The 144,179-nt window shown below is 37.5% G+C and overlaps 2 protein-coding genes, 1 long non-coding RNA gene and 1 pseudogene across 4 annotated transcripts in view; 2 read left to right on the plus strand and 2 right to left on the minus strand.

Annotated features, from left to right (window-relative positions):
- Positions 1–25,648: 25,648 nt before the first annotated feature.
- LOC120613381 (uncharacterized) lies at positions 25,649–72,611 on the minus strand. Its single transcript, XR_005655689.1, has 4 exons — positions 72,451–72,611; positions 31,600–31,662; positions 30,793–31,035; positions 25,649–27,992 (listed from the first exon to the last, which is right to left on the minus strand). It is a non-coding gene; the product is annotated as an uncharacterized LOC120613381 (long non-coding RNA).
- Positions 56,136–56,254, minus strand: LOC120613563 (uncharacterized; annotated as a pseudogene).
- A 6-nt stretch (positions 72,612–72,617) lies between the features above and the next one.
- Positions 72,618–94,580, plus strand: AADAT (aminoadipate aminotransferase). 2 transcript variants are annotated; one of them, XM_039876121.1, is made up of 14 exons: positions 72,618–72,677; positions 72,824–73,060; positions 73,717–73,885; positions 74,837–74,969; positions 78,241–78,315; positions 82,474–82,683; positions 85,590–85,655; positions 86,908–86,990; positions 87,429–87,525; positions 88,718–88,779; positions 89,047–89,111; positions 90,438–90,544; positions 93,217–93,318; positions 94,295–94,580. In XM_039876121.1, the coding sequence occupies exons 2-14, from the start codon at positions 72,994–72,996 to the stop codon at positions 94,334–94,336; spliced, it is 1,278 nt and encodes a 425-aa protein (XP_039732055.1). In that variant the 5' UTR covers positions 72,618–72,677; positions 72,824–72,993; the 3' UTR covers positions 94,337–94,580. The 2 variants fall into 2 exon arrangements, with proteins under 2 accessions (XP_039732055.1, XP_039732054.1); XM_039876120.1 differs by having other exon boundaries at positions 72,624–73,060.
- A 23,180-nt stretch (positions 94,581–117,760) lies between these two features.
- MFAP3L (microfibril associated protein 3 like) overlaps positions 117,761–144,179 on the plus strand; it is a 38,930-nt gene continuing 12,511 nt past the window's right edge. The window contains exons 1-2 of the mRNA XM_039876122.1: positions 117,761–117,964; positions 138,864–139,289. Of these exons, the coding sequence (XP_039732056.1) occupies positions 138,995–139,289 (295 nt within the window). The 5' untranslated portion in view covers positions 117,761–117,964; positions 138,864–138,994. The remainder of the gene's footprint in view (positions 117,965–138,863; positions 139,290–144,179) is intronic.

Genomic DNA, 144,179 nt, shown 5'->3' on the forward strand with positions numbered 1-144,179 from the left:
CATTTATTCATTCGAATATTTATAGAGCACCTACTCTGTGCAATGTTTGAAGTGCTGACGAAGAGTAAACAAAACAAAATTCTTGTCTGTTAAGGAGCATCCATTACGATGAAAGGAACAGACAATAAACAAGTAAATAGGTAGAGCACCAGATGGTGACACCTGATGTGGATAAAAGCAGAGATCATAAAGAGGTAGCTGGGTCAGGAGGGTATGGGGAGAAAAGGGTTGCTCTTTTATTTAGGGTGGTTAGGAAAGGCCTCATTGAAAAGGGAACATTTGAACATGGAAATTGATCCAGCAAGAGATACATGCAAGAGCAAAGGATCTGAATTGAGCATATTTAGCACGCTCAAGGAACAGCAGAGAAGCCAGAGTGGCTGGAGCCGAGTGCACAAGGAGTGAGCAACAGGAGATGCAGTCAATGAGTCACTTAGGAACAGCTCCTCGCCCACCCCTCTTCCTATGAAAACCTTCCATTTTGTACAACCCCCCGGAGAGTCCTTCTAGTTGCTTGATAGGAAACTATCAGATTCATGAATTGCTTAATAGATCTTCAAATTTACTTGGTCAAGTTTTGTTTTCTAAGAAGAATAAGAAATTGGGCAAGGGTAGGAGCAAGAAAACCAAGTAAGCGGCTTTGAAATAATCAAAGTGGCCCGGTGGTGGTGGCTTGTTCCAGGTGACAGCTGGGGCAGTGGTGAGATGCGGCTGGATTCTGGATATGTTCTGAAGGTAGCACTCCCAGGATCAGCTATTGATACAAACTATTTGGGCATCATGGCTTCATAGACATGTAATTACACCCTCTCCCCATCAGTTCACTTCCCTGCCCAATCATAGCTAAGCTCTTAATTCATTAAGAGAATTTTTAGTTAGCGTTAATTAGAGTCTGCTACATTTTAAACAAGCTAACTTGAATAAGAACCACTTTTGTGGATGTTCCTGACAGCAATATGTCAAACATATCCTCACCTCCTTTTCCTTCTTTACTTTCTGCAATGTAATTGCTTCTCATTTCACATGGAGGCCTTGGGATGACATTGCAGGAATTACAGCATTCTCCAAAAGAGAGAACGTCTGTCCCAGAAATTATATGGCTAGATATCTAAGAAAAGTAGAACTTGCAACTGAGTCCTAATTCTTTTTGATAATAAAATTCCTGATCTAAGAGATGCCTTTTTCCCATTTCTCAAAACTACATGTTAACAAAAGGTCACAAGCTGGCTCTAGTTCTCTGTGTACTTTGCAAGGTAATATAGTTCTAAAAAGAAAAGCTTAACTTAAAGGTCAAGATACAAAATCTATTTTTCTTGACTATTAAATATTGAACATTTCCTTAGATTCATGGACCATGCTTTAGTAGCCTGGCTGGTACCAACATTCCTTTAAAGTAATATGATTTTTATGTTCAAAAATTGGAGAGAGGAAAAAAAGGGGGGAAATACATAAGGGGGGGACTAAAGTCCTTATCAGCTCCAAAGTCTTTGAAGCTTACTTACATCCATCATCCCACTTCATAGACACATACTTACCAAACATATTTTACATGGTTTTGCTTGATAATGATAATGATTTCTTTCAGATTTTCAAACTAAGTTGACTTTAAATTTGAAAAAATGGAATTCTAGTATTAAATCGAATTCCATCATTTAGAGTTGAAGGACAGATAAAGAACTTCCCAGACAAAAATAAACTAAAGGAATTTATTACCACCAAGCCAGTATTACAGGAAATGTTGTTGGGACTTCTTTAAGAAGAAAAAACATGTATCAAAAAACAGGAATAAAGAATGGTAACAACTACATTTCTATCAATAAGTACCTTGAATGGAAAAAAATTAAGTGCTCCAACCAAAAGATAGAGTGGCTGAAAGGATAAGAAAACAAGACCCCTACATAGGACAAGGAAAGGGATGGAAAAAGATTTTGCTCTGATGAACCTAGAAGGTAGCATTAATACGCTGGCTAGGTGGAGGGTCAGGGGAGGGAGCAACTGGGAGGATCATTTTACTAACTAGATGTCTAATCAATGTACTGTATACTTGAAACAAATTAAAACTTTAATAATAAAAATAATAAAATAAATAACCTTTGTTATTATATATATATATAAAAAATGAATTCCATTTTAAAATCAGCATGTTTTTCTTTAGAAAAAAAAAAAATTCCCAGTGAGACTGAAATGAAAGTTTTTAACAAGAGGGAATTAAGATGACACAGATGTCAGACACTCTTAAGACACCACGGCCAACACTCTGGCAGCCCAGATCTCTCTCTAGCCTTCATGATACTTGCAGAATTCTGCCCGCTCTGGATGCGGTCTTCTTCAGCCACTGACCTAAACCTAAAAAACTTTACTATTGCCTAGAAATTCCCTGACTCCCCTTCCCAGTTCCTATTACAGACTTTTGGCCCTTTGGCTCTTTGGTAAGGCTATTTCATAGATCATACAGACAGCTACAGCAACACATTTCTCCAGGAGGTCCTTACAACTTCCCACTCAGCAGATACTTTCCTGCCTTTGTCAATTCTCTAAGTTAAAAATTAAGGGATATCTTGTTTGCTTCACATGTTAATTAATCATGCAATGACATGGCAATATTTCAATATTTCAATATTTCAAAATTTCTTTTAAGAGAAAGATAGAATATTGTAGCAATGTAAGGGATGAAAGTTTTATCTTCTTTCTTAAGCTTTACTATTTGGGGGCAAAATCAGGGCAAAGAAGGCACAAGGAGTAGTGATTCACAGAAACATGAAAGGACAGCAAAACTGCTTTCGATGCACATCGTACTTTCTAGGGAGACAGCCCTCTCATATGCAACTACCTCATTTACGAATATAGTTTCAATGGCTGGGTTTTTTCTATTGTTGTTTTGTCTCGTTTTGTTTTTACAAATATTGGGAATGCTGTAAGACTCCCTACTCCTCAGTTCTCACAATCTTTAAAAATATTGGAAAAGCAAATAACATTTTTAAAATAGCTCCTCTTGCTTAGTTTTATGTCTGTGGAGTGAATAAAATTATATATTTTACATATAAAGATACATATAAACTATGTAAAAAATAACTATTTATCATAAACCTAAATAAATAAAAAATTCTGTAAACTATTTTTATACTATTCAAATTGAAATAATAAAATCAATTAAATATGTATTTTTATCTCCTATATGAAAATTAGTGCTTACCAAGCCATTAAATAAGAAAACTCTTGGCAATATGACATTTTTATGTTAGAAAAATCAAATACATATTAAAACTGATGGCTTCAATGATACCAAATCTAGAACTCTTTTGTCACATCTATGGGACAAGAATTTATTCACTTAATTATCCCAAGCAGAAAAAAAAGTGCCTAGCACTTATTAGAGCCCAATAAATATTGGTTTAATGAATAAATTCATACTCTGAATTCAAGCAGCTTTTTCCTTTACCAAGACTTGCCCAAAGCCAAACTCAAGATGGTCAATCACTAATCGCTCCTGCCACCAACCTGAACCCCCATAGCCAAGTCCCAGCACTGTAAATACTTCTGAGTCTTATCCAAATCACAGGATATTTTATACCAGTTTGCCACAGTTTGGGTTGAAAAAGTAAACAATGAGAAAACAGGTTTTCTGGACTATGAATTATGTTAGGAATCTAGAACTAAAACTTGGCCGTAGTAGAGGGGTAAGAGATCAATACAGCTAAACAAATGAATAATTAACAGAAATAAATGTTTCCTCCTTTATTGATTACACACACACACACACACACACACACACACACACACACTGTTTCAGGAAAACTTTTTAAAAAAGCAAATGGTAACCTAACTGTAAACACTGACTGGAAAACCTCGTTTATTCTGTCTATACGTAAGTTATAAAAAAACAACAAACTAACCCAGAAGCTTTCATTTTGCAAGAAAGGAGGGAAGAAAGAATGAATGGCAGGAAGGAAAACTATTCATTTTTTTTCTCAACTTTTCATGATTACGATGACCAACAGTTGTATTTGGAGACAGCTTGGATACTACATGAGCCTAGTAGTCAGGTGCTGTGTGTGACGTCTACACACAGTAGACAATACAATAATATTACTTGTTTCGACTGGTTGATACATAGGATCGTTAGACTTCTAAGAACTTAAAAAACCCGTGAAGGCAGACTGAAACTATTTTAACTTATGGAAGTATGACTTTAAGAATTCAGTGGTAAATCAGTCTAGAGACTTCGGCGAGGCAGACATTAAGCCCGGATGGCTTTTTTTATGAAATTTATCTTTCTAACATGAAAATTTTTCCAGGAAGTATATATTTCATCAACAGATTTGAAAAATAACAAAAAAAAATTTATAAAAGTTTAAAAGTTTTCATTCTAATATTTCACAAACATATTATTACTTAAATTATCTTATCCAAAAAATTGTCATCTTAGAAACTATTTCACCAATAATCTGATGATGGTTAAATGTGTTCCACTCACAATTTAGACAGCTGCCTTCTATGCCCTCTGAATTTCTTTTAAGAGAAAGGTAGAATATTGTAGCAATAAAAGAACTTAGAGACCAAAGCAAGTATTGCTTTCAAAAAGCTGACAAAAATTATGAAAAGAAGAAAATATCATAACAGAAAAACAGATATCGTTTATTGCTTCTTTGAAATGGACAAAAACAGTTTAAAAATAAAATGAATGAGTTGGGGGATATGTTTTTTAAAATCAGTAAATCAATCATTTTATTTTTAGTGCGAAGTTGTATACTTATTATATTATAAAAGCTTGATTTTTCATCTAACTATAGAAAAACAAAATTTCAATAAATAAAATAAACAAACTCTTTGGGCAAGGTGCACTGTAATGTACCACACAAAGAAAAAATGAATTGAAGATAATATATTCAATCATTATTTTAGGTGGGGAGGTCAGGTCCTATTTTAAATGTTTTACATATGTTATCTCTTGTGATCTCCACAACAGTATCATCGCAAAATGGGTAATGTTATTGCCATATTAAAATAAGGATATTTTTTGATGTTATACTTTTTAAATAACTTACTAATTAGAATATTCCTAAAGGATAGTTTTCTATGGCTGAAAAGAGGCAAATCACAGAGGATTATTTGTTTAATTTGTTAACTTCTACCCTTTCTCAAAATAATTTGAAACAACATGCAAAATATAGGTTAAAAGGGTTAATAAATTTCAACAGTATTTCAGTACCATGAAAGTAAAAGGTAAGCAGATAAATTATAGTCAGTTCCTATACCAGGAAGAAAAAAAAAGATGTTTGGCAATACATTCCTCAAGGTGAGAAAAATTTTTTGTATTTTTTTTCCTGAAACCAAATTCTAAAAGAATGTCTCATACGAAGCTTTACACAGGGCACATTAAATAATGTAATAGATAGTGTCAGAAGTAAATGAAGGAGCAAATTTCATATGCCTCTTTCTTGTTGCAGTTGCCATAAAAACTGAGAGCATCCCATTACACCACAGAGCAAGGAGGGCTTCTAGAAAGGGCAAAGGTAATCACCAAGTACATTGCTTTTCAGCCATAGGATCCAACTCAAGGACACAACTCAAAGTTTGCTGAGGCAACAGTGTCAATTATTTCTCCGAGATGGTCTTTTCTAATAGATGCTTCTTTCAGAGAGACCCTTTTAAAATGCTGGAACTGGGCAATTTGGGTTTATATTCTTGGGTGAGAGCCTAGTAAAATCCTTCACTTGGGCTTAAGGGTAGACTGGCCTGCTCTAGGTACCACAAGAAATGTAACCGGCATTTTAACCTGAGAGTTCCCATGCCACTCCTGCATGACATTGAGCACGAGTGAACCAGCTGGAAAGACAGGAGTTGTCCTTTTTGATTTGCTCCCAGAGAGTTTATACTCAATGCATGAATAGATCCAATGTTCGTAAGAACTAGCAATACAATTTTAGTTCAGCAAAATGCCTCATTCTTGGAATTTCTTCGTATTCAGAAACACAAAGCTTAATAAAAATGTTTATAGTAGCACAATTAAGGATACTCTTTTACTAAAAATTATCTGGAGGATTATGGTTAGAGTAGGTTTAGAAAAAGAATTAGGATGACATCCAACGGTAGGATAGAGATTAGAGTTAATTTAAGGTCTTAATCTAGTTTATTTTCATATCTAAGATTTTTTTACCCCATTTTGAATAAGCTGTATCATTTCCAACTTTATATTAAAAAGGTTCATTAGCATATGGAAGTTTGTAAATTCAGGCAAAAGGAGATTGGGATTTAAATAATTTAGATTGATGACATTACTCTGATTTCATTTTCCACATTCTTGAGTAGAAAAGAGACATTTCAACTCAATTGCATGAATTTTACAGGCTGGGAAAAGATGAAGACAGCAAAACAACAGTCTCTTTGAAATCCCCGAAGTAGGAAAAGACTCGTCTAATAGGCTTAGCTACTGCCTAAGCCAAGTCTCACCAGAAGCTAAAGGCACTTTCTGAAAATTACAGAGAGGTGACTGAAGGTGTGGCAGCAGCCCCAGTGCTACTGAACAGTTTTTCTTCTGCAGCAAGACCCAGTTTGGTATTATCCGATACCTTTAGAATTACACGCAACTGCACTTACCTCAGTAAAATCTTCCAAATGCAGGCATACCTCAGACATACTGAGGGCTCCATTCCAAACCACCGCGATGACACGAGTATCCCAATAAGGCGATATAAAGCTTTTTTTCTAGTGGAGGGTCTTGCCTTCAATTTGAAAAGAACGCAACACCTGTGAAGCACAATAAAGCAAAGTACAATAAAATGAGGTATGCCTGTACTCAGCCCTTTCTTCTTAGAGTAAATATGCAGTCACAATGAGCCGGTTCTACCCACTATATGTTACCTGGGTTTTTTGTTTGTTTTGTTTGTTTTTACCAAGGCAGGTAACTGCTAAGCTGAACATTCAAGACTGACAGGGCTCCATCAGATAACAACTTTATTCTTTGCCCTACTGCTCGCTAAACTTACTCTGTGAGCCTATTTCTTTTCCTATCCCTGAAATCTCTGATAAAGTCCATAACCGCTTCAATCGCTATAATAAGAATACCTCCATTCACTTTCAAGCATAAGAATAGTAATAAATACACCTAGCCTAGTGCAATTTTCTAAAAGGCCTGAATGTCATTTAAAGTTAAAGCATTATGCCTTTCCTCCCAACTGATTAAAACTCAGGAGGCCATATTGCGGGGGGTGGGGGAGAGTTGGGGACTGCATTCAACTTCTTTCCTATCTTCCTACCTCCCTGCCTCTCCTCCCAACTGATTTTCTAACCCTGATCGGATCCCTCCAGGTTTGGAGCAGAGGAAGAAAGAAGTGTAAAGGGCAGAACAAGTGTAATCTGGAACTGGTTTCTTCCTGCAGCCGTAGAGGCCTACGCTTATCCCTCACAGGGAGGACGACCACAGCTGACCCCTTTCCTTGGACAGCATGTGAAAGGGCTTCCGTCTAGTCCGAGCACAACTGGCACCACTTCAAAGAGACAGCAACAATAAATTTTCCTTCAGCGGGCATGTTTGGTCCTTCTGTCTCTGTACAGCCCGGAGTCCGACCTTGTTGCATAGTCTTCTTGAACAGCATTTAAAATCGCTGCCTCCTTGGCAGCTCACATCTGATCCACAAAAAATACCCTCATTCATACTTGCCTCCACCACCGGCACCCAATTCATCCGTTCTCTCCTCACTCTGCTCTGCCGGAGAAGGGTCACAGCCAGGGCCTCTTGCCTTTGACATGGCTTTTCCTATTTCCCTGCAAGCCCTATTATCCACCCACAGCTGAACTTCAAGGCTGATTAGCACTGTTTTTCTGATCCTTCAGCGCCCTCTTCTGGATCTTCGCTTCCCCCAAAGTCTTGCAATTGTGTAAGACACCTTAATTCAGAGCATTCTCAGTGTCTCTGCTTTCCTAACTGGACGCTCACTAGTTCATTGGTTTTGGTGGAGCTGAACATCAGTTATGTCCCGTAATTTGTCACTGAAGTTGGCTGCAAACAAACTGAGGTTCCCTAGAGGATATCTCTTACCCATCCAAACATAGAGCTGGATGGGCATAGAAAGTTTTTGCCATGACATCAAAATTAAAGGAAAATTCCAATGGCATTTCTCCTAGTGTGTTAGAAGTATGTAACTGGAACACAGCGTGCTAGCTCCATCCATCATCTCCTTTGTTCAAGGAAAATATCGTCAATATCTTTTTTAGGGTTCAATAAACCTATTAGATTAGCTGTCTTCCTGGGGAGCAGCTCCAGTTACTCCTACAAAGACTACGTGAACCATTTTGGGTCTCACCGAAAGATCTCCTTTAGGGTTTTTGACAACTTAGTGCTTTCCATTAACCCAAGGCATAAGCTTGTGCATGCTGGTTGATGTTATTCATCACTATAAATGTATTTCCTAGATCCCATTTATTGGGTTCTAATTATTTCCAGCCACTCCAGAGCTTTATGATTGTGTGCTGGCCACTCCACTAGATTTAGAATGCACATGGCTCCATTTAGAATGGCATCTTCTGCTACTTTGGGCCAAAAAAAAAAAAAGTGTTATTATTCATCACCAAGGTAAGGGATATTATTTTGAAATTTTGTGCTGCATGCTCTGAAAGCCACCTGCATCAGAATTGTCTGTGGTGCTTGGTAAACATAAAGATTTCCATGCTCACCCTAAAGATAGATAACCAGAATTTCTAGGGCTTGAATGCTAGAAACTACATAATGCAAAACACCCCGGATAATCTTAAACACACCAAAGTTTGAGAAACCTGAGATAGACAATCAAAGAAGTAAAAAGCAGAGAAATTACACTGTTTAAAATAATCATATTTCTGACTTATTTGCCTGATGACCCTCTGCTCTTTTACATCTGAGGTTGACCTTAATACTTAAAAAGTAAAAGTATTGATGAAAGAGATAGAAGAAGGAAAGAAGGGGTAAAAATAAGGATAACAAAGGTAATATCCCCATTCATAAAGTAGAGCATTAAGAGATGTCACTTATAGGTGTTGAAACAATAAACAAAAGCATAAGCATGTTATTTAAAATGATAAAGGTCATCTCAAAGGTCTCCAAGTGGTGAGCAATGTATATATTGGCAGGAGCAGCAATAGCATTAAACCTGCTAAATCTATAGCGTGATATTTTTAATCACAGATATGTATTATTTTAAATAGACTTTTCAAAATAAGTTTTACTGGGCATACTGTTATGCAATAAATCCTAACATTTAGTGTGACTGATCTGGAATCTTCCTCTCTCAGGGCTTAAAGGATAAGTTCTGGGCCAGCTGGAAGCCTCTTCTGAACACTCCAGAACCTTCTTTTCCCTTTAGGTCTGCAATGTTTTGAAATGTCTGCTTTTGAGATCTTACTATAAGCTATTTCATTGGTGGAATCAGCAAAGGGAAGAGAAGAAGAAAGTTAAACTTTTTTTTTTTTTTTTGGGGAAAAGAACTCCCTGTTCCCACCTAGCAACAACACCAGCCATGCAATACCATTAAACAGCCCCCGTTAACAACAGCACAGAATATAACAGCTAAATCATTTCATGCCCGATACAGTAAGAGTTGTAGGTCCCTGGAGCACTGACAGGGTGAAGGCAAGACCTTACCATTGATCATAAGCTTTTATTTTCCCTGAATTTTTTTCCCCATGTTCCCAATGATACAGATGTTATGGAAAATCTACCCCTGAGAGGCAGTGTGTAAAGATGGACAATTGACTTAATTTTGATACAAAATGAAAAGAATATAAGAGATGAAACATTTATTGAGCTATGACAGTATGCTCAATATTTTAATACTTTATTTAATTTTCACCCTGTGGAGTAGATATTATTAATTTCACTAATTTATTAGATTGGGGAGACTGGTATTCAGGGAGGTTAAGTAGTTTGACCAAGATCAATTTAGAAAGCAGCAAAGGAAGAATCAACCTTAAGTCTGTCTAAAAATATATTCAGAGCTACTGGCTACTGGTAGATATACTGTGGGAATTCTACTCCCTTACTGCCTTCTTTTGAGGATTAAGTATTATAAAAATGTAATGGCTTCTAACCAAAATTCAGCAAATGTTGGTTCACTTCTCCTTTAAAAACAAAGATTCCAACCAGAACCTCTTGGGATTAAGCAAGATGAAATTGTGTTACATACATCCCCAACTTTAATTCAGACTCCTTGACGGCAGAAGATGTTGTATTCATCATGGTATCCCTGATGTTTAGAATTGTATACATGATAGATGTTTACTAATTATCCGCTGAATATTAAATGATTAAACGACAAGATTAAAACTGATAATATTAAAGATTAAATGCCTCATCCAAAAGACCAAAGAAAGGACTGTAAAGTCAAGAAAACAGCAAAAGGGACGAAGTTGGACATTTTAATATAACCAGTTTGAGGCATTCTTGTTCATACTGCCTAGTCAAAGAGCCATGTCAAAATGAAAACCACTGTTTTCTTCTTACTTCTTAACCAGGTAATGTATGACACAGAAATCCCCAGCCTCTTTCTCTTCTATAGACAAATAACAGATATGTTACCCCCAAACCCTGTTCCCTACATCTGGCATCGTGTCTAAAACCTGCAAGTCAGCTTACAATGTGAGTATGCAATAGCCAGGGCACTCGCATAACTGGGGAATTCCCAAGAGTCCTTGTATCTGTTGGATTCACTGTAATAATAGTCATCAGTGTTAATGAATGTCAAGGGATGTTTGGACTTTGAGTTCAGCAAGGATTTTTCAACAAGGATTCAGCTTGAGGTTTAACTCAGTGGACTCCACCAAGAACTCTAATAGATAACTATAAAAATTCTCCAAACTGATCAATGTGTTTATTATATACCTAATAGCCCTGATTAATTTGAAATTCACTTTCATGAATCCATTTTTTCTTTACACTAACTCCAGCACAGACGCAAATGTATATACACAGCTACAAACGAGTGTGGCTGGTAAGTAAGGGAGGAAAGAAATATCAAAACATATTAAATCTAAGATTATAAGCAAAAAGCAGGTATTTGGAATGGAATATTCACACCATAATCAGTATTACTTTTCTCCTATAGTCTTTAATCAAACACCTCAGTTTTCTAAAAGTTTCAGTCAGCTATTTCTGATTATTTTTTTTTACACTGAAAATTAATTCAAAGTCTTTGCTATGACCAACAACTTCCATTATAACCAGCAGTATCTAGCCATGAATATATTTTTATCTACGCACACTTGTCATAATAAACCTTTGGTCCTTTCCAAAAACCTCATGAGATTCACCTTCTTCCCACATGGCTAAGTAAGAGAATCAAACTTACTGTGGTCACAATAGAATCCAGGTGCAATTTTCTTGTCATCTTAAAAAAGTTCAGACCTTGCTTCCAGATTCGACTTTCTCTTGAACTTGGATGTGTTTTGCCTAGTTTACTCTTCAGCATGTTATCATTTCTTTTGCTTTAATGCAAACTCTGCAAAGTGCCAATGTAAATGGACTTTTTCCTGACTACATTTAACAGAGGTCTGTTTTACTACCCTGTCGAGTAGCTCAATTTGTCTTCATGACAGCAAGTTAAATCAGAGCACTATTTTTATACAGAGAAGGGTTTATTTTTTTTAATGAAAAGTGAGTAATGTTAAATCTACAACGGATTATGGAAAATGAACCCATTTTGTTTCTTTAAATTTTAAACAGTGGTCATTCTTTACATCACTTGGATACTAAGTGTTTAGAGCTCATTCACTGTAGTCTCTAAAGTAGACTGATGAATTAAGATTGTAGAAAATCTGTTGGACCACACGATTCACTCCCTGATAGGACAAGGTTTCTTTAAGTAACAAATATTGAATCGGTTTGCTGTATTACGATGTTCATGCTAAAATAGATTCCATAACTGCCTTTGAGAAAATAATCATATAGACACTCTAATATCATTTATGCCCAAATTTCCATATGATATGTTAATAAATGGAATCACGCAAATGATCTGATTTAAATATCTGCCAAACCTACATTCTCTGTCTCCAATTTCTTTCTTATGGCATAGAATGTAATTTTCTCATTATCAAAGTATAAATAAAAAATTACTTGCTCCTTAGGAGAAGAAACTTTGATTAAGGAAGAAAAGAAGGCAAAGAGAGAGGAAGAGAACTCTGTCTCCTTAACCACATGCACTCAAAGCTCCACCCTTGAAGGCTGGCAGAACACTGTAAGACAGACACATCATGTGCTCCATGTGTTTTGTATGTATTTTAATGTCATTTATTTCATAAACAACACAATCCTTCCCCTCAAAATTAGAGCAAAAGGAAGAAAACAAATAGCTCCATTCTACATAACTATTCATTGTTCTTCTCGTGGTTCTTAACCTGGAACCTATGGACAGAACTTAGAGAATCCATGAACTTGGACTGGAAAAAAACCACATCTTTACTATTTTAAATGCCTCTAGGTGAAATTTAGTATTGCATTCAACTATAAATGTAGGAAAGAAGTATTAATGGCATCTGTCACTTTGTCACAAATAGCATAGATATTTTCATATCATACTATGGTTGCCACAGGTATTTCAAAATTCATCTATCCCATATCCCTCTGAGGTATCAACATAAAAGCTTCAGTGAACAAATTCAGAAGTCAGTTTTTTCCCCAAGAGGACACCTAGACAATGTGTCCTTAAGTCAGGGTCAAAGCTGATTGACAATAGAAGCATTACAAAAAGTAGTTAGAAGAGTTAAATTTTATTCCTTTTTAGTTTTATGAAATTTCTCTCAACTTGCCACGCAATGTTGGAAAATTTGTGAAATAGTCATTCTCTCTCACGCACGTTCACACTCTCCTTCTCACTCTTCTTTGTTAATAAATATTGATAAGTTTCTTTGCTATTATTAGATGACTAAAAACCTAAAACAAAATGTATAAGTATGGTACTGAGTGTTTTTAACTGTCTGATCAATTTAAGCTATATCTCAGCCTCTTCTCCTACATCTACTCTCTTCTTTCTACCTAAGAAAAAAGATGAGAATGCCAGTGACCTTCTGAGAGTTTGCTTGAAATAGCTCTTCCTATTTCCAATGGCATGAAATAGCTCTTCCTACTTCTTCAATGTTGAACTGATAATCTGTCGTGTTCTCAAATAATTATCTATTTCTACAATGTGTTTAAAACTGTAAGTCACCTCACATCCTCGTAGAGATTCGTGGTGGTGACTACCTTCAAATACTAAGCATTAACATGAATTATTCTAACCAGTAATTTCTTTACATGATTTTAAAGCTCTAAAATATCTTATTTATATAAAGTAGATCTTAATTTTGTTCTTTTATAATATTTGTATTTTTATAATTACATGTGTATGTCTACACACACACCACATATGTATACATTATGTCAACAAGTCAGATTTAAAAAAATAAATTGGCAGTAACGTCTTTGCTCTCTGTGGCTATAATGCTATGACTCAGGCAAGCAGTTTTCAGACACTTTTCAACTTGTTGCTTTTTTATTACAGAATTCATTTTACTCTAGAATAAAAATCACATTACTATTCTAGAATTAAAATAATTTACTAAAAAAAAAATTCTCCAGATATTCTTAAGCACTTTTGTAGAGTCATGATTTCGTACTCAAACTTGAAGCCTAGAATTCAACAGACTTTAATAGCCAACTTTTGTCCATTCCCTCATTTATATACAAATTCTTTTTTCCTACTTAAATGCCATCAAGTTATCTTAAATTAGTGATGAGGTGGGAAAACAGGAAGAGCGGAATATTCTAGGAGATAAAATAATTATTGCTTTTGTAATCCAGTACAGCTAATTGTCTTTGGTGCCGTGCTATTTAACAAAGGAAGCTCAGAAGGGGCCACACTGACCCCTGTCTTTATGCAGAGGAGTACTATTGCCATTTTAAGTTATTCATTTGTAATTCTCTCCTGAATAACTCTCTACAGTTAGCATTATATCATGATTATTATTTTGGATAACTTGGCTCTACTAGGTTACATATGTGAAACAGAGTTATTTGTTTATTTGCTTTTATTATTCTTTACAAGGAGGAAAATTAAAAGAAATGTAGGGAGCTGGTGTAGGATAACAGGGATCAGGAAACCTGAGCACTGGTCTCAGATGAACAACTACCACTGCTCACCAGCTGTGGGGCTTGAAGTGAATCATTGCCTCTTGGGGCCTCTGTAAGCTCTTTAGGTCCCTGCCATCTCCCACCCCCCACCCCATACCACACTCCATGGTTCTTGAAAACCATAATATACAAATTTTATTTTTTGACTTGTTACCAGATATATCATTTCTCAAATATTTAATAAATCTTAAAACAAAAATTAGAGTAAAGCAGCTGTTATATCATCAGTGAGAATACTTTTTTGTTTAAAGGTCATAAAAAATGTATAGTAAGATGGGAAATGTGATTCTCTTAACAGCTAGAACCATGTTTTCTCATTGGAGGTAAAGGTACCCTGAGAATACAGGTAAAACCCCAAAAGACATTGTTTTAAGTAAAACTGAGCATTGTTAGACAGAAAAAGAAATTTGCCAGATACTCCAGACAAGGAGAGGGGTCAAGCAGAAAGAAGAAAACAAGAATGGGGTGTGACACCAAGACAAAATAAAAGAGCATGAATGCCAGGTGGCCACTCTACAAATCACATGTAATTACTAATTATTAGAGCCTGGGTGGGAACGAACCTTCTGTGGGATACTGGGATACTGGTCCTTGCCTCTAGACCAGAGACCAGCAAAGTTTCTTCTAAAGGGGCTGAACAGCAAACATTTTAGGTTTTAAGGGTCATTTGGTCTGTGTCACAACAGCTCTACTCTGCCATAGTGTCATGTCATATGTAAATGAAAGGGTGTGGCGTGTGTCTTTTCAAAGAAAGCTTTATTTTTGGACACTGACATTTTATTTCCATATAATTTTCATGTTTCAAAAAATATTGTTCTCTTAACTTTTTTCCACCATATAAAAATGAAACATTTATTCTTAGTTCACAGGCCATACATACGCAGGCAGTAGGCCAGATGCAGCCTGTGGGTCATGGTCATAGTTTGCCAATTCTTGCTCTAGACCAGAGTAAGAGGTAAAAGAAACAAAACAGTACTTATCTAGGTGATGGGAAAGTGATCCCAGACATTCAGAAATATAGGGAGAGTTCTGGGCTGTTCCTAGATGGGGGAGTAAGATTTGACTGCATTTAATCAGATTCCTAAGAAGTAACTGGATTCCAAGGACATTTAGGCTCCAGATTGAAGAGATCAAAAGAGTTGGCCGGGTGTATTAATTTGAACCCTGCAAATAACTGAAAAAAAACTTTGACTAGTGTCGGGGGTGGGGGGAATAAGGAGGGAGAATTAATAGAAGGACACAGTGCATCTCAGTGAACTCATGTATAGGACAGTATGAAGCTAATCTCCAAATTTGCAGACCATAAGTCATTCAGAGTTAAGATGACAAAAGCCTTGAAGGATGAGTTGAATTTGGAATTCATTAAAAAAGTGTTTCAAGAAAGAACAGCTTGAGTGAAGGCATAGAGGTAAGAATAAGTTAGATGTGCTGTTAATTCATGCAGAGAAACTAGGCTATGTGAAAAGAAATAAAGTGGCAGCCCACCTATCCCCTCTCCTGCTCGTGGAGAACCAGTGCTCTGAATCTCCACCCCAGCCTCAAGGCTGGATCACATCTGAGGCCAGGATGTAGGAGTAGTAGGCAGGTGTTCCCAGGAGCACCTCAGACGCTGAGATATAGAATCCACCAAGGAACCACGAGCCCAGAGAAATGCCTGAGGTCCCATCAGCTGAGGTTATGAAACTCCAGCACAGGAGGAAGCCAGGCCCATGTCAAAGGCAGGTATAAGCAACAAAACAGGAAAACATTGAAATGCACAGTATTGACTGGAATGATTGACTTCCAGGAGCAGATTAATGTTTTTCTTTCTCTACCCCGTCACCTTATCCATTGCTAAGAAAAAAGAGAAGTTCTAAGAGTAGTCAAGGTTAAAAAGGGGCTCCAAGGACACAATTAGGACACTGCAAAAGAGGGTCAATTATCTTAGATAAAATTAATAGGAAGCTCTGAGGTAGATAATTGTGTGGCCTCTGGCCCCTCTATGGCCTTCTGGATGGCTCTTCCCTCTGGGAATCGGCCTCTGTATGGCAGATACAGGGAGAGCTGCTCCTGGCAGGGGAGGCACCCCTGGCTGGAAACACCTAACAGGACTTTTCATGGTTTTTCTATGTCCTTTTGCATCCTCAGAGTAATGTTCAATGTCACGATGAGAGGCCCTAGGCCTCTTAGAAGTGGAGGCTTAGATGAGAGGGCAGGAGGAGCCCTGCCAGCTCTCACCAGGAAGAGGAGGGCATGCAGCCAAAGCTCTGCCACATGGTAAAGAGACATCCTTTGCCAAAGTGTCCTCGCATCACTTTTTCTCCCTTAGGGACCCATGGAGAGTGGCTGAGCTACAGTCAGGTGACTGATGCAAAATTCAGCATTTGAATCAAATCTATTTCTATCGGAAACAAATTCAAAGTCCATGCCAGTGGTCAGGTTGGCATTCTGAGGCCCCAGGCAGAGGATGTGGGCAGGGCACACAAAGGGCAGTGGGTCCAGGGGCATAGCGGTAAAGGAAGGGAGGAAATGGGTTGGGGAAATGAAGTTTGCTTTGCTCAAAACAGGGTATTTGTCTTTTAAAAGATGCAATATGTAATCTTAGTGTCGTACTCTAAGGCCTGTAAAAGAAAGAAAAAGTCCCCAGACTGGTCTTCAGTAAACATTTCAAGTCTGTTTCCATGGTGTGGCTTAGGGAGAGGCCTCTCCAGACACCCATCTGGATAAAAATAGTATCTGTACTGGCACCAATGAGGATAAAAATAACCAAGACTGCCAATCCTCTTTCCTTATAAATAGATCATTAGCTAGAGAGAAGGAGCAATTTTTGCCCACCTGAAAATACATAATTAGACACAGTCTGAGAGGTTTTACGCTTTTCTCCAAGGTAGCCAAAGGATGAAGAGCAGAGAAATGAGAAAGACCAAGAAGGGAGAGTGCTCTGCTGGCATCTGCCAGCCACATGCTCTGAAATGTTTAGAATGCAAAGAGTTAATTGGCCACGCTGAATATGACTCCCAAGAGCAGGGCACCTTCCTTGCTCATGTAGGGGATGTATTCTAAGGTGGTCAGAGACCCACGGGAATGTGACAACCCTAACTAGTGTTGAAGAAAAAAAAAAACCATACTGAGTGTGGCTGGTACTCAATGAGAACATCAATGTTGATTTCTCTACTACATTGTGTGACATTTGCCTTAGAACAGAAAAGAAAATGCATCTTTTCTGGAAAAGTCATTGTGAATCTTCTGAATGTTTGATTCACACACCAGAGGCAACAATGAACAGTGATTAGGCATTCTCTACCTTTCGCCTGCCAGCTGGGATATGCCATAGGTTATTCTCAGACTGAAATGATAGGAAACAAGCTTTACCAATGACATCCTTCTGAACAGCTTTGAAAATTATTGGTTCAAGAGCTATATAAAGGAATAAAGATGTTTCCTGAAACTAGTTTAATGTAGTTTTGTCTCTGAAAATATGGTCTACACAATTACTGTTTGATAATGACTCATTTTCTCATCTATATGTGGCGTGTATATATTACATAAATATCATCTGTTGGACGTGAACTCTGTAACACACACACACAAACATACGCACAAAGACTCAGTTTCTTTCTTTAAGAAGTTTACAAGTTTGCGTTTGGTGATTATTACCGGCAATTACTATTATAATTATTCAGTAACATATCAAATCGGATATTGTTTCCAAAGTTATTTACCAGTCAAATTTCTTAAAATATAATTTTAGAAATAAAAATTCCTTTTTAGAGAAAAAAGAAACAACGTTGAAAATTTCTAAAAACACACAAAGATACTATACAAATAACAAAGTAACCAAGAAGCAACAAAAGTCTTAGACCTTCACTACGCCCATTGTAAATCTTCAGATCCGTCGACTTGGGATACAGAATGATTAGACTAAAAACCATGATGAAGCCAAACTTTTCTACCAAATTATTTTAATTATCAAAAGAAAAATAATTCCAAAATTTTTTTCTTTAATTACTAACAAAGAACTGATCCTATTGTAACATAACATTATTATCTTAACCATGTTCTCTTATTTTAGAAGGGCTACATGTTTTGTTGAAAACCAACCTTTTTCCTACTATTACTTAACTAAATATATTTTTTTAATGTGTTGCTATGGTATTCAACAAAACAATAAAATCGATTTTAGTTCAAGGATCTATGATAAACTCTGAGCCTTTGAAGGAGCAGTTAATCATAATATGAAGGAAAACAAAAGCTAGCTTTAGAAAGTGAAACTTAGAGATCCAGAATACTTAGCCATCATGCTAGAAATATTATCCAATCTCTTCTTCTAGTATGCAAATTTATCTTTTAAATTAGGGAGAGAAAATAGTGATCAAATATTTAAGGCTTTTTTTTTTTTTAAGTTAATTAGTAGAGAACTGGAAAGAAGAAATAAGAAGAGAAGCTGGTCAAAATGACGCAACCTTTCACTCAACATTTTTTCAGCAGGATGTTTGTGCCAATCATTGTGCTGGAGACTGGGGACTTATGAGTGAACAAAACCTGGACCTGCCTTCTGAAGGGCAGTTTGCTCATGATGGAGAGAGCATTTCCTAGTAAAGAGAGGACCGTCTCCTCTGTCTTTCATCCTTGGCCGCACCCCAAAATTAACAAAATGACTCAATAGTCCTTCAAACTCAATATATCCAAACTTCAACTATTTTCTCTAACAAAGCTGAACTCTTCACGTGCTGCATACCTCACCCAACAGATCATGCATCGTTTGTAGTCCCACGAGCTAGAAGACTCTGGGTTAGCTTCGCTCTTTACATTATCTCTTTTACCTCTGTTGCGTATCAAGTCCTGCCTATTCTACTACAGAAATAGCTCTTAAATTCATCTTCTCATCCATTTTACTGCCCTTTCTCTAATTTAACTTATAATCTTGGTGGTGAACTGATGAAAACATTCAGTGTCTCTTCCAATCTCCTCCATACCCCATTAGTCCTTTGCACTAACACAAAGCTATCTTTTTAAAGCACATGAAGGTATGCTTGTGTCTCACTAACCAGCTTGAAAACCTCAGCTGAGAAATACTGTCGAGCTCTTTTGAGTGCATTCAAATTCCCTACAATCTGGTGCAGTTTAACATTTAGAGTCCACCGCACCATATGCATCCACACACCTCATGCCAAGCTGAACTACATCTTATTCTTCCAAAAGCAATCTAGACATGTAAAGATCCAAACCTTTCTCTCACTGGTCCTTGTGCAGAGAATGCTTTCTTGCTTACTACCACATCCCCAGACTATACAGTTCTGAAATCTCTGGTTAGAAGCCAGAAGAGTAGGGGCTTGTAGAAAACTAGACCTGGAAGCAAAAGCAGGTGGGAAGACAGGATGTAGTCAAATATTGGCAATGTGCAAAACTAAATGACAAAGATGAATATGCAGGGGCCCTAAAATCTGAAGGGGGCAAATTCAAGTACAAAGCTGGAAAAATTTAATAAGGAAAAAGGCATGCTTCCTATACCAAGTATTTAATCTACCTGTAAAATGGTTGTGGACAGTACAGTGATTTTTGGCTTGGTGCTTCTTTCGAGGACCCAAAACTCTACTCTCATTGGTTTTCTTATAAGCACAGACTCTATAAGGTTAGAGTCCAACAGAATGTACTAGCTGGTGAGCATTAGGAAATGTCACTTGCTTAGAAAATAAGAAACTATTTCTCTTAGATCATCTAATAGGCTGTTTTCAAATGTTTTTGGTAGCATTTTTTTCATCATGTCCTCTCTTGGGAATACTTCCTAACTTTAAGGGTTTTGTGTTTTTGTTTTTTTTTTTAATGAAAAAAAGTTACTGTCACACAAGAGAGAGCTAAAAACAGCATGTGCAATTTTATATAACCAGGCTTATCCTAGCATGTCAGGTCACCTTAATCCCTCAGTGAGTAAGTACTAGTTGAACTACTGAGATATTTTCATTCATTATAGTCTCATTTCTTGAATGTCTGAGACATCTGTAAGCAAGAGCCAATTACCATTGTAGGCTATTAATCATCGGTGTTGCTTAATGCCAAAAACTGGAATCAAGCTGCCTATATTGTTTTACTTAAGTTTCTCTACAAGATGCACATAAATGAATATCTGGTCTCATAAGGGAAGGCTAGTCTTGTGGTCTTGTGTAGGCTCTGAATAAACTGCATATTAAACCTCACAAAAAGTTTTTTCCAATAAAATGTAGTACTTTATATACTTTATTTGTAACTTTTCTAAGTTTCAGCAATAAAGCATAAATTCAAATGTCATATATAATATTTTTGTATATCATAACAGATGTACTGAACTATTAAAAACTAATCAAAGTTTATACTATATCAAAATATCAGTTATGGAAGTGTTTTTAAAAAGTGAATGAAGGAAAACAAAAACTGCAGCCTGTAATATTGCCAATGATCTTACCTTTGAAGTCTAATCAATATAAAGTATATGTTTTCCAAAATAAATATTTTTCATACAGAAGAATGCCTCTTATTTTTTAAGAAAACTTCATTAGCCAAATATATCTAGACTTTCTATACTTTCATGGAACCCTAGAAGACAATGGAAAAGATATGCTATTTGTTCAAAATGGACCTCACAGATTAGAAAACTAATTTTATCTACAAATGGGTAAAAGTTATATGAGATGGATTTTGGCTCGGCAATGAAAGAATGTCCTGATAGTCAGATGTACTAAAATAGAAAGCAGTACCTTGGCAGAGAGTAAAAGCAGGACCAAGGAAATGCAAGGAGGCTGGAGCTTGAGTAGCTAAAACCATCATAAGTTCAAAGTGCAGAAATTAATGATTTTTTTTAAGATAGCAGATACCTGAAATGTACGTTTAGATGTTGCCCTGTAATGTAATTTTAGGTGTTATCATCTCCTCCACTATTCCAAATCTTAAACAAAGACAGCAAAAAGAGAACTTTGGGGAATGAAGAATCTGAATGGTGCCAATGTAGCAATTGGATGCAGAGAAAGAGACAGCGCAAGGGAAAGCAAAATGCGGACTGGAAATGGAGACCTCAGAGCCAGAGGACTCTAAGAAGAAATGCTAAGTGTCCCAGAATTACAAGAGTTATTATTAGCTAATCGAAAAATGGAGGATGTAAACCAATTTTCCTTTGGATTTCAGAAGACTGTATGACCCCAGAATATATCTGGGTTACCGCTTATTTATCCAAAATTTATTGAGCATCTACTCTGTGCCAGACACTATTCTAGGCTTTGAAGATGGGGTAGAGCAAGCGGACCAGAATGGCTGGAGTACAGTGGGAGGGGGAAACTAGTAAGAGATGAGGCGAGACTGCAGAGTTAACAGGGACTGATGATAGGGCCTGGTAGACCACTGAGTGAGATGAGAAGCCATTGGAGAGTTTAAATGGAGGAGTAACATAAACTGACTTACATATTACCAGAATTCTGTCCAAGGTGTTTAAAATAGTTTAAAGGGAGCAAAGAGGAAACAGGTAGACCAGTTTGAAGGCCAGTAGAGTCTTCCAGGTAACGTAGATTGTGGCAGGATGGATATTTGCAGAGGAGGTGGTAAGAAATGATGAGTATGGATATATTTTGAATGCAAAGGGCAGGATTTGGCAACAAATTGGAAGTAGGATATCAGAGAAAGTGAAAAGTCGAGGAAGATTGTAAGGTTTTCAGATTGAGCAACTGCAAAAAAATGGAAATCAATTCAGATTTCTAAACCGGAGACTTTTCCCCCAGCCTTTAAACTCTAGGGAGAGACAGAACTGAAAATGTACAAGTGAACATTAGAATATCTAAGGATTTTCTGGCCACATTAAGCTTGTTTTCTTCTCCATTCTCACCCTGAAATATAAAAGAAAGGCAAGGTTTCTCCATTTTTAGCCTGCCGAGTTAAGGTTCAACAGTTTTCAATAGTCCTCAAAGTACAAATGATAACACTTCATGAGTGTTTTCATTAAGTATAACTAACATCTTATTTTGATTTTAAGTAACTTTTGAGCAGATGTTCATTATTTGCAATTTTCTCATTTTGAGGAAAACTGCCTCTAGTTATGAATGGTCTATATAAATTTACAAGTTCCTTGGACAGTAATTAAGATGGCTCTGAAAACATGACCATAAGTCTTGACTCTTCATTAATTCTGGAGTGGAGAGAGAAAAAGGGAGAGGAGAAAGTTGGAAAGATGAGACTGGAGCTAATTTTGGCTATGTAAGTCCACCCAAGACATTCTAATCTCTGGGCCTGTTTTCCAATGTGCAAACTTAGATTGAAAAATGTATCGCAGGACTGATATAAGTAAATGTCTTGCTTTTCAAATAAGAGCGTTTAATGAAAGTGCTTTGCTATTACCAAAGTTTGCAGTATATTTTACTAAGCAATGAAAGTAATATGTGGTCAAAGGTTAAAATAAAAAAGAAAGAAAAAAGAAAAAAGAAAAAGAAACAAAACTGTGACTGCTTGGCAGCTTCAATCTGACAAGTGCTAGGATTTACTTCCTTTTTGAGAAATATGGCCATTTTCAGCCATGATTAAATCCAACAGCTCCAAGAGGATCGTACCCAGAATCACACAGTCTCTGCCCACTCCCTACCTCATGAGGATGGGTGAAGGTTCCTGTGCATGAAGATTTCAGCCATTCTGTCCTGCCAGCTTCAACCCCACCACCATGCACAGGAGAAAGATAGAAGCCATTAGTACTAAACCCTGCTCCTGTATATAAAATTGCCTGAGCTGAGTGCCATTTCTTACTAAATTTTTTCCAGGAAGACCTGACTCATCACTTTCTCTCATCCTTTGGTCTGGCAATTTCAGTTTTTCCTAAACATGCTGGGTACAAAATATTTCTAGAATCTTCCAGCATGCCAGTTCTTACTAATTTTTTAAAAGAAAATGACAGAAAACATCTGTCTGCAGCTTTCAAAGCAAAGACGAAGATTCACATTCCTCCTTGATACCAGAGGGTCCAATAAAATCCAAAAAAGATTTCAGACTTCTAAGATCGGTATGTTCAGAAATTTTATATTTCTCTCAGCTTTGTGATCTGTCAGATATAAACAGAACAAAGTAAAGAGAAATAGCTCCAGTAGAAGAATGAAAATATAACAGAAATTAGGCTTCTTCTGCATGGTGAATTACCTGTGTAATTAAAAGAGAGAATAAGAACTACCTTTTTCATGTAAATTTTTAAAATAAAAGATCATTTATTTTCCATGGGTGATCCATAAAGAATCTATCCTCCTATATGCACAATTATTAACCCTGCCACTTAATGTGCTACATGACCCTAACACAAATTATCTAGAAATTTGCTATTTTATAGGTTTCTTTTTAAAGATTCTAAAATCCAGTTCTATCTCTTGAGATGGTTTTAACGTGCCCTTTAATTAGAGGTAGAAGATAATTTCAATTTTAGACTCTAAAATAATAACCAAATTCCCTACCAATGCGTGATAATATAGCTTTCTGCTTTGTTTTAAAATAAAATATAACTGATTACCATCAGGCTAAAGTTTATTATTAGACTTTATCTGAAAAAAATATTTAAAATTTTTTTAAATTTCTCAATTTCTAAAAGAAAAGTATTACAGAATTATAGTTGGAATTAAGTTGGGTGTTATTTTCTATTAATTCAATGAAAATGATTTATTAAATATTAACTTATCCCCTTCAAAATATACTGATTAATACATATTAGTAACAGTCTACTTCTTGAGTTGGATACTTTTGGCTACATATAACAGAAAATCTGACTTAACGTAGTTTGAACTTATTTCTTATTTATTAACAAAATGCTGGATAAGGTGGTACCATGGTTTCTCCATGATGACCTGAAGACCCAGACTCTACCACAAAGGTTGCATTCTCAATCTTGGCTTTTCAAACCTAGTTTTGCCACAGCCAGGTAGCTGCTGCCACACATAAATTCTAACACCAGAGAGAACGGTTCCTTTCAGGGTTTTCAATCTCTCCTAAAAGCTCAAAAAAAAGTCTTTTCCTTTCATCTCATTGGCCAGAACTGGATTTCATGCCTCCAAACCAATCATTACAATGGATAATGAGATTGCCATGATGCCACCAAAACAGTCATGACTAATCCCCTGGCCCTGGGCACACCGCCACTCAGTTGCCTCAGGATCCTGTAGGCAAAAAAGAGAGTAAGGAAACCCAACAGTGTCCACCACATATAATATGTGCTAAATTCTACATAAATTTTTTTAATCTTCAAAAAAGCATAGTGCATATATTTGAAATGCATAAATGAAGAAATTGAGGATTCAAGAAATCCAATGATCTGCCAATGTCATAGTGCTTAAAAGGATGCAAATCTGAACTGACACCTGCTTGGCTGAAAGCTTCCATCAGAACCACAGAGAAAACAATGGGCCTGGTTAATGCAGCCTGAAAGCCAGTGATGTTGGGCTGTGTTTGCCAAAATAATATTAGAGCTTCAGATCATTTCCTGTGAAAACATGCTCATCTTTATCTTTAGTATAATCTGAAACTGTATATTCTCAAAAACTAATACGTTGTTGTTACTGTGAAGAAAAACTCTCTCTAAAGTTGAGATGACAGGGACCAGAGAAGAGAAAATATAACTCCTTCCAGACTCTCCATAAACTGGTGCCATGCACCTTGAGACCAGAATAGGTCCTATGTCATAGATGGCATCTTTTTGATGATTTGAGAGCCTCGTAATTGTTTATTGACTCGAGTCCAGCTTTCACTTCACTTCTGCTTTAGGAGAAACTATTTTTCTATAATTTAGTGGTAAATGATTTTTGAATAATGAGAACTTTGAGAGAGGAAAGAAGTTATATAAAACGAAGCAAATAATTGAAGATGTCCATAATGCAAGTCATTTTTCTCCAGAAATGGCACCTGCTAGATTCTCTTTTTTTCTTGAGTGAGGAAAAAATAACAAAAAATAAGCACTTTGTTGTTTTAACATATTGATGCCTGGGTATGAAGTGTCAGAGCTGCTGCTATTCATAAAAGTAAGCAGTAGCAAAATTTAATGTTCTCTACTAGATACTAATTATTTTTTGTTGATTTTTCTTGCTAAAATTTCCTATTATGTATCTTATCTCTTGTCTGCAATCTTCCATAAAGAAAAAGTGTACAGGCATCATTTCGTGTTTGAGATAATGTTTTAAGGTAAATATTTACTTTAAGAATATTTTTAAATCCAAATGCTAATCAAACTGTAATTATTTTGATAAGTGAGTAGAAGGGAAAAAGAAACGATGCTGTGGGGCCGTATTCCCAGCATAGCTTTGAACTTACTAACTGATGCTGTTCAGTGGTAGCTCTTCATGTTATATTCCCTTTTTCTTAAAATGCAACTAATAAAAACTGTTTTAAGAAAAGTTTATTTTGGCATTGGTGACACAAAAGATTAGCAGAGGAAACATACTACATATATTTCATTTAATACAAATTGACCTGTCCTGGATATCCTCACGTCTACTTTTCTGGGCAAAAATACAAAAACAGCTCCAAGAGGCAGAATTAGGAATATGGTAGACTTCAAGTTTTTGTAGGAAATGAAAAAAAAAAGCAATCTTTAATCTGAAATTATGCAAAATAAATTCAGTTCTTCTGTAATTTCTGTGTTCTATGCATTTTGCAACATATCCAAGAAAATCTTTTTCAAATTTGATGTGATATCTAAGGAAATTTGTCAATTCTTCCCTACTACATACTTTTATTTGTGCCTATCAGCTTATAAATGTGTTTTTAAGTGTTTTTAACTTTGGTAATTCTTCGAAATGTTAAACATAAATTTGCCGCATGATCTAACAATTCCACTCCTAGGTATATACCCATGAGAAATTAAAATATTTGTAAACACAAAAACTTACCCACAATGTTCACAGCAGCATTATTCATAATAGCCAAAAAATGAGAACAACATAAATGACCATCAGTTGATGAGTGGATAAACAAATGTGATATGTCCATACCATGGAATATTATGTGGTGATAAAAAAATTATTAAGTACTGATACATGCCACACGTTGATGATCTTTGAACCATCATGCCAAGTAAAAGAAGTTAGTTGCAAAAGATCATATATTGTCTGGATTTCACATGTCCAGAATAGGCAAGTCATAAGCACAGAAAGTAGGTTTATGGTTACCTAGGGCTGGTGGTTGGGGAACAGAGAGCAACTGTTAGTGGGGACAGGTTTCCTTTCTGGAATATTAAAATCTTTTAAAGCATGGTCATGACTGCACTCTGAATGTGTCAAAAACCACAGAACTATACGCTTTAAATCAGTGGATTTTATAGTACACGAAATATATCTCAATAAAACTGCAAAAATAAAAACAAAAACAAAACAAACTAGTGTCTTCTTCAGCTCAGGCTGCTACAACACACTACCATGGACTGGGTAGCTTAAACAACAGAAACTCATTTCTCACAGTCTGAAGGCTGAAAGTCCCAGTTTAAGGTGCCAGCAGATTCAGTGTCTAGTGAGAATCTGTTTCCTCATTCACGGTCAGCCATCTTCCCTTCCTATCCTCACATAGCAGAAGGGATAAAGGCATTCTTCAGAGTCTCTTTTATAAGGACACTAATCCCATTTGGGAGGGCTTCACCCTCATGACCTAATCATTTCTCAAAGACCATCACATTGGGTATTAGCTTTTAACAAATATATGAAAATTGGGGACACACAAACACTCAGTCTATACTTCTTGAACACTCATGTCAAGCTTTCTAACTTAATATTCAACATCGACTTAGTCAAAAGACCTGGTTTCAGATCCTGGCTTTCTTATGGAGTATGTGATGTGGGCTGTCACTTAATCTCTCTACTGCTGCTCCTTCTTCCTTTTATACAAAGTAAGTTTTCTCTAGTGACTTAAGATCCAGTCTAACTCTACAAAGTTAGGATTAAGTTGATCTTTACTTTCATAAAAGCAGAATAAGGAAAATGTCTTGTAATACAGACAGACAAGGATGGCACACCTGTGCTGCTCTGGCTGCCTTTCCCATTGTGAGAGAGGCTATTGCTGGGGTAGCTTTACAGCTAAGGGAAGTTTCAGTCACATTAATCATATGGCTGTAACAGAGCTGAGATGCATGTGCACCAACTGGTTTGCAAGACATTCAAAACTTCACTTTTTAGAAATCCGTTATAATATATGCATGATACTCCTTACTATAATGTCAACAGACCTTATATAATCTGTAGAGTTACGGAAATTGAATTTGAAATATGTTGTCCTATTTTACCTTAATGTGTTTCCCAGACTATAAACTCTATGCTTTTTTTCTTTTTGATATTTGCAAGAATATAAAACTCATTGTTAAATAGGTAAACTAATATTCCAGTTGCTCATTCTGATTATTTAAAAAGGGGAAAACATATTCCCTGGCTGTACAAGATGTCTTTTAACATGTTATAAATTAGCAGTTTCCTTAGTTCATTTTCACCTACCCCATTTCCACTTCTATCCCCTTTCTCAAAGTAAAAAAAGTCTAGAAACTAAGAAAAACAGAAAGGATTGTTATTTCATTAGCTCTCTAACCACCACCACCACAACACGCACACACACAAATAATTAGAATGAAAACTAGTGTATGGGTAGCAATCTGAAAGATATACAGATGTATTAATGACACTAACATTGGTAAATATCCATAGCAGGCTTTTATCTTAATGCACATGAGACCCCACTCCACAGGTGGAAGACTCGGATAAGACAATGCTATGCATACTTTCTCTAATCTTATAGGAGGAATAAATTCATTCCCTCTTGAAAGAGGATAACAGGACTGTCAGAGAAAGAACCTGCCTTTTGATGCTCTGAAATCATACACATCTTTCCTTCAGTTCTTCATTCTCCAGGTGCCCATCACCTGAAACACAAAGCATAAACAGGAAGCCCTTGAGACATTGTCCTGTAGTGCACACCTCACCTACAAGAGAGGCAAAAACAGATTATTAAGGCTCAAGTCCCAAGGATGCATCCATTTTGATATATAAAATGAAAAAAAAAGCCAGGGTAACACAGTGATTCCAAGAGCATTGTTTGATTTCTGTCTCATCTAGTAAGCATGTTCTAACTCATTGCTACAAGAGGTCATATCTCAAAGTGGCAAAGTGATGACTGAGGATTTTCTATATTTAAAACTTCATTGTCAAGAAGATGTACAGGTGTACCTGCTCTAAATCATGGAACAAGACTGAAAATGAACGAGTCGCACCCTTTCTGTCACACACAATAAAGATTTCTTTCCTCAAGCTGCTCGAATCATTGTTTGCAAAGCTCTTCAAGGCAAGCTGGGAAAGCATGTTTGGAAAACAAAAGACCTTTTAATTGCTGCTGACATGAATGAACTCTCTGAAACAGCAGCTGTGTCTTGAGATTACATTACAAGGCGTGTGAGCAGGATGCAAAGCATCCCCATAAAAAGACAAAGCCAAAAGCCTTTTATTGTTTCTCAAAAAAATTCCCAAGCCTGGGATGCCTAATTTCAATTCCTGCAGGGAGGAGCAATCATATGTTTACAGAACGAAATTGAGAAACAACCTTTATATTTACTGTGGCTGATAAAAAGCAAAATCCAGGTAGACAGTTTGGGTAGGAGTAGGAAATCAGTTGTGAAGGTTATCCTTGTACACAGCCTAAAAGCTGGTTAGTGGCAATGACATCTGGCTATTAAAATATTGTCCCAGGAGATTATTTCCTTTCTGTCTTTCTAGTCACAGAATGTCTGCTGCTAGGTATAAATTATGGACAAAAGAATTCATTTGGAGAAATATTGACCCAGTCATACTTCATAGGTTTATTACTACCCTGAGAGAAATGAACCTTGTGAAATTATAACTGCTGAACTATAACCAAGAGCCTTTCAAAGACAGGCCTCAAGGGGAACAGAAGAGAAGGTTAAAGATGGGGGAGAGGAAAATCAAGAATGCTTAAAGAAGAAAGGAAAGGGTCAAAGAGATAGGGATTTAGTGAACAGACCAATGGATATGACCTCCAGGTAACGACTGACTATTTCCATAATTCCATTCAAGTCTCCAGGGTAAGCATTTCCACCAAAACCACACACAAAATATATTTTTCTTTAACCTTCATCAGAAGGCTCCAGAAACTCAAAAAGTTAAGAACCTCTGTATAGAGAATTAAAGAAAACTAAAACCTTTGATCCTCCTTCCATGGAGAAGTGGCTTCTATTTTCCCTCCCCTTGAATTTAAACTGGATTGTAGCTGCTTCCAGCAAGAGGGAGCTTTGAGAATGGTGAGATTCTAGTTTCAGGCTCAACCTGGACAAGCAGCTTCTGCACTGGTGTTCTGGAGCCCTGAGCTCCTATCCTGAGACCACTGCAAGTGAGAAGCTCAGGCCACATGCAGAAGGCCAAGGAGGATAAAATGCTGTGTGGAAAGAAAGAGAGGCCAAGGACCACCAAGGCACCAGATATGTGAAAGGAGAAACCACCTTGGAGCTGGACCCTACAGCCCCAGCTGCTGCCATATCGATCAGAGATGAATGCCCCAATTTCTCTCAGGGTAGTAATAAACCTATGAAGTATGAATCCCCCAATTTCTCTCAGGGTAGTAATAAACCTATGAAGTATGACTGGGACAATATTTCCCTTCCAGAATTCTTGACCTACAAAATCATGAACAAAATGAAATAGCAATTTTAAATCATGTAAATCAGGGATAAGTTGTTTTAAAGCAAGACTTTAAAACACGCTTTCAAAGCAACTTAAGAATGGGGCATACAACTCAAAAGTTTTGAACAGTCTGTGAAATTATAAACTAAAACATAGTGTTAAGTCAAAACTTTTCATAATGTGTTCCTATACAATTTCTGCCTTTCATGTTGCTCACCATTGATGCACTTAACAACTCTGTATATTTAAAAAAAAAAAAAATTACCTAAAGAAAAACATTTTAAAAAATCAGAACTCATCATTTTCAAATAACCTGTCTTCAGTGCAAGTGACATTTAGCTTTATTTAGTTTTCTTAACTTTACATTTTTCCTAATATCTTTCCAGCCCTCAAACTTCCTTGTATATTCTGCTCAGTGTTGTTTTTTGTTGACTTTGCTTTTGACACCTTATTATATTAATTGGTGGATGGCCATTGTAAAATGTTTATGTTCTCAGAGGACTTACAGATGAGGTTCCTTCTTAAAGAACCTCCAGATGCTTTACTGCCTAATAGATAGTTCTCATTTTATTTTTGCTAAAAATTGGTCTAGGTAATTTGCTCAACATAAAAGGATAGAAAATCCTGATAGTTTTACCTGTTTAAGTTTAGATTCTATTTTTTCTCTAAAATTTCATATGATATTTTCCTTTCTAGTTCTTTGTGACAAAAGGAAATATTACTTATGTAAGTCTCAACCTGATTAAAGTGGATACATTTTCATATAATTCCTTATTCTTCCACTTACCTGGAATAAAAACTTATGAAGTCCAGTAACTTTTGGGTCAGTCTTAAGCAATTACAAGTCCTGCAGCCAATTTAAAACTCTAATTATGATTTCAATTTTAAAATTAAATTGTCTAATTCCATATAACAATCAAACTCCATATTTATTTTTACATTAATTTCCCACTTATTTAGTTAGAGCTTGCTGTAAGAGAAAAGCCTACAAATATCTGTCTGATATCTTCTTTGTTTCCCACCAACTATTACCTTCGGCTGCTGACTTTGGCATCTGCATCTTCCAATTACGCTGGGAGAAGCGTGTGGTGGAGGAGAGAAAGGTAGTGAAGGAGAGTTCTCATCTAACTGAAAAATCTTAAGAGTTTGCTTACACTTCCTGGATTTGGCAGATTTTTACAGTCCATTCTTTTGCGAGATTCCTCAGAAATTCCTCCATTTCTGCAGTACCCTTGACGTGGATCATGCTCTCTTTGGTTTGTGTTTCTGTAGCCCCTAAAAAATCCAAGAGTCCACCTTCAGCTAATTCTGCTGGGCTCTCCTCCATGCTTCACTAAATTAAGATCTAGGACAACTCTGAGCTGTACCTTTCTGGAGCATGAGAAAGAGACAGATTTTTTTTTAAACCTATATTTCCAAACTTTTCTTCTCCTAGATGAAGTTCTTATAGCTGACCATAATAATTTGAATACCTAATTAGATAATAATACAATGCAATTCCATTCCAAAATGTGTACAATTGCACTCATATAACCCAAACACCTATACTTTTTTTTCTTTCTCTCTGCCAAGAAAACATCCCAAGGTGTTTTCTCTGCAAATAATACTGCTATAAAACGTTACCCAATAACATTTTATAATCTGTATTAAGTAGTGTTGTGGGTCCCAGAGGTAATGTCAATTCGAAACCACTCTTGAAAGTTGGTTTTATTTAATTGTGGTTTCAGTATTTTCAAATCTTTAAATTTCACACATATACTTTTATTGATTTAAAAGTATAATAAAGATATCCGCTAATCACACCTTTCCTGAAATTAGTGCCTTATGTGAATATCTTACCATCAGCTTACAGAGAAAGTCCTGGGAAAATAGTTCTGCCTTCTCATTCTCTGAGGATAGTGCCTAAAGGAGACAGATATAAAAAATTATGTTCCATCTTTCTTAAACCAGCTTTGTTTTTTATATTACAGAAATAAAAATAAATATTATGTTAATCTGTAGTCATTTTGTGTTTCTTTCTTAGTACCAAAGATGGTGATTTATTTTCATCACCTGAAACACAACACCTGAATTAGCAGTTTAGAATTTATTTGCCTTTTTTATTTTTCATAGAACTTCTAACTCAACCTGTAACATTCCCTAAGGAAAACACTCATTGTTATTTAATTTCTTCTTCAAACATTGTATTACTCTTCTTCATAAAGAAACTTCTAAAAAATCTCAATATGAAATAACTATCTTTGTTGAAATGCTCAGCATTTGAGGCTTTTCATATCTTATTCCTTAATCTGATTTATATTTTCACACCACTACCTTAAATTCTAAAAATATAGAAACTTCACTCCCTTGAGGAAAGAAAATATTATTCCTTATATGTTCAAGTAAAAAGGTACTGATCTTCAAAATCCTTTTTCCAAACTCAGCCAATCAAAATTTAGCTTAATTTCTTTTCAATGTAACATGGCACTAGAAGTATTCAAATACACTGAAATGCTTTGGTAAAATACAAAACATCAGCATGATGAAGTATACACATATAAATTCTCTGTAGAAATCTAGAAAATTTTATTCTTCCTTAAATTAAAAAAAGAATACAAAATAGTATGCACATATTTATTAAAACAGTTTAAATAAGGAAAATAATTTTAAGGTAACATTCAAAAATTAAAAAAAACAATTGTGTTTATTTAATTTTGACATGAGTATCAAGACAATTCAATAGAGAAAGAAGAGTCTTTTCAACATTTGTACTAGGACAAATGAACATCCACATGTAAATGAATGAAAATGGATCCCTACCATTTGTCATGGATCATAGGAATAAATGGTAACAGCCAAATTAATAAAACTCTTAGAAGGAAACTCTTAGAAATAAATCTTTGTGACCTTGACTTAGAAAATAATTTTTTGTTTTTTTAGGCAAGTGACAAGAGAAAAAAAAATTGGACTTTACCAAAATTAAAAACTTTTGTGCTGCAAACAATACCATCAAGAAAGCAAAAAGACAATCAGACGAGGAGAAAATATTTGTAACACGTATATCTGATAAAGGACTTATATCTACAAAATATAAGAACTCTTATAACAGAACAACAAAAAGACAAATAACCCAATTTAAAAATGGGCAAAGGATTTGAATAGATTCTTTTCCAAATAGCCAAAAACACATGTAATAAATGCGATTAAAAAATACCAACAAAAACCATAATGAGGTATCACCTTATACTCACTAAAATGGCTATAATCAAAGAACAAATAACAACATGCTTACACAAGGATCAAGAGAAATTGGGACTGTCATACATTGCTTGAAAAATGGTATAGCCACTTTCAAAAAGTTTCTCTACATGTTAAACATAGATCCACCATAAGACCCAATTTTTCCACTTCATATATACCCAAGAAAAATGAAAACATACATCCACACAAAATATTACACTTGCATGTTCACAACAGCATTATTCATCTTAGCTAAAAAGTGAAAGCAACCCAAATGTCCATCAACTCATGAATGGATAAATAAAATGCAATGCAGCCATACAATAAAATATTATTCAGCAATAAAATAAGTATGAAATAACTGAGATGTGCTAGAACGTGATGAACCATTAAAATCATTCTATTAAATTGGAGAAGGAAGTCACAAAAGCCCATGACTGTATGATTCCATTTATGTGTAATGTTTAAAATATGAAAATCTATAGACAGAGTAGATTAGCAGTTGTCAAGGGCTAGGGCCATTGGGAGAGATCAGGAGTGGTCTTTTGGGGTTAATAAAATGCTTTAAATCAGATTATAATGATAGTTACCCACTGTGAACATACTATGATATATACTGTAAATAGTAACATGCTATGCTCTGAAAGTACTAAAAACCATGAAATTATATGCTTTAAATGTGTGAATTTTATGCATGTGAAATATATCTCAATAAAGCTGTTTTTTAAAAAGATGATGAATAGTTGCTCTTTTGAAATGTTCTTTAAAATTTGTTTGTAAAATTATATGTTTTAATATATTAACTATTTGTGGAAATAAAAGCACACTGGTCACTAACATGCCAGAATTCTACTGATTCTTTAATTATATAATAATGAGGAGGAAATTTCCTAGCAATTTAAATTTATGAAAAGAAAAATGTAAGAGAAGCCTAAATCAGGGTTTGAAAATAAATGTGCCAAGTTGAAGGAAAATTGATGACAAGAAAAATATGAACTCAGAAAATTGGTCACTATTAAAATTCTCCTTAGTAAGACTTTTTGATTCACACAAAACAGAATAGACCCATGAAAAGTGGCAGCAAAAAAATCGTAATGGCATCAAAGTGGCTGTATTAGAACACCACACTCCTACAGCTACACAGGATAAAACCTGCCTTTGTCTTCATGACTCACACAACTGTTTGAGCATTATTTTCTTGCTTCCCTTCAGTCTTAACATATGCTGAGTAAATATCCCCTGTAATCATTTTTGATAGGCAATAATTGTCTGAGTATTCAATATTCTGACTTCCCATCTCTGTTTTATCAACAACATTAGAAGATACAATGTCTAAAAAAAAATGTTCTATATGAAATTAAGGCCACTGGCGACTTTATATATGAATGAATGAGCTCCGACCATGCTATTTGGATGATAGATGGTAAATGCATCTGTCTCAGTGTAATGAAGTCATCCACTGGAAGAGGAAGGTCACATGACAAAGTCTACATTTAGTACCCAGACAACTATTTTGCTTGATCTTTTCAGCCAGTAGTAGAATTGCAGTCTGTCATTATTAACCTATTGGAGCTTTGGTCATTTTCTTCATTTTCATTTTTAGTTCTATGATACCTCCTTTACATATCTGATCTTCCTTCTTTATATTTTTTTCTTGCTGCATCATGACATGCTGCTGAGCCAACCAGCTCAGTACAGAAGTAAGATAAATAAAAGTCCAGAATAAAAATTCCCAAAGCCTAACAAATTACCAAAGAAAGACATCAGGTTTGAGGTAGAAGGGGAGTTTCATTATTTCAAGCCTAGTGAGCCACACCCTGTCCTAACAGAAATGTTCATGGACCAGAGGTGTTTGACCAGAGGCCAAAGCCCCATTATCAGGCTAATAGAATAGGGCCTTAGAGATCAACTTTACCAACTCCCACATTTTATAATTCAGTGAGATGTAAATGCTAGTTACGTAGCTAGTTAGTGACAGAGTTAGCACTAGAATCTGCTCTTTGCTTAACACGTAGTTATGGGTTGAATTGTGTCTCCCCCAAAAAAGATATGTTTAAGTTTGAACGCCCTCCCCAGTAACTCAGCATTCAACCTTATTTGGAAACAAGATAATTACAGATATAATTAGTTGAGGTCATACTGGAATAGGGTGGGACCCTAATCTAATCTAACTGTGTCCTTATAAGAAAGCCATGTGAAGACACGGAATGCCACATAAAGATGGAGGCAGAGACTAGAATTATGCAGCTGTAAGCCAAGGACTGTCAAAGATTGCTGGCAAACACTAGGAAGCATTTCTAGAAGCTAGAAAGAGTCAAGGCATCATGGTCCTGTCAACACTTTGATTTCGGAATTCTAGTCTCCATAATTATGAGACACAAGTTTCTGTTGTTTTAAGTCACCCTTTTGCGGTGCTTTGTTGCAGCAGCCCTGGGAAACCAATACACACACTCTCAGAAAATGTCTTTTCCCACCACCTCACTCATACCAAGCCCTGGGGATGATTGAGAGGCTCACTAAGAGGCTGCTTCTGCATAGAATAATCTTGTCTTTATGGTAACAGAAATACTACTCCACATCCCCAATTACTGTCCCCATATCTGCACCAAAGTTCATAAGCCTGCAAGCGCAAAAGGTATTTTTTTTTCTTTTTACTACCTTTTAAATCGCATCAGGATCAGGGGAGTAGGAGTTACTATAGCATCTGATTTAGGGGATGAAGAAAATATTCTTGAGGTCAAAACATCTCCCTTACTCTTCTGTGATGGTGCGTCATCAGACAGTAAGCCCTGTAGGTTAAGCATTGAGCTCTCCAGAGTCTCCCAAATACAAGTCAGCCTGAAAAAAGCCATAAACTTCATCCCTAACACTTCTGTGTGCATGAGCCCATTTGAGATTCTCAAGCAAAAGAAATGCACACACTAAGGCAGCTCTGAAAAAGAGGCGTCATGATGTGGTGGGAAGAACATAAGCCTTGGAGTTACAGAAATTCTAACTATAATTAGGGTTCTGCTGTATGCCCCAAGGAAAAGCCATTTTACTTCTCTAAGTTTCATTATCTATAAATAAAGATATTAATACCCACCTTCCTGGGTTCATGTAATGAGTACAGATCAACTATTTAAAATATGTAGCCTATTAAGGTATACAAATAAATTCATTAATGTGATTTTGTTGATATTGTCATAATTATTTTATTAAATCCTAGTCCTGGACAAAGATCTTGGTGGAAAATCTCATTATGTCTTCTCGATTCTTCTCCATCCTATATCGGAAGCATGAAACAAAAAACAGAGGTTCACATTTGACAGGTTTATCTGTCTTAGTAGACTGTACATCCCTGAGGCCATCGAGACAAGGACCATTGCTTATTTAAATCTGGCACTTAGCGCAAGTCAAAAAATATTTGTTTCATATTTCGTATATGTGCTGCATGATCAATTTTCCTCAGGATTCACAATCAAGCAGTCATTTAAAGTGGGCAAGTTAAGATTCTCGCCCTAAAACACTGAATACTTTTGCTATGAAGGAGCACCAGGTACAAACTTAATCTAAATTTACCTGAACTCAATCCTAAAATAAGTTGCACTGCACTACAGCTTTACAAAACTAACATTGTTTTAATGAAATTATGCGTTAATAATTTTTTTAAAGTAAGTCAAAGTCCTTTATATATAGAAGAATAGGAATAAAATACCTACACTTTCTAGATTTTCTCTTGACCTAAATTTACATCCATAAGTTTCCAAATACTCATTCTCCTTCACTTAAGTCAGCTGGCCTCAGTTTTTAAATCTGGACTCTTCAAAGAGGGCACAATGCACAAAAAAAAATGTAATACTTAGCAACATGAAATGAGATCAAATTTTAGTCCCTGGGTTTTAATTCCTTTGATTCTATAGACTTGTCATGTTCCATTCCTTCTTATCTCAGCGTACAGTCTAAGATGTACATATTCACTGTATTCAACCTACTGTATCTCAGTTACGTCAGTTTCCTGAGTTTATCACTCCATTTGCCATTATTTGAGGACTGTGACAATCAAAAACTTCTGCTGTGGAAGTACCAGAGAATTTCTAATGTGGCTTTTAATAAGTTTTTTAATCTCTGTGACTTGACTGCCACCTAGAGAAGAATAGACATACTGAAATTAACCAAGCTTATCTAGTATCGATGGGTTTACTTTCCTCCAACCCTTTGGCAAAAAGGCATAAGGAAAGTAGTTTAAACAAGAAATGTAGAAAATATTTAAATGTTGTATTGTGGCTTGGGATGGTGTCATTAATTTGTTTTGTTTTGTTTTTTACAAAACGATTTTGCAGCATTTGTATTGTTTCTAAAGAGAAATGATACTATTAGTGATAGCAATCTGCTTGTCTTCAAATTTATTTCATAGATTCCCTATGAAAACATACATCAAGATAATGTAATTATTATATCTGCATATTTGTAATGCTGTAATTAAAACTGGGTGGTTGTTATTAAATTCTCCAGATTGTTTGTGGTTTATTTCCTCCTGCCATATGAGTTTTTGTCTTAAAACAGATTTCAGAGCCTGTCTATGCAGTTCTTATTATATTAATGCTGATATTACTAGACAAGAAATTGCTCCAGCTTTGTAAAATGTCTGTTTAGCAATTGTATCATGAAGTGGCTTTAATAAAACTTAAAGATAGTGCATTCTCTTTGAAAATTTTAGGTTTAAAAACTAAAGCCACTTTAGCTCATGTGAAAAAGAATGTGTATTTGGAAGCCTATGGGGCAAGAGAAAAACCAGATATTGTAAATATTCTATTCATCATCCTCTATATCTAAGGGACTTCAACTTATTTTTAAATATGATTAAAGTTAAGTATCATTAATGCAACATTGGTATTAGAAAACTCTGGAACAATGTAATTTATTTTGATTGAGTCCAGGTAAGGCTAGACAAAGGTGCTCCCAACCAGGTTCAGCAAACTTTTTCTTCAAGGTTCAGGTAGTAAAAATTTTTGACTTTCCAGACAATATGGTTACAACTAATCAATCGCCACTGTAGCATGAAAGCAGCACAGACAATACATCAACAAATGGGTGTGGCAGGGTTCCAAGAGGTCAATAAGGGTAAAGGGGATCAAATATATGGTGACAGAAGTAAATTTAACTTTGGTAAACACACAATGCAATATATATATGATGTATTATTGAATTACACACTTGAAACCTAAATAATTTTTTAACCGGCGTCACGCTAATAAATTTAATTTTTTTAAAAAAAAACTACGTACAAAAACAGATAGCTGTAGTTTTCCAACCACTGTGTTAGAGAAAGAATCTCTGACTTGCCCAATGTAATAATCTTCTGATTGTGAAGACTAGACATTATCAGCACTACAGGAGTCAAAACTTAATTTAGGAGATTAAACACAGTTTATACTGGTGCCAACCTACTAGAATTAATCTCATTTTTTTTTCATGCATCTGGTACATCTTCTAACAATATCAAACTTAAAATGCCCTCAGGAAAAATAACGTTTTCTGAGATAGTGAAGAATTCAACCCACAAACTAACACTTACTCTCCCTCTGTCTCTCTGTCTCTCTCTTTTCTCTCTCTCTCTCTCTCTCTCTCTCTCTCTGGTTCGTCTCTTCTCTCTCTCTCTCTCTCTCTCTCTCTCTTCTCATATTACTAATGCAGAAGGTAAAAGACAAGTAAATTTAGGATGGACAAATATTTATGTATTTATGTGTATCTCCAAACCTGTTTTAGATTATTATTAGTACCCTGCGACTAGATTCTACATGAGCTATCAGATGCATTTTCATTTTAAAACTTAACTTGTATTTCACAATTGGTTTTCTCCCATAAGTTATGCCTATAAAACGGACATCAGGAAAGAACCTCTCCTGTGAAAATCTAAATACTGGAGTAACTGCACTGCACTAGATTTCCATACAGCTACACATGGTCCTTGCACCCTTAAAAGCTGTTGATATCAGAGCACATGAGCAGAGTCTGGCTACGGAGAAATTGAAAACAAGCAGAGATTGAAATGTTCAGCTCTAATCAAGTGCCAATATTTTTCTGTTTTATTTTTTTTTCTATGTTTTTCAATGTTTTACCATCTCAAGGACAATAGGAGAACGTTTGATCTATTTTTATTTTTTATTTTTTTGTGTGTATTCTTTTCATAATTGCTTCCTCTTTCATGAAGGCACACTACTAGAATTCTTATGATCATTTATGTCATGATACTTCCTTCTTTCTGCCTGTTAGTAACCAATGCAGTGTACAGACAAAGAACAGACTGTAGAGGTCAGACTTGAGTTGAAATCACTGCCCCTACTCATACTGGCCTTGTGACCATGGGGGTGCTACTTAACTGCTCTGAGACTCAGTTTCCTCTATATAAAATAAAGATAATACTAGATATACCACAATATTGTTAAGTTTAAATGAGAAGACTTTGTAAGAGATCTTGCATATTGCTCAATAAACATTAATCTCTTCTCTCTTCCCCAGTTCCCTCTCTAATATGCAGACTGCTCAAATTGAGAACTGATTTATTCATATTCTACCTCCCTACAGTGTCGGCCACTAGATTAAACACAGAGTAGGTGTTTCATGAATGTTTTTGAATGAGCAGTGGATTCTTATATCTTCCTGTGTTATTGAAGATCTTATCATTTCGGCTATGAAGATGAGCCAAAAGTCAGGAAAAGAAAACATGTTTTATAAATTAAAAAAAAAAAAAGAACATACTTATAATATTGGTATGCTACACATAGAGGAAGCACTCAAGTACTTACTGGAAAATGATGACACTTAAGTGTATGAACTGCATGAAAGAGATACAGTCATGATATTTCACTTTGTTCTTAATATTTGACCCACAATATTATCAAAACTGGAAAAACAAGTTGCTTTATCATGAGGTTTTATTACCTATTGTTAACTTCTGTAATCCTCATCATGATTCTTTGGTCAAATTTATATACTCCTTAGCATAACCCAAGGAAGAATCTTTATGTTTATACTTCCTGTCAAAACTGGCCTCACATTTTAATATTTTTTAATCATACAGAGTACTGCATGCTGAAAAGCTTGTAGAAATATCATTCAGGGAATCATGAAGATTAGATGTGAATAGTTTGGAGTCATCTAGTCAAAGGAGTTTTGATCAAAAAAGGAAATTAAACTAAAGAATCATCTGAGGGTTAAAAGTGGAAAGAGAATAGGACCCAGCAGTTATTTAAAGGCTTTATCATGAGAAAATGAAATACAGCCGGAGTTATTGAGAATGTTTAAAAAAATCACTAGCTGTAGGGCACATGAACAGAGGAGCTAAGATGCCAATAAAAATAAAATGGGATTTGCGAAAAACCAAAAGGTATATAAAAAGAAACCAATTAAAAAGAAATTTTCTTTTGTTTTTCTGCATCTGTTCTGGCTCTAAGGGATGGGAGCTACAAATTCATTTCCTTCTCTTTGCTTTTCTAGTTCTAGAACACATAAAAGTAGTTTGTTATGCTAAGAATTAAATTTTTATTAGTCACTTTTCAAACTGAATTTTTCTCATAAAACATAACTACTGCCTATTCTGGCTATGATAGTATACATGATTTTGTAGAATATCATCATGAAAATAAAGTAAATTGCCATACATGTTTTCTGATTATATTAATAGACTTAGAGAACTTATATATCTCATGCTACACAATATCCCTGATAAGTCATCAGTCTAGACATAAAAGTCAGGAGACATTTGCAAAAGTGATTTTACTTATCAAAATTAAATATTGCTGCATCAGTTTTTAAAGATCAGTATGTTCTTAGGGATATTTATGTACATAGAAAAATAAATCTCCATTCTAGCCTGGCAAAAATCCTAATCCCCTATCTATAAGTCATTGTACAAGTTATATCTCAATAACTCTGTGAAATACTCTTTTATCCTTTAAAAAATAAAAATGCATTGATTTTTTTAATGACTCCTTCTCAGATTGGACAATAACTAGATGTCTAAAAGGACAGAGCAACTAGGAAAGAGAAAACTACAGCTTTCTCAGATTGGACAATAACTAGATGTCTAAAAGGACAGAGCAACTAGGAAAGAGAAAACTACAGCTTTATCCCCTTACAGCTTTAATTAGGATAGTGGTTTTGGATAAGCAAAATTCCCTATATGCAGCAGAAGTCAGTCATTCAATATTTGTTAATGGTGCTAGATTCATTAGAATAACTCTGATATATCCTCACTAGTTTTCATCTAAAATGATCATAGCTAACACTTATGGAGTGTGTACTTTGTATCAGGCACTGTTTTGAACATTTTGCATATCATTAAGTAATCCAATCTTCACAGCAACCTCATTAAATAGGTTATAATTACTACCTTCATTTTGTAGATGTAGAAATGGTTTAGTAGCTTACCGAAGGGCACACAACTAGTCACACAGCCAGATTCTAACCCAGGCAGTCTGCCTCCAAAGTTCACACTCTTAACACTATTCTCCCAGACAGACTGCTGGGAGAAAATCAAATTAGCTAGATGGAACATTTTTCTAATGTGTTTCTATAAAGGAAGAACTATGAGTGAAAGGGGGGAAAACGTTTATCATTAAAACTCTAGTACACACACACACACACACACACACACACACACACACACACTTCTCCCAAAGCCTATATTTTGCTCTAGATAAGCATAACCAAACTTCTTTTAAGTTAATCCATGATTCAGTATAATAAAAAATATACCACAACTCAGTGTCCTTAAAACAAAAGAATAACTATAACACAAAAAGAGAAACACTGTACTTGCGGCTTAACAATACAAAAATGCTTAAACTGAGGGTTACAATTAACCAAAAGCCTTAACTCAAATTGATTAATGAACTGTAATTTTTAAAAAATAAAGAATCATTGGTATCAAAGAGTAAATAATGGAGAATGATCTAGCTGCTCTTTTTCATTCAGGCACTTAACCTGTGTTACATAAATTTTTACAAACATGTTAACCAAGGGTTTAAAGAAAGAACTCAGACAGAATAATGGAAGTTATTTCTCAGCTTAATTACCTTTAAAGAGCTACATCTTACCCTTAGGTTCTTTTTTCATTTATATCCTCTCCTTATAACATGTAATATCTTTTTACAAAACAATTGCAATTTTCCAAAAATTGAATTAATTTTTCAATGATCATCTTGAATGATCTTGAAACTCTAAATTAAGGTTTTGGTGGAGTTCACAAATACCTTCCGAGCGAATCATTCTGCATCATTGTATAACACAAAGGAAGAACAAGTGCCCCACAGAAGCCAAACAACTCCACAATGGCCCTGATCCGGGCTTGCTGTCAAACTAAGCTCAGTATCTCACAGAATATCGATCCTTTGAGCAAAAAAAAAAAAAAAAAAAAAAATCCACTGGATTCCCACTGCCTACAGAATGAAGTCCAACTATCTCTCCCATGGAGTACCATGATTCCTCTTTCAAGTTTAATTCCCATCACTCCCTTCCCTGTTCCCGTCTCACCAAAATAAACTCTGGAAGTTTCTATGCATACCTCATTTTTTTTCTCATTTCCACCCTTATTTTCATGCTGTGCCTCCATTTCAAATACTCTTCCTCAACTATTTCTTCACAACTCAGCTCAAATTCAATTTCTAATACACTCACTCACACGCACACACAGGTTTCTCTCAGCTATTTGTATGTGCCATGGTTAATTTTATATGTCAGCTAGACCATAATACCCAGTTTTAGGTCAAACACCAGTCTAAATGTTACTGTGAAGGTATTTTTTTAGATTAGAGTAACATTTAAATCAGTAGACTTGGAGTAAAGCAGATTACTCTGCATAATGTGGGTTGGCCTTATTCAATCAGTTGAAGGCCTTAAAGAATTTAAGATTCTTAATTGGTGTCTGCTTCCAGACTCTTAAAACCCCCATCCAAGTATATCCTTCACATCAGCACTTAGGTTTCTCTCCAAAACACATATGCGCGTGCGCGCGCGCGCACGCGCACACACACACACACACACACACACACACACACACACACAGAGAGACAGAGAGAGACAAAGAGAGACAGGGAGAGAGAGACAGAGAGATAAACGCGGGGGGTGGAGAGCAACAGGAAAGACAGACACGTGGTAAAATATGTAATGCATTGCCTATAAGTGTTTTACAGCTCTAATTACATCCACTTTGCCTTCATGGCAAGTATTATTTTACTAATCTCTTACAAAAATGCTCTTAATGGGTTGTTTGGTTAAAAACAAGTTTTCTGTGTACATTATTTATCTTATAATTATTAAAGTTAACCAAAATAACTTGATTTAAATGTTTTGGGCTATTTTCACCTTACAGAAGATGGCTTTTATTAAACAGTCCCAAGTGGCTAGGTATTTGGGCTCCATGCTCTACCATCTTGGCTTCTCTGTCTGCTTGACAATTGCTTACACATCTTTGAAGTTCAGAGGTCACCACTTCTGTAAAAGTTTCCTTCCCTTCCTCGATCAGGTAGTTGTTCTTCTCTTTCATACATATTTTCCATGTATTTTTTGGTGTATTTCCCTCACTAGAATGTGAGTTCCTCCCAGACTATATTCTCATCTCATTTATTTTAAATCCACAAAAATCTTGCCCATTGCCTGAGATAACCCCCCAACCACTCCCTAAAGTGTATTTTTATGTTTTTTTAAATATCTTATAGGTGTGTAGGAATATGCTGAAGTCAGCAACAAGGCATAAAATATTGGCCTTCTTTGGAAATTCTTTCCTAAAACCAGAAAGAAGAGTTAGGTAATGTGAAGAAGCATGTGATACTGTGCACTGAAGAACAACTGTTTTCTTCCTTTACATCTGGGCATTTTAACAGAGTACAGACCCAGTTAGATATTCTGAAATTGTAACCTCTGGGTTTCTCATGTTTATTCCTGAAAGAATCCACGTGTTTTCTATTTTGCATCTAAGAAGACTAACTGCTATTAGTTCTATATGAAGTTTAAAGTGTTGTTTGTGGTGTCATCCAGCCAGTAGCCATGAGTTTGCCAGGTTAAATAGCTAATATCACCATTCATTAGAAGTAAATGCCATTTTGTAAATGGTAACGTTTAAGATGGCTGAGCACAAAGCCAGATACAAAGCTGAACTATTTTGATAAATATCAAGTTGCCATTAGAATGCTGTTCCTAGACTTCAGGGTACAGTCAATGTCATCATTTTCACCAAAGAAGCAATTGCTTCCTCTCGATATCCTGACATATCTGCATGAGTCCATAGATTATCACTGCCCCCAGAACTCTCTATCATGTTTCAAATCCATTGAAGTATGAAAAAAATCAAGTGTGCTTCAGAAAACAGAATCATAAAAATGAACTTGACTAGAGCTGTCTTTTATGAAGATTTTGAATCATGCTCTGGACAAATCAAGAAAAAAAAAGATTGCGAAGTCAGCTGAGACATCAGTGCAAAAATGCTAAATGCAGCAGTTCATTAAGTGCAAAAAGACATAACTGCTCAGTTAAGAGAAGATGAACCTGTGATACAAAACAAAACCAAACTTTTGAGAAAATTGCTATATGATAATGTTTGTATAAATTAATCCATATTGAGTACTTCTATGGCTTATACAAATATTATATACACTAAAGATAAATGATTAAATACTGTTTTCATTCCGTATACAAAAAGAGATCTCTTAATTGCCTTCTACTTTATCTACTTAAATATCCGAAACTTCATTTTCCTAAAACATTCTGACTGCCCATGACAGATGGATGTTTCTCACTTGTATTCTGTACTTTTCCTTTTATCCATAACTGCTTATTAATTTTATGTCACTAGACTATGTTATAACTAACATTTTATTAAACATTATGTAAACTAATAAAATCAAACTGTAAAAGGAAAGGGGTTGCTCTCTGAATTAAAGCCAAGTTGAATGGAAGAAAAATAAATGGATTTGAGTCACTAAAAACATACTGTTATTAGATGCCCAGTTAAGACTACTGTAGCAATAAAAACAAAATTTAGCAATTATATTGCTTAAAAAAAAAAATCCACACAAGATAAACAGTACTGCCAAGCTGTAGAAAGAATAGAGGTGCACTCTGAAAATTCCTTTGTGTCTTCACAGTCATGATGCTCTAATGCCATAATATAAAGTCTGTTCCAATGCCCGATCTTTTCCATCATATTCCAGGCTTGTTGAGCTGTCCATGACTAATACTAATGAGAGACATGCCCTTTCAATTGTTACCTAAAATATGCAAAAACTGCTCTACTGTGCTCTCCAGACTCGCCTAATTTCCCATCGAAGAAATAGAACTCCAGCTACTTGACTGACTTTTCATATTGAATCTTGAGAAATAAGAGATGCTTCATGTATCTGCAACACTCAGGGAAATACAATGGCTCACACTTGATCATATTTGATGTCTGGATTCACAGCCTTTTCATTTTTAACATAATTCATTGCTTCATTTTCTATTTTATTTCCTCCGGTCTTGATTCAGAGGCCAGGATTTCTATCTGTTTAACCTCAAAAACTTACCGACTATGACAATTCCAAATAAATCAAAGTATAAAATTAATGACAACTTCATTTACTGTGTATGTGTGTGTGTGTTTGTATTATGTTCTGGTGTGGTTCAAATTTGAATTTTGGTAAGTGTTGTTTTGAGAATTTTAGAATTTGTGGGGGTTTTAATGAAATTATTTCTATGGAATTGTGCTTATACAAAAAAATTGTAAAGCCTTCAGATTAACAATCAGAGATCCTACTATTTCTGAAATGGAAGAAACTTGTTATTCTTATATTTGGGGGGAAGAAAAGCAACCAAATGGAACTTCAGTAAGTATACATGACAAGAATGAGGTTGGTCCTCCCTCCATCCTTTATTGTGACATATTTTCACACAATGACAGATCATAAAAAAGAAATACAGAAGAATAAAAGTACTGATAACCTGTAACTGCATTAATCTACCAGAGCAGCTAGAGAAAGAACTGTGCTAAGCTGTTTACAAGGCCTGATTTCACATAAAGAACAGAAAAATAGCCAGCAACATGGAAATAAGGATGAGAAAGCCAAGCAGAACTAAAGTTCATCCAAGAAATGGACACTATGGTGTTAATATTGAGGGGATATCTAAGACTGAGACCACGGACTCCTTCTCCCGTTAAACCACATTATGGATTACTCTGTTACTATACTAGAAATTACAAATAAGTCAAACTCTTTGCCCTCAAGCTGTTCACAGTCTAAGACAGAGACAGAGGAGCAAACCAAATACGATGAGCAGAAGGCTACAATACAATAGAGAGGTACATGCAGGCACAGTCCTAAGAGCAAGTTCAATTGTTCTCCCAGCTGGTGAAGAATATTTCTTTATACTTCCTGTTTAAAGATAAATGAGTCTATAGACTGAACTATGTCCCCCTAAAATGCATATGCTGAAGCTCTAACCTCCAATGTGATGGTATTTGGAGATAGGGCCTTTGCAGGTAATTAGTTACATGAGGTCATGAGTGTGTGGTCCTCATGATAAAATCAGTTCCCTTACAAAAAGGGAAACCAGAGAGCTTGCTCGCGTTCTCTCTCCCCACCACATGAGGACACAATAAGAAAGCTACCTTCTACAAGCCAGAAAGAGAGCTCTCACCAGAAACTGACCACACTAACATGTTGATCTCAGAGTTTTAGCCACCAGAACTGAGAGAAAATAAGTTTCTATTATTTAAGGGCCCCCAGTCCATGGCATTTTGTTATGGCAACCCAAGCTGACTAAGACAGTGAGCATTCTTTAAAAATTAGAAACAAAAACATGGGAAGGAGCTGGAAAAGAATATTCTGAAGGATAAACAGAAATCAGTATTGACTTGGTAGGTAAGTAAAAAAAATATATGATATTGTAAATAATGGAGAAGTTCTATATTACAGGGAAGAGCTTTGGCCTTCCTAAGAGAAACCATCTCATGTTCCTCAGACGTCTAAGTTAAAAAAGACAAGGACTTCATGTTAGATGGTTATGTCCCACCAATAAGCATCAGACTGCTCCAAATAGACTGTTGAAGAAAATCAGAAAGCACACTATCTTCTCAGAGGGAGATCTAAGAAGCAGAGTCACTACAGCCAAGGTCGCCATGCTGCCGTACTCCAGGAAGATGGCCTCCACACTCATGCAGGCTCTATCTGCCCAAGCCCAGGCCACGCCTCATTAGACTCAGTGATCACTGCCTACCCACACCTACTGATGTGGAGATGTTAAGGAAATCCAGAAAACCAGCGAGCATCTCTAGGCATGCTGAAGCTCAGAGTAGGACAGAAGGACTCATAAACACAACTACTGGTTTTATCAGTTCCTTCACATGATGACTGTGACTATAGGAAAAAAGAAGCATGGTGGGAAGAAAATAATGGTCTACATACATGATATTAAAAGAGTTGCCTTCCTGAACTTTGGTCTGTAAAATAATAATACATTCCAAATAAAAATCTAAGTACATCTTATATAAATTGAAAGAATATATTTGTCCAGATACTCAGTAATCTAATCAAAGAACTCAAAATAGTAAAATGAAGAAGGAGAAGCAAAGACTGGGTCAGAAAAGCACCTAGGATTTATACTCAGACAATTTAACTCCAGAGCCTGCACTCCTAACCACTACACTAAGCTGTACAGAAATACAGGGCCTAGTGGGTAACAAAGTGACACCATAGGGCCATTTCAGAAAACTCACAATTCAAAGAGGAAAGGTGTCAGGAATCCATATAGTTTTTCCTTTTCAGAGAAATTACTGCAGCCTATACCCCATGCACGGTATTCCACAGAATGTTTATCTGGGGCGAGGAACATAAAGTAGCTAAACCCATGATGTACTGCCGTGGCTGGAGACAGATGTTCAAAGCCAGAAATCCTGATTCCAAAATCTGAAGGATTTTCAAGTAACAGTCCTCAAGATTGCCTGAATGCTATCTCAGTGCTGAACATTCCTGCACTGATATCAACAGACACGACATAGCAAAGCAGTTTTCCAGTTGGAACCTGCCACTGAGGGGCAATTCCAAAAGGCAGCACACTCTTAAAAGGCTAAAGGTAGAATTGGAAAAGCTCAGGAGCCTAATTCTTTGCTTTTCCAAGCTCATGGGGAAAAGTGAGACTCCACTGCCTGAGAGTCATAGTTGTACACATATATATTTTATTCCCAGCCTACTTAGTTTCATTTATTTTTTTTTATCATCCTTTGCAAAGTCTCTATGATCTGCAACACTCTCCCATTAACATTCATTTAGATCCTTACCTTTGGGAATTTGCTCATGGCACCCCTCTTCTAAAACGCTTCCTATTCATACATGTCTATCCAATTCCAACCTGACCCTTAAATATAGCTTCGAATTCTATCCCTTGTAAAAGTCTTCTATGACAATCCTGGAAATTATTTCTACCTCTATGGCTTAATCAAATTAGTGGTTGAGCTTATCTGAATCTACAGTTCACTTTTGACCTTTATATATATACTTCATAGGGTAGTCGTAAAAATTAAATTGATAAAATTAAAATTAAATTAAAATAATCAATGTAAAGTGTTTAGCACAGTTTACGGCATATAGTAAGATTTCGGTGTTACCTATTATGATTATTTGTTTTTTTCCTTATTACAATATTCCATGCTCTTATTAAGCTGTAATTTTTTATTTAATTGCATTATAGGTATCTTTGTATTTCCAATAAGAATAAAAGCAATATTATATCTAGTTTTCCCCAAATTCCAAAAACTCCTAACATTGTACTGGCCACAGAACGTATTGCCAGTAAATACTTAGACAGTTAAAAATGGGACACTGAAATAGTTTACAAATACTACCTTTTCACACTCTGCAATTTCTGAACCATGTTCAGGTGGTAAAACAGGTGGGACAACTCTTCCAAAGATTTACAACCTAAAATAGCTGTTAAAATCTCTGTCAAAGCAATAAACTGTCCTTCCAAGTAGTAACTGGGTGGTCTAGACTCCAGGATCTCATGTGAGCTGTAAGAGGGAGAAGATGATTTATAGACAACCATCAATCTGCAGACATGTACCCACGTAAATTTGAGAAGGATTGTGTTGGCTCGCAAATTTCCTCATCAGATGTAGTCCACAGATTCTAAAACTCTACGTAGGCAAACTCATTTGACAATGTACATATTTGTGTTTTAGAAATATCACTCTGGAAGCAGCTTAGCATAAATGAATTGCACGTGGAGAGATAAAAAACAAGAAAAGCATTAGATGCTACTACAAGTGCCCAGATGAGATACATTGAAAACCCGTTCTGAAGCAATGCAAGTGAGGATTCAAATGCTACTCTCTTGCACCTTTCCAAATGCTACTTTCTCTATGCTCAATTCCCCTTCCTTTATGAAGCATTCAGTCTGTGGATTCTGAGTGGAATGAATTCTACCACTGTAGAAGTCACATGTCTCCTATCACAGAACTCATCATTTTTCTCACAGCTTACAAATTAAGTTATTATCCTTAAGGTTCATTGACATTGCTCAAAGCACAATTTAACACTCTGAGAATTTCCATTTGATCTCTTCTCTCTACACAAGTTTCATCAAATGTCCTCAATCTACAAGCTTTGCATATGTGGAAAGATGTAGACAGTGGAGTAATTATAAAAAGAACAACAATAAAAAGAAGTAAATAACTGAGCAAAGTCATAAAAATGGAGGTATATTATACATTATGTACAGAGGTAAATGGTAATGTTTCTAGGTGTCTCTAAGAAAAATAAAAAATCAACTTGAAATGCACAAAAAAAAACCCATTTAGGCAGAAGACTTAGCATTGTCAAAGAAATACTGTGAGTTTTCCATTAGTTTAAACCTTCTTGAAACAAAAGAAATTAAAGAAGTCTCAAATAAATAGAAAGATATCCTGTGTTCATGCATTGAGAATAAATATTGTTAAAATGTCCATACTACCCAAAGCCATCTACAGATTCAAGGCAATCCCTAACAAAATTCCAATAGTATTTTTCATAGAAATAGAAAAAAAATTCTAAAATTCATATGGAACCACAAAAGACTGCAAATAGCCAAAGTCATCCTGAAAAAAGAAGAAAGTTGGAGACATCACACTTCCTCATTTTAAATTATAATACAGTAATCAAAGCTGTATAAATATAGATACATAGACCAATAGAATAAAATAGAAAGCTCAGGAATAAACCCTCATAAATACAATCAATTGATATTTATATGGGTGCTAAGAATATTTAATGGAGAAAGAATATTCTTTTTAATAAATAAGTTATCCAGTTTTTACACCATTCACAAAAACTAACTTGAAGTTGATTAAAGACTTAAACATAAGATCTAAAACCATTAAACTCCTAGAAGAAAATATGGGGAAGAAACTCCTGGACATTGGTCTTGACAGCAACAATTTTTTGAATTTGACAACAAAAGTATAAGCAACAAAACCGAAAATAAACGAGTAGAACTACATCAACTAAAAAGCTCCTGCAAAGCAAAAGAAACAATTAATAAATGAAAAAGCAACGTAAAAGATGTGGGAAAATATTTGCAAATTATATATTTGATGAGTTAATATCTAAAATATATTTTAAAAACTCATACAATGCAATAGCAAATATATATATATTAAAAAAATAGGCAGAAAAACTGAATATTTTTTCCACAGAAGGCATACAAATGGCCAACAGGTACATAAAAAGATGTTCACCATCACTAATTCTCCGGGAAATGCAAATCAAAACCACCATGAGGTATCACTGCATACCAGTTAGAAGGCTATTATTAAAAAGATGAGATAAGAAGTATTGACTAGAATATAGAGAAAAGAGAACCCTTCTGCACTGTTAGTGGGAATGTAAACTGGTTCAGCTACTATGGAAAACAGTATGGAGGTTCCTCAGTAAATTAAAAATAGAACTACCATATGATCCAGCAATCCCACTTCTGAGTATATATCCAAGGGAAAAGAAATCAGGATCTGATAGAGGCATTTGCACCCCCGTGTTCACTTCAGCATTATTTACAATAGCCTAGATGTGGAAAAACCTAAGTGTCTGTCAATGGATGAATAGATAAAGAAGTGTGGTCTATATATACAATGGAATATTGTTCAGCCATGAGATAGAAGGAAATCCTGCCATTTGCGATCTTGAGTGAATTATGCTAAGAGAAATAAGTCAGATAGAGAAAGACAAATACTATGTGATCTCAGTTATATGTGGAATCTAAAAAAGCAGAACTCATAGAAACAGAGAGTAGATTGCTGGTTGCCAGGGGCTAGGGGATGGAAGAAAAGGAGAGACGTTAGTCAATGAGTACGAACTTCCAGTTACCAGATGAATAAGTTCTGGGGATCTGATGAACAGCATGGTGAACATAGTTAATAATACTGCATTATATACTTGAAAGTTGTTAAGAGAGTAAATCATAAAAGTTCTCATCACACACACAAAAAAATAATTATGTGAGGTGATAAAAGTGTTAACATTCCCACGGTAATCATGTCTCAATATGTAAGTATATCAAACCATCACATTGTACACCTTAAACTTACACCTTAACTGACAAAAGAAAAATATCAATTTTGCCTTAGTTGAAAAACTCCCAATCCAAAATTTTTGTCCTTTGTCTTCATTTATACTCCTAACAATGTCAAATGGAAGCCCCTTGCCAAGATCTGGGCAACTGGGCACATCTGATTTTCACATTACCAGAAAGAACATCATGCAAGGATATTCGGCATGCATGCTTGCTTGAACATTGACTTTCAGACAGTCTGAATATTTTCTAAACGCTGGACTCATTGCTGAGTTTGAAGTAGATGAAAAAGTCCTTGTCTCAAATGAGTCTCTGAGTATATGAACTTTGAGTATATGAACTCAGACAAATTAAATAAACATTAAAAAACATCTAACCTCAAAAGAGTAGCTTCAGTAAGAATATGGACTAACCTGCTAGGTGTTAAAAACTTCATACTCTGTCTCCTCCAAATCGAAATAGCTCCTTCTCATATTATAGTGCTGATTAGAACATATCACATTACAGCCATTTAGAATCATTAAATACACATTTAAAAATCATTCTTATTTTTGTTGATTCCTCAATTTATAATCTTCATCTCTTTGGCCTGGGAATTGGTCAAAAAACTATAACATCCATATATGTTTTCTTCAACTGCTTTATAAAAATTCTTGTTAAATAAATTCTGTTTTTCAAAGAAAATTTCTCTTCATCCTCCTAGAACTATTGTCCAGTGGTGCACATTACACTACAACTGTGCACACTTTTGAAGTAGGGAGCTTTAACACACCTATGGCTGCTGTCCATCAAAACTGTATGCATCTCTGTCAAATAGAGCACAAAAAATATATTTATTTTGCCAAAATACTTCAGGGTGAATAATCCCATTTGCTGGGTAACTTTCCCAAATCCTATCTGGAAGCCTTTCTACAAAAAGGAAAAAGATGGGGAGGACCACCTAATCATGGTTAATCTTTTAAGTAAAAATTAGAATTCTAGAATGCTAAAATAAACATCCTTAGTCACATTGTGTGAGTTACAGGAAAAAAAGAAACAGATATCTGAATCAGTAAATGAGTCGAAAATGATCAGAAATACACTTCACTTCATAACGGCCAGCACCTTTAGAATTCATATTAGTGAAAACCTGTGCCATGGAAGATTTAAAGTTCATGCTGCAATGAGAGTTTCCCTACATTATCAATTTCAAATGACAACCTGAGGTTTTTCTGCAACAGCATTTGTCAGAAGAAGTCATTTAATTTCTTATTTTTAATTTTACTTACACTATTTTATATTAGCTGGATACTTTATTGATCCTTGCCCCATGTACTTTTGTCTTTCAAAGACAAAATTTTGGTTTCAAAATTCCGTCAGTATGATAATCTAACCACGGATAACACTGACGAAATTATGGCTGGTTGGCTATAGAATTGAGGTGAATTGAAAAGAATTCCTGTTTCAGAATAAAAATGTTGTCTTTTTCCTATGGTCACATTTCCTTATGCATGTTAGACAGTTAGGAGATTATATAAAATGCTCCACAAGTCAGGATAACTGTATGGCTCCATCTTTATTTTTCTAATTAATTAACAGTTTGAGAACCATTTGTCATAATAACAGGGAATCCAATATTCATTTTTTCAACAAATATTTACTGACTGACTACGGTGTGCCAGTCATTGCTCTGTGCTTGGAACACATCAATAAACAAAAAATCAGGAATCCCTGTCTTTGAAGCTTATAATCTACCAGGCCTTTCTTTGGAGGCAACACTCTCCCAAATTACCCCAAATCTAACAGCTTTCTTAGTATAAATGTGAGAATGCCAGTTCAACTTCTACAACCACACACAGAGAATCTCTATTCTTCTGACAATTCCATTATTGCCATAGCTTCTTGCTGGCACCTGGTGGCTGATACCCCTGATCCTGACTCAACAGATGATGCTGAGGCTCATTCTGAATTTGATATGATCAACTGGGCTAATATTCATTCATTTCCCACAGAGGCCCCAAGTGGATCTTAAAGAGAGAATAACCCAATTCTCTCCAAATTAAAACAAGCCAGAACAAGGCTCTCTATTGCCTGAACTCCCCTAATCATCAATCCTCAGTCTGCCCAAGGGGTCAAGTTCAAGAGTACCATGCTTAGTTATCATCCCTTTGTAGACTTTGAGCCATTATCTCACTTCCCTTCTAAAAATTTCACATCCTCAGAAATCAGGCAGGAGCTCCCTTTTCCTCTTAGACATACTAAAAGTTTGAGTATGCCTCTTTTTTTAGAAAATAGAAGTATCCTCTTCAACCTCCAAAAGGCATTACACTATGTATTTATTCATTCATTCATTCATTCATTCATTCACTTATCAAACACTTGTTACCACCTTCTCTGTGCCATGCACTGCTCTCTACCCCAATTGCCTCCAGCAAGATACTTTGTGGAGGAAGCTGCCTTCATACCTACAGAGGACAACAAGATGACTTTCTGACAGTTCTCTCCTTAGAATAAAAGACAAAAAAATTCCTAAGTGGGACCTTCAGCTGGGCACTCTATTATATATTGAGTATATTATAAATAACAGCAACAAAAAACTGTCTACAATTTTAAAATATCCAGGTGATAATGAATAGATGATGAAAATTATTATCAATTTCTTCACAAAATAAATTTCTATTAAAATTATTTTAGGAAGAAAATATGCATTAATTCTGCAATAAGACAGAATTGCAGCTGGGTTCCCCACCCCAAACACAAAAACACCCAAGTAAATTATTTTTTACCAACATGAAAAAACAAACAAACAAAAAATGCTCTAATCAGTCATTCGTTTCTTATAAAAACTTCCTGCTTAGGACAAATCATTGACTCAGAAGGCTAGAAAAGTCCAATCAACTTTCAGCCCCTGAATACCCTTGACCAAATAGTCCTATGCTTGTGCCTCCAAGTTCAGGCCACTCTTCTCCTTGAGTCACTCTCACCCAAGTTTTAATAATTCTGGCAATGGCAAGCACTTCTGCATCAGACTCTCTATAACCTCAAACCATTGGTATTAATGTTATATGTTTGAGTCATGTAATTAATTCATCCTCTTTATGACAGGTCCAGAAATATGTAAAGAAGCTTTGAATCCCTATTTTCTCTCTTGCAACTATTTTCAATTATTCTCTTGCAACTTTCTCAAATGACATAGTTTCTAGTCTTTTCATAAAATCACTCTCTTCTGAACATATATCATTTGTCTACGTACCTGTTAAAGAATGATACCAATACCCTTTTTATTTACACTTCTAAGAACTTTCTTTAAGGAAATAATCAGGAGTATGAGCAAATATTTATCTATCATTAATATTTATCACAGCATTCCTTACAGTATTTAAAAATCATAGAGTAGTATAGCATACCTATATGATAAAATTTAAAAGTATGTTGAAGAAGCAATTGAATGGCATTGAAATGTTTACTATATGTTGTCAAGTAGAAGGAAAAGGAGATTACAAAAATGTATAATAAGATCATATATATACACATATCCGTGTGTGTGCATTAACCTGGAATAATAAGAAAATATTAACAGCAATTCTCTCCAATCAATGGGATTATAAATGATCTTTACTTGTATTTTTCTGTACATTTCAGATTTTCTGCCATGAAAACACATTACTTTGTAATAACAAATAATAAATGTTATTTTTAAAATTGTGTTACGAAAAACTGAAAGCAAAAATTGAAAGATGTAGACTGATCAACTCACAGGAAGTGAATTACCGTTCCCTCACTCTAACCCACTTCCACTAATACTGTATAACACATTGATGGGTTTGTAGCCACATTCCATAGGGGTTTCATTTTGAGAATGTTCTAAATTATAACCTATAAAACATTTTCACAAATATTACCACTAAATTTCTCTCATCTTACTCTTGAACATTAGTTGGGTTTTTGTTTTGTTTTGTTATAATTCATAAAATTTTAATTCTTAAAAATAAGTGACTTCCATTTGCTGCCTGACACTGCCAGCAGCCCCACTGAGCCTCCACTGTGCCCAACATGGCAGAGTTCAGCAGCAGCTCACCCCAGGACTTGGCCCAGAAACAGGAGAAGAGGTGGGAGTAGGTCTGAGCAAGGCAATCACCGAGGAATTCAGCCATCAGGACATCCAGGTAGAGACTAGCAACATGCAAGAGAGGAAGCTGTCTATATCATACAGGGAGACTGTGAAGAAATTAGGAAAACTCAGTGGAAATTATCATGATCAACACTTACAAAATTGCATCATCATCCAGAAGGATGTTTCCATATGCCCAACAAGATAAAAAGAAAACGAGTCATGCTCCAATTTCTGCAAAATGTGTAACCAATACAATTTCAGTAACTAGAGTGAATGCACATTTCTCAGATACACACTTCTCAGACACAGAGATTTTTAAAAACATTCCTGCAGATAGTTTATACACAGAGTCTATAGTCTGCAGTGGATTCAAGAAAATATTGCAGAGTAGAGGAACTCTATCATTGCCTTTTTTTTTTTTTTTTTTTGTTAGGCAAGGCAACCCTTGGTTGACCTCATAGATTGCAAGGACCTTGTCAGCTTACTATCCCTTATTTTTTATTTTTTACGCCTACAGCACCTGGTCTTCCTAGGTGGTCTCCCATCCAAGTATTGACCAGGCCCAACCTTGCTTAGCTTCCAAAATCAAATGAGATCAGGCTTGTTCAGGGTGGCATGGCCATAGACCTCTACCATTGCTTTTTAATGATCATGGTGAGGCATCTAGAATATACAAGATGTTCTTACCTATTTAACTATGTCTCACTGTAAAATGTTGTGTTTTGAACTATTATACTAATGTAATAACATAATTATATGTTTTAATAATATAATTATGTGTTTGTAAATATATATGTTTTAAACTATTATGTTCTGGCATGTTTTTCTTTTCTTATGCTTCTAATGTTAAGACAATAATACTAAAGCAAAAAATAATTATATAGTGTTTGCTATTTATCCCTATCAAACTGCTTTTAAAGTTTGGTTCATCTCTTTATCATGTTAAGACCTCTTTCATCTGATTCTATCATTTAGGTTTTTATAAATCCTCTTAACTCTTCATCACTCACAAGTTTAATGAGTATGTCCTCTACACGTAAATTTAAATCCTTGATGAATATATCAAACAGAATACAGGCCAGGATAAAGCCATGACACTTACCAGCAGAAAGCTGTCATCAGATTTAACACTTTCTGGATGCAGGTGTTCAACTAGAAACTCATAAAGCTAGCAGTATTATGACTTAGATCATAATTCTCCCTCTGTGTAATATCATATATCAACAAAGGACTTTACAGAGGATATTTGGTTTTGTCAAGAAATTTAGGAAGTGGCCTTGTTGTTTCACGCATATACCAATGAATTAAGAGAGATCGAAAATTTATTAAAACAAAGTTGAGCCCTATTCGAAAAGTGAAGAGACCTCCAAAATCTTGGCTGCAATTACTGTCTCAAGAAGGCAAATATTTTACCGAAAGCATTCATTCCTGACCTGACATTTTATCATGGACCCACAGTATTTCTTCTGCCTCATAAATAAAAATGAGACAGAAGGACTAAATCTTATCCATCTCCATTGATTCTACAATGCCTAGCACACAGTTTCATATATGACATGAGGAGTCTACTCTTTGCCTTTCTCAGGTCAGGATGCTCCCGCCCAAACAGAAGTTTCTGCCACTGCTCATCCCACTAGAAGTCCAGGAATCAAGCTTACTACTCCCTGTGGCATTGCAGAAAGAAGCATATGTATAGATTAGCCACAATATGTGTCATATTCAAGGCATGAGGTATAACACTGACTCCCCACTTACCAGGTGATGAGGTAATTGACTAAAAAGATCTCTGCGTGTAGGCAGTAAGATGTTGCTACTACTATGCAGTCAACAACTTAGTTGTTATTAGCTGTAGAGACTTTGAATGAAGCACAACAATGCCTCCATTAAATAACAATAATGACTCTTTACCTGAGATGGCTGGTTAAGCTCGGTCATCCCAGAACCACAGGGCTTGGACACGCAAATGTCAAGTCCATTCCAGGTAACTGATCACTGTCTATTAGACCACTTAGGGGTATAAATCCAGGCGCTGCCTAGCCACACACATCTTTTTGCTTACTTCTCCCATTCAGTGGTCTGTTCTTGCTCTGTGGAAACTCTCGTTATCCCTCCCACATAAAAATCCTCATATTGCTTCTTTTTTTCCTTACAATAGAACTCAATGTTCCCACTCCCCAAAGCCTTAGCAACACAGAACATATTTCTTCTGAAGGTAGAGAATGCATACAATTTAGAAAAATTGTCCAAACTACATAATCTGGTGAATAAAGAGATCTTTTATTATCGCTTGTGGAGTTTCCATTTTCCCTAAAGATTCTCCTAAATCCATGAGGGATAAAACCTATGTTTTCACATCAAAACATAAGATGAGCCTAGGCCACATACAAAACACAAACTCAGTAAATGCTCAGTGATTGAATCAATGATGCAATATACTTTATATAAGATATTTTGGATCTAGTGAGTTAAAAAAAAAAAAAAAACTATGGATGGAAGTGTTGGCATGTTATACGGCAAGACACTCCCTAGCAAAGAAGAGCAAGAATGTTGAGACCTAGGAAGCAGTGAAATGGGGAGAATCAAGGTGTTCTCTCCTTTACCGACAAGGGAGTTGAAGGACAAATATGAGGTTTAAAGCAGAGATCATGGATTAGCAGGAGACTGGCACAAACATCAGAGAAGAATGTTTACATGCAGGAGGAAGATTCAGAAGAATTATAAACTAAGCGAGAAGTCTACACCTAAAATGGCCTTGCTAAATTCTACAGCTAAGAGAAAGTGCGGAGACACCTAGTGCTCCAACATATAAATGCTGCTCCATGTCATCACCTCCTTTCCTTACCCAGCCCACTCCCAAATGACATTCACACTCTCTACCGGTAACTTAAACTCTCCTCTCTGTAGGCACCAAAGGAGATATAAATTGATGTATTAGAGATTAAGGCATTCACAGATGTCTTTAACCTGTCCCATTTCACAGCCCATCCATTCTCTTTAGATACAGGAAAACAATGCAAAGGAGAAAACAACTTGGTAGATAGTAAGGAGACCAGGAAACCACAGAACTGGAACTTTTCCTCTTTACTAGGCCACCTCCAACACCCAAGTCATTTTTACAAGCTAGTCTACTATGAAAAGCAGTAATAACAATAAAAGGTTGATAAAACAAATAAAATGAATGTCAGTTTCCTCTCTTGAGCTCGCCTTCAGAGGATATTATTATAACCAGAATTGCTTTTTCATTACTTAAATATGTTTCTGAAAAAGTTACCACTGTATTTTCACATTCACCTCCAAAACTGGAGCTAGTTAACACCTCCCTCCACAGCAATACCAAATATCACTGCAGTTTAAAAGAGAGAAGTTCGTGAAGGACAAGGTTAGTGAAGGCATATTGCTTTCTGCACAATGAATATTAACAATATCTACCAATTATTGAGTCACTGGTATGTGCCATACACTGTACCAAAGCCTTGATAACTTTTATCTCAAATCCTTACAGCAAACTACAATATACAGATATTACTCTACAAAAGTTTTACATAAGGAAATTGAAACTTAGAGAGGGTAATTTACCTAGACACATGTCTAAATTGTAGATTTAAACCCAAGTTGGTCTCCCAAAATTCAAGTGCCTCCCATTATGCACCACTGCCTCTCCAGACCTATTTCACTGTGGGAAAACTGGTGTAAAGGAAACATTTCATTGTGAACATTATCTCTTTATTGGAGAGTCATGTTTCTCTTAGAGTAAATCCACTTATTTCCTATTCTCCAAATCAGTATATACCAAACATCATTTTAATAACTGTTATAATTTTATTAGCTTTTATTTGCATACTCATTTTCAAATAAGATATATATTGTTTCTTCTCAGTTAGGGCTCCCTAATTTTCCAAAGAGAAATTAACTAACTTATATCACCTAAAGTCACAAAACCTATTAGTGATACAACCAGGCCAAAAATACATATTAACAGTACGTCCTCACTTAATGTTCTTAGGCTCTTGGAACTGAAGCAAAATGATGTTTAACAAAACTAGTTTTACCATAGGCTTGTTAATGTAAATGAGAGCTAAGTCCCCACGGCATCCCATCAACGTTATAATGAACGACATTGAACAAAACGACGCTCTTCAAGTGCCTGCTGCATTCCACGCTTCTCTGCCCACTTCTTTCCAAATACGGTGACTCTTCTGCGATTTCTCTGTCTAGCCTTCAGTTTTCTCTGTGATGTGGCCTACCCTACCTATGTAACCCAAATACAGCGTAAGATAATTATTAATTTATTCCAGAAATAGTGATCTATTACCCCAGATGTTCTAGTATCTCCATGCACTACAGGCACATCACAGCTAAGATCCAGCCTCCCTTAAAAAGGCTCCATGTGCTCTTCCAAATAAAAACACACAGACATTAGACTCTCTTCATAAAAGACAGATGCCATAGTGACCAGCATGGAATAGCTTAAAAAAAAAATGCATAAATGCCCTGCCAGCCAAGACCACCAAGTGAAATCTGGAAATCAGTGTAACATGTTGATGAAGGTATTCCTGCCAGCACCCACACCTCCAACGAAAACAGCCACAACGAAACCCTAGAACTTGGCAAGTGAGAATACTCTCCTATTGTTCAGTAAATTCCATTGTTGTCTAGATGCAAGCTGTTCACATGGATTAATGCCCTGCTCACATTGCCAGTTTTAATTTCCTCTGTTGCCTATATGCAAACTCTCTAAGGAGATGAACAGAATACAAACGGATCATCTGCACTTTTAAAATATTACAATCATAAAAGTCACAATATGCATTTCTGTACTCTTTCTCCCAGATATTGTTAAAGCAACCCATTTTTAAACATATTATTCCAGATTTCAGTATTTTTTCTCCACGTTAGCTAAGAAAGATATTTTCAGAGTCAAATCTGAAACTTCATTCAAACCTTATGAACCCACTAAGTCTGATATCTTGTAAAATAACAGCACCTTAAATTGTTAACTTGGATGTTGGCCAACATTATTCTAATCAACACATAGCATTTTCTTCTGCAAGGAAAAAATTGTATGCCTTACAAATATCTTTTGCGCATATAATTCTGCCACAGATGATAAGTAAAAAAAAAAGAGAGAGAAAGCATGACTGTGTTCCAATAAAACTTTATTTATAAACACCAAAATTTCATATAATTTTCACGACATGAATATTATGCTTCTTTTGAGTTTTTTCCAATCATTTAAAAGTATAAAAATATTTTTAAAACAGCCAATGACAAGATTTGGTCCCATGGGCTGTAGTTATATGACAAGGTTTTCCCCATCTGGTTAAAACTGAGTCACAAGCATGTCTCTGATCCAGCTTATGTGATGAGACGAGGGAGCCCAGAACAAGAAATTTCATTTTAAGCACATCTATTTGGTTCACTTTCCACTAGTAAGAACTTGGTCACATGGCCACAGCTAGTCTCAAAGAGAGCTAAAAACAGAGTCAAAGCTGGGGAGACATATGCTCCAGAAGAAGAGGAGAAGACATGTCAGACAGCGATCTGTTACAGACCCCTAAGACTGGTTCTTAGGAGCCTCCTTAGGGTCGGTACTTGATGCTCTTCACATAGAGTTGCCCGAGAGCCACTATCTTAATTCTACGTTCTCTGGGGCTAATTTTGCTTTATTAATGTCTCGTCCATTATTCCAGTTAAGAGATCACACACTCTTTACCTCTATGTACTATTCCTCTAATAATCTATGTCAATCTAGAGAGAAACTAGAGAAATATTCTTGTTTCTAGTCTACGAGTATTCTGTACACACGATACAATATTAGTAATATGAATATTGACAAATGAGTGTCCTAGATGAGCTCTCACATATAACAGTTATATTATAACTATATCATAGTTATATAATAGTGACCCATGTGTGTCCCAGTCCAGTAAACTCTGTCTTAACACTCCAAGTTCAGCTTAGTTTTTTTCTACTCACCATCCATTAGGAGTCCTGCCCGCCTCCTCAATCTTTGGCCTACAAACATCCTGGGGCATTATAATGGAGTTTTCCACACACGATCACTGGCCCATCAATGGCATCAATTGATGTGGATGGAGCAAAATCCTCTAGAGCTCCAACCAGAATATCTACTGCTGGTGCCCACTTCAGGTAATGGGAGGTTACCAAAATTCACAAATATCACTTTCTACCAGCAAGAGTCAGCAAGAGTCAGCTGGAGTGACATCAGTCTATCACTTCTAAAACTTGGATAGAATGTAAAAGGTTGGCATCTGATTTTCTGAAAAGGTCATGAATAAGATGAAATATTTCAAGTGGTGACAGAACTGCTGGTCAAACTTAATTGGAGAGAGGAGGAAAGAAATTGTAATGAGTTTATTAAAGGGGCTAAACCTGATGGATTACATTTAGAGGCAGATTTTTTTCCCCTCTACTGCCTTCAGACTCTGTGGGATCCTTGCCCCTGCACCATGACAATATCTAGAGCAGATATCAAAGCTTTTGGGTCATTTTCGATCTTAAGGACAATCTCATTTTCCACTATTAAAAGTTTAGCCTAGTATGACTAAAAACCTGTCTTGTCCAATCTAATTAGATTAGGCCTGCACCACAGCCATTTAATATCAGGACTGACTTAATGCACTCTCTGGCTAACCACATGTGACTACACCATTCCACTCTATCGCCCAGTGGTCCAAGCACTCTCTTGTGAATTATGTGCCCACTGTCCTCCAGAGCCCTAGTTTTCTTACTTCGTTTGTGAAAAGGAGCTTAAAAAATACAGATTCTTAAGCATCTTCTGTCACACCACCAACTCCCCCAACCCTTCTCACCCAACTCCTCCAGATTCTAATTTAGTCAGTAAGTGGCAGAGCCAAGAAATCTGAATTTTCAATAAACCTCTAAATGATTTTGATGAAGTGGCCTACAAATCATGCTCTGAGAAACACCGCTTCAGGGAATATGTAATCATAACCATAAAGACACACATTCCTATTTTCCTTGGTTCCTGTCCAAAATCAAAAGCTTGTGGTGATTTACACTCTCCAATGCTCCCATTTCTCAAATACTCCATATGACTTCTTTCTAAATCAAATAATTCCTCTCTCCTCTCCCAAGCCTCTGGAAGGGCTGGGTCATCATTACCTCCTATAACCTTTAAACTCGGCTCTGCACTTCCTGGCTTTATCAGACTCTGGGTTCACTGAAACCTGGCTACCCACAGAAGGCACCAGTTTCCCTGTAGCTCTCTCTGCTAAAAACTGCTGTTCTTCCTCCATCCCATTTACCTCACATTTGGAAAGCGATATCTTCCTTTCTCCCAAAACCACTCCCACATCTTCACTCCTACATCTTTTTGCCAAAGCTCCTGTGCCCCTGAGACTCACACGATCTAACTATTCCTCTACCTCCATACATACTCTAACACCACCTTTCCTGTCACTGTCATAGGCAAACTTTTTCATTGCCAGTGGCACCCAGCTCAAAGTATTCCTTTCATGCCAAGTCCTGCTATCATCCTGGATGACTCCACTGTCCATGTAGATGAATGATTTACTCCCTGGCTTCTCATGTTCCTGACTTCATCATTTCCATCACATCAGCTACTATGCTACAGACCTTGTCATCATCTCAAAGTACTTCATCTCTGATGTCACTAATTCAGACTTCTCACTGTCTGCCCACAATCTCCCATCTTTCCAGCCTACTCACTTATGATTTATCACATGGGTTCTTTAACTTCCAGGGCACCTCCAGTCCATAGAACCCTCTACTTTATCTATCAGCTACTTCATTTCTTCACTTCCCTGTTTATTCTTCTTGGGTACAATCTTAACTCCTCTTTTTCTAATGTTCTCAACTCTTTTGCTCCACAGACCTCTCATTGCATCCACATGCAAAAACCTCAAACCTGGATGGATCCAACTATCCTTCTTTGCGTTTGCACCCTAAGTACTAAATGTTGATAAAGACGAATCTCATTAACAGTGTAGATTGATCCTGACCTGTAATTACCAACCTCAAATGGGCCTGTAACACTGATCAGTAATGCTACAATGTTTCTCTATTCTCCATAAGAAATATTAAATATTCTTCCTTCTTATCAAACCCCAATCCTTTCACATCTCCCTTATCTCTCAGCATAGGACATCCTACTTCTCTAGAAAAAGAAACAGATAAACCCGTCTATATCTGCATCAATATTTCCCTATCTATTACCACAACCATTTACAAAAGAAAAAGTGGTCTGCCCTGTTCACTGGGTGGCCAGGCCTTGCAGCCAAGTTTAAAAGATAAGTGCCACCCAAGGAAGAAATCTGTGTGTGATTCAAGGTCACTGAGAGTAGGCAACATGCACAACAGGCTCAAGTGGCACAGCACTTACTTACAGCAAGAGGAACAAGATGGTACATGAGATCCAGCCTCTTACAATGTGTTGGTCCCTGATGGCCAGCCGCTCTGATCTGCAGCCGATGTAGGCTGTGTGACTGTACACACCCTGCTCTGTGCTGCTACAGTAGAAGGACCCCAAGTCCTTCCCATGGGGTCTGAAATACAGAAGGCTGCAGGCATGTCTGAGGGCCACCGATGCATGCACTTAAGCAGAACAAAAGATTATATGTCAAGCTTGGAACAGGGAAAGACATTCCTTCACAAGGAGATAAGCCCAGCACAGGCTGTAAGGGCTCTTTATCTCTTTACAAGGAAATGTTCCAGGCCCAAGGCCACTCTTATGTGACATTCAGGGGTTGAGAAGTGGTGCATGACTGTCCTTCCCAGTAAAAATCATCCTACCCTCTATCTAAGGCCAATCCCTCCTTCTTGCTCTGAACCAAAAACTTCTTTCCACCCCGAAATAAATCTGCAGATACTGCTCAATCTCTCTCCTCCCCTTCAATTAATATACTTGAAATAACTAATTGTCTTAATTCTTAATATCCTACTCATTTTCAAACCACTCCAATCTTGCTTCTGCACAAAACACTCCACAAAATTAGGTAGGTCAAGTTCAGCAATGACTTTACATCACTAAATTCAAAGAAAACTTTTCTGTTATAGCTTGATTAAAACTGTGTATTTGACATTCTTGACCATGCTCTCCCTCTTCTAAGCTCTTTCTTCTTTTAGTGTCAATGCTGCCACATGGTCCTGATTTTACTCCACCACACTGGCAGTGCTTCAGCTTCTTTTGCTGGCTTTTTATACTCTACATGACCCTTACATTTTAGAGCACCTTCAGGCTCTGTTCTTTTCTTCCTGGTGGAGCTCAGCCAATTCTAATACTTCTAGTATCTTCTGATTTATTCAGTAATTGACTCGGTCACTCCAAAAAAATATTTAGTGAGCACTCCTTATGGGACAGGCACTATACAAGGTGGTAGAATTCAGGGGCAGGGCCATTCCATTGTATGACCTCAGAAGTCACCATTCACCTAGACTGTTATGCAAGGCACTGGCACAATTCAGGAGTTAGCAAGACAACTATGCCTACCCTTGTGGGCTTTCCTGTTTTACAGAAGAAATAGAAGTAGAAGAAATAATTTCAAAAGTAATGACTCAATTACAGGTGGGAATAGCACTCCAAAAGAAATGTTGGAAGATTCAACAAAGAGTGGAGTTTCCAGGAGAGAAAACAGCACTTCGAAGGGATGAGGTAGGACAGAGCTTTGCTGTCCTGGATGGTCTGTTGGAAGGCCAGAGTAGCTGGAGTGAGGGAGCAGGGGAGAAAGCAGCGAGGGTGAACCCAGAGAGGCGGCAGGAGTAGATCATGTACACGCTCAAAGGCCACTTTAAGCACTCTGCTCTCTTGACCTTAAGATTTTACTCTGGATTTCTAAGGAAGTCACTGAAAGACTTTAACTGGAGAAAAACATAATCAAATCTGCATTTTGTCAGCGTATTTTGGTTGCAGGGTGATTACAGTAGATATGGGGAGGCTGTTTTTTTATGAGGAAAAGATATGAGAGTGACATGTATGCTATTGGCAGCTGCTAGAGAAGCAGACATTTTCAAGTTGTAATTTCAGGAGGGGCCCTGTTATTATGTTCGGGCTCGAATAACTGGCTACACAATGGTACCATTTCCTACCGTAAGAAGCACTGGGAGGAGCAGGTTGGGGGAAAGCAGCACAGTTCTTGTTTAGCCACATTGAATTTGAGATGCCTGCAAAGCGTCCAAGGGAGACCAAGTAGCCCTGGAGTTCCGCGGTGAGAGAGAGAGAATGGTCCTCTCAGCGCCACTCGGGCCTTCTCAAAACACCTCTTCTTCTGCTGTCCTTCTCACCGTAAACTTCTGGTCATCTCTTATCTGTTAGACTGGTATATTTTAGGCTCCTCTAGTCAATAGCAGTGCTGGGTTGAAGAGTGCCCCCGCCCTCCAAAATTCAAGTCTCCACGGACACTGTGAATGGGACTTTATTTGTAAATAGTTTTTCTAGACATAATCGAGTTGAGGTCGTACTGAACTAGGATGGGCTCTCAATCCAATGACCGGTGTCCATATAAAGAGACTCAGAGACACACAGAGTTAGAATAAAGGCCATGTGGAAACAGGTAAAAATCGGAGTGCTACAGCTACAAGCCAAGAAATGCCAAAGATTGCAAGCAACCACCAAAAGCTAGGAAAAGCAAAGAGATTCTTTGCTTTTAGAGGGAGCATGGCATGGCTGACATCTCGATTTTAGATCTGTAGCCTCCAAAACTGAGAGAATAAATTTCTGTTTTAAGCCACCCATTTTATGGTAACTTGTTATGGCAAGCCCAGGAAATTAATGCACTGACTCACCCTTGGCTTCTCCCTCTCCACATCAATCCATCACAAATCTTTATTCCATCCACGGAGGGTGTCCTGAATCCATTTGTTTCCTCCATTCCCACTACCACTGTCTCATACAAACCCCCATCATCTCTTATGTCTTTACTACTGAAAGCACCTGACTGGCTCCACATGCTTCTTTTTGCCCTTTTCTAATCCATCTTCTACTTAGTAACCAGAGTGACTTTAAAACACAAATATGATCGTGTCATTGTCTTGCATAAAACACATCTATTCCAAATAGAGTAAACTCCAACATCTTCAACACAGATAACAAATCCTTCTGGGATCTAGCCAGCCTGCCACCCTGAAGTTCCCATCAGCATGCCCTTCACTACTCTTCCGATTCCAGTCATGTGAACTTCTTTAGGCTCCTCAACCTTGCCCCACTTTCTCATTTCTTCTCACACATCTTCTATCGCTCAGTACACTTTTAGTTAAGTATCAAATATGTAAATTCCACAAGAGCATGGACTGCGTCGGTCATGTTCACTAGCATGTTCACTAACATGTACCTAGAAAATATAAAGTGCTCAGTAAACATTTTGTGAAATAATGACACAGAATGCAGTTAAATTTTCTCAAGTTACACTAACCAAACCTGATTAGATATATTTTTCCAGAAATTCATGTTTCAACTCAGAATTCATTTTAACGGAAATAATGTTTGAAAAATTCAATCATCATTTATAACATTATTTCTAGGGGAATAAAATATTAAATTTCATTCAACCAGCTAAAAATACAAACTTTGGCCGACCATCTGTTTGAAAATCAGGACCTCTACTCAAAGCATGCTCATTGGTCATTACTACTTACTTTCTCATTCAAGCCAAATCTCCAAGCTAAACATGTACATGTACATGCTTTGGGAATGCCGGGTGAAACCATGGGTCTTGACCCTTTTTGAGAGAGGGCACCACTACCCTACAGGGTTTGAAGACAGAGAAGAAGGGCAAAGAAAACAAAGTAAATATTTCTCAGCTTGACTGGGGATCACACCACTCTAATTCCCCTCCTTTCCATTCAGTCAAGTACTCCACACACACACTAATGTCAGCTGGTAGCTTAGGAAAAAAGCTCATCTTTGCAAATAAATATGGTCATGTTTCTTCTCTTCTGCTTTACTACACTATTCTATTACTTTCCAAAACCTGCAAAACAAAACAAACAAAAATAATAATAATATAATTCATGTTCTACATTCTCACTCAATCCATTCAATACATTTGTGATTACAATGTCCACCATTCTTTGCCCTGGTACCCCGAAATATGTAAAGAGAATAAGAGTGCTGTCATTCCTTCTAAACTCACAATAGCACCATCCAAATCTAACCTCTTCCCATGATCCCTAACTCGGTAAATGGTACCACTGTCCACCCAGCTCTGCCAAACAGAATTCTAGAAAACATTTTTGTTACTTCCTTCTCTCTTGAATCCATTTCCAATCCATTAAGTACTGTCAATTTTAATTCCTAATCTGTCAGTTTCTCTCAATTTCCACCATCATAACCAAATCCCAGCCAAAATAAAGTCATCTCTCATCTGAATTATGATAAGCAATCTCCTAATTGATCTCCTTTCACTTACTTTTGCTTCCTCTAATCCATTCTGCATGTTGAAGGCAAAATGCACTTATCGTGTTGTGCTCACCACCCCCCCAATCTTTCTGCCTCTACCTCTATTCTCCAACTTGAACTCTTCAATATTTTCTCTTGGGATAAGAACTAAAATTTGGACAATAGCCTACAAGGGCCAGTATGGTTTCACCTGCAGCTATCTCTCTAGTTTCAACTCTTAGCACTCAACTCTTCAATTGCTAGCTTCCTTTTACCTCCTTGAATGTACCATTTTCACTCATCCCGGAAACCTGCACATATGCTGCTTCTGCTGTTGAGAGTGCTCTCTCCCCTCATCCACTCTGTCTTTGTCAACTTCTATGCAATCTTTAGATCTCAGTGGAAACATCACTTCTTCAGAGAACTATTTCCCCTCAACCACCATGACTACATTATGATGCCATTATATATTTCCATAACACTGTGTGCATTACTTCCTAGCTCTTACCAATGTCTGTTAATGCACTGGATATAGAAAATGCCAAAACAATATTTTTCCAATCAGTCCTTGCCCTGGGAGCTTTGACTTGCCAAAAAAGGAATGATACTTTGCTGCCTATTTGGAATCTAGTGTCAGCTGCCACCTGCCTACTTCTTTTTTGCGAAGAAAAAAAAAAAAGTCAACAGTACAAAAATTACTATTTTTTTTCTAAATTTATGTCTATACAGCGTCATGAGGACATTTAAGCAACTCTATAAAGAGGTACATGTGGAAAGCAACTGAGTCTTCCTACCAATAGCCAGCAAGAGGCCTTCTCCCAATAGTCATGTGTTATAGGTTAAATTGTGTTCCCGCAAAAAAAGATATGCTGGAATCTTAACCTCCAGTACCTAAGAACGTGACCTTATTTGAAGATAGAGTCCTTACAGAAGTAATCAAGTTAAAATGAGATCATTAAGGTGAGCCCTAGTCTAATATGACTGATGTCCTTACAAAAAAAAAGGGGGGGGGACATTTGGACACAGAGACATTCCCACAGGGAGAATATCATGTGGTGATGAAGACAGAGATCAGGGTGACACAACTACAAGCCAAGGAATGTCAAATATTGCCATCAAACCACCAAAATCTAGGAGAGAGGCACAGAAGATTCTCCTTTGCATGTCTCAGAAAGAGTTAACCCTGCTGATACCTTAATCTTGTACTTCTGGCCTCCAGAACTGTGAGACAATAATTTTCTGTTGTTCTAAACCACCTAGTTTCGGGTACTTTATTCTAGCAGTTCTAGAAATAAATACGTTATATGAATGAACCACTTTGGAAGCGGGTCACCCAGTCCCAACCAAGCTTTCAGACGACTGCTGTCCTGACCATTATCTTGACGGCCACTTCTTGAGACACCTTGAGCCAAAACTACCAGCTAAGCTGCTCCTGAATTCCCAGCCCACCCACGAAAAATATGAGATTAGTGTTTGATGTTTTAACTTCTGTTTTGGACCTAATTGTGATTCACACACACACACACTGTCACTGCCCTTCCTTCCCACCCCGGCTGCCAATTCTTATATTGAAGCATTAATCCCAAAGGTGACTGTTTGAAGATAGAGCATTAAGGAAGTAATTAAGGTTAAACATGGTTGTTAGGATGGAGTCCTAACCCAATATGGGAGCTGTCATTACAAGAAGAGGAAGGGACACTAGGGATACACACACAGAGAAAAGGCCATGCGAGGACACAGTGAAAAGGCAGCCCGCTGCAAGCCAAGGAGAGAGGCCTGAGGAGAAAACAAGCTTGCCAGTATCTTGATCTTGGACTTCCAGCCTGCAGGACTGTGAGAAAGTACATTTCTGTTGTTTGAGTCACTCAGCCTGTGGGATTTTGTTATGGCAGCCCCAGCAGATTAATAATACAGCTGCTAAGTTTTAGGATAACTTGTCACACAACAATAGTTTATAATATGCTTTCCCACCCGACTCCACAAAAAACATACACATTTTCCATCTCTAATCTCAACCGTCAGCAAAATTTCTTTGAACGAATTAGGTCTTCTGTAGTTTGACTCCCTCACAGATTATGGAAAAGGCTCTATGATAAATCTCTTAAGTAAAGAACAGGTCTTCCCATGAGTGACCTCTAAGTTTTAAGTACTAAATGATAATTAGCCTGCATGTGACCGTTTGATTTTAGACTATGAGCATAACCAAGACTAAGATCATCAAAGGAATATGAGAGGAAAAGAAGCTTATGTTCCTAACCCAATTGAGAACTTCTGTCCATAAGAAATAACCACTACCTTCTCTCTGCTCTCCTTAGCAGCTTGTATCTACCTCTGTCACTGACACTGAATTAAATGAAATTATTAACTCTTCAATGGACACTTTTTCATCCAGAGCAGTGACCTGTCTCAGTTATCTTTTAAAATCCATTACAGCTCCTAGCACAAAGTAAGCATTCAATAAATGTAATAAATGTTTAGAGAATTATTGAACCCAGAAGATCTGGCACCTTTCATTCTATCCTCAGGCAGTTCAAGGCAAGTCTTTAAAAAGGCAGCACTGAGCTGTGAACCTTGTTCATTCATCTTCCTCAGGAGAATGCCTTCTACTGTTGCTCCAGACAATTTCAAAGACCGGTCTGTATGCTTTCTCTGGCAATTGACTTTATCTTCAATTTTCAGCTTCTGGTTGTCAGATAAGCTCTCTTCAACTTAACCCTTGCCTGTTCCTTTCCTATCGCTGTAGCAATTTTATGCCTTGTATTTTCTAAACACAATCAATCCTCAGGTCCCTGCATTCCATTAGCCTGCCCTGATGGGTCACTTCTCTGACTCTCTACCTAGTCTAAATCATCACTCACCTTGTAATCAATCAACACCCTCAACCCCCACCTTAGGGGCAGGCCAAATAGAAAATACAGCAAACTGTTTAAGGTTGAGAACCTTATAGTTTGATGGCTTTAAATCTCTGTAGTTTGGGTTCCTTGAATTGGACAGGGGAGAAAAATGAGTTCTGTATTTTTTAAATGTCTGTAATAACCAGTATGAGAAGTAAGACATGTGCATGAACATAGTTGCAAAGGTTAATCTTTCATGTCTTTCTTGGCCCAGAACTTCAAACTCTTTTCACCAAGCAGTTTCCTAATTTGGAAGGAAAAGAAGTTTAAATTTGTGTTAAGCATCTGAGAGAATCACAGTACTTACAGCAAAAAAATAAGTAAATAAATAAAAAGGCCCGAAGGCTGTAAAATCAATATTTCTAGTTATATTTCATAATTAACTTTGGTCTATAACTTATTTAGATGTATTTAGAGCTTCTTGAGCTAATTTCTAGAAACATTCAAAGGCAATCCTTTTTAAAATAGACAGTCGCAGAAAGATCCTTAATTGTACATACGATATAACTTAAAAGTTGCCACATAATTTCTCTAGCCAATAGTATTTGGAGACTGAGTCCTTAAATTTTGCTAAAAGCATCAGTGCTATTCATAATAAAACAGCTAATGTTTACTGGGTGTTTTTACAATGCGCAGGCCACTGTGCTAATGAGCTTAATATAGATTATCTCGTTTAATCCTGCCAACAACAGATTTGTGAGAAAACTGATGTACTTCAAGCCTCTGAATCCAGAACTCTACAGTCTCTTGGGTTTCTAACAGCTTTACTAATGATATTCCCCTGTTACTTAGCTGCTGGCTTACTTAGAGATTTCACTAGGTTACTTCATTCTTCTGATGCCAGGACCTGCATAAGAGCAATTCATATCTAGACCAATTTATTTATGACTAGACAAGAGTCCTTTGGCAATGTGTCAACATTCCTCCAGAAAGTACTTAATGTTTACTGCATGATTGAACATAGTTTTGAATTTGTTAAAAATAAATGACTCTTTTATACCTGTTTAAGAATAAAAAAGAGAGATGTCTCATTAAAGTGCTCACATAGAACCCTGTGAATTCCACCTCGGCGATTCAGGATGGAAAAATCTCAGAGAAAAATGAGTGGGTGGGGGGTGCCGTGAAAGGTGGAAGGTGGGGAGGACTAACTATTCTGTAAGGAAATGGCATGGTGCTAGACTCACTGATGAATCTCTTTGGATATACACTTCCAACCTAAGTCCATACTAAACGGTCAGAAAAATCCAAGGAGAAGGGAGACACTAAAATTTGAGATCTTCTGAGTGATCGTCTGAAATTTCTACCAACACTCCACTCTCACTCTAAAATGCTCAGATCTTGGAGAAAGTTACGCTGGAAATCATCAGGGTCACCTTGGTGACTTCTCAGAATAGTCCCTATGGTTGTATTATGAAAGGACAGTATTTCACACTGTCTGCGTCGCCAGGGGAGGCCAGGTAAGCCACCAGCGTCCAGTCCCATGCAGCGCCAGGCGGAATGCAATTTAGGGAGCCGGCTGCAACGGACCAAAGCCGCCGCCAGATGGTACTCACGGATTAGGATCGCGGGGAAATTACGGGCCCCACATCCCACTAGCCCCTCGGAGAGATCCCAGTACTGGTGCCTTTGCCTACGGGGACACTTCCTTGAGGCTCTCCCAGCTGCGAGGTCGAGAGACGTACTCTCTTTGGACTGATTCAGGCACTGGCCCAGGTCTGCAGGGGCCTCGCAGCGCTCACTCCCAGATCCGCGTGCCGCGGGCGATGACCTCAGCCGGGAGGTGAGCGCGGCCGACGACTATAGGCTGCGGTGAGGGGTGGGACGGAGAGTGGCAGCGCCGACCTGGCCTCGACCCCGCGCGGGCGGGGGAGATGGGGCGAACCCTCTCTCTGCGAGTGGACTTTGCCAGCCTTGCCACCCTCCCAGGCCTGTTCAGGAAGTTTCGGTGGCGCTCTTCCAGCACCGCACTGGGGAACCCAAACGCAGCTGCAGGACAACTGAGGTGGCGTTTCCAGAGACAGGAGGAAGTGCTCTGACGCAGCTGTTTGGTTGTTTTAGCTTTCAACTGCTGAAGAGGGTGCTTGAGTATCAAAGACATGAATTACGCACGGTTCCTCACGGCGACGAGTGCAGCAAGAAGGCCTTATGCCATCCGAATGTTGAGTGAGTGCTGCGGCAGCACCCCTTCTCCTGGAGGTGGGGGTGGTTCTCTCAGAGCCCCTAAGGGTGGTGTCTACAGTCACCGCTCGGTTACAGTCATTCAACTGTGAAAGCTCTGTGTGAACCGGGCTCTGCATGCGAATCATGAAGAACTCGGGCTAGGCGGGGAATCTATTATCTCTGCTCGAAAGTAGTAGGAGCAGCAATAGAGGCCCAGGCTGTTGTGGGACAGGTCCTTGGACAGAGACAGGGAATGCTATCTAGAAAGGTTCTTCCCGACACGAGTAGGGGTTAGGCACAGTGTGCAGATGTGTGCCGAGTGGAGAGGGCCTGGTGAATGGGGAGAGAAAGGCGTGAGCCATGAAGCTTGACAGGCAGGTAAGGACTAAATGGAGGAGCGTTTTCTAATAGTGTAGTGTGGCCTTTGGCGCCTTTCCTGATTACTCTGCCTTCTTAGTTGGACATCTCCATTGCTTAGTTCCTCCACCAATGAGGCTGGTCCAAAAAAGTTATTTTACGTCTATTTTAGATTAACATCCTATCGCTAGATATTGTTAAACTTTACAGTTGTATTGGCTACAAAGCAACATACTAAACTATGTCTATTTAGAAAAGTCTTCAATGAAAGTGTTTCTTCTTCTCTTCCATATTTATTGTAGATGAGTTATTGATCAGGGCACCGAAATCCGTCATCTCTTTGGCTACTGGATCACCAAATCCAAGCATGTTCCCTTTTAAGACTGCTGTTATCACCACAGAAGATGGCAAGACCATCCAGTTTGACGAAGAGATGATGAAGAGAGCACTTCAGTATTCTCAAACTGCTGGGTGACTATAGATACTTGAGTTTTGTTGGCTCGTTTTATGAGCAGTAGTCTAAGGCCCATTGATAAAGTGATTTTATCTTTTTTAACTGGGCATTCAACAGTTAGGAAGGTTTGGAGAAGAGTTTTCAAAGAATAATTAATAACCACAGGGATATTGAGTGCTTCTCACTCTTACATAACAGAGAGAGTCAGAGAAGGCTTCTGGGAAAAAAGTGCCATTTGAGCTGAGACTAAAAAAACATGAGAAGATAGCTAGGTGAAGAAGCAGGTTAGGAGAAGGGATGAAAAGGATGTTCCAGGAAGCAATAATTTTAAAGTCCTGGGGCAATTTTTAAGAATGATGTTCTCTTTCTAAACAGGCAGCCATGAAAATATGTTACCCTCAGTTCAGATGTCTTTAATTCTTACAGGCAACCTAGAACACATACCTTAAAATTTTCCTTAGCTGATCTTTTTCCAGTGATAAAGGATAATTTATAGAGTGTAATTACATTTTATTAAAGCCTTCTACTGTGATTGAAATGTATATTGAAATATAATACATGTTTTGTATATATGAATTATATTATATATAATACATACATAGGCTTTTCTTTCCAAGAACTTTTTGAGTCTGAACTTCTAGGAAGCCTGTGGAAATATTCCTAAGGAGAATGAAGAATCTATTATGCTGTGAGTGCTCTATAAAATAAGGAATGTGGGCTTTGGAATAAGAAAGATGTTGACTTAAATCTCGGCTTATTTAATCACTGGCTAATTGACTTTATGTGAATTTCTTAATCTCTAAGTCTGTTACCTTGTCATTTAAATAGGGATATTAATATTGGCAAAAAGGTTGAGGATTTTAAAATTGAATGTATAAAGTACCTATTATAAGGCTATCATTTAATTTCTCTCTACTTTTATTATAATATTTACTACTATAAATTTGAAAATACATTTTATACTTTAGAATCCCGGAGCTGTTGTCCTGGCTAAAACAGTTACAAGTAAAATTGCACAATCCTCCCACTATCCATTATCCATCCAGCCAAGGACAAATGGACATATGTGTCACATCTGGCAGCCAAGACGGTCTTAATAAGGTAAGACTGAAAGAAAAGGGTACCAGCCCACATTAAAAATCAAATATGTTCATAAATAGTCATCTCTTACAAACAGGAGGATCATGTTTTGTGAGTTACTGGTAGTCTTTCTTGTCTTTACCTAGAATTGCAAACGGGGAACTTAAAAAACATTCACCAGCCTGATTTTTCTTAAACAGATCATGTGATCAAAGACCCAGAGCTATGAGTCATTCAAACAGGATTCCCATTAATCCTATTTAACTCCTACCAGAAGCTTAGTGAGCACTGCTTAATTTCACCTGACTCAAAGATTCACATTACGTTTGATTTATGTTATTTTAGTTATAAAATTGTAGTGTAATTTTTAAATTCTTTAATGGGCATATCTTGATACTCCTCAGATGAAATGTAATTTCTTTGCATGTCTGCTTATGTAATCAACTGTGCTTGCCACTGCATGTATCTCGTCTCCATCTGGCTGTGTTTCTCTAGATCTAAGTATATGTCTGTGTCTCTGACTTCACTCTAGGTGTTCTCTCTCTCTCTCTCTCTCTCTCTCTTCTTCTATATATCTCTCTCTCCCCCTCTCTCTTTCTTTCTCAGCCTCATGTTCGCTCACTCACTTGCATTCTATCCATCTCTCTCCTGGGTCCCAGGAACTCCACAGATGTAACCAACACTGGGTGGTTCCCACAATAAAGAGACTGCAACTATGGTTTCGTTGTATTTTTCTTTTCTTTTTCATGAATAATTAGTCCTGAAAAAAGATTCTCAATATTCAATCTTCATATCTAGATTAAAATAAGACTCTTATCATAAACCAGAGTAGCTTTATGTAAATGTGAAAGCTGTAATCTGGTTAGCTTTAATAAATTTTAGTTAAATTCTTATTATAGAATAATGTATTGAGGGAATAGGAATCTTTATAATTTTCCTCCCTCTTTTTTATTTACTATTAGAGTTTTTGCTTGAAGAGAAACATTTGTGGCTCTATAGATTAATGTGAAAAAAAGTTCTTTTCCATGAAATTCTTTTCTTAGGAAGGTACACTATGAACTTTTTTTTCCACAAAGATGCTCAAGACAATTTCTTCTTTACCTGTCACAACATCAGTAATATTAAAGAAGCAAGATAGCATAGATGGCCAAATACATCAATAACTTACTTATTTATAGACATGCTTATTGCAGAGGCCTAAGTGGGACTCTGGTTTAACATTTTTTTCCACTTTGTCCTCTAGGATAGATATTATTTTAAGTGCCTATGTTCTGTTCCTATCTACATCTATTAAACAGTGCTACCAGATAATAAACAGTCCTTCTCTTCATTTAGGATATTTGACATTCTCATGTCCCCTAATTGACATGGAAAATGTAAGTAATTAGGTTTTCATTTGATCTATTGATAATGCACATGCCATTCAAGCAATTTGCTTGGTCTTAGGATATCCTGTAAAGCCCAAATCAATTAGAAACTTTTCAGAGAATACTGTTTGTCATAAAATGCTAAAAGCTCATAAGGAAATGGTAAATTGATCATCTTAGGCCAAATCAGTAAACAAAAGTAAAATCTGTCTCAATTGATAATGGCAATACTGTTTGCCATGAGATGTAGGTTGTTAAAATGATAGGAAGGAGAGGCTTGAACTGGGGATTGTGAAACATTGCAAGGTAAGAAAAGATTATTCTGTGATTGATATAAGCTTTAGTAATAATAGACTCCTTTGATTAGGCTGGAAATATCTATTGTCTGGCTCTGTTGATGTCAGTAGGCATCATATTTTCTGCAAAATCTCCTAAATGTGTCAAGCTTTGTCTTACTTGGCCTCTAAATATCCTTTGACATTGTCGACCTTCCCATCCTTTTTGAAATACTCTCCTCTTCTGGCCTCTGGGCACCACATTGGACAGCTCTCTGGAGGCCCACTTTCCCTGCCTCCATGGCTATGTCTGCTACACGGCCATTATTTATTGGGGTTCCTCAAGGCTCAGGCCTCAAATTTCTTCTGCCCTTATTCTGTACACTCTCCCTGGGTACTTCTATTTACATCAATATGATCGATCATATGCTGATAAATTCCAAGTCCATTTATCCATCTGTCCACCTGACATATATCACAAGATGTTTTAAAGGCACCTCAGACCAAACCACACTCATCATCTCCCTCGGACAAATTTTGGGGTCTGTTTTTTCAGGGAATGGCACCACTCACATCATCTACTTCCATATCCAGAAACTTAGGAGTCATTTTTGATACTTCCTCTTCCTCTCTCCCCTATAGTCCATAATTATGTTGGTTTGATTTCCTAAATACTTCTCAGTTCTCCTCTCCAATACCATCATCATCATTCTAATTCAGACTACCCTTATCTGTGCCAAATAATCATAAAAAATTTCCAAACTTTCCACATATATTCTCATTCCTCTTTCATTCTTTCTTATTGTAACCAGAATGATCTGATTATATGACTGACTCCCTGTTCCCACCCTCTACCTAAACTTCTTACTGGCCTCAGTTGGCCCAAATGCCTTCGTGGTGTGGTCTCTGCCCACTTTTGTCTGCTATCACTCCACTCTCCTCTTTATACTCTGCTTCAAGCCACAGAACTCTTTCAGTTTCTCAGAATGTACCCATTGTCACCTCTACACCAACTCATCACTTTCTCGGGGAAGCTTTCTCTGAATGCTCTGTTTCCTGAATACCCAAGTCCTCTTAACAGCAGCTCTTAAAACACTGTGTATCTACTTAATGCACTCATCATTGTTTTTAAATATACATTTATTTGAGTAATTAGTTGATTAGTGTCTAGCTTTCCTGGTAGACTAGTACCTCCAGACTAATAACCATGTCATTATACTCATCATTTTATTTCCATATCTTATATAAGCCTGGATTATAGTAAAGATTTAATACATTTTCAAAGAAGGACTAAAAGGATAATATGAATTTTAGGAGCCAAAGCAGTTATGTTAATTTTCATTTAACCCTAGAACAGAGGTTGGCTTGAAAGGCAAATCCAGCCTCCATCTGATTTTGTAAATAGAGTTTTATTGGAACTCAGCCACACCCATTCTTTTTCATATTGTCTATGGCTCTTTTTCACAGAGTCAGTGATAAGTAGTTGCAACACAGACACTATGGCTCACAAAATATGTACCATCTGCCACTTTACAGAATATATGCCAACTCCTACTCTGGAATCTTAGTGATTGCAAATTAAAAAAAAAAGGGGGGGGGTTCTAAGAATGAAACAATACTATCCAACCTATCCTATGCTTCTTTTGTTAGGTGTTTGAAATGACCATTAATCGTGGAGATAATGTCCTCCTAAATGAACCTGTTTATTCAGGAACACTTCATGCTGTGAGTATACATTTCTATAAAAGGCAACTCTCTTTCTTATAATAAATAAGAAAAACCTATTGCACCTTTAGAATTATCTGTCCACTAAAAAATAAAATAGCATCTTTCATCTGTAAACAAGAGAATCTTAAATGATATATGCAAACTATGTTAAATGTGTCTTCTGTTTTATACATTTGTTTTTATCAAATTTAAATGTATAGGTACTAAAATTAGGTTGTGCAACTATTTACAGTAGCCAAAATATGGATGCAACCTAAGTGCTCATCAATAGACAATTGGATAAAGAAGTTATGGTTCGTATATACAATGGAATATTACTCAGCCATAAAAAAAGAAATGAAATCCTACCATTTGCAACGACGTGGATGGACCTAGAGGTTATTATGCTGGGTGACATAAATCAAACAGAAAGATAAATACCATATGATTTCACTTATATGTGGAATCTAAGGAACAAAAAGAACAAACTAATCAAAAACAAACTCACAAACATAGAAGACAATCTAGTGATGGCTAAAAGACAGGAGGGTTGGGGGAGCGGGAGAAAGGGGTGAAGGGTTAAAGAAGTATAAATTAGTAGTTGATAGGTGGTCACAGGGATGGGGAGCACAGCATAGAGAATGCAGTCAGCTGTAATAAAATGGCTAGGCATAGGGACAGAGAGAAAAAGAGCAATCAGGGGGATTATTTCATAAGCTATATAAATGTCTAACCAGTATACTGTACACTTGAAACTAATAATAAAATTAAATTTTAAAAAATTGGGTTGTGCAAAATCATGCCCAGCTTTCTTCAGATGTCACTTGAAATGTGACATAATTTACAAAAATTTATTTTTTCATTACCATCTTTAATTGCTATATGCCTAAGTATAATCATGTTATATGCCAATTTAATATAACTGCAAATTAACATAGTAATTAGGACTTTCCACTCCAGTGTTAAATTAATACGACTATAATAACCAGAAGGAGGGAGCTAGTCATCTGGCTCTGCTATGCACTGGTCAGAACGCACTGCTGAGAATTAGGTTTGTTTGAGATACAATGATTTAGGGTAGATAAGTACACCAAGTGGGGCAGTCAGAGAATAGTAATCAGAGTGAGTAGGAAACTGGAAACCATACTACATGACGAATGGTTTTAGGAACTGTGGCTATCTTCCCCCAAAAGAGAAGACTCAACAAACATGAGAACTATCCTCATGTAAAAGTTAGCCAGGTGACAGAGGAACTAGATTTGTCTGTGCATGTCTTTAGATTGAGAGAATTGGAACCAAAGACTAGAAACTACAGGGAAACAATTTCAATATAACAACTTTCTAACCATCAGCCTTACCTGACTCTCTAGGAAGGTAAAGCATCGTTCATCACTGCGGGTGCTCAAAATTACTCTTGATTGCCACCCGATACAAATGTTGTAAAACTAATTCTAGCATAAAGTAAGGGTAATTGAATGAGATGCCTTTATGCTCTGAATATTCCAATGGAATAGAATCAAGAGTCCAGAAATAAACCCATAGATGTGTGGCCAGTTGATTTTGACATTCTTGTCCATTCGAAAGGACAAGAATAGTCTCTTCACAAATTGTGCTGGGACAACTGGATTTTCACATGCAAAAGGAAGGAATGAGAGAAAGAATGAGAGAAAATATCTGCAAGCTTTATATATGATGAGGCCTTAATATCCAGAATATGTAAAGACTTCCTATAACTCAACAACAAAAGACAAAAAAACTAATTTAAAAATAGACTAACGACTTGAATAGATATTTCTCCAAATAAGATATACAAATGGCCAATAAGCACATGAAAAGATGTCCAGCATCAATTAGTCATCAGAGAAATGAAAATCAAGACCACAGAAAAATATTACTTCACATGTACTAGGATGGCTATGATTTTTTTAATGGAATATAGAACATATTGGTGAATATGTGGAAAAATCAGAATCCTGGTGCATTGCTGGTAGAAATGTAAAATGATACAGCCACTGTGGAAAACTTGTCAGTTCCTCAAAAAATTAAACACAGAAATACTGTGTGACTCACCAATTCCACTTCTGATATATGCCCAAAAAGAATTAAAAATTGATGCTCAAACAGAAATACAAATGTTCACTACAGCATTATTCACAATAGTCAAAAGGTGGGAGCAACCTGATCGTACATCAATGGGTGAAGGAATAACAAAATGTAGTATGTACGTACAATAGAATATTATTGAGCTATAAAAAAGGAACAAAGTTCTGATACATGTTACAACATGGATAAACCTCAAAAACATTATGCCAAATGAAAGAAGCCAGACACAAAAAGACACATACTGTATAATCCCACTTACATGAAATATCTAGAATAGGTAAATTCAGAGACAGAAAGTACATTAGAGGTTACCCAGGTATGGGGGAGGGAGGAATGGGGAGCTATTGCTTAATGAGTACAGAGTTTCTACCTGGGGTGATGAAGAGCTTTTGGAAATCGATGATGCAGGATGCACCCATTGTGAATGTAATTAATGCCACCGAATTGTACTCTTCAGCGTGGTAAAAGTTTTGTTATATATATTTTACCACAGTTAAGAAAACTGAAGTAAAATAATTGCCTTTTCCTAATGATTGAATACTAATTACTAATTATTTTCCTAAACTCCTAAGACTTAAGATTATATAATCCTATAAGTATAAAATTTGTGTCTACATAAACAGTATGCATGTACATATGCACAATGTTTTCACATATCCAAACAGAAACTGAGTGCCAACCTATAAGGACATATGCTAATAAGAAATATGTGTTTATTTTGTGGCCCAATATTGATTTATTATATTCATGGTAGATGTGCTTTTTAAGTCTAAGACCTCTTACTTTTTAGTAAATTTATTGGGGTGACATTGGTTAATAACATTATATAAGTTTCAAGTGTACAAATCTATAATACATCATCTATATATTGCATTGCATACTCATCACCCAAAGTCTAGTCTCCTATCTTAGACTGTTTAAATTTTTCATAAGTAGCAACTTGATTATCCCCACTTAGGGCATAATTCTACATTTGAGTGTTAAAAAGTGTTTGCTTATCTTTTGAAATTTTTTTCTGAGAACCTCATTCGATTATTGTTATTTTTTTTAAGTTCTGATTTTTTGCGTTTGTTTTCATCCAATAATAAGATTCCACAAGATTTTTATAAAATTTTAACTATAAGTAAGGCTACTACTTGCCAGTTCAGCTTTAGCAATTCGTAAAATACTGAAGTACTTCCACGATCATTGGTGAGTGGCTACCTTATCCCCCCGACTGTCCCATTACCACCTTGGCTTTCCTAGCCCTCTCCTAAGACCCCTCTGACCCTCCCATGATGGATTATTAATGCTGGCATAGCAGGGAGTCTCCAGGACCCCCTTCTAGCCTGTAGCTATATCTGATGTGCCCATGCTACACCACTTGTTAAATATTTTGAATATCACCTTTGCTTGTAACTAGTTTATATATTAGCATAACAGATGCTTTATAGAATTAATTTACGGTCAAAAAACATTTATTAATAAACACTGACTTTATGAACCAGTTCTAATTATACCTATAAAGATAATTCGTCAGAAGAGGCTGGGTTGTGTTATGTAACAATATCTATCTCAGTGGCTTACCACTACAGACATTTTTCTCTCATACCACATGGCCACTACGAGGCAACTACGGCTCTGTTCCATGTCACCTTCATCCCAAGCCCCAAGTTGCCAGAAGCAGCCTCTTTCTGCACCATTGTGAATCTCAAAGCAGAGGGAAAAGAAAAAGAGAGAACCATAAGCTGGATTTTAAAGCTTCTGCTTGGAAGGGACACACATCGCTTCTGCTCACGGTTTTTTGGCCAGTGCCAGAAACATGGCCAAGCCTGACATATAGGAGGAAAGAAGTATAATCCTTCCCCTGCGAATTGATAGGGAGTCTTTTTGAACCATAATGTAATCTACCCCGGGGCAACAATAGTTTTAGAATATACAACCTCAACCATCAGGAGCACAGAGCTGAGTGCAGGTTGATGGACTGAAGAGTGTAAACGGTAACATTCCTAGTTAATATAAGAAGAATCAATGACACATATTTTGTAATCATGTCTGAACCTTGGGCTTTCTGTTTTCCTTTGTGGTCAACAGCTTCTACCACTGGGCTGCAACATTATTAACGTTTGCAGTGATGAATATGGAATTATTCCAAACTCCCTCAAAGAAATACTTTCTAAATGGAAACCAGAAGATTCAAAGAACCCTAAGAAAAACACCCCCAAATTTCTTTATACTATCCCAAATGGCAGCAATCCTACTGGAAACTCATTAACAAGTGATCGCAAAAAGGAAATTTATGAGGTATTTTAAAAGAATGTGTTATGTGGCTATGTTCTTGTTTCTTTTTGACTTTTTAGAAGAGTACTGTGCAAGTTCCCTTTCTTAATAACAGAAAATCAGCTATGCCAAGGGTCATAATAAATTTAAACATAAGAAATTACTACCTCCTTTGTTAACTACGAGATTTCTCTTTCCCTTTAATTGGTATTTTCATAAAAAGAAAGAGTGTTCTTGGCCTGATTTTAAATTTTATGAGATTTTTTTAATATTTGACCCCAAGTTTGATTTTTATTATTTTTAATTTGTATTTTTGAATTGTCTCTTTTTCTTACTCTTTGTCAAGTCAGGTTAAAAATAAATTCTTTAAAATTAAGAGGCATGTTCCTTTTGTAAAGTCTCTTTTAGGTACCTGACTACAATGCCTAAGCTTTTCACCACAAACATTTTTTTTAAAATATCAAACAATATGGAGCTATACAGAAATCTTTCAAAAATAAGAGAAATGTGACTTTTTGTAAAGTCTTTCGTGTACCTGACTGTACTCCCTAGCCTTTCACTACAAATAGCTTTTAAAATAAGTACCAAACCCATGTTAAAATATATAGAATTTAATTATGTGTAGTAGAATCACATATATAATGAGTAAAAGGAAATGTTTAAAATCTTGTATATATGAGTATACATATATACGTACATATATGTGTGTGTATAAATATAAAATCTTCACTTAACGTTGCAACTTTAAGCAAAATGACATATAACAAAATCAGTTGTATCATAAGCTAATTGAGATAAACAAGAGTTAAGTTCCTACAGCATCTCATCAACATTATAATGAAACAATATTGTTCAAGAACACAGAGTCATGCACCACTTAACAACAGAAACACGCTCTGAGAATGTGTTATTAGGCAATTTTGCAGTTGTGCGAACATCATAGAGTGCACTTACACAAACCTAGATGGTACAGGCCATATGATGTAGCCTATTGCCCCTGGGCTACAAGCCTGTACAGCATGTTACTATACAAAACAATACGAGGTTAAATCAAGCACAAGAGAAAATGATGCAGCCAAGAGACAAGGTAAACAGGAGATGCATGAGGCTGCTGCTGCCATAACACTACCTACTGTTTATACAGCCAACCTCTCTTTATAAATAGAAAGAGTACACTCTAAAATATACTAAAGTATAGTAAATACATAAACCAGTAACAGTCATCTATTACCATTATCAAGTATTATTTATACTACTGTCCATAATTTTATGTGCTATACTTTTATAAAACTGACAGCTCAACAGGTTTGTTTACACCATCATCACCACAAACACGTAATGCATTGTGCTACGATGTTGTGATGGCCACCACGTCACTAGGTGATATGATTTTTTTTTCTACATTTTATTCATTTTTTTTATTATTTGTTTGCTTTTCAGTTGCAGTTGACGTTTAATATTGCATTAGTTTCAGGTGTGCAGCATATTGTTTTCTCAGCTCCATTATAATCTTATGGGACCACTGTCGTATATGCAGTCCATCGTTGACAGAAATGTCATTATGTGGTGCATGACTGCATGTACTGAAATACTGCCTTATTTTTATCAAACACTCCTGGTTTCTGTCCTGAGCTTCTCTTCTTATTTATACACTCCCTAGACAGTGTCATCTGGTTCTATGGTTGTAATTCTGTTCTATAATGAAATATCTCTCCCCTGAACTCCAGACTTCTGCTTACAACTTTAATACTCAACTTCTGCATCCAACATCCAACATAAATATCTAATAGGCATTTTAAACCTAGCATGGCCACATAGAACTCTTGATTTTGTCCAGCCACACCCAAACTTCCAATTCGCAGGCCCTCACATTCTCCATCTCCATAAATTGTGCCAGCATGAACAATTACCTTTTATTCCTCTCTTTCTCTTCTCTCTTCACCCCCGCCCCTACATCCAACCCATTCTATTGAGTATACCAACAAATTATTCAAATCCATCCATTTCTCTCCACTACCATTTCTGTCGCCACCTACTTAGATACCAGCTTACTTCCCTCGCTATCTACTAGGATGCTTTCCCCACCAGACCCCTGCTGCACTCCACTCTTGGTCTCTAACCATTCTTCACACAGCAGCCACTCTTGTCCTCCCCCTGCTGAAATGTAAATGGAAAGCCAGTCTCATTGTTCTTCTGTTAACAATCTTCCAGGGGCTTCCCGCTACAGTTAAAATAAAATACCAAGTCCTTTATCTGCCTTGCAAAGCTGTCCTGGTCAGCTATTTTCAGGCCTCTTATCAACCTTCTTGTAGCCCATTTGCTGCAGTCACACTGGCCTTTCCAACCCTTAAACGGGCCAAGTTCTTTTGTCGCCCAAAGGCCTTTGCTCTTGCTCATCTCTCAGTCTAAAAGCTTCTTCCCTGATATTTCCACAGCTGGCTCCTTCTTGTCATACTGAGCACCCTGTTTAGTGTCCTGCATAGCTCTAAAGTCCCCCATCTAATATGTCTTCATTATCCATTGGCTTATGTATATTTCATTTTTCTCACTAGAAAGTAAGTTCCATGAGAACGAGAGCCTCTAGTGCCTTATCCATCTTCATTAGTTTGGGGTCCCAAACTAATCTGTGACCTGTTAGGAACTGGGCCATACAGCAGGAGATGAGTAGCAGGTGAGCGAGCCAAGGTTCATCTGTATTTGTAGCCGCTCCCCAGTGCTCACATCACTGCTTCAGCTCCACCTCAGATCAGCAGGCATTAGATTCTCATAGAAGCACTGGTCCTTGGTGCCAAAAAGTTTGGAGACCACTAGTCTAGACAGTAGGCACTCAATAGCTTCTTGAATAAATGTAGACAAAGAATTATGGTTCCAAATGCTTTTGATTTTATATAGCAGTTAAGAAATAAATATACTACTTTAACCTTTTTTAGCTTGCAAGAAAATATGATTTCCTCATAATAGAAGATGATCCTTACTATTTTCTCCAATTCAACAAGGTAAGTGACAATTGAACTTATTTCACAATTAGAAGATAAACTGTTGTAAGTTATTACACTGCATTTGATTTTAGCCTGGCAGCTAATCCACCTTTACATTGAAATTAAATGATTGATAATTTACTACCACTTCAACTTTTAGCCTTTTAGTTTTATCATGGAATTAGTACTTCTCATTTTGGTATTACTGTTCTTTCTAGAAATAACTTACTTTTAAAATGGTAGCTGGTGCTCCATACTGTGCATTTGGACAGACACAAGATTTGGAAGCTGTTTTCAAGCTGAAAGAGAAAGAGGACTGTGATCAATTAGTGACATCCATTATGGACATAAGGCATTACTGGCACCATGCCACATATTTGCCATCCCTATCCTTAAGGTCTTGGATCTTACTTGCAGTAGAATGGGTTTTTAGGTTTCTTCTCACTATATAGGTATGCCACTTTTCATAATCATTTGTTCCTAACAGACAGTAGTAGTGATACAGACTCTCAATGCCTGGTTTCTCAAACTCAAACACTATCTTTATTTGCTCTCAGGGCTGCTGAGAACATATACTTGGATTTGATTCCCCCTTTAAATCTACTGGAAAGAAAAACTTTTAATTTCTCTATATGGTTTGCCTGAATGAATAGTATGTCTGCCTCCCTACACCCCATCCTCAATGTGATCGTGGCTCCCTTTCTTGTATACATCTACTTTTGAAGCAAATAATTTATATTAATTAAATTTCTCATCATCAGCTTCATCTTTTATCTTTCTAGTTCTAAGGATCAACATTTTCTCTCTAAACAATCCTGAATGCTTCTGACCCTCTTTATATCTTATCCAAACTAGTTTTTCTTGAATCTTTCCTCTAAATCTGTTTCTAAATCTGTTAATCCTGAATTTTAGTCCTTAGGGCCAGGAGGGCCTGGGTGAGGTTTCCCTAAATTCTTAATAATGGCATCTTAGCCAAAGGAGTAAACCCTTGTGTGTGTTCGTGTGTGTGCACGTGTGTGTGTGTGTGTGTGTGTGTGTGTGTGTGTGTGTGTGTGAATGGCAGAAAAGTAATCAAAACATGCAAATACTAATAAAAGAACATGCATCTCTGTTTTTACTCCATTTTAAATAGTTGAGATAAAGATAATGGAAAAGATGGTTCTGCTGCTGTTCATTAGAATCCATGCTTTTCCCATTCTCTACATAAAGTTAACTATGCAGTCACTAACAGAGTTCTCAAACCAATAGTATTTATGTTTCCCGTTTCAAGCCCTGGGCACCAACATTTCTTTCAATGGACGTTGATGGGCGTGTCATCAGAACTGACTCTTTTTCAAAAATCCTCTCCTCTGGGTAAGCCCTTATTCTCTAACTTAAGGCTAGATCTAAAAGAGATAGAAACTGTGCCTCATCATCCTTTAGTCTAAACAATTCTTCTCATTTAATATGTTTGTATTCCACTTGCCTGAAAACAGCAGTTAAATTATTGATATAAATATAGGCCTGTTCTCTCTGTTCATCCCCAGTAGAGAGAATGGTCAGGTTTTCAGTTTCGTATATGAAAGAGCATATTTAGAAATACTTGGTTAGACTTGCATTATATTTTAAATGTACACTTAAATTTAAATTTGTATTTTAAATAAGAAGTAGTTAGTTTTATTAGAATATTTTAATTGTCTAGGACCATTTGCCCCAGGTCACAAGTCTTTTCCTAGTGAAATCAGGAAAATGACATGTATTAATTAGTACAGGACTGGTATTATGCTGTGCCTTTTCTCTTTTTTTATGTAGGTTGAGAATAGGGTTTGTAACTGGTCCAAAAACCTTAATAGAGAGAATTGTTTTACACATGCAAGTTGCAACATTGCACACCAGCACTTTTACACAGGTAAGGACAATTTAGGAAATAGAAAAAAAAATTTAAATCAGTTAAGAATAAAAATTAGATGCTCACAAGTAAGACCAAGTTAAGGTGGCAGGGAGAGAAATCACTGAATATGTACTGAATTAGAAAACCAGTTGTAATATGTACTGAATTAGAAAACCAGATGTTTATTCTAAAAGACAAATGAGAATGGTACTAATCTGGCGTTATTTTGTGGCACAGACCTAATTCCCTGAGAATCAGGCTATCTTATTCATGTTGTGTACCTAGCATCTATCACAGGAACTTCATAAAAACTTTTGACCCGAACAAAATGGAACTGGGCTGGAATCAGTAATGTAGCTTGAGCTTCATTGTCTTAGAATCTACAATGAGAACAAGAACTCCAAACCTGTTTAGTAACTCATTGTTTGCCTTCACTGCACATGTGCTAACCTGTCCTAAAGACACTGGTTGGTATGTATTTTAATTGAAATAGAGTTGATTTTAGAGAATGTATAAACTTCCTCACAAGTTTTGAGAAATAATTGAGTCCCTCCCTAATGCAATCTTGAGAATCAGATCTTAAGGACAGAATTGCTACCTAAGAACTCAAAGTTCTTAGGGAACTTTCTGTAAAATAGGACATTCACTTGATATTTTACATTACAGAGTGCTTTATTGAGTTTGGGACTTGTTCCTTTTCTTTTTGTATCTGTTATCAACAAAACTTCACTATCCATTTATAACATTTAGAACTTCCATTTTAGATAGAAGAATCTTCAAATATATAACTTTATATGTCTACTATATGTTTTTTACATTTAGAGAAGAAGTACAGTATGGTAATTAATAGCATGGAACAGGAGCTGGACAATCTAACTTGAACCCAAGCTTTGTGACCTCAGGAAATTTAACTTAACCCTTGTATTTCCTTATCAGTAAAATAGAAATAATAACCTGCCTAATAAGGTTATTATAATATTAAATTAGCTAAAATATATTAATATATTGCAATAATTTCTGGCACTTAGCAAGTACAATATAAATTTATTTTTATTGTTACTAACATCTATTTTAAATCACTGACTGTATAAAACTTAGTCAGCTAGTTATATTTTCTTGTGGTGGTATACATGTAATCAAGAGTGATTGGGGAAAAAAACCTGTTTTAGAGGATAAACTATGACATTTGTTATTGTCTTATCTCTTTTAGCTTCTGGTAGCACAGCTCTTATACCAATGGGGAGAAGAGGGCTTTCTGGCTCATGTAGACAGGTATTGTATGTTAGGTTCCAGATTTTACATATAAATGGACTTTGCTTTATTAATTGTCATTTTTTAATTATTCCACAATAAAGGAAAAAATATAATGGTAAGAAGTTTACCACCAGACAGGTCAAATAAATATGCTCTATTCTCTTATCAAGCATTCAACATTTTTATCAAGATAGAAAACAAATTCTTGTAGACGGGACTCCAGAGCCTTTTAGCTTCTGCAGTCAGTGTACTAAACACATCCTTTTTATTTTCTTCTTCTTCTAGGGTTATCAATTTCTATAGGAACCAGAAGGATGCATTATTGGTAGCTGCAGAGAAGTGGTTAAGTGGTGAGTGGGACATATATCCTATCCTGTGCTAAACAGTAGCATCTATTTCAGTGGGTGATAAAACTGCATAATATTGTTAATAATCCTGTGGGCAAAGAAACAAGAGTGCAGGAATATTCTTGTCAAGAAAATATTACCCTATAAATAATCTCAGAAGTAACAGTCTGCAAGCTCTGGCATATTTCTACCTATCTCTTTTATACCTGTCTGTTGCAAAGAATTTGTGGTTTAAAAAAAAAAAAAAAAAAAAAGACCGATTAGTCTAATAATCAACCAGCGATAAGTTACTTAAAGCTAAATAACATCTATACTCGAAAGGTTTTAGAGTTATTTCAAAATTTTCCTCTAAATAGAAGAGGAATTGTGAAACAATCAAATATACTTCTTTTCTAACTAGCTTATATAAAGACAAAAGAGTACAATCTACAGAGGATTTCTCTTACAAATGATTTGCCTTTTCATCACTAACATTATTTACTATTATCTATAATTTGATTGCAGGATGGTTTAGATTTAATTTTCTATTTAAAAAAGAAAGTAAAACGAATTACATGGCTTTAATTATATCATTAAAAATGCCTTTGATATTAATAATAGTAAGTAAACAAAAAAACCAATTCCTTATTTCTGTCATATCTTGTTCTCTATGAAGTCTCAGTAAAAATAGAATTATCTCTATGCTAAGAGTACTGTTCTACCATTTACAATGGAATTGAAGAAAAGGTTTTAACTAACAGCAACTTTAAAGAAATATATATAATTAAAACCAAAATAATTACTTTTCCTTCCTGGTTTTTCTATCCTGAGCCTCAATGAAGCATAAAGCCTACAAATGCACCTGGAATTACTGGATTTTAAGTACTTCTTTTCATAATTAATTACATGCTGATAAAAACTAATCTATTGGACTTCTAAATTATTACATAAATGACAGGATTTATTGGAAAACTGGAAGAATCTAGAAAGAGTTGAAGAATCCTCTTCTAACACTGAAAGAGTCATATTCGGCTTCGATTTGTTTCTATCTAAGGGAAATAGACATAGGTAGTATATTTCTTACCCAACCCTAAGACTGACTAAAATTGTAAATAACACACACTGGGCTCCTTTCCTCCCTTTCAGCCACACACTCACTCTTGCTTTTTGAAATAAACTCAGAACATCAATTTTCAGAACTTATAAAATTATGTATTTTTAAATGCTATCAGTAAAGGAATCTTTTTGGAAATACTAGTTAAGAGTTACTGCAATTATATCATTAAACAATGTATTCGATATCATCAAAAATAGCTTCAGGCGATATTTATTCCTTTCTTTTGTTTATAGGTTTGGCAGAGTGGCATGTTCCTACTGCTGGGATGTTCATATGGATTAAAATTAAGGGCATTTATGATGTAAAAAAACTGATTAAAGAAAAGGCCATTAAGAAAGAGGTAAAAGGGGGTTATAACTTTTCTTTAAAGTAATTTCTTACTTAAATAAAAATGGAGAGACATATTTATCATTGCCCACCACCTCAACTCATAATCTTTTAATATCAGATGTGTTATCTCATTATTAAAATCATAGTAGATTTTTAGGTTACATAACCATTCTTCTTGTCTAAATTAATGGAAATATAGTCATCAGTCTGAGCTACTGGTTAGTTTAGTAGCTAAGAGCACTCTCTGGAGTGACACTCCTTGGGTTTGAATTCCAGCTCCACCCTTTACTGGATGTGTGGCTTTGGGTAAGTTACCCTCTCTGAGTTTTACCTGTAAAATAGAAATAATGAGAATCCCTCCCTCATAAGGTTGCCATGATAATTAAATGAGTTAATATTGGTAAAGCATTTAGACTACTACCTGGCATATAGTAAATGCTCAATAAGTATTAGCCATTAATATTTAGAATAGAGGGTTCCCCGCCTCCTCCGATTATGAAAGTAAAGCATATTCATGGTAGCAAACTTAAAAACTTAACAAAAATATAATGAAAAGTTTTTGAATAGCCCATAATTTCACCACCGAGATCTTATGACCATTTGTGGTGTACTTTCTTGAAAAGTTTGCATATAGCTAGTATTTTGGCTGTGCAATTATTTTATATGGTTAAAATTACACAGAAATGTTTTCAATTCAAATTAACCCATGAAGATTTCTTCTATGTTTTTTCTCCTTTTATATTTCAATCATAAGTCTAATTAGATTTTGTTCTGGGGCATTGATTAAGCTTAGAAATCTAAATATATCTCTGCATAGTTTTTCAAATTACCAAATAAATTAATTCTTTTATCATGATTGTCAGTCTTTTTATAAACAATAAGATCTATCTCTAGTATCATTTTTTTTTTCTCGAAGCAATATGTATAAAAGAACAGATTGTGTTGATGTTGGCAGAGCACTCTGCTAGTGTCTAAGAGAGGAGGCTGCTAAAAGGCTAGAGCTAGAAACTGACCGGCTGGACTCCAGTGCCAGTTCCACTTGCTTAGGAAAGTCATTCATCTTCTCTAATCATCTTACTGGAGGGCAGGACTCATGCTTTATGAACTGTTCTGATCCTAGTAACAGCATACATTAGGTATTTAATAAATACTAAACTGATTTATTTCAAAGAAATATATTTTAGCATAATAATCAAGTTTATATTTTCTTTGCTTTTCTATCAATGCTATTATCTTAAGAACATTTGATAATTAGCTATTTGTATGTATCTCTGAGCTATGTGCTAAGGATACAGACTATGTATCCTTATTGAATTGCAGTTTTTTCAGTCCTCATCCTTTATTCCATATATCCTGTTGCATGTACCTTAACTTTTTCTAAATAATCTCCAACTTTATCACCACTGCCTTAGCCTAGATTTTGGTCATCTTGCAAAGAAATTATTACCACACCCTCCTTCTCTTACAGCAACTTGCTTTTAGCACATGCCAAAACTTTTCTACTATTTAAGAGAAATGATTTTCATTTTATTGTTAATCAGGATGCAAAATCCCATCCTCTGCCTTGAAATCTTTTCCCCAGAGTATCCCAAATCAATTCACTCCCAACTCATCTTACTTTAGTAGACAGTGCCCAGATTCATACTGTGTAACAAGCAGTTTACTTAATGCTTTTGAATATCATGATTGTACTACATAACAACCTCAAAGACTTAACACAATCGAAATTTATTTCTGACTCACATAATATTTACAACGATGTGATCTGCAGGCATCTCTGCTCCAAATGGTCATTCGGAGACCCTGGTTCCTTCCACCTCTTTACTCTTCAGTCTTCAATGCATAGATTTCACAAATGGCTACAGAATGGAAAGAGCATGGTGAATCACACAGGGGAGAATTTTATGGGTCAGGCCTAGGAGCACACATGACTTCACATCCATTGGCTAGGTTTCAGTCATGTGTCCACATATAACTAGAAAGAGGCTGGGGAATAGAATATATTCGTATGCCCAGGAAGCAGAGGGAATGTAACCAGAGTGAGCTATCTGCCACAGTGGTCATCAAGAATCGCAGTGGTTCTCACCACTGTTCTTGACACACTTAACATTGTTATTCCTTTGCTTTATGTATTAAATTTTGTACCTTCTTTCAGTTCTTTGAGGGAGCCAATTTACACTCTGTATCTTCCTACAAAAATACTCTTCCCCAACTTTTTGCTTAGCCAACACCTACCTATCTTTAAGATCCCAGCTTAAAAATCACTTCCAAATTTGATAACTAAAAAATGTTATCTCGTCGTTTTAACTTACGTTACTTTTCTAGTTAGGTTAAGCATGTATTCATGTTTATTACCATTTCTATTTATATTTCTTTTATAATCTGCCCTTTACCCATTAAAACTACAATTTTAGTGTTTTTCTCCTTAGTTTCTGTGAATTCTTTACATGTGGAAAAGAGGTAGCATTTGCCATAATTATTGTAAACATTTTTCCAGTTTCTGTGCTTTTGGTTTTATTTATTGTATGTCATACAGAATTTTTACATAAATTTATTTTTCTCTTGTGATTTCTTTAATTGCTTTTAGTTTTAAAAAGTCTTTCCTCATTCTGAGATTGGATTTACCTATATTTTCTTTTAGTTTTTCTTTAATGGTATGTCACTTATTTTCCATAAACTCAGATATTAATGGTTCCTGGAAATGATTTCTACATCGATAGCTCAGCTCCCAGCCCTTACTTTAGAGCATCCTTCTCCTTGGCTTCTCCAGAACAAATGGATGTGGTAGGTACAATATTTTCTTTAGAGTAACACTAACTATAAATTCTGTTTTTTGGTATACGTGCTCATTTTGTGAGTTACGATATAATTTACTGTCTTCTTGAGTTTCTGCAAAACAGGTATTAGTTGAAAAGTCATGAATTACCATTAAAAGACAAATTTGACTTTTTTGCTAGACTTCTATAGACAAATGAAGAGACCAAGTTGTAGTTATAATTTGTTGTTTTCATGAGTAGTTTTCAGACCTACTAAACAGTGTTGGCTGATTACCAATATGTTATAAAGAAAAGCTCTTTACTTCCTTCATAGAATTAACATGAACCAAAGTACAAACTTATGAAGGCTCAGTCTCTTTCACTGAGGAAAAAAGCATATCAGCAGGGGTCAAATAAAATAATATTCTCAAATTAATCACAAAGTGTAGCTTTAACCAAATAACACAACCAAGGAAACAAGTTCCTAAGGAATGTGTGTCTGAGAATCCAAAAGATCTATAAATTGACTATTGTCATTAACCTTAAGAAGAGTTCTATTTATCCTTGTAGATGTATTGGTTCTTTGTGTGTTCTTTATTTACTTGCTTTCTCATGTCGTTAAATATGCTTTTCATAAGCTATCTCTGCTTTTATATAAGGATGGAGTTGGGCAATTAAAACATTTTTCTGCACATATATAGAATGTATGTGCAGGTGAGAGATTATATGAAAAAAATAAAATCATGTTTGATGTGGAAAAAAGAAAATTATGACCTTGAGAGCTATAAGAACAACAAAAAAAATCCTGGGAATCAGATATATTTATACCTACATATATTATGATATTTATGGCATCCTAATAAGATAAAACTGAGGTTAAACTTGATTTTTCATTGCCTTATCTTGACCTTAGGTGGCTATTCTTTGTTTGAATTTTTAAAGTTATGACAGACTTCCTAAATAGCATCCTAATTTTATTAATTCTTATCTATTTTCTATTGTAGGCCTTCCAGAGATTAGCTGAACTTATTAAAGAATCTTTATGAAGATATCAAACTCTTCATAGTACTCATGAATTTTTCAGAGAAATTATTTCTATGTTTTAGCAAAAAGAAGTGATCGTTGATGTTAGATTTTCAGATTGGATTTCATCGAACATGTCATATATAGTAATTTAACTAGACAACTTTTATTAAAGTGCTCTTAAATCCACCAGATTGCAAAATATATTTATAATCCACTTGTACCTTTTGATAAATTTTCAACTTGCAAAAAATTATTTTTGCCTTAGATTTTACTGTAAAGAAACCTGTAGTTGCTTTATAATTTCTATAAATTTTCTTTGAAACTAACATTTTACAGTAAATTATTTTGAAAATATTAGAAAATAAAGTTCAAAATGGTATATAATGTGAACTTTTTCAATTTTTTAGGAAAATTTAATGAAAGCTTGTGCAAAAATTATTAGAATTTGACTATTATAAATGATTTTCAATAAGAGTACCACAAACATTGTTATGCCATAGAAATCCCTGTAAAATAAAGTTCTGAAACTCACTAAATGTACCTAAAGGCATCAGACCTGTTAATTCTAAGTATGAAGGAGAGATTGAGACTTAGAAAATTTTACTACATTGCATTTTCATAATACTGCACAATTTGTAAAAACATTCTTATCAGTTATGTAATTTAAATCTCTACAACACTTTAAGGTACTTAGGATATACTTTTTAAATTATTTTCTTTCCCACCTTTTAAGAAGTTTATTTTTCCCATCTAATCACCAAAGTAATATATGCTTATTTTAAATTGTTTAAACAATTCAAGAAATATAAGGAATAAAGTAAAAGCCACTTACTGTCTCACCCCCTAGTGATAATTGCTGTCAGCATTTATCATTCATCCTTTTAGACATTTTTCTGTACATATACATGTAACAGGTAAAAGAATAGGATCTCATTATGGTAGTGTATCATAAATATCCTGTATTTAGTTTTCTATTGCTGTGTAAAAATTACCACAGTGTCCTAAAATCCAGCAGTTGTATAGCAATAAGTTCCTTTAAGAAATTAGGAAATTTATGTGTTATTTATGCCAACCTTTGTGTATATAAACATCTGTATCATAGTTATTATTGTCCTGGCATCTGGATGAGATGTTACATCTCCCAACAGTTAAAGTTCTTGAGCAAAAATCTCACCTCAGAGCTCGAATCACCTGGCTCAAAGTCCAAATCCCTTTTTCAAAGGTAACTCTGGTGGTTATTTAGGAGAAAATTCGAGAGACGCAGAGCCCGAAGGAAGGCTGAGATGAGGAAACTGAGAAGAAAATATAAATTAAAGAGCTTAATAAAAGTAAAAATAAAATTAGCCTTCCATTTACTTTGTTTAGGAGTTTTCAACAATAATTAAAATTGTTTAGCCATGCACTATATAAATGAGTGCTTTGTTTTTTTTGTCACCAACACAGAATAGTTGATTTATATGTTCATTCATAATCCCCAGCTTTCAAGCAGGAGATTGCCTCTAACTACAATATATATATATATATATATATATATATATATATATATATATATATATATGTAGTGAAATACTACATTTCCAGATGCCCCTGCAGCTACAGGTCCGGATATGATTTAAGTCTGTCATTCAGATGTCTGGATTCAGAACTAAGCTAAGAGGGGAACAAGGCAAGATGCTAGGCATCTATTTTGCTAGCATAGCTAAGGCAGCATGATTTTATAACAAGCAGTTTCTAGGTTCGGTGGTTTCTGCTTCTGCCAAAATGAAATTCTGGGGCTAAATCGTTCCTGGAATCTCTGTCTACTTTCTCAGCCTTTTTAACTATTTTGGAAAGCACAGAATATATGAGTATTAAACATTTTTTGCTTAAACCAGCTACAGTAGTTTCCATTATCTACAACTAAATGCAAACAGAGCCAGGGGAGTCAGGGGTCTCAAAAACCACCATTAAGCTTGATGAGTCCCTAAAAGGATGCAGAGGACCCAGAGGTTGTATTCACAGGTACAGTTTATTATAGCAAAAAGATATAGTAAGATCTCAGAAGGAAAAGCTACATGGGGCAAAGTCTGCAGGAAATCAGCACAAGCTTCCAAGAATCCCTTCCCAGCAGAGTCACACAGAATGTGCATAATTCCTCCAGCAATGATTTGTGACATCATGTGCAAAGTCTTGTTGACAAGGTAGGCTCACTTGGATTGGGTTGTCCAAGGTTTTTATTGGGGGTCAGTCACATATATATATAACACCTACATGACTGACCTCAGTTACTGAAGCTCCAAACCCTCAGAGGGAAAGGCATTCACCATAAATCACATTGTTAGTAAAACCCCCTGGAAAACTCTTGTAGTATGGGTCACAACCCCCAACATGCAACACACTCTTATCGGTCAGAATATTCCAAGAGTTCAGTTCCCAGGAGCCAACCGAGGGCATCATGAAAACAGCCCTTTCTAGGGAATGTGCATGGTTCGAATGACCCAGAGCTGCTGAGTTAACCCTTTCCACCCACCAGGAATCCCACTTCTAGACATTTATAGTAAAGAATGACCCAAAATATGGAAGAAACTAAAAAATGCAAAAATAGTAATTGTAATTTAAAATAGCATAATGCTGGGGGTAGCAGTCGAAGTTTTGGGGCTAAATGTCTCAGAGTAGGAAAATGGTTATATCAGTTATGGTTCATTCACATAACTAAGTTGTAGGCAACCACTAAAACACCATTATGAAGCAGTATCATTCATTTTATAAAATATTATAGTAAAACAAATATATATAAAATGGAATGAAAAATCAGGGTATGAATATACATATACTTTAATTACAACTCTAAATTCTAAGAACAAATTTATCAAAAAGACGACAATTGGATAATATTTTTCATTTTCAAAATATTCTCTAACATGGTCCTTTACTTTTATAATTTAAAAATAATTTTGAATACCTTAAGAAAACGAGTTACACTTTTTTTTCAGTTTGATAAGCAGAGATTCTTAAAAGGCAATGGTAAAAAATATAATTCAGGACGGCACTAGTGTGCAAATAACATGTAATGGAAAATCAAATTGGAAGGCACATCTATACAGCCAGAGTCTATTTGAATCTGGCCAAAAATTACATAGGTTTAATTTTCTATTGTTAGTCTATGTGGCTTCTTTATGGCTGCCATAATGTCACCATCCATGGACCCAAATAAACTGAAGCAGCTGTGGAACATCTCGTCCTGGAGGTTTTCAATATGTCTATTTCAAGTTGGCCTAAAACAGTTGTCATTTAGCATGGTTCTCTTTTTATTTAAATTTGAATATTTATTTGTCCATGTGAGGAATTTTCTCTCCTCTACGTATGAAAGTTTTTAATGCTCCCCAAAAATACTCCTACAGCATGGTGTATCTTTAGATTCCTTTTTAAAGGAATGTTAAATTAAGTCTTCATTGGGTGACAGTTATTAACTTTATCAAAAGTAAACTTAATTAAAATTTTCGGAGACTAAAAATCTTAATGAAAATCAAATATTGACTAAACATCTAATTTTAACTGGTGATATGTGTTTATTAAAATTTTAGGTTTCCTGAAGTTAAGAACCATAAGTCCTTCCTCTGAAACCCACTGGCAATTAAAAGAATGTGATTTTTTAAATGTGTGTATTGTATATGTGTGCATTGTATAGCCTGCCTTTATAGTTACTCTACTTTTAAGCTTTGGGATTTAAATTTTCATATATCGATTTTATTCTTTCAGTCAGCAAATATTTATTGAGTGCCTACTATTCCAGGCACTCAACATATAGAACAAAATTAATTCTTACATTTGGGGCAAGAGTTGGTGAAGGAAGACAGACAATAATAATTATTAATTAAAGTATATTATGCAGCGATAAGTGCTACAAAGAAAATAATAAGGGTAAAGAGATTGATAATGATAAAGCTGGGTTACTATTTTTAATACAGGTCTCAGAGAAGTTCCCCAGAACAGGTGACATTTGAGTAGAGAGCAGAATGCAGTGAAGGAATGGGCTGTGCGGATTATCTCTATAAAGCACTTGATGCAGAGTGAACTTGAAGTGCAAAAGCCCTTAGGAAAGACCACATTTGGCCTATTTTAGGAGCTATGAAGAGTTCGAAGTGGCTAAAGAGTCCACAGAAGTGCGCAAGTCTGCTCAGCTGCCACAACAAAGCACCACAGGCTGGGTGACCTAAGCAACAGAAATTTATTTTCTCACAGTTCTGGAGGTTGAAAGTCCAAGATCCAGGTGTCAGCAGAGTTGGTTTCTTCTACAGCCTCTCTTCTTGGCTCGTAAATGCCTGTCTTCTCCTTCAATCTTCACAGGTCTTCCCTGGCTGTGGCCCAATTTCTTCTTCTTGTAAGGACACCAGTCACACCAGTAATAGGAGATTATGGCCCACCCTAATGACTTCATTTTAATTTAATTACCTCTTTAAAGATCCTATCTCCAAATACAGTCACATTTTGAGGAGGGGGGTAGAACTTCAACATATGAATCTGGAATCAGGGGATAACAATTCAGCCCACAAGAAAAAGAAAGTTTAAAAGATAAAAAGCCCAGAGATAAGAGTGAAGGGTGGCCAGACCAGGTAGGGCCTTGAGGGCCATGCATGAGTTTGAATTATTCTATGGAAATGGAAAGCCATTGGAGGGTTTTAAGCAGAACAGCATGAGCCAGCTTGGAATTCAAAGGGTCACTCTGACACCAGCATGGAAAATGGATCAGAATGGAGCAAGGGTAAAAGCTGGGAGACCACTTAGGAATCTGGGGACAGGACCTTCTATTTCGATTAGAATGATCAGGAAGGAACTCTCTGATGACATTTACGGCAAGATCCAAATAAAGTGAGGGGCAATTAATGAAGGTATCTAAGGAAAGAGAGAAGCAAAATAATTTTTTAATAAAAACTGAATATAAAGAGGCTGCTTTATGAATTTAAGGTGAAATAAATACAACATGATTCCTACTCTCACATAATTTGAATATGCAACTCATTTTGTTTCTCTTATTAGTTTGACTTGACTAAGTTGCTTTTCTTTCTTATTCCTGTTTACAGATTTTTTAATTCCCATTTTATTTCATGCACTTTTTGTAAACTGTTTTATATATATTTATATATATATTTTTTTTGCTTGGAATTTATAACTGAAACTGGAAATTTAAATACTAACCCAAAAAATGCTCATAATTTTAATAACATTTAGTATTTAAATAGTGAAACTGCCCAGATACCACAATAATGTGTTCATTATAGTTATTGAAAAAATCAATCAAAATTAGAACTTAATGGAGCTCTTAATGCTTTTACACTTAAAGAAGAAACTAAGAGAAAATAAAAACATTTCTTATTACACTTCAGAAGTATTGGAACATGATTTGAATGTTCAGATCTTTTGATGCTCTCCACACTTGTGGCATTGCAACTATCCACTAGCTTCGGTTCACAAAGATTTGCCGCAGGGTCATCTTTTCCAAGTCTCCTGGAACCCCATCTGAAGCATCTCAGGAAGGAAGCAACAAAATAGCAGGGAACCTGCAATTCCCTAGACTCCTAAACTACCACCCTTCCGGCAATGCAAGACATAGTAAAAATTTAAGAAATAAGAGGAGGGAGGTGAGGTGGGAAGGAAAACAGATCCACACACATTTGACCTAGCGACTTTAGTTCCAATGATTTATCTTAGGAAATAATTTCAGGACCTTCATCTCGGCAAATATTAGTGAAAGAATGAAACAGGCTAGGTGTCTACCCACAAAAACCTTCCTTCTATGCACTTTTTTCACCTGCCTAATTCCCACTCACCCTATAAGACTGAGTCTAAATTTCACTTTCTGAGAGAACCCTGGGCCCCAAAACTAGGTTAGGGCCTTCTATCAGGTGCTCATATTGCACCCTCTTTTCCTTTGTAGGATTTATCACAATAATAAGTAATTATTTGTACAATTATTATGTAATGTCTGCCTGTCTCCTTCTCCCAGACTATAATTTCTGTGAAGACAGGAAGTAGGTCCATTTTCTTCGCAGCTGTATCCTCAGACCCTATCGCAGTGCTTGGCAGATAGCAAAAGCTCTCAGTAAAATATGTGTTAACGTTGGTTCGTGCACTTTAAATAGGTGAATTTTATGGTATGTGAATTATATGTCAATAAAGCTATTTAAAATGTTACTATTAAATTAAATTAATTAATTAAACATTAAACTAATGAAGATTATGATACAGTTGCATGAAATGTAGTTAGAAAAAAATGAGTTGTATGTCTACTGATGTGGAAAAATATTCAAGAAATATTATGCAAAAGAGTTTTTATAAAATTATACAATATGATCTCATTGTTTTTGCTTAACAAAAAATATATTCATATATTTAACCATTAATTATTGAATGCCCATATTTCTAAGCACAGTTCTAAGTGATTGTGTTACATCTGAAAAAGGTCTTTGTTATCATGGAACTTACATATAGTATGAGAGATTAATCATAAGTAATAAACATAATAAATAAATACATTATATAGTACATGAGAAGCTAAAAAGGGCCATAGTGGGGGTGGTTCACAGAAGAGGTTTTGGGAGTGCTGGGGAGAGGCATGTTGCAATTTTTTTTTTTATTTCTATACATACATATTTATAATTTTATTTCAAATTTCCCAAATTACATATAGTGAGCTATTTCCTAGAAGATGGAATATAGCACAGGTCTATTTGAGGCCTCATTGAAGAGGTCAACTTATCAACAGTATTTAAAGTACCTTAATATAAAATGGGCTGCACAGGTCTTGTGGCACAACGGCATGTTGCAGCTTTAAGTAGGGAAGTTAGCCCAGTCCTTCAAGAAAGCAAGTAAAGACTCAAGTGAGGGAGTTAGCCAAGAGGGTATCTGAGGGGAGCAGCAGGGCCCCGAAGCAGTTTTGAGCCTCATGTTTCAGCAGCAGCCAGGAGTGCAGCTAGTGTGGCTGCAGCAGAGCAAACAAGAGGGCATGCATTAGGAGAGAGTGGAGCAGCTAGACGAATGTCTTGTCTTGTTGCCATTGAAAAGACTTCAGCTTTCACTTTACTAGGGGAGAGAAGCCATTGTGGGATTTTGACTAGGAGAGAGAGAGGATATCCTCCTGCCTGAGAGAACAGCTCTGGCTGCTGAGCTGAAAAGAGTGAGAGGAGAAGCAGGGAGGCCAATTTAAAGGCTATCGCAATAATTTAGGCAAGAAAGGATGATGTCTCAGATCCAAGAAAGGGCAGAGTAGGTGGTTAGGAGAGGTCAATGTCCAGAATTGTTAAAATAGAGCCAATGGGATATCCTAATAGATTGAATGGGAGGTGTGAAAGAAAGAGGGTTAACAATAAAAAGAGGCAGGCAGAGGATGAAGCTGAGTGGAGGAGAAAGAAGTGAATTTTAGGTTTGCATGTGTTATTTTTGAGAAGTCTACCAGAAACCTGTGCTAGATTGTTTGCAACTCATGATCCATGGTACTCTCTTCTAAAGTACAGCAGGTCCTCGAATAACATTGTTTTGTTTGGCCTCATGTCAAAATCAAATGCTGCTGGCCTGGGACCACTGTCTGTGAGGAGTTTGCACATTCTCCCCTTGTTTGTGTGGGTCTTCTCTGAGGATTTCAGTTTCCTCCTATATCCTAAAGATGTGCATGTTAAGTGGCTGGCATGTCTTAATCGTTCCATTCTGAGTGAGCCTGAGTGCAGGTGTGAGTGTGTCCTGCAATGGAAGAGCCTCCTGTCAGGGAGGGTTCCAGCCTTGCACCCTAAGCTGCTTGGAGAAGCTCCGGACACCCATGACCCTGGACTACAATAAGCAGGTTGGAAAATAATGATCTTACTTATTTTTCTTAATCTTTCTTAAATGTATGTATTGTTCACATTTATCGTCAGTGTTTAATATTCGAAGTGTTTTGGGTCTTTAGAAGTTTGTCGATGTTTTTGTAACCAGAAATATGGCATAAGAACTTAACTCCTGTTTTTATCAATTAGCCTATGGTAAAACTAGTTTTGTTACAAGTCACTTTACTTTACAAGTCACTTTAAAGCTGCAGTTTCCAAGAACGTATCAATAACTCTGAGGGCTTACTGTACAGCAGTCCTCTCTCACTTACAGGGGATACGCTCCGAGACCTCCACTGGATGCCTGAAACTGCGGATAGTACGAAATGCTAACTATACTAAGATTTTTTCCTATACATATATACCTATGATAAAGTTTAATTTATAAATTAGGACAGTAAGGTATTAAAAACGATAACTAATAATAGAACAATTATAACAATACATCGTCATATAAGTTATGTGAATATGGTCCCTCCTCCCAAACTATCTTACTATACTGTACTCGTCCTTCCTCTTGTGATGATGTGAAATGATACAGTGCCTACATGATAAGATGAAGTGAGGTGAATGACGTAGGCATCGTCAGGTAGCATTAGGCTACCATAAGGGTGACTTGAACACAAGCTCTGGATTACCGACAGTCGATCTGATAACCAAGATGGCTACTACAGCGTGAAGATGCTGGACAAAGGGATGATTCACATTCCAGGTGGGACAGAGCCGGACTCGCGAGATTTCATCCCCGTACTCAGAAAGGTGTGCAGTTTAAAACTTACAAATTGATTGTTTCTAGAATTTTCCTTTTAACATTTTTGAACTGCAGGTAACTGAGACTGCAGAAAGCGAAGTCGTGGATAAGAGAGACTACTGTATTTGCTAAGAAAAAGGGGACTACATTTCCTGGAACCTCTTCTCCATCAGAGTCAGCCAACGAGAGACCTGATCGTCGAAGCCCCTGTTCTCTGGAAGTTGTTGAAGCCAGACTGAGTTCGAAGTGGCTTCCGAGTGAACTTTTGGAAAATTTCCCACATCGGGGACAATTGCTGAGTGCTTGCTACGCACAGCAGCTTCAGGATTTTTACTGTTGTAGCCTGAGAGAGCTGGTAGGACGACCCTGTGGTGGCTTCCAGACATATGCTTGCTGCAAGTGGAAACAGAAATGACAATTCTTTTGACTGTCCCTCCTCTAGCCCTTCTCAATATCATTTAAACTTTTAATTTCCTTTATTCAAACCCTTCATACTCAGAATGCACAGCCGTGTCTTCTGTTTTCCTGACTAACAGGAAATCGATCTGGAGTCAGGGCTAGAGAGAAGTTCAAGGACTGAGCTTGGAACAAATCCACATGGGCAGGCTACAAGAAAGAAGAGACCAAGTCGGCTAAGGAGAAACCAGCGAGTCAGAAAGAGCCAGGACAGTGTGGTGCTCTAGAAGCCAGAGAAGAAAAGGCAGCAAGGAGAGAGTGACCAACTATGCCCAGCGCTGCTGACAGGTGAATTAGCTGAGGGCTCAGAATTGACCGATTGGATCACCAAAGCAGAGGTCTTTGGTGACTTCAACAAAAGCAGTCTTGTGAAGTAACAGGGGTTTGAAAAAAGTGATTAGAGTGGGTTTAAAAGAGAAGAGGAGGAAAAGAATTGCACTCGGCTGTGTTCATGGAGAAACACCTGGTGACATACATGAAAATGTGAACAAGCAAGAGCTCTGCGTAGTGAAATTACAGGTGATGTTTCGTCTCCTTTATCGTTTTATTGATTAGCTGAAATGAACATGCACTCTTTCTATAATAAAAATAAAATTATTATCAACATCCCTCTCTTAATGCTTCAACCACTGACCTGCCCAGGCCCGAGGCTGACTCTGAGTTCCAAAGGGCTCAGGTCTAAGAAACAGAAAGTTCTCGGGTATCAGTCCAGTTCCCAGACATTACTCCACCTTCTCCTTATTCCCAAGAACGCCAAATCAATACATCTATCTGCTGCTCCCGAACTTCAATTACTGAGCATTTTGAAATTAAATGGTACCCTGACAACTTGAAAATTCTTTTCAATAATTAAAACAAATGTTTATGGAACACTTTCCATGTAGCAAGAGCTTGCCAAATGCTATATTTAAAAAAATGAATATGCTTGCCAAACACTTAATTTAGACCGTGAACAGCATTTATTCAGGATAGCCGGAGACACATCCAGCAGACACAGCCATCAACTCTACTGAGGAAAGAAGACAAATGTGAGAAATTTCAGCACTTGAAGCTCATAAGACCTAAAAAGGTAAAAAAAAAAAACCTTGGGAAATCCATATGTGACATTATAGAATAGCCAGGAAAAGCACCTTGCTGCTGGGATTAAAACAGTTAAGAGGTTTTCATAAACCGCTTCAGGAGAGGGGCCCTTTTCCTGATCTTATAATCCCAGAGCCTCTCCTGGTAGTTGCATATAATTATGGTTAGCACTTAATTAACATTTATTGAACTATTACCTCACTTGCTCATCTTTACTGAAATCGTCATGATGATTATCCCTTTTTCCCAGCAAATATAAAGTTAGGTTTAATGAATACACACTAATTAACAGACGGGTAAAGCTAGAGAAGCTTCAAGTGCTTGGAGGACCCACAGGGGCATTTCCCTCCAGCCTCCAGATGATTTGTCATGTTAGGTTGTGCTAAATATTTAGTCCCCAAGATTGCAAAGTCTGTCAAGCACTGAAGGAGGTCTTCAATGTACAAAAGAAAAAGGAAACAAGGATTTTTTTTTTTTTAACGAATTAGGCAATATAGATGAGATGAAAAGTCATATCTTGGTGAATTTTCTAACTACCGACGATAGACATGTATAGTAGAATCTTATAAGGTTAATGAATAACAATAATAAGGCTACATGATTTTCATGTATTACCTAATTTAATGCTCAAAAAATCTGGAAGCAAGATTATTAGCCCTTTTTTAACAAATGAGGAACTGACATTCTGGGATGGCCCGAGTAATGGATGACCCCAGGGTGGGGCTCAAGGCCAGTCAGAGCAGGAGATAGCGCACGCCCTGAAGGGCACAAAGCAGCATTTCCAGTATGTGCAGCAGTGGTCAGAGGAAGAAGAGGCAGAGGAGTACAACATTGCAGGGGGGTTGGCAGCACATAGGGACCGCTTACCTACAGGTAGATTCTTTGCACACAATTACTCAAGAGAAAGAAGCCTGAATTGAACTTAGATTCCACATCGAAGACTCAGAAGTATATGGCCATAGATTTGTTATCGAAGGTCATCCAGAGGGAAGAATAAACATGAAAGTTTTGTGGGAATGACAATCGTTAGAACGTCTGAGCTTCAATAATCTATGATAACCTAGGAAATCTCAAGACTGTATATAGGATTGCTTCAAACTGTATAACATTCCTATGCTGTAATAAAAAATGCCTATTTCAAAGGTGAACTAAAGTAACAAATCTTGACCAGAAGGTGGCAGGCTCGCCTCATGATGATTTCTTTAAAAGCTTGCAGAAAGTATTACAGTAAATTTTTTATTCTGAGTGATATTCTAAAAATATAAATGTATCTCATATTTAACATAAATTATGAATACAATATAATTTAATCCTACTGTAGCCTGGAGTTTCATCATAGCACACTGCACTAACGTGACATTCACGTTGGCCCCTTCTTACTGTCACTTTGTTGTCCTGCTGTAAGCTGATCCCTCCATGCCAGGAGACATGAGTCAGGGTAAGACTATTACCTTGAAGGATGACACTGTGTTCTAGATAAATGCTCTTTGGAAACATGCTGTCTTGTTCAGTTCAGGCTATTGTAATAAAATACCACAGGCTGAGTGGCTTAAACAACAGACTTATTTCTCATTATTCTGGTGGCTGAGAAGTCCAAGATCAGGATGCCAGCATAGTCAAGGTCTGATGAGATCCCTCTGGCTTACAGAGGACTGCCTTCTCACTGCATCCTCACATGGCAGGGAGAGGGGGAGGGGGAAGGTAAGGGAGAGAGAGAAGGAGAGATATCCTCTCATATCTCTTCTTATAAAGGCACAAATCCCATCACGAGGGCTCATGACTTAATTATGTCTCACCTCTCACCTCCTAATACCATCACATCAGTGGTTAGGGCTTCAACATGTGAATTTTGGAAGGACACAACTCAGTCCATAGCATATATACAGGATTTATCCGGTTTTGCCTGCCCTCCAAGGTCATCTCCCACATAAATTATTCACGTATGCACAGTTGGCATACCAGCCCAGCAGGACTCAAACCAATGAATTTTGTGTCTGCACTTCTGACTAAGATGGTGCTATACTTGTCACCTCAAAAGTGATGATATGTTGTATACATTTCCACATGTAGCTTTACAGTGAACATTCATACCCTGTATACGCAGCACTTTCACCAGACCACGAGCACTTGGGGGAAGGTCCACTACACCCATTTTTTAAATGAAGAGCAACTCAAATGGTAGGAATGCACAGACGGGAGGAGAGAAGCGCCCATGGCAGGTCAGCCAGAGGACGCTGGCAGGACATGCACTGTGTAGAAGACTCTTATTCCTGAGTAATTCAGCATGTGGAGGCCCAGCTCCTCTGCCACCATGGATCACCAGGCCTATTGGATAAGGGTCCATTATGTTCCACTTCAGAATGGAGATATTAAGTGTAATCAAATGAGAGGAGCACAAAAATCCATGGATGTCATGGAATCCATGCTCTCCATCACCCAGTTTTTACTCAACAATATGGCAAATATCAGTGTTCTTGTGACCCCTTGAAAATCATTCTGTAGCTGAAGCTCTCTACACTATTGTCAGGAATAAATCTCATTGCTCAACTAAGCTACCCTGGCCACTGCTATTTGGAGCTTAAACTTAAGTCATCATCTCTGACATCTAAATCATCTAGTTGTTTCAGGACAAAACTTGCATGGGCTTTGCTCATCCAGGTTCCTAAAGCAGGTTACAAACAAGGCTCTGGATGGCACTTACATTAGTAAGGATGTCACTAAAGGAAAGCTGAGAACTGTACAGTACACTCACACAGATGGAACAGAAATACTACACCTTCTGTCCAAAACCATTATTAATGATGAACTTCAGACATATAATCAACATTAGACGACCCATCAGATTTTATATTTTTTCTAATAATAGTGACAAGTGCACTATGCCTATGCAATCTCTCTTGTGACTGCCTTAAAACAGAGTCTTCTTAAAACCAAAACAAAGTGAGATTAAATTCTAAACATAAATGATATCTTGGTTTTACTGTCTCTCTGTAGTATATTGTGTTCTGAGAGCAGTGACTAACTGAACAGGCCTTTATCAAACAGTTCAAGCTGTATCAAAACCTCTGTGCCAACCCTGCTCCAAAATGGGTACAGCATGGAGCTACAGCAACTCTCAAATAATTTAATTGAATTAAAGAATTGCCATGGACTTCCAGTTTTCCTTCACATCATAAAACAAAAACAAACAAACAAAAAACTATAAGACAAAAGCAGTAGAGTCTGACTTGAACATCTGAACCCTGCCTATGTACATAAGATACAGAAATTGTGACTCCTTATTAGGTTGAACCCTCACAGTGATATGTATTAAAGTTATAATGGTTTAATATTAAAACAGAATGAAGTGAATCCTGCAGGCAAGCAGGAACCCTTGCATGTCTCTCTCTAGCTTCCATTCACCTGGGAACTTAATAGATACCTTCAAGACAGATGGATATGACTGCCCAGACATTAGTATAGAGGCTCTCCTTTCATTCCTCCCTTTAGAAGCAGATTATATACTCACAGGTATGTTAAATTTTATGGCCAATGTAAGGGATTTCCTAGACTAATTTTTATGATATACTAATTTTAGAACCCAACCCTACATGAGAAGCCACCTCCCCAAATACCAACTTGCTTATAGCCAAATAATCATTCCTTTTTTTTTCAGGTAAACCACTATTCAAAATGAAGTCATTCCCTTTCTTCTATATACTGCCTTTCCTAATGCAGACTAGTTTATCTGAAAACTATATAAATCACTATCAAGTTCATATTTTATTCAACAGACATTTAGCAAGTACCTATTATGCGTAGGATAATACCCTGGATGCAGAGGCTGCAAGAGCATTAGACATGGTCTCTATCCTCAAGGCATTTTAACTAGTTTGAGAAAACAGACAATGTATGTGAAAGGGAGTTTGCATGATGAGACCATTTTAATGCACCTGGTAAAAATAAAATCATGCCATTTGCTGTTTAGTGAAATTCTTTAATCTGATTAAAAATGTAAATTCATTATATTTTTATTGTTCCTGGTATTTATTCTTGCTATAATCCTGTCACTGCAAATTCATTCATCATGCTTAATGTTTTTATTAATCTTCCACCATAAATAACTCATGGGATAAGAGTTACTCTCCAATTTAGTTTATAGCTTTAAAAAAAAAAAAAAAGCCATCTTAGTTCTTTTGTAAATGAACTGTCCCAACAAATTATGCAATGCTCCTAAATGGTTAGACAAATCTGGCATGTTTATCTTATAATAAATTAAAATGTATGCATTAGATTTGATTTTCCCACTGATTTTCAATATTAGTTTCACTGGTCCAAAATATTACATTTAATGCATTCTAAAACTCATGAATTGCATGGCTAATTTCTTGTGATGACATTAAAGAGCAAATCGTACTGCAGCTCGTACAACATTGTCCAATTCACCACTTCATCGTAGGTGTGCTGGTGATCTACAGTCATCTTAGTGTTTAGGACGATACAGCTTGACAGTTAATGCAACAAATGAAAAATATTCTCATTCTAAAACTATCAATTTGCATTTTTGGATATTAAAAATATTCATTCCATTTAAAAGCTGCACTCAGTTGACAAGAGTATGAAGTGAAGATACATATACCCACTTCCTACATTCCCGTTTTCTGTCACTCCATGGTCCTACCTCTTGACCTCTCAAGGAAGGGCTCTAAGCACAACCCCAGGTAAAGCTGCAACTCTGAGAGGCCTCCTGGCTTTTGACAGGCTCTGAGGAGATCCCCAGGGCTGCTTCACAAGATGTCAGGCATCTTTAACAGGACTGGGTCAGGTGTAACAGTGCCTCAGCACCAGAAACTAGCAGGGCATCAACCCATGCTTGTGAAGCAAAGATGACAAGAGGACAGTGGGACGGTCATTTCAGCCCCAACACCAGGCTTCCACCTGGTGCCACCATGAGCGATTGGGAAGTTGGGGGGTAGTTAAGGGCAGTGGCAAATGACCACTACATTCTTCTGTCACCCTCAACCCTGATGATAGTAGTCAGGGGCCAGGAAACAGCTGGAACATGAAGCAGGACAGGACACTCCTGACCTAGGGTGACCTTGAGCACCCAGAAGATCCCAGCACCCTGTGCTTTTGGCCTTCAGCCTGTTGGGCCCCAGGCACTGCCTGCAGAGAAGTCCACTTAGACCAGGGCCTTCTTCTAGAGGAAGTGACACCCTGTGGAGCCAGGAGCAAGGGGCACAATGGGGGAAGCTGGGTCAGCTGGGTGAGGAAAGCCTAACAAGGGGTTTGACAGTACAGCAGCCTCTTTTTCAATATGGTTTCTTAACAATTAAATGCATTTATCATTAATCTCACAAATAGAAAAAGGTGTATTTCATACAAGACACTGGCATCAAAAAACCAGTGATATGACTGCCTGTCATATCACATTTTAATATTTTAGGTTAGATAACAGCTACTATTTAAAGGAAACCTACGCCTGAGTCAGAATTTTACAAGAAATGAATCAAATCAACCATTTAAGCATGTGGCCTTTGAGAACTGGCCTTTGAGAACAGGAGTCAGGCCAACTGGCCATCTGAGGGCTACAGCCTGGCTTGCATCTGACAAGTCTCGAATTTTTCCAGTAATGACTTTGGTTCTTCATTTCCCTGTCGGTCTTCTCATGAGTCTTCCCATAACATGAAAGTAAAGCAAATAACAGTCTCAAGAAAAATAAATAGCATGAGAGTAAATACAAGTGAAAATAAGAGACAGAAGCAGAAAACCAGATTAAGACATTTAGAACCAAAGCACCTAGTACCAAAAAGAGTAAGTACACAGGATCTTCAGTATGCCAACAGCTCCAAGCTGGAAAATCAGTGTAAGGCAGGGTATGGGGTATGATTTTCCTAGGGATGACTGTTTTGGTGCTCTTTTGTAATACTAACAACTTCAGAATTGTCTTTAGTTCTCCCACTTTCCTGGTGCCCTCAGGAGAAGGGTCCAGCGCTAGGTGAATTATAGGTTGGTAAATGCTAAAGAGATGACAGGCAGTTCTGCTCCAAGTGAATTCATTACCTCCTGTGTCTCTTATGGACAATAAGCAACAGTAGAGGTTTAATACAATTAAATATAATATTCATATAACAGTCAAAGATTCCTAAAGACAGGCTGGGTATTCCCCCTTTCAAGTTTAGTCCATTTTCAGTAATTAGTACTATAAGCCAGAGCACATGCACAGAATTATAAATCACTGAAATCAATCATATCAAGACAGGTCTGCAGAGTCCTTTTAACTCCACTCTGTTTTCTCCCTGTATCGCTAGCCAAAGTCACTAGGCTTATTAGCCATTCTCAGCTGCACTTCTGAGTCATTTTACCCTACATTTCATACGTATGAGCAGCGAATTGAAATTTTTATTCAGTTTAAGGAAACTGGCCCATTTAGTTCATAAATATTATCACAATATTCCTCAAGTTTTAGGGATGATTAATTCCAAGACATCTTTAAAATTCCTATTAAAACAAAAAAGAAGACTCGTTGAAATTAACAGCAGAGATGCTGTTACATATAATTAATAGCAGAAATGCTCTATTACAATAGGAAGCCCACGATCCAGGATACTAAAAAATAGGCACTAACACTTCCTTAATCTTCTCTTTTAAAATTTTTCAAGCATTTGGTTGATACATCCACATTTATTATCGGTTTTGCTGTTTTGCCAGCTGATCCAAATCAGGGAAAAACATGCTGATAATAGATCTGAAATACTTCTTCAGAAAGAAAATCAGAATCAATATCATACAGACTGAGGCCAAAGTCTGAATGACATCTCAGACCAAACCAAGTGGTCTGAAAATAAAAATACTGACAGTATTAAAATACCTGCCTCCAAGATACTCCAACATGTAGTTCTAACACCAATTTCCAGCACAAATTCAAAAAAACTTATTGGCATCTTTTATGTTCCAGAACTTATGCTAGATTAAATTGAAAAGACTACTAAAGTAAAGCTACAGAGCATAAAAATGCCTGCACAGCAGGTGTGGTCCAAATGAAGAAACCTATCCCCTCAGCCGGATAATTGCCCTTGTGTCATAACCACCACATGGGCCATAAGCGAAGCACACTCATCCATGATGGAGAACAAGCCAAACACAATCATTACTGGAATTATAGGTAGGAATGGTATTTATTATTTGGGAGACAGGGGGCCAGGTTAAACTGAAGGTGAACACATTTGGGCTATGTGTTTTCTAAGGGGAAAGAAGAGTTTCAATTTGTTAGGAAATTTCAGTCCTAGGATTGGCTTGAGCCACAATTGTAGGAGTATCAAAAGTAAAGTTTAATCCCCACTTCAGCCCTTTACCGTGGTAGATGTCCAGGGCCTTCATGCTCCCCGCTATGTGGACTCCCTGGGCTTTAGACAGCAGCTCCCTGCCCTATCCAAACCCCGCCTAGCAAAGGGGAAGGTTCAAGAAAGGATGTTGGAGAGCCACATACAGCAGGGCTCCTTAGCCTCCTAGTGACCTCCAAATCTTACCAAGGGAAAACTAGCTCCTTCTACCTACTCTGGGCCAGAATCTCATTCTCCCCATTCTTGCCTCTCTAAGTCTGCTAAGCCCCGAGAAGGACTCCTTCCTACTCCCCTGTCATCCACACAGCCCTCCCTACCTTGACCACACCTCAGGGCTTCTTCACCACCTCTGTCCTGGCAGAAGCCTCAGTGTTCACACCAAGATTTCTGATGTCACATTTATCCACCAGATAAAATATAGAATGTACTTTCCTTTTAATTCTAGCAAATTAACTACTCAAAAAAGAGAGAGACTTGAAAATTACCAGCACGGAAAATCACAATTCAACTATTCCAACATTACTTTGGACTCCTCATCATGTGGGTTTCTTGGATTATTCCCGCTGAAGTCGCAGTGAAGCTGCAGAAGCTCACCTGGACTTGAGAGCCTCTCGGTTCTGAGCAGCATTCTGAAGTGGGTGCTGTGGCTTCTCTGTCAAGTGTTGGGGCAAAAGATGGTCCTTGTGAAAGTGGGTGGATATTTGTTTAGGAAGGTTAGAAGAGGGACCCTCTTGGTGAAAGAGATATGAAACAGCCCTGGAAAACATGTTGACTTCTTTGGGTGTTTGTTTGCCACTTGCTGACCAGTGATTTGTTTGTTTACCTGGATCATCCAACTTCTACTTACTCTATCCTATGGTGGGAAAGTGGATGTTTGGCTCTCCCTCCTCCCTGAGAAAACTATAAACTAAAAGAGCTATGTATGAGGCACTTTTCCACAATCCAAGGGAAAAGCGCCTGTGAAGTCAAGTTTATACGATGGAGTCCCCTCTACGACTCACCCCATCTTCCCAGTCAGGCTCTTCAGGGCTGTTTCATATCTCTTTCACCAAGAGGGTCCCTCTTCTAACCTTCCTAAACAAATATCCACCCACTTTCAGGAAGCCCCTATGCACAGGAGGTGATTCCTGGATTCATCCCTTCTCCTGCCAATAACTTATGACTGTAAGTCTGAGTCACTGTCTGCAATGAAGCCCTGAGAGTGGAAGACTCGGCTGCAATAGCCATAAATGTCCCAGTTTGGTAAACTGTCCAGGAAAGCAGGGCTTTGTTGTGGTTTCAAAGGCAGGTCCAGGAAGGATGTGTTCAAGCTGAGTCTTCTGCCCCATGTGAGTTGCAGGTATTTGCTGTCCTGATTTTTACAGCTGGCTAACTTGTTAGACCACATGCATGCACACACACCTCCAAAGGACTAACATCCATGCTCAGTCTAAAGCCATAATGAGGAAGGGAATATTTTCCTAATACTGACTCAGGCTTCTCAAGAAGCTTCACTCACCTCATGAAGTCACAAGATTATAGAGATATAGAAGTGTTTGCTTCCTTTCATTCCTCCCCCCGGCCTCCTTCCTAATTGAGCCCTTTCAGATTCCCAGGAACAAGGGAAAAGCCAAATGCAGGGTCATACACCTGAGATCATCGTCTTCCAGGAAGAGGGTAAGGTCAGAACTTCCACGTCCCACTCCTTTTTGTCAAAGAAAGCTGAATTTAGCAAAGAGGTGAGAGAGAGTAACACCAGGCCTACATGAGTCACCAAGTAAAATCCCTGTGTGGTCCAACATATAGACAAACAAGCAACTATCTTACTACATACCTGTCTGTATTCTCCAAATTTTTTAACATAAGCCACGGCTATTTAATGAGCACAAACATGAATCACACTTTTAAAAATGGACCATTATTCTTCCCATCCATATATATTTCTGCCAAAGAAAACCAATTTAGGGATTACCTAAAGTTCTGGACTTACAGTTATTTTTTTTCCTTTTATCCATATGACTTACAACTGTTTTTCAAATATAGTGTCTGGAGTCAACTGGAGGGCTTATTAAAATTGTTGCCCCTGCCCACTCTGTTCAGGTCTCGAATGGGTTCATCATCCACCATTAACCTAAAGCAGGCAGTTGGTCCTTCCACAGTTAACTCTAGGTGCTCTCCGCAGACAGCGGAAGCTGGTAGAACTGTAAACATTATGCCCATTCCTAAATAGTTAATCAGCCCTTCCAGAGTGCCATACTTTCAACGAGAAAAATAGAATCTATTCTAAGAAGTAACCATATAATTAGGAGGTTATAACTACACCGTGGAAGGAAACACAATGAGAGAGAACAATGGATGTTGTGGATTAATTAGCAATACAATATTGAGCTTTGTGAAGTTACAGAGTGATAAAACAAGTACGTCAGACTAGCTCACAAAACACTTATGGATTTCTGAAGCTGAATAAAACCACTGGGTTTAAGGTTAAATCTGAAATCTTGCTTACATTACTCAAAGGAGCATAACCATTGCATACAATGTAACTGTTCTGGTATTTTTCTTTGCACTCTATTTACAATGCTCAGGAAGAATTTTAAAAATGAATAAACTAATTATTATATGGGTGCATATGTCTCTTATTGATTTATTAAGTAAAATTTTACTGACGACTGAGAACAAAAATACAAAGATGGTTGAAACAAGCCCTCGAGGTCACGGTGCCTACAATGTAGTGGAGGAGATGAAGGAAAATAAATCAAGGTTAGGTGACAAAATGGAGACAAGGTATACGGCACAGGTGAAGAATTCAAGAGGAAGTTACCTTAGGGAGGTCAGAGGAGACCCAGATTGAACTGAGTCTGGAAGACATTGTTTGCCAAGGGGTGAAAGAGAAAAGGAGAGAGAGAAGAACTAAAGGAACATGGAGGTGTGAATTTGTGTGGCAAGTAATTTGGATTGCTAGGATATGCGACATTAGGGGACATTGGCTGGTAGCTAATCTGGAAAGAGAGACAGAGGTCAGTTCATGTTTAAAACTTAGACTTTATCCTGAAGGCACTATGAATCCATTCAGGATTTTTAGCACACATATTGAAATATAATTCGCTTTAAAAAAAAAAAAAGTGAGGGGGCAAGGAAGATGGATTGGGGAAAATAGAGAGAAGAGATTCTTCTGGAAGGGAAGACGGAAGTGGAGGGTTCATATTCAGAGGTGTCTAAAGACAGGGTGACAATGCCAGTGAGTAGCTAGATAACAGAGGAAAGGTGGGTAGATGAATCTAGGATAACATCTATATTTGTGGTGTGCATAGCTGAGAAGATGGGGTTACCAGCAACAAAGCTCAGAGCAATTACAGCTCCTGAGTTCTGTTTGGGACATATTGGTTTCAAGTTTCCTGAGGGTCATAGCAATTGAGATATTTGGTATATTACATATAAATGTCTGAACTCAGGGAAATGTGAAAAGGAAGTTATGGTTTGGAGCAAAGTTAATATTCGAAATATTGGTGTGAACAAACAGTCAGGCATAAACATTGACTAATCAGAACAGGTGCCTGATGGATCAGAAAGGACCCCACCAATAAACAACTGGCATGGCCATACGTGCACACACCGACTAAACACCATCTTGGTACTGACAGTCACTGGCGTGGATGAGAGCTCTCAAGTGAGACAACAAGGGAAGAGGCCACAGGACAGAGCACCTACAATTGGAGGTGGTGCAAAGAAAAAGAATCTGGACAAGGAAGGTGAGAAGGAACTGTCAGAGAGGTAAGAGAACCAAGAAAGGTTTGTGTCGTGGAAGCCAGGACCAGAAAACTTCAGAGGGTGAGGAGTAGTAGTATGGACTATTGAAGGGAAGTCTTACCCACCCTTTCTCAGGCTTGACTATTTGTGATGTCTACAGGAACCTGAGCTAGTTTAAGAGCAGTGCTCAGAGGTATCCCCAGCAATGAAGTCTGAAAGCTTAGGGATGAGGATGACTCCAGCACACGTTAGGAGCCTAGGGGGAAGTATTTAAGTAAATTTATTCTTCCCAGAAGTGACCTTTCACTAAAGATGGTGTCTCTAACTTATTGCTTAAGCTGAACTGGGGCTACAGGAGGCAGAAAGGTTGAGATGAAGCCAACTCTCACTGAAGGTACTTCCCACTGTCACACCAAACCTCACTGGGCGGCCTACCCATCTACCCATCTTCCACCTCCTCAGACAAAATAGACAACTATCCCACTCACCTGCCTTGGCATAATGCAAGGCTCTATGGGGCATTCCATAACAGGGGAAAAAGCAAGTTTCCCAAACCTGCCTCAAGTGCATCAAAAATAGCATGAGAGCGCTCTGCAGGTTCTCTCCTGAAAGGGAGGCAGGAGAGTCTGAGAGTAAATGTAGAATTTCCTGAATGGAAAAAAAAAAAAAAGAGCATAATATTGCAGAATTATTTGAGAGTGAGGACAAAGATTTAATTAACAGGGGAAAATTTAGTGCTCGAGAACAACCTTAAAGTATGTTTATTAAATACTTGGAAAAAAGGAAAGAAGATTTAGGTCTCCTGAAAAAGAAATCAGGCTGAAAAGTTCTTAGAGCTAAAATGTGTTGTTATTAGAGATGCCATAAAAACTAATGTTAAAATATGATTTCTAATTTCAATCTTTTAGGGAAAAATCAGGCTTTGATTCACTTGTAAACCAAATCCTACGCATCCACTCCCCCAACACGAGGCTTTGGCAGGGGCGTCCTGTCCACGTGTCGAGGCCAACGCGCACCTCTAGTGCCCTGCTTCCACCGGCCTCCTGACCTTCGGTATCGTGATGAGAGAGCGCAGCTACAACCTTGGGCAACCCGATGCAGCCGCGTGCGGCAGCCTGGCACTGAGCGGAGCATGCTCAGTCAGGTCCTGACCCACTTCTGCTGGCCCGAGCTCGGGACAGGGAGTCGGAAGCTCTATTTTGTTTCGTTGGCCAGGGAGAGAGAGAAGGAAGCAAGAGACTAAGAGATGCTTAAAGCCTCCTCCTCTCTCCTTGACAGCAGTCTCTGACCCAGCGGCGGATCAGGCCCGGTCAGGCTGCAAGAGCCACAAGCGTCAGGGTGTGTAATCCACCTTTCCGGGTTTTGGCAGCAACCGAAGGAGAAGAGGGCGGTACTGGAGTAAAAGGGTTGTTGGGGGCGTGGTCAAGGGGCGGGCCTAGAGGAACCAGGGAGGAGGAGCCTGGTCTTGGCCTCCGAAATTGAAGGTCTCTGTCAAGTCAAAAAAAAAAAGGAGGGGGGAGGGGGCGCTTACAGTGCAGGATTGTGCTGCCAGACTTCTGCAGACTGTTTAGAATAACCTACCTTTCTAATTTAAAGAGCACCATATTGTTCATTAGAAAAAAACAAACTACAAATAATGGAAAAACAATAAAATTAAAAATCCCTGAAACCAGTAAACACTGGTTTTTGTTTGTTTTTTTTTTGTTTTCCCAGCCTCGTCTTTGTGGGCTTTATAATTGCCAGCAGAGTCACCCGGGAAAGCCTGCGGAGCTTTTGTCGCAAGGCTGCTTGACAGGTGGCCTTGGAGAAAGGGTAGGTTCAGGGGTTGGATGGTTGGTTCTCTCTCGTGCTCCAGGATGGGATTCTAAAAAACCTGTTCCTGGGTGTCCCTGAACAACAGTACGACGCGACGCTCAGAAAAGTTGTGGTGGAAGCCCTAGGTGCGTACTACCCCTCAATTACCAGTCACACTGCCCAACGTGACAGCATCGGAAGTAAGCCCTCCGCTTCGCTAATAGCCTCAGCACGCTGCAGCGGAGCCCCGGGGGCCGCAAAGTCCCGCCCCAGAGGCTACGCAGACTTAATCGGGGACTCCCAAGCACGCTCAGCCTGCCCCTTCCTATGCGGGAGCATCCGCCGCTCCCACAAGTTCGTCCCGCCACCACCACCCCCCACCCCCGCCCGTGGCTGCCGCAAAAACCCGGCGGTGACAGCCCGCCCAGCTCCGCGCCTCCGCGCCGCCCGGCGAGTCGCACTGGGCATGCTCCGCACCGGCCGGCTCCGGCTCCTGTAGGTGGGAAGCGCCGCACTCCCGGCCGCCCGCGGTGCAGCCTGCATCGCTGCAAGGCGCCGGCGGAGGCGGCTCGCCCGCGTTAGGCGCTGCCGGGCGTCGGGAGCGGAGCGCGGCTAATAGGCAGCTCTCAGGCTGGCCATGGCGAGGGGCGCACAGCGGCCACCTGAGTGGCGCGGCGGCGTCAGGTTAGCTGGGCGGCCGGGCGCGGCTGGCAGGGCGTCCCGCACCGGGTGGGCGGTCGAGTCGCGGCTGCAGCTGTCGCCGCGGAACTTTCTCGGGTGCCTAGGCTGGCAGAACCCGCAAAGCAGGCTGCGCTCTGGGAGGCGCAGTGAGGTCCCGGCAGCGGGTTCCTGGGGGTCGTAGGATGCTTCGAGATCCGTGCGGGGCGGGACCGAGGGGTCGGGTGGGTTGGGGACAGCCGCTTCTCAGACTAATGCCATAAGCCTCCTATAGTGTGGAGCGCGGTGTCCACTGCGCGCTGCTCAAGAGCCTCCCGGGGTCTCCCAGGGGAAGGGGACGCCAGGGTGCGGCGAGAGCCTTCGCTGGAGTCCAGGTCTCTCCAGTCACCGTGCCTCAGTTTCCCCGAAACAGGGAGGAGGGGAGAGAGTATTGTCCCGGCTCCCAAGGCCTTGGGTGCGGGTTTCACGTCTGGGGCCGGGAGGATGCCGCGTCCTGATGCTGCAGGAGTGTGGGAAGCTGCGGGTGCCTCGAGCCACCGCCGCGCGACTGGAGATCTGAGTTTGTCGCATTTGACTCCATAGCAAGTTGACATAGAATGGCTTCATGGCGTGGAAAGGGGAAACGTGCATCATCGAATTAAAAAAAAAAAAAGTAATTGCAGAGCTGACTTATTTTAAGTTCAACCATTAACCTGCCTTCCCCACCAAAAAACTGGAGCTTGCAAGTTGCGAAATTTATAACGCAAGCTGGCAAAAAAAATGAAGGTATTCAGGTCCATTATCTGTACACACAGTAGAAAATAACATATTATGGTTGAATTGCCATTGTTTTTAATGATACTTGTTACAGAAAAGTTTGGTTACTGTAATAATCTTTATTTTGTTTTATCTTAGCTTTTATATTAAGAACTTGGGAACCTAGCATTGCAGAAGCACGGTGTTTTTTGTAAAGTTTTCTCACTTTTGTTTCTAGATGAAACATTTTTTTTAGTTGCTACTATGCTGAACATAATAAAATAGTTCAGGATGAAATGCAAGATGAAAGATTTATTTTTCAGAAGAGCAAGTAAGAACAATGTAGTTCTACTGGCATTTTACTTTTACCAAAAAAAAAAAAGACAATTTGTAAGTCCTTCCGCAGTTACTACTGCTGATTCTTCCTAAAACATTTTGTACCATTACCACTCTTAGGATTATTGCATCTAATAAAGAGCAAGGTAAACAATCCTTGTTCTAGTGAGAAATACTTCTACCTCTAACTAAAGCTATATTCTCAAGCCTATTTCTATAAGTACCACTTAGTGGGCTTAGTTGTTTTATTTATTAAGCTTATTACAAAACTTCTTGTTTGCATTCTTGATAGACCTTAATAGACTTTCGAGGTGCTCTGACTTTTCATTGGGTTGTGAATAGCTTTTACTGTCTGTTCTTGCCTGTGATGGCTCCAGTTGTAATCTCAACTACTCTGGATGGTTTCCCCAAGTTGGCTGTATGTTATGCCCATACATAACAGAGATTTAATAACAGGAAAAGCTTGAAATGTCTGGACAACAATAGCAACAACATGATTTCTATTTCTACAAGTTAGCCCTGCAGTCCTCCATTTTAGCCAAATGGTTCAGTTGGTGGTGTCCTAAACTTGTTTCTAAATATATTTATAGAACATTGTAGACATTTGAAAAACTCAACACAAATATTGGGAAATCGTGCTTTCCTTTTCTATAAAAATGCATCAAGTTCACAATCTGCCATGAAGTATTACAGGTATGTACCGCTTGTCAGTACCGCAGGCCCAGGGCTCTCAAGCTGCATTCCCAAGTGGAAGTTAATGCCATCTCCCCTAGCCCTTGGGTTTGTCCCCACCCAGAGGAAGCAAGTGAGCCTTAGATTCCACTTTGTGAATGTGAGGTTTGATACAGATCCATAGGCCCCTTCTGAATCTAAGTACCCTATTTTTTTTTTTTTTTTCAGTTAGGAAAGATAATGAAATTTAACAAAAGATATATTTAAACAGCATTCTTGGCTTCAAGAACTTCACATTCTCCTAAACTAAAACTAGCAACACCAACAGGATTTAGATTGAAGAGGGGTTTTATTATTGCTGATGAAGAAAAAAATAGAAAAGTAGACTGTAGTCAAATTAGGAAACAGGTAATAATTTCTTCTCTTTTGTACTTAAATGTTGGGTTCTTGCAGCTCAACTGCTAGGCACATAATTTTTGGTTTTATATCCGTGTCTTTGGATTTTTATTTTGTGTAGCGTTGTTAGTGACATTAGCTATTCATGGCAAACGATTGCCTTTAAAAATAGATTTTCCCCATTCACATGACCTAAATCTATTCAACTTCTTGTTTGGTTTATAATTTAAATATTTGAGGCCATTTAAACTTTACTTAATTTGTACTTTTTTTTTTTTTAATGCAAGAACTTCCAGATACTGAAATACCAAATAAATATTGTAGAAAAGTTGCTTTTAACCTCTAACACAGTACAGTCAGATTTGTTAGACGAGTGTTATTATTTTTTTTTCCAGAGTTCATAAATCATGCAGATAACATCCCTTCCCGACTTCTACATCTAACCAAGCACTTGGGGTGTGGCCTGCCCTTTTCTAGCCACACCCGGGAGAACATTTAAAATTCTGACATTTCGTAATCCATGGCAAATCACATTAAAGTTAGAAATGTCCTTAGATGAAAAAGGGTTGGTTTTAAGTGTGCTCCAGTTCCTCCCTGAAAGGGTTAAAGGATAAGGGGTTTGGTTGATTATGTAATAAGAACCAATTAAGAGCTGTCAGAACTAGTTTCTAAATTGTACTCAAAATAGAAGTCCTGTGAATTTATTGGTCTTGCTTCTGCCTCCACCTGAGGTCTTTACTCTTTAAAATATCACATTCATTTTTCTTCCTTACAATCTCTTATAGTTAGGCCCCTGAGGCTGCAGAAATGAGTAAGACACAGTGACTCACAATCCAGTCAGAGAAACATGCTTAAGGACGAATAAACTGTACTGCAAAGTAAGTGCTGCAGGAGAGGTGGCTGTACATGGGACTGAGGAGACTTAGGAACGAGTCCCTTGGTTTGGAAGAAGAGGGGCCTCATGAAAATAGTGGCGTTTCCATAGAACTTTAAGGAATGTCTAAGAAATTGAGTAGGAGTCTTCTAAGCAGAGAAGTAGATTTTCCAGGCAGAAGGAGCACCATTATGCCCCAAAGATATTTACTTTAGAACTTTGCAGATGTGATTGAGTTGAGGCTCTTGAGATTGGAAAGATTTTTTCAGGATTATTCAGTAGGCCCAGTGTAATTACAAGAGTCCTTATAAGTGAAAGGGAAAAGTCAGCATTAGAGTGATGCCATATGAGAGACTTGACTGGCCATCGCTGGATTTGAAGATAAAAGAGGTCCATGAACCAAGGCATGCGGGTAGCCTCTAGAAGCTGGCACAGGCAAGAACACAGAAGCTGCCCTAGAGCTTCCAGAAAGAACACAGCCCTGCCACCTCTGCGATTAGCTCATTATAGCCCATGTTGAACTTTTAACCCAAAGAACTAAAAGATAGTAAATGTGTTAAGTCACTAAGTTTGTGACTTAAGTGCCATAGAAAGAAGCCATAGAAAGTTAATATAACCACCTACAAAGAAGGATTTGGTGTGATGGAATAATAGGCAGGGGCAAAAGAAGGATAATGTAGTGGTCCTTTCATTGCGAGGAACTTGATGTCATGCAAAGGAGTTTGGATTTTATCCTATTACATATAAACAATGGGAGAGCAGCAAAGGATTTTAAACAGGAACATGCAATGAACAGACTGCTGCCAGATTCATCTCCCTAAAAAAAGCAATGTATAGCTAAATTTCAAGTTTCACAGGGCAATTCAACAAAGGATATCTAATCAGAGGTGGTCACTGATAGATAGAGATGTGGAGTGAGCATATTGTATAATTCGGTTCTCTGAATTGATCTGAAATGACATTTGTAGACATATATGAATTAATAGCCTAAGAAAACTTTTATTTACAATTCCTAATAGAAGGATAAAATGGAAAGTAAAGCACACAGGCCGTCACATTTTGACTACTTTGCTTCTGCCCCTTGTCTTAGCAGACAGCTGCTCTACTGGCTACATACCATGCAGACATGAGCAGAGGGCTGTGAAAGCTCACATTTAACACAGTTAACTTAAGAATGATGTCATGTCATCTGGGCCAACTCTGACCAGTTGGTAGGAGCTGCTTGCAGTGCTGTGGGCTAATAAAGGCTTAGCTGAGAACTTGCCACGATCTATTAGCAATGTTTGCCATGAGCTTCATATTTGCCAGGGGATGGGTAACAGCTATAATACTAGATGACCTAACTTATGCATTTAAATATAAGGAATTTAGTCATTCTTTCCATACATATTTATTCAATCTCTTTTAGGTACAAGGGCTTAATACTTGTCCTTTAAAAACTTATAGTCTAGTTGAATTGACATCTCCGTGTATCTGGATCACCTAAACTGAAGAAATCTCCCACCTTAGTGTTACAAGACTGGCTCTGAATTGAAACTGAACTATATGTTAGAAAAAATGAGTAAGAGAAAAATTTTTTAGACAACATGGTAAAGGAGGCTAGAAAATCTGACACTGGAAACAACAGTAAGACTAGATTAAGATTTATCTTAATAAAAGCAAAACCATGTACCTATATTGTACAACTTTCATTTGCATAACTTTGTAAGATTTTTACCCAAACTTCTCTATATAATGATGCAATAATTATTGTTTTCCACTGCAAAGAAAGAGCTCAGTATAAACCGTTCTTCTTTTTTGAACCTCTTCTGCCTTGGTCTCTGGGATATGTGCCCTCAGTTTTTTTCCTTTGTTTGTTTTGCATTTGTTTGTTGTTGTTGTTGTTGTTGTTGTTTAATTGCTCTTTCCCCAAGTGTTCTAACTTTCATCTTCTCATCTTGTGGCCCACTGTGTTCTTTCCAGGTGATTTAATTTTTCCTCATGACTGTACCAGTTACCCATACACCAGCATCTCCAAATCTGTATCTTCAGTTAAACCTCTCTCATCTATTTATTAATTAATTCATAAATTCATTTTAAAAAATGATAACCTGAGAGTTTATAATCTAACAGAGGGACAGATATACAAAAACATAATTATAGTGAAAATATGAAGTTAGAAATATGAAGTCAAAGAGTGTCTGGAGCTACCCAAGGAGTCCTGGAGGGCTTTTAAACCAAGACTTGAAGGCTAAGCAGGGGGTTGCCAGATGTGCAGGATTAAGGCAGGCACCAGGCTGGGTTACAAGGAGCTCAGAAAAGGGAACATGATGTGGAGCGGGGAAAGGGATGCTCCAGAGATGAGGTTAAAGAGGTGGATGGGAGTCAAACCATGAAGGATCATCTGTGTCCTGCCAAAGACTGTAAGTTTTCCACTAGTAACAAAATGAAGACATGGAATATGTTTTAAATCAGATCTTTTAGAGTCAGCTGACTTCAGCAATGACATGTTATGCAGACTGGATGGTAAGACTGGAGGCGGGTCAGTGAGGAAGGAGTGTTGCCAGTCAGAGATGATGAGCACATAAACCAAGAAATGGTAGCCAAGTGGACAGGAAAGGAAAGGCAGCATCTTAACTCCTATGTCATTGGATTACCTGTGTCAGATTCTGCAGAAGTGTGGAAGACTCACCCTCTCGAGAGATTTCAGGCTTAGAGCAGCTCTCAAGGGCTCTCCTACCAAGTGCAAGACTGCAGTACCAGAGAGAGTAACTGCATGTGCTTAAGCAGAGAGACATAAAGTCAGGAAGGACTATACACAGAGCTGTGTGTGAGGGAAGAAGTTGGAACTTCATCATCTCAAGGCACAGACTTTGTAAGAGAGGCACCAAAGAAAGAAGAAATTAATTCCCTGATGGTTCTCCAGCTTCTGGAAGGAAACATTTGGGGTTTGCCAATAAGATCGAAAGGAAATTGGTATGCAGTGGGCTTCCCTAATTTTGGATTACAAGGTAACTGTCTTAGAGGCTGGGCTGACATTGACTCTTTGTAATCAATGGTAAAGAGGAAGTTTGCTGAACAGATTTTTAAATATAACCCCAACTCTTTCCTTCCACTGAGGATTTGAGTTGGCTGATGGTATCAGGAGGAGTTAAGGGAAAGCCTTGCTCCTTAAGGAAATAAATGGATTGGATTAAAGTGCTCCTGAATTACCCATTGAAGGGGCCCACACAGTTCAGACAGAGCTGAAGGGTGCAGCCTGGGGCTAAATTAAATCCTTCTGATCTGTTCATTAAAGCAGACAAGATGGGATTCACCTGTTCCTGGGTCTGTACCTTTCTGTGTACCCTGTTAAACCTAGCGAGAGCTCTATAATATTTGTACCAGTGGAGACCATCCCAAGTTGACCAGCTAACTCTATTCCAAGAGGCCAGGCTCCCCTGTAAAGAGGCAAGTAGGTGCACAGGGACTGTGCTTGCTTAACGATTTAAAACCCACTTTCTCTGGTCCTCAGCAAAGGAAGGTATTTGAATGAAAGCTGCATTCATGTTTGGCTCTAAGCTTTACTCAAGACTTCTATTAACCATTGAGCTTTCTTGCATGTCAACTGCTATTGTTAACTTCATTTTGTAAATGTCTGCTTCCCTACTGAAGCCAGGCACTGGGCTGCTTTGCCCTGCTACTGGCGCCTGCACTTCTGCTCTAGCCCTCTCCCCACCCATCTTTTTTCGCCATTCCTGCTGGCAGTCCCAAATTAGAAGGAAGGTTTTTCCCTTTGAGGTTTGGACACCCTTAGATTACTTGGTCTCTGAGCGAGTCTAGCTCTTGTTATTAGACTTCCTAACACTTATTCTCCCTTTGAAAATACTTTTGAGGAACCTGAAATTAATTTCCAGAAAAACATTTAAGTATAACCAGCCCTTTGTTTTACTGGGGGCTGAACATTTCTCTCTGTACATCTGAATCTAGGACCTATAGTGGACTGTGAGTCCCTCCTATCTTTGTAAGGCATCTCATCTTTACCTCCAAAGTATGGCCATCTCCCCTTCTTTCACTGGGATAGTAGTTTTTACTTCCTAAGTAATAGATTATCTGTCCCAAAGTCCTCTTTATCATTTCTCCTAAGAGGTCCTGGAGGCCTCTTATTAATAGAATTTCTGGAGGGGTGCTTGATATCCCAGAGTTCTAGTGATGGGCCTTGCTAAAACATACCATATGTTTAATTGGTATGCCATGTTCATTCTCACTCTTTCTTGTCTAAGCCATTACTTCTACTGGGAAACTGCCCTGTCTCCTTTATTCGTCCTTCAGGACTTGGCCAACCCCAGGGAACAGTCTCTGACCTTTCCAGCTGGCCCTCCTCTGAATTTCTGTGGTATTTACACAGTTTGATGCTTAATTATATATTGTTTTAATGCAGATATCATCAAAATTCTAATCACCTTTAGGGTAAAGAGCTGGTCTTAAAGGTTTTTTTTAAATCCCCACAGAAATCGGTACTAAATTGACAATAGTGGCCGCCTCGTAAATACTTTGAGTTCATTTTGATTGATATGACTGGTTCCTAATTGTTTTTATCACTTAGATGAATTTGACTGCCAAGCTGAGAAATCACTGAGAAGACCTCAAATGTGTGCTCATACGAGCAAGGCCTTTTCCCATCAAAAATGAGAGAAAAGTGAAGCTTCCTTCAAAAATTCTGTGTGAAAACCATTGAATACATATTTTCAACTTTCTTCTGGTGTTTTTGTTTAGCAAATTTAACATTTTGTCACACTGAAAATGACCTAACTTTGAGGACAGATTGATTTTAGAATATGCGTTAAAGTTAGCTCAAAGATTATTCAGTCAACCAAATTCTGAAAAATATTGCTCTCTGTACAAAATTTTTAAATAGTAATTTTTAAAATAATAATTATATTTTTAAATTATTATTTCAAAATAATAATTGTGACAGTTGGGATGTTTATGGCATTTAGACTATTGCCCAAGCTATGGTATTCACTCATTGATAACTGTCCAGGTTACCAAGAGCCCCGGACTGAGAGTCAGATGTGGTTTTACAAGGGTTGGTGGCTTGGCCTCTGTTTATTCCACTGTCATTGGGTACAGAACCACACAGGCCCGCCCATGTCATAGGGCAGTGGTACAACTCAGGTGGGATAATTTCTGTGGGAGTATTTTGTAAACCATAATGCTAGGTGAACATAAGGAATGTTGTTACATACTTAATAAGAATTCAATCAAGTACAGTTTGAATTACAAGGTCTCTCCTGGTCTGTTTTTCACTAAGATCCAGTTCTTGGTGAGAGTCTATCAAAAATACTTGGCATGAATGATTCAGAAAAATGTTCATTATGCAATTCTCCTTTGTGATAATGGGCTGGTAAAGGAGGAAAGAATTAAAAAAACAAAACAAAGCAACAACAACAAAAAAAACCTAAAGCTTTTTAAACAACCCTTCCCAGTTATTGAGCACATTTTTTCAAACAGATGAAATTTAATTCTGATAAAAGAAGAAACCCAGAGTGATCTAGTTTTGTGCTGTGACTCTGAATGGCCTTAATCAAACAACCAAAGAGACAAGGCGTGAGGATTCATTTTGACATTATGAAATATAAATTAAGTAAGCAGTTGCTTTTCATTTCAATAGTAATAATGTATATTTCAGGTGGGGAAACTTTACCCTTCTTAATTCCTCTGCCTGGTTGAAAAATTAAAATGACATAAGGAAGATTAATAGGAGAAAATCAAGCTTTAGAAGTATACATGAGGAATTCAGATAAACACAAAAATTCCAAAGACAGTTATGCAGAATGAGGTATGTATACCTTTCTGGACTAATGAGAGGGAAGTAGGGGTCTAGGACTTTAAAGGAAAACAAGGCAATTCACAAGGAGATGAAAAGAGTTAATGTTTAGTAAACAAATATTTGTTGGGCCATCTCCAATCAAGGACACAGGGAGAACTTTGATGAAATGGGCTTTGCTAGGTTCCTCCCTATCTACCACACGTCAATCAGATTAAACTGTACTTATCTATAATGATAGTTCCCTTCCTGGGACAGGTCCTCTATCTTAAATTCTTTTAGCTTGTAAGGGGGAAGGTCAAAGATTCTTCCTGAGCTTTCTGGGCCTCGATTGCTTTCACCTCAAAATAATCTGTATGTCAGGGTGGCAGATCTTGGGACAACTCATTCTGAATCCCTACACAGGCATAGAAATTAGTCCCCATAAACTTTACTCATCTCAAACCACTGCCCAGAGCCCTCAGACAGACAGGATTTCCACAGCCCCCCTGCACGTTCTCTTAACCTCTGCTTCCAAGATCATGTCTGCAGCACCACAGCCTCTCAGGGCATATGTAAGGAAAGGATACATTTCTCAAGACTGAGTTTTAAAGAAATTTTGGTTGATATTTTAAAATTAGTTTTGTGGTAAAGAATAGACATGCTTACTTAGAATTTCTAAGAAATAAGTAGAATTTTTAGAAAATGCAGGGCAAATGTAGATGCCCAATAAATTAGTAATATGTCTAAATGAAAGGGCATAGAAGTAATGTAAATTTTCTCAGCAGATGTTCAGGTGCTTGGCTAGTAGCAAAGTCCATTTCTAGATGTGGAGTATACAATAGTGAACAACATCAGCTACAGGAGCCCAGGCCTCTGGGAGTTCATGTCTTAGTAGGTGCAGACATATGCATACATACACGGCAGTAATGCTGTGAAGAAAAAGGCACAGTAAAGATGGACAGACAGTGATGGGGAGTGGAGCACACTATTTTATGTAAGCTGACTACGGAAGGCCTTGCTGACAAGGTGACATTTGAGCAGAGGCCTAAGAGTCAGAAAGGAAGTGCAGGAGTGAGTCCCAGGGACTGGTTTCAGATGGTAGGAATAGCAAATGCAAGGATTGTGGTAGACCTGGCACATTCCAGGATTAGCAGAGCCCAGTGTAGCTGGCGGGGAATGAGAAACGAAGACTGTGAGGCTGCCAGGAGCCAAATATCATAGAGGCCATGGCAAGGCCTTCTCTAGCTTTTACCCTTGAATAAGGAACCCCTGGAAATATATTAGTGTATTATTTTAATTTTCTTTGAGGCTTCCCCGTGTGCAGATTGTTATACTACTCATTCCCCACCACCCCCGCCCCCCCAAAAAAGTAACGCATGCTTGATGCCTAGCACAGTCAACAAATATTTGAGCACCAACCACATTTTGTTATAGGGGAATTTTATAATATTCATGATAAAAAGTATAGCCCCAAATTGCAAAAACAGACACAAGACTTTTCAGTAATGATTTAACAAGTGAAAGATTTCAAGGCCCCACACAGAGGCAGTGATAACCATCAGCCTCTCAGTGGTACAGCAAAGATTTACACCGCCAGTCTGAAGAAGAAAGGTTGGGTCAGTGGTGTGGCCACAAACACTACAATGTAGGGTGATTAACTCCTTTAGTTCAGGTAGCAAGGTGAGAGCAGCAAGGCCGTCATTGCTCTGAGCTGCCCCAAGAGTAGGGCTGAAGGGAGAGATCTGCATCTGCAGCCAGGAGGACACTTTCTCCCTGGCAGCCTCCCAGCTGGCCCGTCCTGCCTACCTAAAAGGAGCCCTACAGGAATTTGAACTGATTCACCTCTGCGGTGTACTGAGGGCATCTGGATGGTGTGGATGGCGGAGTCCAAAGGCTTTGGAAGCTTGAGTCTGTTTTCTACCTGATTATATTGTCCAAGACGTAAGGAACACACAAGAAGTTGCATCCCCTGTGGAGAACAAGTTACCATGTGCTGTGTGGTACACAGGCTGGCTCCTGGGCCCTCTGCCAGGTCCCAAATGGTTTAGTGATCACAGTACTTTGCCTAGGTTTGAATTCCCTGCAATGGGATCTTCATCTGTATATGAACAACCCCCAAATCTTTCCCTCTTCTCTCTACCCTTCACCATGTCTTCCTTTCACCTGCCACAGTCAAAGCTCTGGCTGTTGTGATCACAGAGTGGTAGATTGGGAAGGGACCTAAGATGGGCATGGGGATCAGGGGGTTCAGCTGACGCCAGAGGTCATCTACTAGTAAATGGCAGAAATGAGTAACAGAAGTAGTGTGCCACTCCTAGTTTGTGGGTCTTAATCCTAAAATGCTAAACTGGTGTCCTCTTCACACCTCACCCTCAAATTTCTGTCCTTGGTGTTAACATCAGGGTCCATCCCATCTCATATCTCAGTAGCCTAATTCTATTCCTTAGCTGCATTATGACCTCAGCTCCCTGGCCACAGGGAGACCTGTAGCACGTTCCTCTTCATAGTGGCTGTCACTTGGAACACTGGATGTGTTTCTATTGTTACTCTTTGTCTTGGATGGGTACTAGTTATACTATCCTTCACACTCATAATGAGTTAAATAGCTTTATCATGGCCAGTCCCACCACCAAATAACCAACCTTTATAAGATTGTTTCTGGAAAACTGCCCTCCAAATTCAACAAGTGCGTTATATTTGATCAGTTGGGAAGCTATCTGTATACAAAGAAATGGGAGAATTGTGAAAGGCATTTTCACTATTAAGACCTTAAGAGTTTACAAAGTATGCCAGAATCCACAAGAAAATGTAAACTCACAATTGCTTTAGGCCATGAATCATATTTAGGGAGGCATACTAAGAATATTGCTCTCTGATTTATAGACCAGTATGCTCTGCAGGCTGCATAGGGGATATGTGTTTGCTTCCTCCATCCAGGCAGAGTGCAGGCAGCTAGGAGCCAGCACCTCAATAAAGCAGCTTCTTGATACGCGGCATCCTCTGGCTGTCGTTCAAGGCCAGAAGAGACTCACTGAAGTGTCCAGGTTTCCAGATATCTATCAGTTCCTGCCTAGCTTCACTCTGGATATAGGAGCTTATATACTAAATACATCAAAAACTTCTCATGAAATAGGCTTGAGATGAAATTAAAACAAGAATTGAATATTTGCAGAAGCAGTGCTATAGATTAGCAGGTAACAAAAACTACTTGGATTATAATGAAAATTTTCATCTCCCTATATACCTACTCCAGCTGAGTAGGGAGAATGTTTTGAAAAGGCACAAAATTTTTAGAGGAGTGGGAGAGATGCTAGAAAAAGTATCTATCTAGTGGTAGAGACAGGCAGAACAAGACAGAAATAACTAGAGGTGCTTCTGAACGAGCCTTAGGTTGAATATAGAATCTGATAATGATGATGTTAAATATTTTTTTAAAATGCCAAGACAGCATGCTAACCCTTTTATCTTCATTGTAATGTGTTTTGGAAATTGGCTTGGGTAGCATAAAAGCACAACCCACCAGTGCATCTATCCCATTTGTATTCTGTTCTCAGGCTTGGTTTATTCCCTGGGCCATCGGATTTCTGAGGTAACATCTCTATGATCAATTAAAGATTCACATTAATTGGACCCAAAACTATTTCAGACTATTCATTTAGAATGAGAATCTGAAGAAACAAATACATGCTAAAACATCAGTAAACTCTTCTAAAATATACACCTGTGATTAGAATAGCTCTCATTGCATATCTCAATTGCTAGAACAACTTAAAAATTGCCTTTATGGCAAGAGATTTATTTTAATGTAATATTAGGCCCAATCCGGGCATGAGCTCTTTATCCTGGTTCCAAGCCATTAAATTGTAGACTCAGCAATTACTCACGTTCTCTGGGCTTCTCTTTCTAAAGAAAAACTTTTATGAAATGACATACAAGTTTTTCCAGATCTAATACTCTAGTTCTGTGAACAAATATGTATGCCAAACCTGTTTTTATCCTGCCTAGGGATAATCATTTTATCTGTAGAGAAAGACTTTAATATAATTTTTTCTCTTCCTCCTTTTTTAATCATTATATTTCCGATAGCTTTATTTTATGTCATTCTTACTTTTAATCAGAAAAACATACCACATAGGAAAAAATGTGAAGATCCAAGAATGGTTTCTTAATATTTTGCACCATCAAAAATTAAGTATTACAAAGATGGTAATTTTGGGCGTATATATAGTTCATTTTTAGGTTTGAAAAAACAGTGATTTAACATAGATCAGTTTTTGGAAAGTATGTGCCTTTTGTGCATCAAAAAAATAACAAAGCATACAATTCTGTAGAGCCTTTAGTATTAGTGGAGTTGATAGAGTAGGAATGAGACCTTCTGTTCTAGCTCCTAAATTGTTCAGGGAGCTTAAAAGAGCTCCTCTGGTGGTCGTTCACAACAGTCCAGCAGGTCAGGGTATACACTGTGTTCTACCGTTAAGTAGCTGGAAATTATCCTAATATCACAGTTAATAAAGGGTATACCAAGAATGCCATGAGATCACCTTCCCTTGGTCTCTTCTTCCTTCCAGGGGCCGACTACTTTCATAAGACGAGCCCTAATTCTTGATATGCTGCCATATAGCTTTCAATTTGTGACGATTCATAAATTTAAGTGTCACTGCTGCTGCTTATCATCAAGACACCTTCTATCATCAGTCAGGGGTTGCAGAGAAAGGGGATCTTGAAGCTAGGAGGAAAGGTGACTGGAACAGGCAGGAGCCACTGCAGACTGGTCGGCCACTGCCAGCAGGCAGGCCTTCGTCCAAGGGTAGCAGCGAGTGGGCAGTGTTGTCCAAGGGAGTTGTTAGTTGAAATTCCTAATTCATGTATTCATGTGTATTCCACTTACAGTGCCAGGCATTGGTTCTTGGCAGATGAGACACTCATTTCCTCAGAGAGCTGTCGGAATAACCATAGGCCCCGCTGCTCGGGGTGTCTGGTGTTACGTTAACTTGCTCTATGTATAGTCAGTCAGTCCTTAAATACTGTATATTCTAATTCCAGTTCTTCTTTTGATCTGCCTACATCTTTCCTTCCCTGCTACTTTTGATTCAGGCACCTATTCTCTCTTTCCTTCCTGGATACTGTAGGAGGCTCCTAGCCATCTCTACATCATCAGCCGTACTATGAATAAGCCAATCGTTCTAAACACAAAACTGGCTATGTCACTGTCCCCTTTGAAATCCCATGGGTGTCCCCCATCCTTAGTATTCCATATCATCCCTTTATTTTCTGGACCAGCCTACCTTTCCAGGTGACATCCCCTCCCTTCTACAGATCATTAGCAGTGCCTAATTACATATATTTCACCAATTATGCCAGTTTCTCTCTAATTACCATTTCTTTGAATATGCCCTTCCTCTTTTGGGGTCAGATTCTCTTTCCTGGTCTACTTGGTGAACTCCTTTATAATTAAACTAAAGGGCCACTTCTCTTATAAAGTTCTTCCTGGACCCCAGACCACTTGGGTTTTCTCTCCTATCCCACAGTGGATACTTGATGTCTCTCTGATGGGGCAGTTATCATACTGTCTTATGACTGTTCTTTTACTTTCTCTCTCCCTCTACTAGACTCTTGTATGATAGGAGTAAAGACTGTGTCTTACCTTTGTGCTCCTCACCCCTGGCACTATGCCTGGCACAGGGAGATTTCTTCATTAATGTGTATTGATTTGGAGTGAATTGGTCTGTCTGGATGCTTCTAAAAAAAGAAATGATGCTCTTGCATACTTTTATGTAATGATCACATTTGCCATCTGATTCAGGAATTAACTTTGTGTGATTAGAAGCATCGAGACTCTCTACATGAATAGATTCTAGAATATGGATAGGGAAGAAGGAAGGACAGTATGGATCTCTTCCTATAATATGACTTTGGACACTAAGATAAAATTTAGCTAATTTAGCACTGAAATGATTTGATTCTAGATTATAGTAATTGCTACAGGAACATTCTTGTTCTACAAATTTCTTGGCCTTAAACTTTTGGTTCCCATAATCCACTTCCAGACATCACCTTAACTACCTCAAAACTCAGTATATGCTGATCTTGAAAGAGGTTAGAGGAAGAAGAATGGACCAGTGAGAATTTTGTTGTTATGATTTTTCTTAAAAATTGCAAAAGAAAATCATTTAAAAATGCTATTTTAAAAAAGACTAGTGTGGATATTTTTTATTAATTATGACATATAGGTAAGTAAGTTGCAGAAATATATCCATAACTAAAATGGCCTCAGGTGGCTATCAATTTTGAGGTTAGCATTTATGATGTAATTAGTATTTTAGTGCCTCTTTCCATTTGACATGAAGCTGAGATTTCCCCTCCTTGCTTCATGAGTAGAAACCTATCAAGAATGTGTCTCAAAATGAAAGGCAGCCTTTGTGCCTGTGGTATCATTTATGCACAAGTGAAAACAGTGGTATTCTTGGTAGATGTTATGACAAAATCTACTTGTGTAACTATAAAAGTATTCATCATAGTTAATGGGGAAATGCCAGCATGAACACTGCCAAGAGAAAACAATAATGTATATTCATTTAGTTCAAAACACCCTTTAACAAGAGGCCCTTTTCCTTTCAACTCCAGAAATATATGGTCAGTAGTTGTGTTTTATTATAGGAGGAGAAACAAAAAATAATACTCAACAAAGCATATTTTTAACATTTTTAGGTAAAATATAATTGTTGAGAGGTAAGGAAGGAACCTAGTTAAAGAAATGATATGGGATGTTTGCTAAATATTTTCTCTTTTGCTTTATTTATAGAAAATAAAGTATTCTGTGAAAGTTTTCCAAAAGGCCATGAGCAAACACATGAAGCTTAACAATTTATCCATTGTAGCTTTTGCTAAACCCTGGTTTTGGAATTTGTGGCCTTTGTTCTTGTATTTTGAAGGACTGCATTTTAAGCTGCTAGATTACAGTATTTGTGGTTTGTTCTTTAGTGGCTAAAATGTCTTTCACAATGTTATATAGTGTTATTAACTGAACTTTTCATAATGCGGTCTGTAAAATCTGACAAGCTGAACAAGTACATTTGTAGAATATTTCCCAATGTCCAAAGTGACATGATGTCTTTATGTTCTTCTGGGATCTCATTGTGAGTTTACTCTTAAACAGTCGCCGCCAGATTCCACCTAAGTATGGCTTTATGTGGCAAGTACATAAGCATTACGATGGGTGCCCAACATTAAGGAAATTCTGCAGAACTCTATGCCAGAGTTCCTTCCATCAAGGAGCTCTCCTTGTAACTGAGACAAGTGCAAGGTCATATGCCAGGGAGGTGTGTCGGAAGTTTGATACAAGCTGCAAGTGCCATGGGAAGATTAGGACTAGGGTCTCTGAGCTATAGGATTCATGAGAAGGGCAAGGTGGAACTGGAGTGGGTGCTGGGTATCACCTAGACTGGCAGTGGTCCTACATACCCACCCCTAAGCTTATACCACCCGCAGAACATACTGAAATTATCTGTCTCTCTCTCCCTGTTAGACTATGAGTGGCCATGGCCTATGGCTGATTGAGTTTTATAAGACTCCCACCCGACCACGAAAGCCCTAGAAGTGTGCCAAGCACATAATAAATATTTTCTTTAAAAATATGAATCGAAAAGGTATGATGTGAAATATAGTGGAGTCTTACTAAAAATGATTAATTCATTCGTGTTAATCAATTTGAAAATGCTTCAGCGAGTTTAAAAAAAAAACGCATTGATTCAACCTATAAATTACACATTATGCTTTCTGTACCTTAGTAACTTTTAAAATGGAAAGGATGAGAGTGAGGATGGGGGGAGGGAGGAATGAGTTTGCTAACTGACATTCCTGCATTCAAGCGAAAATCTCTCTGTACATCTTAAGGTCTCTAAGGGAACTAGATGCAGTTTCAGAACAGTTGCTATGTTTCTAGCCCAAAGTGCCTACTGACATTATTAAAATATAATAGAACAGCAGTATCTCTCTCTCTTTATTCTTGCTAGCACAATGTGTTCTGAAAGTATAACACCAGTGTGGCTGGCCTTTGTTTGAAAACAGCTCTTGAGTTATGCATTTTAATACTGTTTGATCTTCCGTGTGTTGCATTCTCCCTCATTATGAAAAATATGTTACAGTATATTTATTACACATATTTATTAGAATCTATCTCCCTCTTTTTCTTGTCTCTGATGCTCTTCCTAGACAGAAAGTCAGGCGTCTGCTCTGTTCTAGGCCTCAGGGGGTCAAGATGAGTGACCCTAGCTACTGCCCTCAAGATGCTTACTGCAGCGTCTGGCTCGCAAGGCAACTCACGTTTTCAGAGTTGAGTCCTTGCAAAAGAACCCAGCGCTGAAATCATTTGTAATGACTTCTGTGGGTGGGATGGCAGTTAATAATGTATTAAACAAAACCAAAAACAAGGCATGTCTTTTAAATGATACAAGGTAAAATAAAAATCAATGTTAGAAGAACAATTTTAATAAAGGATGCTTCAAACGTTCTGTTAATAATTCATGATTATCAAGCCCAGCACTTATACATAAATGCTTTATGTATATTTGATCTTGAATCATTATAATTGTCCTGTACTTGGTAACTACTTGGCCAGAAACACACAGCCAATACAGGTGTTATGTCCAGGATTGTGGCTCAGTCTATCTAAAATCTGAGGCCATGCTTATAACAACCATTCTGTATTGAACAGAACAGCTTTATAACTTCCCTGTTGAAAGGAAACCACACATTTGGCCAAGTAAAGAGAAACATTTACAAAGTCATAGCTGTCATGCCCTTGCAGCCTGTGCTATCTCCCTTTGCCACACAATTCCTGCTGACCACTGGCCTTCCCGGGGCAGGAAGGCACTCTGGTGTAGGGCAGAGTGTGAAAAGCCTATGGCACTAAAAAAAACTCTTGTCTTTCCCACTGAACGAACCTATGGCCTGAGGCTGATTTTTCAGCCCCTGGAACCTCTTTAGTTTTATTGTCTACAGAATTGGAATCATAATTTATGCCTTGAGAGAGAGATTCATTCAGCAATTCAAGTATCAGGGACAACTTCAGACACTGCAAATACAAAGGTAAATGGGGCAGTAAATGACTACAGTATGGTCAGTGTGGTATTGGCATAAGGATAGACATAAACATTCATGGAACAGAATAAAGAGCTTAGAAATAGACTCATTGTTTTTGACAAGAAGGCAAAATAATCTGTTGGAGAAAGGACAGTCTTCTTACAAACCATGCTGAAACCACTGGATATCCATATTGGGGGAGAAAAATGAACCTCAATCCATACCTCATGCCATAAACAAAAATAACTGGAATGGATCAATTTAAAAACTACAGCCAGAAAGGAACACGAGGGAACTTTTGGTGGTGATGGAAGTATTCTACATCTTGTTGATTATGGCAGTTACATGAGTGTATAAATTAGTCAAAACCCATTAAAACATATACTTAAAATGGGTATTTTGTTTGTAAATTATACCACAGTAAAGTCGATTTTTAAAAGGAAACCATATTCTGTCACTCCCTTGTTTAAAATTTCCCCTTGACTGTCAGATAAAAATCTAAGCTTTTTACTCTGCTTTGCAAAGCCCTAGGTCCACTGGGCCTGTCTACTTCTCTGACCCATCCTGTAGCACTCTGTTGCTTTTAATGTTTCTTCTTCCTGAAATGCTCTCCTCCCAGGTTTAGGCATGGCAGATTCCTAAAGAGCCCCAGCTCAGGGGCCACCTCCTCAGTGAAGTTTTTCAGGATTGCCTAACTCATCACTCAGGTGCATCATAGTGTGTTTTTCAAAGCATGCATCATTAGCTGAAATTCTTATTTGTGTGGTATTTGTTTGCTTTTCCCCATTAGTATGTAACCTCTGTGTAATGGGAAAGACCTGTTTTCTCTACTCTTCTGTCTCTAGGACCTAGAATAGTGCCTGCCTAATATTAGATTCTGTGTTGTAGAATGGTTATAGGGATTGGATTGGGAACTGGGGAAATATTGGAGGCAGGCAGATCGTGTACATGGCTACCATATTATTTCAGCTAAGAATATAGGGTGGCCTGAACTGAGGCTCACTCAGAGGAGATGGAAAGGATGGAATAATCCAAACAACATTTAAGAGGTGGAATCAACAACATAGAGTTACTGATGTTCTGAGGGTATGAGGGCAGTTGTCAAGCGGAGGATCAATACCCATGCAAACCTGCCGGATGGTGCTGCCCAGAACTGAAATAAGAGATCTAGGAAATGCAGCATATTTAGCAGATACAATGAGTTTAGTTTGGGAATGTTAATTTTGAGTTATCTTCAGAACAAACATTCTGGCAAAGATGTCTAGTGGACAGTTAGTAATATGAGTCTAAAGCTCAGGAAAGGGTCAGGACTAAGGACGTAGATTTGAGAGTTATTAGGGTGGAGGTGGTAATAAAGGCATGGGAATGGAACCATAAGAAGAGCTGCAGGTCAAAAGAGAAGAGGGCCAATGATGAAACTCCAGGGGTTCACTAACGTTTAAGGACTAAGAAAAAGAGAAACTAGTAAAGAATAACGGGAGCAGTTAGGAGAAGCAGAGTGTGGGAACCATGGAAAGAGAAAGTTTTGAGAAAGAATAGTTAAGAGTGGCAGTTGCCACAGAGATTTGGCAAGAGAAAGACTCAAAATTTGGCAACTAGGAGTGACTGGTGACTTGAGCAAGAGCTGTTTCAATAAAGAACAGGCAAAACATAGAATGGAATAATTTGAAGTACATGGCAGGGGAGGACTTTAGGATAAAATGCAGGATGCTTTTTAAAAGGCGGGGAAATGGGAATTCATACCTGCAAATCTTAGTAGGAGAAAGGTGATTTTTGAGAAAGGTAAAAAATATCACTGAGCTAAGGTGCTTGATTTGAAAGCTGAAGATGTTTATAACATTGTGAAAAGCAAATACTGAACCAACCAAGCCCTGATAACCAGATTGCCAAATGTCACCAAAAGCCCAGCTAGCATTGGGGACGATTCCTTTATTTTGGCAATAACATGGTCGTATGATTCTCTCCAGTAGTGCTCCAGCCTCCTGGGTGTAGGAACTAGGACAAGTGATTGGCTTGATCACAACTGTATACTGGCAGTGTTGTGGCTGAGAATAAGGGGTGAGGATATTGGGTCTAGACTGAGAGAATTGGAGCATGCAGTTTGGGGTGGGGGTGGGGTGGAGAAGGAGATACAGACCTAGAAAAATAGAAGGGCTAGAAAGTCTAGTGAGAGGAGTAAGAGATCTGAAGGAATGGTAGGGTACAGTAAAAGAGGGTTATTTAGAACTTCAAAATTTCTCGGAACTTTAGAATTTAGAATTTGGAGAGACGAAAGGTCTAGAATGTGGCCATATGATTTGTGGATGAAATAGACGATAGCGATGCAGGTGAAGGTTAGATCTTTGGACATGGAAGTACAGCCACCCGCAGTGTCACCCCATACATAACTGATATTGCCCAGCCTCTGGAAGGCAGATGATCGACACCAGGGCATTCTGTGAGTGATCAGGAGACAGTAGATAACAATTACATGAAGCAGAGAAAGCTGGATGGCCTGGAGCTCGAAGGAGTGCGGGTAGATGCATGAAAGCGGAGGGAAGGAGTAACCCAGAAGCTGTAATGCAGAGTTAGGAGAATGCCAGACTGATTCTGGTGGAGCTCTTCCCAATGCTGGCAGAGCTGTGACCACTGAAATAAACAGGAAGTCATGTTCACAGGAAGATATGAGGTTAAGGAACACCCCAGGTGAACAATCAGGTCACCCACGTTGAACTCAGGTGATAGTGTAGAAAGTGATTTGTCATACCGAAGGAAAGAAGCCTGAATCAATTTTTTAACTCTCCAAAGCAATGTCATATAAATTTAACATAAGATATTTATTATTGTTCCTACCAAAAGCTATATGTTTCAATAGCAAAAATAACAAAATTATTTATTATTTTTGTGAAAAATATAATTTAATATTTGGAACATGTTCTGAATTTGTGTGTTGTTTAAAAATTATGTGGGTTTGCATTTTCGCTGGGTTTCTAACATTTTATAAATAATATATTTAAAGTGTAGACGCTAATATTTATGTATGTACATTTTTTTTTTAACAGGTTCTTAACCAAGAACCAGCTCTATGGATCCAAGACAAGTTTGTCCCCTGGCCAGCTCTGAACAGCGTGTTGTCCGATAGACAATTCCATTGGCAAACCATCTCTGTTGCCTTACAGAGCAAGCAAAGAAGATGGATCGATTGAAGAGCCATCTGCCTGTGTGCTTTCTACCTTCTGTGCCCTTTTTAATTCTAGTATCCACTCTAGCGACCGCTAAGAGTGTGACTAACAGCACTTTAAATGGCACTGACACGGTCTTGGGCTCTGTGCCCGTAATCATTGCCAGAACTGACCATATCATAGTCAAGGAAGGGAACAGTGCCTTGATTAATTGTAGTGTTTATGGCATCCCTAACCCACAGTTCAAGTGGTATAATTCCATTGGCAAGCTGCTGAAAGACGACGACGGTGAGGAGCGAGGAACAGGTAGGCTTGAAACTTGTGTCAACGGTCATAAAACAGAAACATGGAATATGGAGCCGGCACCCTGAACGTTAGTTGTTCTTATTCAGGTCATTTAAAGATCTCATTTTGTCATCTTCTTCTGAGGCAAGAGAGTAAAATATATATCCTTAAGGATTCAAAGCAGTAATTAATTCATTTTTTTTTTCACTCTTTGGCTCAGAAGAAAAAGAGCAAACATTAAAGTCTTTTGAAAGGCCTCTTGGCATGTTGTACTTTAATGCATACAAATTTTATAGGGACGCACGTAAAATGGATTTTCCCATAAGTATATGTTCCATTTATAAAGGAGTTTTATTTCATTTCACTTAACTGGCTCAAAGAAACAATATAGCACTTGTTTATCATTGAATGTCAGTTTAATCCATGGACTGTGGATTTAAAGACCACACTTCTGAAGAGAAGTCTCTGTGCAAACTTTCAGCCACCAACCAGAGATCATTCTGTGTTCCTGGAGACTAGGCTGAAATTTCTAGACTGTCTGTTGCAGCTGAGGCCAAGAGGGAGGGAGAAAGAAATAGCAAGAAATAACATGTGGCAATAGGGGAATGCTTGATTTTTAATGAATGAGTTTCTGGCCAAGAAGTGTGAATCACTTACTTAAGTACCAAGTTTGCTTCAGGAAAAAATTCAACCAGAGAGAGGATTGATTGCGTCATTGGGAATCAGTACATTTCTTGTCTTAGATGTGAGAAGTAATATCTGAAAACCCAAGCTTAATCTGACTGACCAGATAGAATTAATGTATTTTCCTAAGTATTTACTGTGAGATGAAGTAGGGGATTGGGGAGCTGGGGAGTAAAAAGACCACTGTTCTGAAGTAGCAACTTATTAGTTTCTGTCCCCCTTTCATTCATATTGAGCTTCCCATTCCACAGCCCTTTAATCAATGAACAATCTCCAGAAGAGTTTCTACTCTAAGAAAGCCTACATTTTAAAATCCCTTCCCCTTGTTTTATCTTAATTGTTCTGAAAAAAGAATAGAAGCTATCGCTTTATGTCTTCTTAGGAGCTGAATGAGTAGGGTTTTCTTGCAATTACATACTTCTGGTTCACAGCTGTGCCCCCAATAGCTAAGGCTGCTAGAAGTCTAACTCCCTGGGATCAGGGTTTCACTGTCATGCTCTCACTTCCATTGCCTTTGGTTAGCCATTCAAGGAAGTACAGTATAATAAAGCTTCTTTCCTTTAATGAAAATATTATATATTATGTGTGTTTGTTTAACCTAGAAGAGTGGAACTCTTTCCTTACCAAATAAAATGATGGCACCACAGAATTTTTAAATTAGAAGGAACCTCCAAGACAATGTAGTCCGAATTCTTCTTTTACTCAGATTTTCCCAAGATCCTGTTCCTATTAAGTGGATGTGACTAGAACCCTCACTACTAACAATGGAGAGATGAAACAACATCACCCCTAGCCCACAGTTGGTTTCTATTCCTAGAGTTCCTTCCTCCCGGGCTACAAGTGAAAAGGAAGTGACATCACACTTGTAAAGGAGGCAGTAACCATGGTAACACACACGCACTCAGGTCCCTGTAATTCATCAGGTCTTTCTGCAGGGCTGGGCCACTTCTAGCCATATCCAGGTGACTGAATTGAGGAGAGCAAGGACTCAGACCTGAATCTGCCTTTCACATGGACCCTGGAGCAAAGGTTATCCCCAGGCATTAAAGAGTTGGGACTGATGCACTAAAGCCCTGAGTTCGAGAAAGGAAAAAAATCATGGGAACAGCATGGAGTTAGGGCGTGAATTTCAGTCGCACATCTTGAGTGCTGTCCTGAAGTAGTAGTACCTTACTGCTTCAAAGGGATCATATGATGTCTTAATTGAAAAGGTCTTTGTAACTATGAACCCAGTCTTGGCAAGCAGACTCTGTATCTTGCCTTCTTTGTCTGTGCATTGGGAAGTTGAACTGGATGGGAGTTTTATTCAGCTCAATATTCTTTTGTTTTGTGGGTGCTCAGGTGGTCTATAGTAGCAGCCTGTCAGTGACTCCTGAACCAATAGTAGCCAGTCGAAAGCCTTTGGCACAGCAAACTGTTCCATTAGAACTCAGCACTGTCATGTCTGTAGCAGCAGCTTTGCTGATATATCAGTTAGCTGTTTTTAAATCTCATAAGGAAGATGCACTATATATTTTTTAAAAGAACTCATAATACTAGTACTTGATGTTCCAACTCAGCTTTTGTAATTACAATGCATAATTATAGTAATTTCAGAACATAAGTAACACGGGGTAATATTCAAAACACCGTACCTAACAACCAAGCAAAATATAGGAAATAGTAGAAATGAGACTATTCATCATAAAATATTAGAATTTTAGTCCAAGAATGGCCTATTAGAGGACCCATAGCCTATAACCCTTCATTTCTAATGAAGAAAATGACTGTATTATAGCATGGACATAGATTGCAGTTTTCAGGATGATAGGCTAGAAGTTTAAATGGAACAGTATTTCATTTTTAATTCAACAAAAAGGTAATTGAATATAGTATGAAAAATGATGTTAATATCCGAGAACATTGCTCAGATTCAGTTTTAACTACTGTTAAAACCAAACTAACAAAAAGAATGTAATTTTCATTAACAAACAACCACTACCATCGATTAAGCCCCTGTACCAAGTTACATATAATTTTTCTAATCCTTACATTAAGCATGATGGTCAGGTATTATTAATCCTCATGTTTATAGATGAAAAACCAGGTGAATGGAGAGGATATTACACAACCAGAGTGTAGCCAAGCTGGTATTGATTCTCCCTCTCTGTCCAACCAGCATCTGCTTATCCTTCGGGTCTCAGTAGGAGAAAAATGTTGGAGTGTCTAACCCAGACTGAGCAAATGAGAGAAGCCCTCCTGGGCTGAAAAGGCGTTTATAGCCGCCACCATCACAGTTCAACAGTGTCAGGATGTGTGCTGTAACATGTGTCTATGTGGTATGCACACACAGATGTATTCAAAATCATCTGGTGAGTTGCTGCAGGGGCACACTACCCTTTACTTTGTGATTAGCCTGGAAAGGAACAATTTCATTTCTTGTTTATGCTGACAAAGTGAGATAGCTATTATTCACGCCAGCCCCGCTGGTCCTGGAGAGAATGGGGGGCTATTTCCTGTCATTGGCGGGGGCAGCAGCTGCTTTGCTTTCTTTCCCTGGTGCTTGTCGCTTCAGTTCCACAGGCTCGGGGGAGACCAACGTGTAATCTATTTCTGGAGAAAGCCTTTTTTTGGTCATTCACCAAAGGACATGTTTGGGGTGTGCACCAACCATGTTACAAAAATAACTCAGAATTCAAATAACATGAATAACCACAAATGGCCATGAAATGTGCTGTTTTTAATTTTCCTTTTGCAAGAGCTGAGTAGAAATGCATAGTTGTTAGAAAGTATTAAGAAAAAGTCCCAGTTATTTCAAGTTCTAATTATCGAGTATATTTTTTGCTACGGCTTCTTACTCTGACTTTAAACCATTTAAATACACATTGGCACCTTTATCAGATGATAAATAACAAGCATTTCAAGAAAATCAGCTGTTAATAGACCTTTGCAAACATGTATGGCTTGTTAGCAATTAAGTTTAAAATCTTCCGTAAAGAAAAGTTTTAGACTTTTCTGTAGATTTGTTTTCAGTCGTCCTAAAGCATTCTGTCACCATAAATAATTATCTTTGAAAATAAACAGGCACAGAGTTCACTGAGCTGAACTGCACAAAGATCACAATTATCACAACAGCTACTCTCGCTTTGTGAAATTCATCATTACAAATTTGGCGTTTAGTTTATATCACTCTGTTGTTTTTATCTCTCTACTTTTCAGATTTTTTAAAATAGACTATGAATTGTCTTTTTATTACTTTTGCAAGGGACAACAACAAACTGTACCAGCCAAGTTTTAACACTGTTGTGTATCACCTACCTACTTATTATATATGTGGAAAGAGTTCATTTTCCACAGCATTAAATATAAATTATCCATGGCCTCTAAGATCAGCATGAAGTAGTATGTTAACTTATGAAAACATCATACTGATGTTTTCATCATCATTTTAGTACATTAAATATTTGAGATAAAATCAACTTATCAAAAGGCATTAAACAAAATACATATAATTATGAATATATTATTGGAAATTCAGAAGAAGCTCATGATAGTCTTTCTTTGAGCAAGTTTCTCAACTTTTCTGAGCCACAGTTTTCCTATCTGTAAAATAGAGATAATTCTTTTAACTACCAGGTGAGGTCGTGAGTCTTAAATAAACTATTGTGGATTAAATGCTGATAGTATAGTATCTGGAACATACTAAGCTGTCACTACATGGCAACTGCTGTGATTGGTAGTATCGTCTTATATCGTCTCAAGCATAGATTCCAAGTATTTAAATCTCTGTTTAATAATACAGTGTGTTTTGTAAAGAAAGGAAATCATTTTCTGGATAATTTCTTATTCTCTATCTCAATTTCTCAACCATTTAAAAAAAAACATTCGATAAACACACACAAAAATCATATCCCTTAAATGTTATTTGAAATTTCAAAATAATGTTGTGACTGCTAGGATAACAAGTTTGGGATCCTCTTTACCACCAGAGGCTTCCTCTTTCCTAGCACATCGCTTTCGTGTACAAAGAGCCCACTGATATCCACTATGCTTCTGTCTCTGAAAAAGCAGTATATGTGGAAATTACAAAGTATATTATGCATAGGATGACCTTTATATTTGCCTAACCCAGTGATTCTCAGCTAAGGTCTATTTTTCCCCTAGGGTACATTTGGCAAAGTCTGGAGAATTTGGTTGTCATTACTGGGGTGGCGGGGGGAGTGAGGAAGGGGGAGAATATGCTCTGGC

The sequence above is a fragment of the Pteropus medius genome, unplaced genomic scaffold, assembly GCF_902729225.1.
Source record: "Pteropus medius unplaced genomic scaffold, Ma_sr-lr_union100, whole genome shotgun sequence".
Taxonomy (NCBI): Eukaryota; Metazoa; Chordata; class Mammalia; order Chiroptera; family Pteropodidae; genus Pteropus; species Pteropus medius.

Excerpts from the sequence above, each read along its gene's own strand:
- AADAT (XM_039876121.1), top strand. The coding sequence starts at position 72,994 with ATGAATTACGCACGGTTCCTCACGGCGACGAGTGCAGCAAGAAGGCCT. Across the intron at positions 74,970-78,240 it reads GCCAAGACGGTCTTAATAAG|GTGTTTGAAATGACCATTAA; the intron begins GTAAGACTGAAA and ends TTCTTTTGTTAG. Across the intron at positions 82,684-85,589 it reads GCAAAAAGGAAATTTATGAG|CTTGCAAGAAAATATGATTT; the intron begins GTATTTTAAAAG and ends AACCTTTTTTAG.